Raw genomic sequence first — 142,295 nt, 5'->3', positions numbered from 1 at the left:
GGAAAACATATCAGCTAATTAAAAATGATGGGCAATAAGGAAAGTCCTCTCCAGCTGGACTTTTTGATGCATAAAGTTGTTTGGTTTTTCTTTTCTAAGGTAGACTAGGTAGATTCTAAGGAAAACTTCCTGGCTTTTATGTGTCTTGTCACATAACCAAGACATTTGAGGCATGTGATATTATCACAGTTGTGGAACATTGTTTGTTGGTGCTGGATTTGTGCCACACTTTAAGAAAAAATCAGCATAAAACCACTCTTTTTTTCCCCTCCTTTCCAAGGTTGCACTAATGCTTGTTGCCTGTAAGTGTGCAAAGAACAGTCAGGCAATATTTTGCTTGCAAATGCGAAAGCGACTTTGCTAGCAAAACAGCATTAAGGGTGGTGACACTTATGGGTGCCCAGCAACGAGTTTGCTGCATAGCATGAAGGTGAGTGATTTACTCTGAGTAAAAAAGCAGGGGCAGAAATGTTTCCATTCTGCTCCATGCAGGATTTAAGCACCCTTTTGCTGACATCTATGTTTGCAAACAGAGCATGAAATGATTGTCCAATATGTGCCCTGGACAATTGGGACTGTTTTCCTGGGTTCAGATCTGTAGGACCAGATCATGGTTGCACCACTGTTTCCTGGAGAAAAAAAAAAAAATACAGATTTATACAAAAATTATCTGATTATTACATGGATTTAAGGCATAAAATCCACATGTATCACCTCTAATGGGGTGCATTTAACAGATTTGGTCAGTAGGGCTCCTTCCTTGCCAAGCCACAGCTGAGCTACTAGTACGATATGAGTCAGGACGGGGCTGGAGAATAAGCTGGTGAGGAGGCTTCTAGGTCTGCCCTTCAGAACACTGTTGTGGAGCTCGTCTCGCAGGAATATCGTGGGTTGGTGCGACAGTGGGGAAGATCAGGAAATGTCTCATCCCTGCAAGGCATCCTGAGAAGCATCCTCCTGGCCCAGGCAGAAGCAAGAACTCCCCCTGCCTGCACAGAAATTTGTTGTCTGCCCACAAACTGTGTAGAGGTATCCCAAAAAGTAATTGCATTTTTTGGGGGGTCTGTTTGTTTTTGTGCTTCACAGGAAAGCAGCCTGAAAATACTGTTGAGAAATGACAGCTTGGGAAGCAGCTCTGGAATCATCCTGCAGGGTGGTGATGCTGCAGCAGGCTGCTAGACTGCTCTGATTCCAGGCAGTTTTCCCACACCAACAAGTCGCAGGGCACAAAACAACTGTGTAACAGTGACTAATGAGCGCGGCTGCCTGTCTCTATGAAGAAGCTTGGGAAGGGAGGGGTTTCAGGGAAATAACAGCCTTCTTGTCTGGGAAGAATGCTTCCTATGGTTTTGGAAACTGGGAACCGTGAGAGCCAGATTTATAACCCTGTGCAAATCCACCTCCTGGTCTCTCATACACACAGCTGCAGCAGGCACAAAAATCTGCTTTAATGCAGACTGAAAAGCCCAGGATTTCCTGGCCCAGTTCTGCCCTTTATGCTTATGAGGGCAGACACAAGCTCCCTCAGATGCAGCGAAGCATCAGGAGCTGCAGCTGTGGCAGTCCTGCCCGTGTCTCTGACTTTATTTATGTCAATAAGAGCAGGAATGTTGCACATCTCTGTAGGCAGGACCAAAGAAAGAAATTAGTGTCTCTAGTCTCTCTGGTTCAGTTTGTGCAGTTCTAGGATTGTGTTCTTTTTTATGAATCTTGAAAGGAGGGAGAGAAATCTGTAATTAAATAGATACATATGTAAAGGAGCATCTGCCACAGAACCAGTTTTACTTCTTTGTGTTAAACACTTATTTCTGTTGATGCGTTATTTGTGACATTGTCTTTGTATATAAGGGTATAATTAAATTGGATTTTGGCTTGATTTAAGCAATTAAATGAGTCAAATAATTCTAAGCATTTGCAGGACTTCTTAAGCTGTTACATTGGCTCTTGATGCATGTTCCTGAGGCTGTATTGGCTGACAGCTACTTTGATGACTTATGATTATTCAGAAGTAGGTTTGGATACATTATTCAGGTAATAACCAGTTTTTGGGTTTTCACTGATCAAATGTAGTTGGATGTGAAACTAAGACCCCTTCTTGCTAGCCTACATTCAGATCTGGTTTTTTTTCTGGACTTATCTAAGAGCCTTTGGAAGCAATGGCTTCAATCACTTCAGTCTAATTCCTTGGTGGCTCTAAAATCAAGTAGTTCCATTTCATTCATCTAGCATACAGGAAAATACTGAGAGTCTGTAGTTTTTATGGCTAAGTGAAAGAAGATACTGTTATTGCCCATTTAGGAAATTAGTCTGGTCTTGTTTTTTTCTGAATGCTCAGTGCTGCTGTGTAACTGAATATCCAGGAATACGTGTGATCCATTGTTTTTTAATTTGTTTCCAGAGCTTGGACCTCTCTAAACCTCTCTTCAAAAATTTTGGTGTATCATCTTTGGAGAAATAATAGTACTGGTGATTGTGCTGTGATCATTTATTCTGCAGTGATACTCCAGCAGTTGCTGGGCTTCTGTGTTGTGCTTAGATGCTGCTGATGTGTGGGTGGCAGGATCAGAGGATGAGCACCTCCTCCTAACTTAGGAAGTCCAGCTGTGTCAGTATGGCTCAGCTGGGAAGGCTGCTTGATCTCATCCTGTTATATATGTATTTTTTTCTGCAGCAGGTTTTGACACAGTCCCCTGTGTCACTGGATGAAGCAAATGCTGCATCTTTCTTTGCTTTCTGGGGTTTTTCTCTTTATCTCCTGCCTTGTGTTACTTCCACCTCTGGGTTGGAAGGAGAGTGAGAACGGTCAAAACAGCAAATCCAAACATCTGTCTACTTCTGCATATTCCAGCACCTGGTAACTATCACTCTGTGTGCCTGAGAGTGTGCAATGTATTTGCACATGTGCCATCAGGTTTGCTTCTGGTTTGTGAGTACCCTCACAGTGCTGCTGGGGCTTGTGAGAGATATATGTGCAGCTCCTGGGTGACAGATGCCATGTCATAATGCTGGCATGTTAATTCCAAGAGGCCCTATCAGGACAAGGCTCATCTGCTGTGGAGATGTTCAGAATTAAAAGATGCTCAGTGAATCCAAGGACTTTGACATTTGTCACACTCTGCTTCTTCTGCAGTCCTTGAACAGTCTATTGGCTGTATAAACAGCAAAAGACCCAAGAATAAGTAATGGTTTAGAGCAGGGAACGCAAATAATACATTTTTGCCTTTCGATATGAGAGGAAGATATTTGGTAAAGCCACCTGCAATGCCCAGTGGAAGAGAGATATTGCAAAGTTCATGCCTGCTCCAGACGTAGTGCTTTGCATATGCCTTAGTCCTCGAAAGGCAACAGTAATAGTCTGCAGGCAAGCCAGACCTTCTTCCTAAGCTCCAGGCTTCAACAGCTACCACTGCTTCGCAGGGAGCCACGTTGTGTCTCAGAGCTGCTGTCAAACAGTGTAGTGTGGGAGACAAACTTCCCATCAGGTTTAGGTTGGAGAAGTGCCACATTACTGCACTGCATCAATGAAATCAGTGAATTCTCAGGGTTGAGGAAATAAAAGCTGTAGAGCAGCTCAGCAAGGATCAGACAAAGTGAAGCAAGGAGAAAGAAGTGTTTCTGTTGTAGTGTGTGATCAAAATGTGATGCTTCCAGCTCGGGGGTGCTCTGGGGGACAACAGGAAGTACAGGTCTCTCCAAAATGCAGCTCTCTGGATGTAACCCCCCAGTGTGAGAAGTTACAAGCAAACTTTGTTGTGCACAAGGTGGATCCCTAATTTCCTTGGTTATCAGCTGCTCTTGGAGATCAGCATTGCATCTTTGATCTTAATGTAGGGTGGGTTTTATGCCTGCTGTCTCCTGAGCTCCAGCTCTTGCTCCATGTGATGGTGTGTGCTGAGTGTCATGCAACCACATCCCACATCCTCTAATGTTGTGTGTGTGGACCAATACCACTGGGCAATGTGCTGCCAATCCAGGGGAGGGCTCTTGTCACCACCACACCCTGTAGGAACACAGGAATTTTGTCTGGTCAGTTCTTCCTTGGCCTTAATCACATTGCAGAGCTGCAAGTGCTGGGGTTTGGTACTTGCCAAGGCTGCACATTGGACAGATGTATGAACCTCTCAAGGGCTCCTTATGAATTTTGTACTTTATATGCCCAGGACAGGTATGAAATTTCAAGACCATTTAATTTCTCGTCCAAAGTTCTGGCCTTTTTCCTACCTGAGGCATAATTTTATGGATGACTCATTGGCACCTTGCCACCCAGCAGGAGCCACCATGACGCAAAGGGCTGTAGTGGTGGCTGCTAGGGAGGGTACTGCTCCTTATTCTGGGATGGAGCAGAAAGTTGCCCCATCCTATGAACACAGATTATCCACAGGCTGTGAAGAGGACATGGCAGCAGAGGTTTCCAGGGAGTATTGCTTCTCCTGTGCCAGGCAAGAAGGGTCCCCATCCTGTGGTATGCCCCCTCCTTTGCAAAGGGTTTGTAAACTGTGCTTCTTCCCAAGTCTGGAGAGATATAGCTCAGGGTTTTGGTAAATCTGCTTAGAGCAAAGAGCGATTATCCACTTCTTTTCTGTGTGATACTGCCTTTGGCCATGAACAAAGAGAACCTGGAGAACTGGTGTGGATGTCAGTGGGGACAATGTTTGGCAGCTCCTGAAATGGGTTAAAAGGACATAGTTTGTCTTAGAGATACCATTACCTGCTGTTGATCAAATCTGGCCTTTCCATATAGCTCTTTCCTTGGACTTCAGGCTCTATTCTCCTGGGAGATGCCTGTCCATCCTCAGCACACAGCATGGAAATCTTGCTTTACATCTTCTCCCTGTGATCTCAGGTATGTGAAAGAAGGTGATGGGAGAGGTCTGGGTTTATACAAAACACTTTCAGGATTATTTGAAAACTGGGGCTCATTCCCAGGGACCTGAATCATGTGCTTCTACCCTCTAGGAAAGCTCAATGGGTTTTCTGGCTATTGCAGACCAAGGGGTTCTTTCTAGCTGAAGTCTTCTGAGGCTGCTTTAAGCAGCAGCCAGTGCTCAGGAAATGAACCTGGTAAACATTAGAAGGAGATTCTGCAATTACCTGGTTTTGTGGTTCAAGATAGTTTTGCATGGGTGGGCATTGTGGTGTGAACCTACTTTTGGTTCTACTGATTTTTTTGCCCTGCAAAACTTTAAAAAACCCTGAGCCCTCTTTTCAAAGATCCCAACAACCACTCCAGAGGCTGCATACTCTGCTGTTATGAAGAGAATTGTTGGGTAAATTTGGCTTCCTGCGCCAAACCCAGGCTGTGACTTAGAGACTGTCAGCATTACATGTCACTGCAATGCAGCTCCACAGCTGTGTGCTTGTGGCAGCACCAAGACTCAGCATTGCACTATGTCATTAGCAGCTGTAGTGATTCGGCTCACTTCCTGGAAAATTAGGGTGAATTCCTGTATAAGGAAGCCAGGAATGGTAGTGATGTTCCTCAGGAGCTGCATTGTGGAGCCAGAACTCAAGGGTAGCTTGTGGGAGGGCTGAGACCTTGTGGTGGGTAGACCTGCTTGCCAAGATGCCCACCTAGACACCCAACAAGACAGGGGAGGGAGGTGAGATGAAAAAGCTTTGACGTAAGGGCTTGGACATTACTGTGCAATTACTATCATGTCCAAAACAGACTCATCTTGTGGGGGAAAAATATTTTGCTTATTCTGCAGTCTCTCTTTGAGATACAATACACTCTGAAATTATATTGCTCTGTAGATTAGTGCTGGCATACTGATTATTTTTCTATAAAGGCTGAATCTATTTGGCTGTTTATACCTCTGGACAGAGATGTCTCATTTCACCAGTGATGAAACTGAGACCAGGTGACTTATCTAAGGCATTATAAGGAAACAGACACAGGCAGCAAGAGAAAGGGAATGTCCTGCTTTCCAGATCTGTCCATCTATATGCACAGACCTCAAAGGCAAACAGAATCCACATCCTGGCTGGCTCATGGCCTGCAAGGGGATGTAAGGAGGCTGATGCTGAGGGAACAGATTAGGATGTGCTCTAGGTTTACTTTCCTTTCTGTCCAACCACTGAACCTGGTTTCCAGTATGGTTCCCCCAATTACTGTCATAGAGATGACAACACAGTTCTTATGTGGGTAGATTTTCTTGTGGCTCAGCAAAATGGTGATTGTTGCATGTTCATTTTTCCCTCCCTGAACACTGGGGAGAAATGATCCTTTTTTCCCTGTCCTTAGGCTTAGTTCTTGTAGTGTTTTCCTTGAACAGGGTGTCTAGGTTGTCTTCCTTTCACTGTGTTTTGCAGCAAGTGGCCATTCCAGAATTCAAGCCTCTCTGACTGCATCACCTCTGTATAATACTTCCCTCCAGCTGTGCAGGGGGTTTTAGGTCAAAGATTTTCCGCTTTGAAATAAGTTGCTTTTCTGCTAGAAGAGAACTACAGCCTCTGGGGTTTGGTAACTCATTCAAGTGAAGAAGAGATATGTCCAATAGCCTGAGCTTATTAGGGACCTGCTCTGGAAAGAAAAGGTGTGTCCTGAAAAGTATCTATGTGTCCCCAGGCCAGACCTCATCAGCCAAAGTAAAGGGCATGGTTGTTCCAAGGGGGCACAGGGATGTGCTGCTGGGGAGTCTGAATGAGCCTGGGCACCAGCAAAGAAGCTGAAATCCCATGGCCCTGCAATCTGACGTGGTGATCTGGACCCATAAGTAGCACCCACCCATGAAGTGTCTGATTTATTATGCATGAGTCATGTTTGCAGGAGTCTTCTCCATAAGAAACTTGTTCCTCTGGGGTGACTTCATCGTGGGGGACCTGCATGTGGGTAATCATCTCAGTTTTGGGGTTTTTTTAGCCCCATCATCTCCTGAAACAGAGAGGTTGAACAAGCCATGTTTCTCTGTTTTTTTCTACACAGTTTTTTCCCATCTTATGGGAAAGCTCTGGCAAGGATGAAGCACCTGATACGTTCAGGGGTTTCCAGCCACCAGCCCATCATACATAGCCTGAGTAGGGTGGGAGACGGGCTGGGCATGGGGATCCAAGAAGGGCTAGTGTTCTGCAAGTGCTACCTGGATGCACCTCTGGCCCCTGTGGTAAACGTGAGATGAGCTGAGGTCTCTCAGCCTCTGTAACTAGACAGTGAGCTCCAAGAAACACCTTGTGTCTTCCAGTAAGAGCCTCTGGTACCTAGAAACTGTAGGAGCTTTGCTCCCAGCATCAGCAGGATGCAGGAGCTGAGGCTGCAGTATTCTCCTGGAGATGCCCTACTTGCACATCAGAGCCTTGCTGGCTGTGATCTACCCAGGCTGGAGCCACCTCTGATGGCTCTGATGGCTGATTGTGCTGCTCAGATGTCTATATTCAGCCCACAGTCAGGAGTTCCTCGAAAAGGGGAACATCCACTTCTATGTGGGGGTTGTATATATTCCTTTGTTCATAAGCAGAACCAGCTAAGCAAGGTCAGTGCTCAGCCCAAACCAGGCTTTGCACTCCCTCTGGTCGTGGTGTCAGGGCTGCCAGGCTCACCTGGGGCTGTCACCCACTCTTCCCTGCTGTGTCTGCCAGTGTTTGGTCTGAGGACACGCTGAGCCAGCCCTTCTCCCATGGACTGTAAGGAAAGCCATTGTGCACCTGGACACGACACTCACCAATCATGAGGTGCTGCTTCCTTGCAAAGGAAAACTACACCTGAGGTCTCTTCAGACAGAGGAATTCCTGAAGCATAAGTGCTTTATGAAAACTAGACTTCCTCTTTTCTTTAAGCAGGTCTTGTCCCTGGCATCAGCACAAAGGACTGGTTTTGTCAGGAGCAGCTTTTGCAGCTTTACTTTGCTCTTTTCCCCACAAAGCCCTTTGTCTGCACCTGAACTGTGACCTCATCCCTGGGCCACTGGGCAGGTGAGGCAGCATGTGAGGAAGAGTGCAGGGCTTCTCTGGCATCTCCTGTGGCATCACATCCCAGCGTGGAGTCCCTTCATTTTTAGCTGCAATTTTCCAGGTGGCTGGGTGAGGCAGAGATGGAGGTATGGATGGGGCAGGGAGAGGAGCTGGAGGAATCAGTAGATGGCAGAGTTGTTCTCTGCTCTCTGCTGTTCCTCTCACAGGTTCACAGGGGTTTTGTGGTGCATTTATTACCAAGATGCCCCAAGGCTGGAGATATTCTGCCTGGCTGAGGAGCAAGCTGGGTCTGGAGCCAGGCTGAGCATTCCCACACATCCCACCAGTGCCACAGCTGCAACAGGAGTGGAAGCATGCAGGGAAATGGCTCCATGTGATGCCAACATGACCTGCTCAGAGCACCTCAGCTTATAGCTCCAAGGCAAAATGGCTGTGTGACACCATTGCAGTGTCTATACATGCATGGAAGGCAGCACTGCTCTGCCTTTGCATTGCTTTGCAAGAGATTCAAGATTGCTTTTGCTGCCTCTGACTTTGCATCCAGTGTCTTGGTTGGGTTCCCAGCCTGAGATGGATACATGTGAATTTCAACCTGAGCACAGATCCCTGCTGCCCTAGCACTGCCTTCTCCATGGGGTTGGTTAGTCCTGGGGTTGGTTAGCAGCTTGGATTTCCTCCCCTGAGCTCTCAGGTCAGAGCAGTGTTCCTTGTCTGCTCCTTGCACCTTTGGCTGCTCACTCTGCTTGGCTCCTCTCCTGCCACTGACAGCAGTGTCACTCACTCTTGCTCACCTTGGGGCTCTGTGTGGCCCCAACGGGATCCTAGTTATCTGGAGATTAGACCACAAGCCCCCATGGCATCCAAAGATTGATGAGGAGAGTGGAGAAATGACAGCTGTCAAAGGGGATGAGTAAAGAGCCACAGATGTGACTCCCATCGTGGTGAAGAAAGCCCTATGATGAGAGCCCTGTGGAGCTCAATGTGTAAAAGGTTTGGGGAAAGATGAGTAATTTTAATTAAATATTGCCTTGGCATGGGAATTGTGGTGTGACGGAAGAAGAAACAGGCAAAAGATTGAACTAGTGGCTGCAAATCTGCCTCGGGATATTGCTCATGTCTTGATAATTTCCAGTCAGGATCTAGATGATTTGCTGCAGGGTGTGTTGCTGTGCAGCTGCAAACGAATAACCAGGCATGGTCAGCCTAGGACTAGCCATGGTGAGGGCTCACTGGAAACCTCTACCTATGGAGACAGGGTAAGGAGAGAAAGGCTGAGTAGAATGACAGCTGGTTGAGGTTGTGTCTTACCCATCTCCCATGACACAAACCTACACAAAATTCTCGTGAACCCATCCATCCCAGCACTGTACATCTCCTCCTGGACTTTGTGAGAGCTGTGAAACTGTCTATGGGGCACAAAGCTTTCAACCATTGCCATGTCCCAGCCGGTGGTCAGGGATCCTTTTGGGGTGGTGGGAGCTGAGGTGGCTCTGCTGTGGCAAGGCTGGATAGTGCCAAGTTTGTTTGTGGAGCCGAGCAAGTGCTTGGAGCCAGCTGCAGTCGTGACTGACAGGGACTAAATTCCACAGCGGGGAGAGAACAGCAGAATCCTCCCTCTCTTCTCGAGGCTTTAATTTGTTTGTGTGTCCCACACGGATGCTGAACGGACAGCCTTGTCTGCCTTTTGTCTCAACGGGGCAGGCAGAGAGGAAGAAGAGATACAAAGATGATGTAGGACCCTCCCCACCTACCCATCGCGTCGCGCCGTGGGAGGCAGAGGTGGCACCGCCAGCCCTGCAGCCTCCCCAGGTTTTGCTTTCCCCCACTCCTCCCTTCTCCTTTCACAATGTGAAAAGGCAGAGCCTCGTCGGGGCGTTTCACTGCGGTTTTGATGGGCACAGGCCTCTGCACCTCGTGCAGAGAGAGCAGTTTTCAACACTTGACCGACATTAGAGGGAGGCATGGGATGTTCTGTTGCCTTCTGCCCTGACTCAGACAAGAGGGGCTTGCTTGGCAGGGCCGGGGCCGTGGTCCTCCCCACACTGGGCTCTATTTTTAGAAAGCTGGGAAAAGTAGGTGCAGCCTTCACAGCAAGAAGTTTCTAGTGCCATTTGTGGTTTTGCAGCTACAGCAAAGCTCAGCATCAGCAGTTTTGAGGTCAGGTGCTCTCTGTGGCTCAGCACAGCAAGGCTGGCATTGTCACCCAGATGTGGCATGAAAGCCACATGCCCTTTGAGGCCCTCCATCCTCTGTGGGGTCACTGGGGCTTGTTTCTTTGCTGTTTCCTGCTCTCCACCCACCACAGCCCCCTGGGGAAAAGGCTGGCTCAGGATGCAAATGCGGATTGTACGGAAAGGCAAGGAGCTGAGGGGGTAAGGAGGGAAGTGGCACAGGGGGAAGTGACCCTTGGAACAAGGCTGCTTAGAGGGGCAGCAGCACCCCAGTGCCACCCCCTGTTGCTCTTTTTCTATTGTGCTTTGTTAGTCTGGAGGGTGGCAGAGAAGATGTCTATAGGGGCAGATGTCTGCTCACATCTGCAGGTAAAATGCAGTGGAGATGACACTGTACATCTGATCTGATCTGCCTGCTGGGACCACCCGTGTTCACATCTGCTGGAGCTTGGAACTTCTGCTCATCTCCACATGGGCTTCTCCATGGCTGAGCTGAGGCTGCAGCCTGCAATTGCCACCATGGCAGCTACAACTAGCATATTCTGCTTTTCTTTTCCACAAGGGGATATGACTTTCACAAGCAGTGACATGTTTTTCTCTCCCTGAAACTGCTTTTTGCTGCTCTGGACTCTAAGAATTTTCTCTTATTCGTATTGAGGTAGATAATGAACAGAAACCGCAATGCAACCTTTCCTTCTCCGGATGCTGGTGATGTTTTCCGCCACTCTCTGGCTATTTCTGTTCCCTATTCTTCTCTGATGACAGGGTTGTCCTGGAGACATGAGAGATACAGGAGAGTGAAAAATCTAAAGAAGTGAAAAAGCAAGTGACAGAAAGTTCAAATTGCCCTTTTGCCCCTGGCCCTGGGCTGAAGGGACTTAATTTAGGTTTCTCTCATAGATTCTTTTTTGCATCCCTCCCACGGCATTGCAGGCAAACTCTTTTTCTGACTCAGAATAAAATCTTCTTTTTGAGTGTATTGTTCTTAGCATTGTACAACACCCAGCTTTTGTTAATTGTAAATACCGTGTGGGGCAAGCAACACATTTTAAAAAGCTAGTCAAGAAATCACAGTGGGCATCAAAAAAAAACCCAAAAAATCACTCTCTTCACATAGCTTTCACCTTGCTGCCTGCAGAGATGCTCCCAGCCTTTGAGAGATCACAGGGGTAGGCAACCGGATATTTTCTCTGTAAACAAAACTCAGAACCCTGAGTACAAATGGAGACAATTTGCTGATCAGCGGAAATACCACAACTAGGGCAACAGGAATGCAAGCAATGGATCACATTTTCCCCTTGTCTCACCCAGGGGTTGTCTGGCTGGAGGAACTGTGCCAGTTTGGGTTCACAAGTGGGTGGGCATGGTTACGTTCAGAGAGTTGGTGGGAGGTGAAAGAAAACCCAGTTGGTTTCTTGGTGATGGGCTTGTCATTGGGTGAAGATGTGGCTTCGTCTTCCTTGGGATTATCCCATGAAAGCAGACTCTTCCTTCTGGTGTTGGGTCCTCTCTGGATCATGCCACACCTTCCCTAAGACTGTGTTTCCCAGTCTGCTATGCTTCCCAATGTTCCTACAACAGCCAAAGAGTCAGGAATCTTCATCGCCCCCATCCCTACTATCCATGTGAGCTGGCAACAGAGCATGTCCAAAGGGGCCAATGAGTCCACATAGGCTGCAGCAGGTCCCTGAGTTGCCTGGCCCTTAACAGCAAAGGTGCCAGAATGGTTCACTGGGGGTCTGCCTGCCACAGAGCTTGGTCAGCTCCCACTGTCCAATCCAACACTGCTGGCAGAGCAGCCATGGTGGTCCAGGTGAGCCAGAGCAGCCTCAGGACCAGGTGCTGCAGAGTGGACAGCTCCTGAGGGTTGCTCCCTGCCAGCTGCAGCAGCAAGGGGCTGCATTGCTGGTGTGGAGCAACGGTTTCCTGAAGAGGACCTGCTGCTGCTGAACCTCTGCCAGGATCCTCACTGTCATATTTTCCACCTGGTTTCTCCTATCAGGGTGCTGCTGAGGAGGAGCTCAGTTTCCTGGTTTGAAGTGCAAGCTGGCCAACTGGTGATGTTTTGCACTGGGTACCCAAAACTGGAGCCTTTCCCCATCCTCCTCACCAAATCTGTCAGCCCATCCAAGACTCCAGCCTCCTCATCAAGGTGTATGCAATGGGACCAGCAATATGCTTGGGCTTTTCAACGTTTCCTACAGGTTCTTCTCATTTCAGTGAAGCAGATGGCTTTACACAAGTATCTTTGGAAAGGTTTTGTCTACTGGAGAAAGCCAGGCCTCAGGAACAGCTGTGCAAAAACTCTCTCAACACTCAGCACTGTGGTTTCACACGTTATTGGCTGCCTCTGTCCCAACACATTTGGGAACAGTATTAAGTGATGACTTGGCATGTAATTTAGTTTCACATGTAGTGACTTCCCCCAGACGTGTTAAATTTAGAGGAAACTCTAAATTAGAGTCCTGGAAAATGCTGGTGACTGTGATGGGGTAAGGCAAAGCATGAAGACTTTGGGGAGCTGGGGCTGCTCCCCACTTTGGCCTTGTGGCCTTCAGCTGTCTGGGGCATTTTTGGGAATTTTCAAATGTCTTTCTGCCTGTGGAAAACTTGCCATGGTAGGGACAATATGCAGGAGCCTGATGTCAGCCCAGATGCATGAGAAGGGTCCAGGCTTGGCCTTTCCAAAGATTATGGCAATTTTAAGAGAAAAAGAAGTAAAATCAGTCACTTGGCAGTGGCCCCAGGCCATGTGTGGGCTTGGTCCTCTGCACAGCAGAGCTGCAAGCCTAAGGGACTGTGTCCAAAGCTCAGTGATGCTGAGGAGACCCTCTTTGGGGACACAACTAATGTATCCCCAGCACTGTTTGGGTCACCTTGGTGCTACTGGGAGGACACTGCTAAGGAGACTGGAAAGGCCTGGTGAGCAGCAAGGCAGCCCTTGGATGGTCAGGATGTGTGGGCAGCCCTCAGAGTACAAGCACTCAGGGGGAAGGACTCCAGCAGCTACTCTCTCCTCTAGAAGGCAAAAGTGGGGCTGACCTCGGAGCTGGCAGCCTATTCCCAAAGGATGAGCCCTACCCATCACTGCAGAGGTGTGACTGTCCTGGCAAGCTGAAGGATTTCATGACTCCAAAGCACCAGCCAGGGCCTCAGCCCTGAGCTGTCCTCTGCCCTGGTTACTCAATTGCTGCCCCCAAAGACCCTGGAGCCATCCCACACTTGTAATAGGGATGTTATACTTTGTAGCACAGTGATCTGCTAAGGTCAAACCCTGATTCAGTTGCAGAGATGTTTGTGCTTTGTTATCAGCATTTGCATTTGCAGCTCACAGCACCTTAACCACACAGGCAGGATGCAGGAGAGAAGGCAGATAGCAAAAACAGATGCTGGACTCCATCTTGCAGTGCTCTAAGCAGCCCCAAAAGGCACTGTGTACCCTCCTCTCCTAGGGCTGCTGGCAAGCAGGACATGTTCCCTACCCTCCTGCCTTGGCAGGATCCAACCCTGTATTGGCTGTGTGTGTCACCCTGATTTTTCAGCCTTCTGATTGTTTCTCATTCTACTGGAGCTTTCTCATGCATTGTAAAATAAACAAAAACTGATGTTTAGTAAATAATATATTCTAGGGGGAAGAACAAATTGATGAACTTCTAAGTTGATCACTGGGATCAGAGAGTTGTTTCTCTCGTCCCCCAATCTTCGACCAAATCCCAAAGACTATATAGTCAAGATCCCAAAATAAACCTCCCTTTTTTCCTCATCTCACATTCTGACAGGTGAGTGTGACCCTTTTCATGTCCTCTTGCAACACTGTGTGCACATCTGATAAGGACATCTCCTCTAGCACATGACATCCAAAACAACTCTATGATGAAGCCTTCAAACCAGCGCCCAGCCCTCTCCCAACATATTCTTGCAGCCCCCCTCCTCTGCATCCCAACAATCCCCCAAATTCATTCTCTTTACATGGAGAAAATGAGGTCTGCCCCCTGTTGGAAACAATGAGGACCCCCTGGTATTTACTGTATATTATTTTAGCAGTGTTACATGTACTCATGAATGTTGGACTGCTTAAGAGCTGGGGGGCAGGACCTCACCTCCCTGCAGCCACCTTGAGAGGGGTCAGAATGTAGAGGGGGCATGGGTTCCTCAAAGTTGTTTGGCAGTGACGCTGGGAGATCAGAAGCTGGCAGGAATACCTGGTATCCCCAACCGCCATTTTCATGCCAATGTACATAGATACAGGTAACAGGGATGAGATGGCTTGTGCCCTTCGGTACAGGGTGAGCATCTCACTAAGGTATGAAGAAAGCTGCTTAAAACTTGTTTCTCCAAACTGATGGCCAAGCACCACGGCCAAAGTCCCACTGTCTGCTGAGGAACATGAAAGCTGTGCCCACAGCTGTGTCTGTACAGATGATCCTTTCTCCCAGATCATCCAGCCTACCCAGACAGAGACATCATCCATAGAGAGCACAAGGGAAAGCAGAAACCCACACAACCCACCTGCCTCCACCAAGCATCTTCACTGCAGAAATCATCTTTCTCTTAGAGGAAATAAAAAGCAAAAAAAAAATTCTTCCCCTTTTGAGAAACAACCAAATTCTGAGTGCTTCCCAGCCTCTGGCAGCCCACAGTACTGCTCAGCAGCTCTGTGCTTGTATTCAGTCTTCATTTCTTTTGAGGCAACTTGCCACAAAACTTTCATCCACAGCAGTAAAAAAAAAAACCCACCAGGGAATATTTTGGAACGATTCAAGGGCAAGTATAAATATATGAAATAAGAACCTCTCTCTGTTTCTGGTAGAGCAGTAGGGAAAAGTATGGAAGTGCAACAGATAAGAAAGTCTAAGAAACTTTTTTGTTGTTGTTGTGGGAGATAGTAGTGAACAAACCTACCCACTACGAAGAGCTTTTTCCAGGAAGTGTAGGTTGCTATAGCCTGTATCCCCTGAGCAGTGGGCGCTCGCACAACAGTTCTCATGCTACTTGCAAGCAGCACATTTGGAGGAGCCACAGCAGCGTGTACAGAGGATGAACGAACCCTATGGCCCTGAGGCATCCCGTCCCATCAACAGCACGTCTTCTGGCATCATGAAAATGTTCATGGGCTTCCTCGCTATATTTATTGTAGTGCAGACCATTGGGACCGTGCTCTTCTGTTTGTATCTTCATATGAAGATGGATAAGGTAAGTGGAGAGAGAAGGTTGTCTCTGTCTCTGCTGGATTGCTGGCATGGTTTGACTCTGGTGAGATCTGCTCACCAAGAGGATGAACATGGTGGAGAATGGTGCTGACCATTGAATAGAGGTAGCAGTATCATTTATCACACCCATGTTCTCATTTCTGCTTTAAATTGCCACAAAGATGTATGCAGGAGAAGAGGTCTATTCCCCTTGCTAACAAAAAGAGAATGAGCAATCAAGAAGTGACATTAAGAGTAAACGTGGCTGCTGATGGCTAGTCTGTGGATGAGAGGATGTGGTTCAGACATGCAAGTGGCTATTTTAGGCTCAGTGGTGGGTTTTCTGGTTTTGTAGCACTTATTAACACTATGACACTAATTGAGAGGATGAAAGGTCCAGAAATGAAATTTTCTTTAGTGTTTCAGTGATTTTACAAACATCTACCTTCAGATGTTGTCTTTCAGTTTAGGAAAGAAAAGACTGGACCTTAGTACTTTCAGTTTTTGAAGGTACATGGTACTAGCGATCCTGCCCCATACTTGGGACAATATTTACAAAAAAGTTAAAGTCTGGAAAGCTGATTTTGAGGTTGGTATGGATACAGCTGCACTGCATGATGGCTAAAATCACCAATCTAAAGCTACTTTCCTTCAAGCCAGAAATGACTGCCAGCTAAAGAAATATGTGCCTAAAATCCAGAATGCATTTTTCTTACCAGATACATTGATACGGTGGATGTTACTGATTTTCACATGTGTTGTTTCAACTTAAATTGAAATTCAAGTGTGTGGTTTCTGATCTACAAAGATGGAGAGCAATGTTGAGCTTAGCGGGGCTTAAATATCAGAGGGCTGAAAGGGAACTTCATGGCATGGAGGTTACAGACTGTCCTGTAGGTATGTGTAGAGGGTCTCTGGCAGAGAGAATGTGAGTGCAAGGGACATGGCTGAGGATCAGAGGCAGCTGAAATGCAGTCACAGGTGGCAAGAGGATTTCAGTTGCCCTCAGAGCTTGTGTCAGGGCTTCAAATCTGACCCTCCACATCCTAGTGCTGCCTGTACTGAGCTCTCTGTGTGTCCTCATGTCCAGCTGCACTTTCTCTTTACCATTTAACTGAATGTTAAGTTTTTACATAGAACAAAAAAACGGCAAAAAGCCAAACAGGTGTAAATTTAAAAATCAGTATTTGGATGCATTTAATTATATTCTTATTGGCTTTCTGATTATTATTATTATTTTTAATCTGAAGGTCTTGGCACAATTCAGCACCAACCCATATGTTGTTTTGTTTTGCTGGCAATGCTTTTAGTCAATAAGTGACCATAAAAAACTTAGAGCCCCTCTGTGAGGACAGGTCAGTGAGGGGCTGAGTGAACATCCCAGCTGCTTCCTGGGGCTGTTGGGGAAGGAGCTGAAAAGTCCAACCCCTGAGCCACCCACTGAGATTTCTGTGCCTTTAGGAAAAGTCAGACATGGACATTTAAATTAATGATCAAGGTGATAGAAAATAGATCCTGAGCAATATTCCTCTCAGATAGCATTGTCAGTCAGGGTGAGCTCCATGGGTTCAGTTCCCAGTGGATGAGGGCACAGATGCTGTGCTGAGTGTCTGGTGGGAACTCTTGCAGCCCACAGTTTGTCTACCCACCTCATCCCAGTGCTGAACATCCAACCCTGAGCTGCCCAGGCTGCATTTATTGCTGGCAGGAATGCTGCATGGCTCTGCTGCCTGATGTTGCAGGTTTCCTACTAACATTCTATGGACCCTTCCTTCTCTCCCCTGTTGGCAGATGGAAGAGGTGTTGAGCTTAAATGAAGATTACATCTTCTTGAAGAAAGTACAGAAGTGTCAGACAGCAGAAGGTCAGAAGTCAACATTATTGGACTGTGAAAAAATTATAAAGAGCTTCCAGAACATCCAGAGCAAGGTACAGGGTGTTCAGTGGATAAAGATCCTGCTGAAGGGGAATAGGGGCTCCCAGTCACACACAGAGATTCACCTCAGGCTTTTTTTTTCTAACCATGGGTGCCCTTTACTTTAGGGCTGTGTAGCACATGCCCTTTTTATACTGTATTGTTTTTACACTATATTGATATCATTGAAAAACTTAATTGATTTTTTTCCTAAAATGCTCTTGATCAGAGCACATCCAGCTGCAACATGCCATGCTGCATGGTATGGTTGGAGCTTGTGGGTGGGATGGAACTGCAGCTACCTTCTCTCTGCTCCCTGATTCTGGTCTGAAAATAATAGATTTTCTGCTGTCTGGCACCTAGCTCCAGTCCTGTGCTGGGTGGCTGTGGGGGTGCTCATCTCACCTGCCACTGTGAAGTCTTTTCTGCCCACTTTGCCCAGGCGTCAATGACAGTGCAAGGCTTGGGCCAGGAAACAGAGCTCCTGCCAACCAGTGAGGAGGAGCATGAGGGTGCTGTGCAAATTGCCACCCCATGGACTCAGGGATGGCATCTCTAGTTGGAGCAGTGGCTCCTCACATTTGGTGCAGAAGAACCAATTTGCATTGCAGGATCTTCCTGGAGTGTCTGAGGGATGCCCAGGCAGGGATGAGGTGCTCTTGTCCTGCTCAACCCTGAATTCACTGCTTAAGAGTGACTGTGCTGGCCAGAGTAGACAGGAGAGGAACATTACTTCCTCATTGTCACTGCCTGATGACAACAAACTTGCCTCAGCTAAACCTTCAGGTTTGCAACAGTACCCAACAGACCACCAAAAATTATGTCTGAGGTAGGCCATCCTCAGCAGTCTTGAAAACCCCAACTGCAGGGCAGGGATGTACATTGGTCGCACTTGCAGCATGGCTCTCCCACATGAAAAGGAGGTTTTTCTTGTTTATCTTATTGTTCTCAATAAGCTTTACCCATCATTTTAATTGAAAAAAAACTAAGACCATAAACCCTAAAAAATCCCTGCTACAAACAGCCCATGGTCATGTGTGAAGCTGGGGAAGGTACAAGAGGGGCTCTCTGGCTTTGGATATCCTCTGTCAAGAGCTGATGGGGCTGTTGGAGCTGAATATCAGCAACCCCAGCAGTGACCAGAGCATCTTTCATATAGAAGATTTCAAAATCATTGATTTTGAAAAAAACTCCATGTATTTTTGTTGTTGTAACAGGACAGACCCCTCAAGGAGCAGCCCAAGTTTGATATGCAGAGAGGTGAGTTTCATGGTGTAACCAGTGCACTCATGGCTGCTGGGGCAGGAGGAGTTCCTTGGCCTGGGAAGGGGTTTCCTTTAACAGCCCAGTAGTTTCTTAGGGCATGGTGTGGAGGCAGAGGATGGGTTGGGGTTTGGAGCATCTCCCAGCAGGTCGGGCTGAACTCAGTGTGGGCTGGCAGAGGGGAACTGGGCATGGCTGTCTCCCCAGGGCAGGCAGTTCTGAGTGCTAGAATAGACAGTCTGAAGTTGTTGAAATTGAATCTAAAATTAAATTTGTGGTCCTTTTACATCACAGGTCCTGAGCACCATGAGCATCCCCATTTGATGCACAAGAATGAGACATCTGTGGCAGGTGAGGTGTGGGCTCATCCAATGGCAGGTAAGGTGTCACCATCTCCTCCTCAGGCTTTATTCATCAGAGGTTCACCTCAGAGGCACCTGCAGATCTTTGCTGAGTGGAGGCCACGTCCTGCCTCACTCAGGGTTAGAGGTGGAATCTGGAGATGATGTCTTGGCCTGTAGAGAAACATTAAGGGCGGGAGGTGCTGCAGTTGCTGGAGAGGAGCACGGGGGAAACGGTGGGTGCTAAGGCATCAGTAACACTGGCCTTTCTAAATTGCAGCAGAGAAGAAGGAGCCAATTGCAGTTCACCTGGCAGGTCAGCAGAGCAACAAGGCCGGCTCAGGTAAGACAGACTCACTCCATCCTACCTCGACCAGGGAGCCAGAGGAACACAGCAGTGTGCATTCCCAGTCCAGCCATGTGGCTCTCTAAGGGCAGAGACAGGAACAGAACAACTCCAACATGAAAGCATGTCCCCAAAACACAACAAACTTCCCAAAGATCACATCGCCACGTGCATCTGTTCCACGTAGGGTTCGCACATCCCAGCTGTCCTCAGTAGCCCTGTGTGTGCCTTCCTAGGAATGCACCACAGGGGCTTAATCTTTCCAGAGTTTTTTATGAGTGGAAAACTTTTTATATTTAAGGAAAACAACCTTTTCTTTTGTTCTTGAAATGGATTTTTTTCTCTCCTGGCCATCTTTTGCTGAGGTGGCTGCTGCAGGAGGGCTCTGCTCACATTTGCATTTGCTGATTTAATCCTCTTTTCACCCATAGCAACTCTGGTAGCAATATGGGCTGGCTGAGGACTTCACAATTGCAACCTAGGGCTCCAAACTGATTTGATCAAGTTGCAATTATTCTAAGCCATGGCCACATTAGATTTGGGAAATATATCTGAGTCCTTTTGCATTTCTGCATCCCACTGTACTGACCATGGCTGCTCTCGCTGCTCTGTCCCCCAGGGTAGATTTAGCTGAGGGACTTCCCACAACAGCAAGGAGTATGAGCTTGCAAGGTCAATCACTCCATCTGGCAAGGATTTCACAATCTGAGCACTTTTGAATTAATTCTGGAGTAACTGACAGTAACCGGCAACTGCTCTTTCCATCTCTGACGCAGTATTTCACCCAGAGCTCAGTCAACCTGTGGAAAGCTTAGTGTAAGATAACATCAAAGAAGTGAGAAACGCTGTATTTTAAAACTCCGTGCTCAAGCAGTTGTTGAGCCTATAAAGCAGGATCTAGAGAGCAGTATTTGCTTGGAGCTCAACTCTGTGTGGGGAAACATCCCTGTGGGATACTTGGTCAAGGCCCATGGGCTGCATGGCTTCCCCAGGACTACCCATGGCGCACTGTCTCTGGGCTGGAGCAGTTGAACCCATTATTCCCCTTGGAGCAGAGTTGCTCCCCGTGGCTGCTCTTCTAGATGTCTCTGTAGGCTGGGAAAGGCAGAGGACAAATTCCAGAGGTCATAGCAGAGCTCAGCCCCTCCAGACATGGATTCCAAGTCTCTGTATCGGCTTATCTGCACCAACTACATGAGCTACCCTGATGGCACCATAAGTGTCCCAAAATCCATGGCAGCACCTGATCTGCATGGGCCATGGCCCTGGCAATGGGAAGCAGCACTCACTGTGCTAAGCCCTTACAGCTCTGCAACTGTGCAATGTTAATTTCTCTCCCTTGATAAAGTCTCACCAGAGGCCAGGAGGATGAAGGACTCTGAAGGAAAGGCAGCCCCCAGCAGGGAAAAACTGGGATGGGAGGCTCTGAAAAGCAGAGTTGCAGCATATTTTGTTAATGTTCTGAGGGCTTGGAGAGAGTCCTACTGAAGTCCATGGAGGCAGCAAATAGAAGTGACACAATGTTTGGTCTGCTGTGGTAAACACAGGCAATCTTCCTCCTTAAGCACTTCCACCTGGCTGGATGAAGGAAGCTAAATGTTCCTCCACTCTCATATCGGGTCAAGGCTGACAAAGCCAGAGATCAGCAACATGGGTTAAACCTGCTCTAGCCCTGGGGAAGGGTCCCTGCTCCCTTGGGCTGGGCATGTGTCCGGGGCTGGCTACCCCACTAACTGCACCCCACAGACAGACACTTTGAGGCCAGGTGTCTGTGAGTGTCCCCCCAAATCAGCCTGCCAAACTGGAAGTCTCCTTCTCTGAGCTCACCTGCCATGCTCTCTCTCTACAGTGCTGGAGTGGAAGGAGACCATGTATGGCCCCACAAACAGCTTGATTTCCAACAAGGAGGGGAAACTGAAGGTGGAGGAAGCAGGGCTCTACTACATCTACTGCCAAGTCAGCTTCTGCACAGTGAAAGAGTCTACAGCACCCTTCACCCTCTATATTTATTTGCATATCCCTAAGGAGGTGGACCGGGTCTTGCTGAAAGGACAAAAGACATACAACACCTCAAAGTCCAACTGTGGACTTCAATCCATTCGTGTGGGAGGTGTCTTCAACCTCCGGGAAGATGACATGGTTTTTGTCAATGTGACAGACTCCACAAAAGTGAATTATAACCATGGCAATACCTACTTTGGCATCTTCAAGCTGTAGTGAGCAAAGAGCTGTCCTGAGCTGGGAATCCAGTCCAGCTTTCTCGAGCAAAGTGCCTTTCCCTTTTCCCCTTATTTATGTTCCTCTGTCTCTCTGTTTTTCTTGTTTCTTAATTTGTATATTTTGTTATTTATTAATGAGGGCCAAGGGGCCCTGAGAACTCAAAGGGAACAAAGTTTGAAGCTGTTATTGTTAGCTCTCAGAATTTTTTCTTTTGCAACCAGTGATTTGGTACACGCTTGGTGTTGTATGTCTAGGTCCACCACTTCCCACATTCCTGAAAGGGTCGATGTCCCCATTACGTCACAAGAGCTTTGTTTACCAAACTCTACCATCAGTGTTTCTTTCCTGGTAATATAGGATGGCTCAGGGCACTTCAGCCAAGCTGGGTTCATACATATCTCCAGCATTAATCTGCTTACAAACATCATTGGAAAAATTTAAAAAGGCTTAGGAACATCTCTAAAGGAATCAGGAAGCCCGGCACTGTCTTTACATGGTAGCTGCTGGTGAGGCAATGTTGCCACCCCAACTGTCTGCTGTATCTGGTGAGCCCTATTTTTTCCATTCATGTCTGTCTGTGAAAATCAACCAGGTTCCTCAGAGTGCCACTGCCTTGGCTGGGTTCATAATTGGTGGCAATCGCTCTGCACCAGAGGGGTGAGTGGTGACTGAGGGAGGACTGCAGATTTTAAGGAAGAGAGAAGGTAGGGCACTAGTGGTGGTCTGCTCTTGGTGACCTGAATCTGTTCACCAGTGTCCTCCTGCCTCTGCAGGCAGAGGAAACTTTGCCTGTGGACAGTTTCACTCCCCCGTGGAAGAGGCACTGGGCACCACCATCAAAATTGGAGCTGCATCTTCTCCTGAGACTCCTCCTACCCAAGGAGGAGGACCAGGAAAGCACAGGGGTGGCACGACCACTTCCTTCTTCCCTCCAAGGCACATGTGCAGAGCATCTTCTGGCTGTCTTCAGTGAGGACATGTCCACGGTGGCACTTTTCCTGGAGCTCCAGGAGAGCAGGACTGCGCAGGTGGGCAGGATTCCCCTTGGGCAGGGGGTACTTTGGTTTCACTGCACACTAGTGTCTTCCCAATCCTATTCTCCAGCTTGGTCTGCAGGGAAGGTGATCAGGGCACAGGGACGTTGATGCAGCATTTTAAAAAACATTTGAAGATGACACATGTGACAAGCTTGGGGTTTTTGGTTATACAAGTCACACTTAGAGTGTAAAAGTTTGGAAATAATCTTGGATGCCAACAGGTTTGCAAATGGAAGAGCTTCCAGGTTTGGGCAGTCTTCAGGCTTTATTGTGCTGAAGGCCACAGGTCTAGTCCTAACACAGTGCCCAAATTCTGCCACTGGTGGGGCAGAAGGGGCATTCTTTGCACAGCTCATTGTAGAGCTGGGTGCCCAGCACAGCTCCCTCCAAAGTCAGTAGAGCCCAGGGACTGTCTGGTTTCATGATAATTTAAGTATTTTTTGGCCATTCTCTACTATTGCATAACTTTTTTAGGGGATGGACCACTCTTATCTGACATCATGTATAAAGACTATTTATTTTACCAGACCCATCTTATATTTGTAACCAGAGAGACTGAGTGCCAGAGGACTGTCCATGGCTGTAGCTGTGTTTTGCAGCATAATTCAGTGTTCGTGGTTCCCCCTTCCATAGTGTAGGGTTTCTTCCACTGATCACCCCACAATTAATACAATTTATGAATAAAGACATAGGTGGCTCTATATGGTTTGAACACCGCTCACCCTTCTCAGCCCCAGCAGAGATTTCACAGGGTCCTGCTTGGGGTCTGGGGACCAAGAGGACAGTGGGGTGACACTGGGGGTCACACTTGGGATGACCAGTCCCAGAAGCCTCCAGGGACTGCTGTTCCACCATGCTCCTTGAGGCATGTTGAAGTGCCAGGGCCAGGGAGCACTAGGGACATTTTGGCAGGAGAAAGAAGCACTGTCTCACTGCCCTGGGAGAGCAGTGAGACACCAAGGCTGAAGGCCCCATCCAGCACAGCTGTGAAAGAGAGGGGTCGGGACCAGTTTTAATGGGATTTAGGACACCTGACTGAAAGAGGCTTATTCCTGCCTATCTTACGGTCATGGACTCTGCAGGGATGTCTCCGCTTTGGAGCAGAGGGATGGATGGAGCTTTGGAGCTGCACATACTGCGTGTGGGGCTGGGGAGCTGCTGCCTCCCACCATGCCCCGTGGTGGTATGGGTCTTACCACATCCCTGCTGCTGCTGCTGCTGAAACACAGCCAGCCCTGTGGGCCAGGCTCCTGGAGGCAGCGCTGGGCTGCCTGAAGAGCCACAAACCTCCATGGGGGAGGTGGAGGTGATCAGTCATGGTGGGAGTGTGGGTAGAAGCTACAGGAGAAACCAAAGATGGTGCAAACTGGCATTACCTGAGACAGGAGGAGAAGCTTGGAGCAAGTGGATGGGGAGGAGAGAGCTGTGAGGGGCGTGTGTGTGGCCAAAAATCTCCAGGAGTAGAAAACCTGCTTGTCATGGGCAAGGAGAAACTGTGATCAGTGCACACTTTAAAGCCTCCTGCAGCCCCCAGCCTCAATGAGCAGGAGCCCCTGCCAGAGACCTTGGGCTCAGCTGTGATCCCCAGCCCAAATGACTGAGGAGGGGTCCAGGAGCTGCAAATTGCATGGTTGAGGAAAACAATTAGAGGGAAGAGGAGAAAAAACAGTCCTTAAACAAGTCCATAAACTCTGCAGCAAGAGCAGCAGGTGCCAACTGTCACGTCCCCTGCCTGTGGGCTGCCTGACCAACCCCAGCCCCTGCCCACACTGCTGCCTTTTCTCAGGGCTTTTGTTTCTGTCCTTTGTTTCTTGACTTGCCAAAAATAGGCTGTGGGATTCAGATGTGAGGGAGCATGTGAAAGAAGATGTGATGCAATTGCTGCCATCCAGCCGTGCCCTTCTCCCCCAGCCCTGCCTTTTGCTGTAGCTGGCCCTGTTTCCTCTCCCCATGGAAAGTTTAAATATCATCAATAGATTGATTTTTCCCTTGACGTGAGGCCTCTATGTCAGTCCTCAGGCTGTGGATTTTATCATTTCCAAACTGATTTTTGATCTTTCTGAATTAAGAAGGGCTTGAGGTGGTGATGAATTTGCAGGGCACATCAGCTGGACTGGCACAGGGGGTGATGGATGAACAGTTGCAGAAACAAGCAGCAGCACGGTCATCTGCTGGGAGAGGTGTTTGTATGGTTCAATATCCACCGAACTCACACACACAGACAAAAATGTATAATATATATATATACCAGATTTCCCCAAGCCCAAATCCAACCTGGCCTAGAACATTTCCAAGGATGGGGCAGCCACAGCTTCTCTGGGCAACCTGTGTCAGGGCCTCACCACTCTCATAGAGAAGAATTTCTTTCTAATATCCCATCTAACTCTGCCATCTGGCAGTTTTGGACTTCAGTGTATTTCCATGATACACTCAAGGCTAGTATTTCTTTTTCTCCTTGTTCTTTTTCCTACTCTGAGTGCTGTGTTTGGGGAAGAAGAGCAGGGTCCAGCCCTCCTTCCCTCATTTCTCCACTTCTGCTGTAGGCTGAGACCGCAGACCATGGCACATCTTTACCAAAGAGTTAAAAAACCCGAGCCTGGAGAAGATGTCATGTCCAAGTGGTGGTAGACCAAAGGAAATCCTGTCACCACACCTAATTGCCAGAAGAAAGCACACACTAACTAAAAAAAAAAAAATCTCAAACAGGCAGGAAGTCACTTATCTATAGCAACTACCTGGTGCAGCAGAGCAGTCTATTCTCCATAAAGCATCCTTGTGAACAGAGTGCACGTGGGGCTAGAGGGATAGAAATGCATCTCCTGCCTTGGGACCAGACGCCCTTGGCCTGCTGCAGGTCTGGAGAATGGTGGGAGCAACAGTCCAAGTGCCAGCATCACTTTTCACACCAGTATTCCCAACAGTAAATCAGAATTAGGATGCTGCCATGGCATTTTGAGGAAATCAGGATGCCCACAGCAAGCCCTGGCTTTGCTTTCATGGCGGAAACAGAGGAAGCAGCTCCAAGGACTAAGAAGAGACTTTTATCCTTCTTTATTTGTTGAAAATGTCAATTAAAAAACTGTTCAAAATAAAAACATGTTAGAAAAGTTGAACTTGCATAAGTAGTTTACAGTAAATAAACCTACATGACAAAGATACAGGCAGCTGACACAACATCCATCTAAAAACAGACTGGAACCTGTTTACAAAGCACTGTAAACAAAGTAAATATAGAAACATTGCTGTCCATCTGGCATGGCTTCTTTTCCTTTTTATTTTATTTTCTTGTCTTTTTTTGGCTTCTAGCTCTTGACAAACACTTGATCCAAAAAGTCCCAGTGTGCCCTCCATCACATTACATCTCAAACATGCATATGTACATAGCATGGGTTTCAACTGAGCCTGGAGGCAGCGAGGACACATATCCACCCTCTCCCTAGAGTGTCAGTGGCCCTTGGTTTGTTCTGCACGTCAGCAGCGCAGTTCCCAGCCCAGCCTGGGGAAGGCAGCAGGGCCAGGACGTACCCAGGGGTCTGGGCATGGCCTCCCTGAGCCCAAAGTGCAGCTAATGATCCAGCTCCTGGAAAACGATTCACAAGCACAGCAGGGCTTGACTGCTGACCAAACCACTCAACTGTGTGCCCAGGGAGGGATGTGAGGAGCTGCCATATGGCTGGGATGCTCTGGGGATGGCAAATATAGCCAGACTTCTGTTTTGCCCTAGAAATAGCTTAAAGAGGATTTCTTATTACACTCCTTGAGATGTTTTGGAGTGTACATCTCCCAAAACACCATTTGCAATGTCCTGGCTAAATTCTAATGGCAAGGAGGGAGTTGTAATTATTGCCTTTGTTATGTCCTTCACAACCAACATAATGGTGTGACTGTAATGAGCTGTGGTGCCTCTGCACACTCTGGGACCATGCTGCCCTGTGAGATAAGTAAAACATCATTAACAGAAAGTTATTTTTATAATGCCATTAAAGAAGGAAGGAAGGAAAACATCAGTTCTAAACTAGGGTATAACACCAAATAAGATAAGAGCTGATACATATGCATGTTGCCTGTGTGCTGTGTTTGAGGATCTGTGCAGGGATCTGTGAGGGTGTTGCACATCCTTGCTCCAGGAGCATCCAAGCTCTCGTCAAAGCATAAATGCCTTCCCTATCTCAAGGGGAAGTTCCTTTTCCCTACCAGAAAGGGAGTGGGGCAGTGTGGGGAGGAGTGGCTGCTGGCTACATTCCCAGTCCTTGGGAAGGAGCAATGGAGAGCATAAAGTGGGCAGAAGGGAGCAGGGGACCAGCACATTTGGGATTGTTTTTTGTTGTCAAGCAGTGTTTACATTTCATACGGAGAAAAGCACGTCCTGCAAGAGGAAGCACAGCAAAATTATAATCTCCTAGGATACCTGGACACTCGATGTGAAAACAAAGCAGAGGGTAGGAATTCTACATCATGCATAAGAAAAGGGATGGGAGGCAGAACAGCAGTTACCTGTTGTGCTAATCAAGAGCTGTAAGGAGGCAGCACTGTGCAAAATACCTTCCTATGTGCTCTGACAGGTGCTCCAGATCTGGCTTCCCCAAGGAATTCAAACATTTTCAGGTTAATTGCACATTTTAATCAGTATCAAGGCCACACAGGAACCACAGTATTGCTGGGCTCTAGTTCGCTACAGTCAACTAATGGGGAAAAAGAAGAAGGCTGGGAAAAAGAAGATGGCTGGGAAAAACTTCCCCAGTTGTGATTATCTGAAAAGACGATTGTGGTGCTTTTTTGGTTTCTGCTCAATGCCTCCTCAGTAATGTTTTCATTCAATAAATAGGTACTGGTGCTTTTGGAAAGAATGAAAACATTAAAAAGTGCTTAAGCTTCTTCTAGGAAACTGATGCCCAAGCCTTTGTGAGCAACAATCACTAGCAGAGTTTGTATTTGCTCCCAGTAGCAGGTACAATGAGGTATTAGTTGCTGCAGATGAATTGTGAATCATGGACCACTTGCTTACTGGTTCAGTTGTGATTGATTGTTTCTGCTTTATCTCCTTACTGAATGGAAGAAAAACTATTTTTTTTCTCTATGTCTTTTTTTTTTTTTTAACAAAATACCCCAAACCAACGAAATAAGGAGCAAGAAGAGGCAAAGATCCAGTTCCACTTCCCAAAAACACACCTGAGGTCATACACCACTGCCAGCAGCTTCTCCACGAATTCAGGCGATCAGGGATGACTTGCGTCCCATGTCCTCCCTGCCACACTCATCTGTCTGCTTCAGCAGCCTTCTCACCAGCTTCTCCAAGTCCTTCCTGGATTTAAGCTCTTCCTCCAAACACTGTTTCATCCTTTTGTTTTCCTGCCAGGTGAAAAATGAAGGAATAAAGATGCAGTTAATGCCCACCCACTTTATGCAGTGAGGTACTTCCACACATCTGCTGCCTGATGCTCAGAGGTGATGAAAGAACAACAGGAGTTTGTGAGGATGAAGAACATAAGTGGATCAAGCCACAGGTAACCCAAACAGCCCTTACTACCTCACAGACCTGCACAGAAATTTCCTGACTTTGGGCAGGCAAAAGCATCCTCCTGGAACCCTAATTTTAGATTGGCTTGAAGAGCTCTTTTCTCCTCTGATGGTTTCTCCCACCTCCAGACTTGGGACTGGAGGGAAAAGGACATATTTTCTCTGAGTCTACAAGAACTGGAGTCCACCAAACCTCTATAAAATGAACAGTCAAGCTGAAAGAGCTTTTGGAATAAGGGGAAAGTTTCTTGTTACCACAAATACCAACTACTCCTTCCCTCTTACTTTCTCTGGCACTCATGCATGAAGGATGAGAGGAAGTGGTCTCCAGCTGTGCAAGGGAAGGTTTATGTTGGATATTAGGAAAAATTGCTTCATGGAAAGGGTTGTTAAACACTGGAAGGATCTGCCCAGGAAAGTGGTGGAGTCACCATTCCTGGGAGTGTTCACAGAGTGTGTGGGTATGGCACTTCAGGACATGATTTAGTGGTGAACATAGTGGTGGTGCTGGCTTGATGGTTGGACTCCATCATCTCAGAGGTCTTTTCCAGCCCTAAAGATTCTATGATTCTGTGATTCAGGGAGGTAAACCAGAAGAAAACTAATGTTCATTCAGGAATTTGCAGGATTGGACCAAGATCAACAAGACTTTTCCTGGCACCAACAAGCTGAAAATGACCCAACACAGATTGGTTGGCTTTCACTTAACTCCCAGGACAAGCAATCCCACCCAAATTACCTGCTTCAGCTCTTTGACTTCATCTTTCAGTGCATAAACTGTGTCAACAAGGCTTCTGAAAAAAGAAATAAAGAAAAGAAATTAGAGTTGGTGTGCAGGAAAACAGTGAAAGCATGGGAGGTGCTGACAGGAAAGTTGCATCCAGATTCTGCTCCCCAAGTATCAGGCTTCTGCCTGAGAGGGGACTCTGGAAACACAGCCCAGGACCATTTACAGGCCTGGTATAAAACTCAGGGCTCTTTTCTCAAACCTCAATGCCTTATTCTGTTTTGAGTTATCAGCAAAGATCTGTGGCTTTGGGTTCCTTATTTATGCTATGGCAGTAAATAGCAATGACTTTAAAGGTGGAAATGCCTGAGCATCTTTTGTAAAGCAGCCTTGATTCCTTGAGATTGTGCTGCAAAAATCAAACCTGAAGCAAGCACAGTGACTGGATTGGAAAGAGAGAGGCTTAACACAGTCATCCGGATGCAGAAGTTACAGAACAGGCAGGGAGCACTCACAGGCAGATGCCAGGCAGGCTCCTGAGGGACAGCAACAGCCCAGTACAACAGTAGTTAAAAAATAAGATCCACTTGTTTGGTTCTGTCCTTGCTGGCCCCATTATCCTACATCTGGATAAGCCATAAACCAGGGATCTAGACTCCCAGAGGGATGCAGCCATGTCAGGGCAGCTGAGATGGCAGCTCTGTCCTTAAAAAAGACAAAATGGCAGTTGAAATTGTCTGGTTCTTTGCCAGAACTAAGGCAGCAGTCAATGACACCAGGCCTCCTCCTCTGTGGAGGTACAGAAGGAGAGGGCATTGCTTTTTAATGGCCTTCCAAAAAGTGACACAGGGATCAATCTGCAAGTGGAGAGCAGCTGCACTTACTTTTCCTCCATGACCATCTGCCCATTGCTTCGTGTTTCCTCTATGATGATTTTCTCTTCCTCAGGAAGAAGGACTTGGGGGATGGAGTCTTTACGGGAGCCTGTGTACAAGAATTATTCATGAGGGAGAAAAAGGGGTAATTTTCCCTGATGCCCATGCTACATCAGAGACAGAAGCTCTCATTCTTCCTGCTCCACCATCAGCCTGGGGGAGGTTGGAGATGTCAGCTACATCCCACTAACCCAGAGCTACAGCAGCAAGTGGAAAATTTTCAAGAGTACTCCTTGCATCTAAAGTTACATCATGACTTATAAATGAAACCATTCAACTAGGGTCAAGAGCTCCCCAAAGAACCATGCCCTCTCTTTTTTCTATGTACCATTATTTGACAGTTCAGTGATTGAATTAGCTGACACCTCACCAGCAATGATAAATAGTTATATTTCCAGAGCTGAAGATGTTCATAAGAATCTATCTACCACGATGATAAGTTGTTCTTAAACATGCAGCTGATTGAGAGATAATATTCATGCTTCCTTTCTAAAGCTATAAGCAACCTGAGATTATCATCAGGTAATCACTAGTGAAATAGCAGTGTCTCATCTGCCCTCCTACCTGCTTCATTCTCTGTGCTTAGAAGAAAAACAATGGCAACTAAACCACTAGGTAGATAAAGCTTCCTTATCTCAAAGATTGAACACTCGTTTCCTAGCATGATCTCATTACTGTATGATGCAACATCTGTTTTTTCCCAAAGGGGTTATCAGTGTTGTGGGCAGAGTAGGAGCTAAGTAATGTGGTGGTGTGCCCACCTGAGCTGAGAGCTTGCTGGAAGCCTGCCCCAGTACAGTATGCCTCAATCACCTTCAGGATCTGAGCATCCTCCTCCAGAGCAGCAGTACCTGCAAAAAAATGCAAACAACAGCAGGCAGAAAAAGCAAGGTACTCTGGCCTTATCTCTCCCAGTCTTTGTTCCCAAGTCTCTTAAGAGATCATGATGTTTCTTTGGCTAACTGTCTCTGAGACTTTGGCCGATCTGTTTTGAGGTCCTTTACATTTTCTGGCCTTTGCAACATCAAGCACCATGACCAAATGGTGTGAAAACTCATCTCCAGTTGTTCATCTTGGCAGAACTTACAGGGTGATGCCCTACTTTGGGTGCAGGCAGCACCAGGAGATGGGCAGGCAAAGCAGCCCTAGTGTGGGAGGTCTGGTACAGCAGCACCAGAGCAGGACCTGGGAACATGATGTGTTAATTTCCAGCCTCTGCTCAGTGCTGTCTTCTCAAGGGAGAGAGATAATCATGGAGCTGTGCATGGCAGCTGGACCATGGCTGGGTGATCATGGCCTTTCATGTAAAGCCCCCAAGGTGTGCCCCAAGTGGGCTTTATGGAACTCTCAGGACACTCCTCTTTGCAAGTGAACACCCGTCTTGGGATGGGGACCTTTTAGTTTCCTGACTCCCCATGGACACTGTTCAAGGACCTGCTGGCATGGCCATGTAAGAGTTTATCCCAGATGTCAGACCTATTTTGGTGACTCTTGATGTGCAGTTTAATGTAGTTTTTAACTACTTGGAAGTAGTTCCTTGGCTTCATAAGACCACTCCAACCCATGACCTTGTGCTAGCAATCATGAGGAAAATGGTGGCATGTCTGGCAGTCATAACTGGGAGGGGAGGAGAGATCTGTCAGAAGCTGAGGACCAGTGCAGTTCTAGAAGTCTTCCATGCTCAGGAGCATGTAGGCTCACAATGAGAGCATCCTGTCACATCCTGCACTGCAAGAAAGGGTGTTTTCAAAGTCCCATGGAGATCACTGAGAACACAGAAATCTCCAGAAATGAAAGTAAAATAGAATCACAGAATGGTTGGGGTTAAAGATCATCTAGGCTTAATCCCTGCCATGGGCAGGGACACCTTCCACTGGAGCAGGCTGCTCCAAGCCCCATCCAACCTGGCTTTGAACACTTCCAGGGACAGGGCAGCCAAAGTGTCTCTGGTCAACACTTACTTTTCCGAATAACAAACTCTTCATCGGATGGTTTTCTCTCAGTTTTCCTTTTCGGAAGAAACTTCTTCATTGTTTTTGGACTTTTGCTGGAATCCTACAGAGAAATAGACTCTTGTATTTAACCAGAACCAAAGGCAGCTGGAACAGTGGAGCAGCACAGCTGGGTGCAGCTACCCATGCTACACACAACACGTTAGAGAGCTACAAAGCAGACAATGACAAAGCTGGGGAAGATGATAGGTTTTGCCCTTCACATGTACCAGCTGTGACCCACTGCTCCCTGGAACAGCAGCTGGAATTGCACCTGCAAGTTTGGGCCAGGACAGGCTCCTCTAGTAAATTCAACTCTTCTCTAAAATCCTTTAGCCAAAAAATTCAAATACATTCATAGCATATTTAGTCTGCTTACCAGCTCTGTGGTCTGTGCTAGAAAACCCTAAAATGTGGTTTATTTAATTGACTTGATTTCTAATAGAAAAGAGTTCGCAAATAGCTCTGCTTCTAAATTCCCACAATTTGAAAGTATAAATCCCCCCTACACACATACATAAAAACCAGACAAACACACACAAAGTTACTGTCTGCTATGAGTCCATGAGTAAGAAACACAAGTTTTTATCTCCTTCACTCAGTTAAAAGTCTTGCTGATTTGGAGAGAATTACTGTATTAGTAGGCTACATGCAGTAAGGATTTAAAGAAAAGGCATGCCAGGAGGGTTAAATACCATAAGACTAAATCCTTTCTGAGAATTGTCCAAATATATTTGCCAGTTTTTACTGACTCTGACAATAATTTACTGATACAACGAGGCAAAATTAGGGTCATGCAAGCACAAGAAGCATTAACAGGAACAAGCATTCTGTGCCACGACAAGCCAAAGAGATGTATCTACCCTTACCTTTAAGATATAAGACATCCTCTACAATGAATATGCAAAGAAAGAGAAGATGAATGTGAGAGACTGATGATTTTTATCATCAAGTCCATTAAATCCACAATTCTAAACCACATTTCAATGTTAGTCCTGTGATTAATGCAGCACACCCTCTGTACTGGTTTTAAAGCACTATCAGCATGCAAAGGAGCACCTTGTCAGGCAAAACTGAAAATTTACATGTGAGATGCAGGGTGAATGGGCATTAATACACTCTAAACACACAGAGAACATGCCTCCTCAGTTAGTAGTGGGTGTCTGTGGATGCTGGTTGACTAAACTTGCAGTTACAACTGCAGGAGCCCTGTGTGCCTGGCCCCATCCAAGCCCCAGGGAGCACTCAGGGTCTGCACTCACACCAGTCATAAGGGCCCCAACCCAGGCCAGTCAGGTGCCAGGATGCTCTGCCCACTCTGGTGACAAGCTCCTAGGACTCTGTCTTCTCAAAGGGGACCTTCCATCCTCACTGAAGACCTGACCATGTCAGTCATCAGCACTGCAACACCTTGCTGCTCCACTGGCAGGGACGGGGATCTCCCTGCACATCCTGTGGAGGATTCCATCTCTGCATTCCACCCCTGGGATGCTTGATCCAGGGAGCCACTTGGCTCTCCTCCTGGTCTGCACAGCAAAGTCTGGAACACTGATGTTATAAAGCCTTCACCTCATGCAAAGCAGCCAGTTAAAAAAAAAAAAAAAAAAAAAAAAAAGAAAAGTAGTAGAAGAAATGATGTGTAAATCTTTTTCTCTTTCCTAAACTGAATCCAGACACAGCACTTTACCCACAGAACTTACCTGTTCTGTCATTTCAAATGATTACTGGGAACAGAACAGGAAAAATGACCCAATTTCAATGGAAATAACAAGAGTGAAGTGCCATACACAAGCAGAGTCTGAGGCTTCCTGAGCACAGCTGGGTACAAGGAAGTGTACACGAATGTGCCCTCCCATCCTACACTACAAGAAGACAAGTAAAGTAACACTGGATGTCTACAAATCTCTACTCTTTTAATCAAACTGTCCCACTCACTTCCCCGCAAGTAACCTTTTAAATTTGTATCCTTCATTTTAACTTCATTATAGGAAAGTATTTGCATGCAGCTGTCAGCATTGTTTATTTTGTGCTCTACTTGACATTAAAAAAAATATAAAATCCTGTGAAATAGGGATTCTGTTTAGTGATTAAGCATTCCAGAGGGAGAAATGGGACAGATGTGAATCTGCTTGGGCCAACAACCAGACTTATTTCCCATCTGTCTTGGCAGGCTTGTACCCATGATTCTCTCCCCAGGCTCAGGTTAGATTGACTACCAGGCTCTGCTGGACATGTTGGCCTTTGGTTTTCTACTGACATGGTAAGCACAGCTTGTTCCCATGGAAACCACATTTTTGACCCTATGACACCTTGCAGGATACCATCCAGCATGCTGTCCCTTGGGACTCACTGCAGGCTAGGCCTCTGTGGCAAAAACCTCTCCCCTGGTTTCATCACAGAGAGTTTAATTCCTGCTACGAGTGACAGCAGATAAGAAACTGTGAAAGACCCTGGTATTAATGATATCACTCCATCTGTGGTTTTCCCCACAGAAAAATTTCTCTTCTACCTCAAACCCCTACCTGTATTTTTAATTCACCATGCAAGCAAGAAATGCTTTAGCCCCATCAGGAATTTGGAACATGCAAAGATTATGGGTTATTTTCAGTCTGCTCAGTTGATATTTAAAAAATTTAATTCCCAAATTGAAATGTGTTACTTTACAAATCCTAAGAAATAAATGCAACAAGATGCAACGAGGCTACTTAAAATCTCTACCTGGAGCAGCAGACCCACAGTCCTGCCACCTGCCAGACTCTCCATCCCTAAGTGCTGGGAGGGCTGAGGGGATCCAAGCCCCCTCCCTGTCCCCACCCCCATTGGGGCAGAAATACTCACAGGGCTGCTGTATGAAAAAAAGGCAGCTGACTAAGATCCAGAGTGCTCACTCAATAAGAGGAACATTACCTAAGATAGTGGTGAGTAATTCTAAAAGCTTAACATGAGGTAGGGAAGGAGAACACTACATTAGTGGTGCAAGGTTACACAGAGCTAGGCTAGGCTGTATTTTGGGTTTTCCCACATCAGCTCCTAGACTGGGATCCTGCAGGTGAAGCCACCCCTCGGCTGCTCCCTCCCAGTAGGACCTTGCTGTGTAACACCTGGGTGGGTGGCAAAGGAGGGTCCAGCCCCACATCCTGTTCCAGCCACCAAAACAGGGTGGAAGACACTAGAAACATGGGCAGGCGTTTTGCCTCTTCCTCGTGGTGCATTATTGCTTCTCAATCCTATACCACTGAGCTGCTGCCACAGCTGGAATATATTCCAGCAGGGAGCAGGCCCCTGTCCAGGCTCAGACCGACAGGAAGGAGAGAGGGGGCAGCTCCACCATGGCACTGCCAAAAGACAGGGCTCAAGGGGACACCCAGATGTGGGACTGGTGACATCCAGCAGCTGAAGGTGCTGGCCATGGCAGCCAACAGCAAACATCCAGTCTGCACACACACATGTACTCATGAGTCCTGCATAGCACGAAGCCTGGCACAATGACCAACATCCACCACAGGACTGGGACCAGATGGGCAGAGTAATTTCTCTCAACATCCCCAAGAACCTACATTTCTGTGCCCTTGCTGTGGGATATGAAACCTGGACACAAGGTCTATGGATTGTGTGAAATCAGGGTCCTGGACAGGAGGTGGGATTATTACCTCTTTGTAACTCAGTGCTGCTGATGGTCTGAGTGGAGGAGCAGGACGGAGGCAGCTCAAGCTCCAGGGCTTGAGGATTTTGGGGGGTTCCAGAGGCCCACGGATCTGCCCAGCTGAACTAAATGTCTGAGAAAATAGATGAGAAGCAAACCAAGACTGTTAACCATCAAACAAGGCAGAAAAGTGGAGGGGGATGGACAAGTGTTAAGATGCCGAGACATCTAAGTTGCAACAAAAATAGGGCAGGACACATGTAAAATGGTACAAGTACAGCATAGTCACAAAGCAAAGTGCAGGATGTGTCTTACAGGTGTTATGTTACGCAGTGCCAGGGTGCTGCTGAAACAGAGAGCTTTGGCAGCAGAGGCCAGGAGGTGACACTTACTGAATGAGGGCTCCAGGACTGTGTTTTGGAGACAGTGCTGCATGTCCCTTTGGTCAGCCTTTGCAAGTGGTCTAGCCATTCATGCAAGTCCTGGCTGGTGCTGCAGGACACAGTGATCCTCTCCATCATGTTCCCTGTGGCAGAGGGTTAAATAACTGTCTTTAGCAAATGGTAGAGACTCAGGAGGAAACACAGGATGAGATCAGCTTGGCACAGCAGGAAATGGCTCCTCAGTTTGCACAGCCCAGTGGCTCCAAAAAGGCCAGGGCAAAGATAGAAACAGAATCATGATTCATTAAGGTTGGAAAAGACATCTAAGATCATCAAGTCCAACCATTAACCCAGCACTGCACGTGTACACACTAGACCATGTCCCTAAACATCTCATCTGCAATGATGATGTGACTGCCCATATCCTGCTCTGGGCAACCACTGATAGTGTGGGAGCTGCAAGAAATGCTAGGGGAACTGGTGAGAAGAATGTGTGAGGATTATTTAATGTTGAAGGTCATTAAACACAATACTTCCATGATTAACAGGATCCTGACACCAAACACCACCAGTGCAAACAGCTGTACAGCAATCCAGGCACTGAGCATGAAATGACTGTATACAACTACAAGTAATGAGATAAACTGAAGGGGGAAATGGGATGAAAGGTCCCTGATGACTAGAACCATTAATCTGTCAATAAACAAGGTACTCAGAGCTATAAGGGATAGCTACTGGATGCAGACAGGGCACACCAGTCCAGAGCAGTGCTACCGGGCTGAGAGATTTGTCCTATACAAAACACTATGGTCTCCAATGGCAGCCAGAGACAGAGCTCCAGGGCACTTGGAGGAGATTGCCTCAAGCAGGACAGAGGTGCTCAAACACTCAGACAACATATGGTAAAAGAGCAGGAGGAAGACCATGGTGAGGGGTTAAGGGGAAGGAAGACCAGTACTTCCAGTGGCTATTGTTGTTTGCACTGGGAGGGCTGTCCCAGGCAGAGGGCCCCACTGACCTGTGATTTCAAACATGTGCTCATTCCCTTCAGCATCTTCCAGCTTTGTCAGTGTCATTCCTGTCAAAGGCAGCTTTCCCTGGGAGAATTGAAGAGCAGTCAGTGTCTGCAGGTGTTGTTATGCTGATTCCTTTCTCTTCAGAAATTGCCATTTAAAATTAATTTGTGAAGGCTTCAGACTGCATGAAGAGTCTCCTTAAATATATGGATCTAGATTTCCCTGCACAACTAGGTCAAACCCCAGAGATGAGGCTCCCATGACAACTGAGTCATCCCTGCCTCATCTGCTGCCCTTTCCCTTCATTCAGTGCAAACCTTTTTTTACAGTCAAGTCAGAAGGATCAATTTCCTCTGGCTTTTTCTGAAAGCCTTCCTCAACCCTCTAATTTGCATGCTGAACTGCCTGCTCAGCTTACTCCCACCTTTGGGTTAAGTAAGAAAACCCAGCCAAATATTTCCCAAATCTTTCTCATCTCCCTTGCTATGACAAATGACACATCAAAACAGGAGCATGTTTTTCCTGGCAGTATTGATGGTTTCAGACAGCTGGAGAAAAGCCAAGTCCTCAACAGCCATTGGATGGTATGGAAAATGGTAAAACACAAGAAATGCAGAGTTACACATAGTACCTCAGGAGTGGAATTTTCATGCTCTTTGCAGTGGGCTTTATAAATATTTTCCAGAGATGGCACAAAACTGAGAGTCAGCTGGCTGGTCAAAATGCTACAGCTAAGTCAGGACACCTTACACACACACACACAACCTGCTCTCAAGAGCAGCAGGTAGAACAACAGGTTTTGAGGGTTTTCCTTTTTTTTTTTTTTTTTTTTTTTTTTCCTAATTTCACAGCATTAATTTACCACATGCTGCTTAACCAACTATCAGGACAAAAGCATTGATTATGCTGGCACATGGTAAAGCCAAGTCCTGGTCCCTAGCCTGGGGTGTTTGCATCACAACAGGGAATTTGAAGGATGCAGAGGACTTGAATTAGATAAGAACAATCTGATTTGTTTTTTTGCACCAAAGACCTTGCAGCTTCAAACTAAGCATTCCTACCTGATAGATGAAACCACTCATCCGTGGGCTGGCAGACAGCATCAGCAAAACATTGGAAAATAACAAGAAATACCGCTCCTCTTTCTCCTGGGGCAATAAGAATTTAGGTTAGTCCAGTCTGCAATCCATCACAAGCACCTACCTCTAGCAAACTGAACCCATCGAAACTGGAATCCCACCCTGTGAGACCACCCCCAACCCAATTATTCTGGCTTTTTTTTCTTTACAGCATCTCATTTATGCACCAGTTTTCCCTGCACAGATTTTTGTCTGCATCCTGCTAATCCTCTTCCAATCATTGCAGAATGCCTCAGAAGGCCTTATGTCCCCCAGCACCCCACATCCCAAACAAGAAAGGCTTTTGGAACTAGATGCTGCACAGGTTTGTTTTACAGGTCCTGCCTTCCCAGGGACAAAAAACTGAGTGCTAACAGGTACTTTCCCACACTGAGCATGCAGCACACATGGCTTTAGCACCACTGGGGAAGGTCTGTGTCAGGCACTGGTGCAATGCATTAGGACCAATAGGACAAGAATTACTCCAGTTACTTCCAAAGCACAGTCAGCTCTGGGATGTGGCATCAGAGCAGCCCCTGTGCTGCACATAGGACATTTTCTAGTCACTCTCATTTCTCAGACTAAGTCACAGGGGAGAAAGAGGGAAAAGAATTTGTTATATGATACTGAGATACTTCTTTTCTTGAAAAGTGTGTGATCAAATGCCTGAAGCTAAGCCTATGAGGTGCCTGACTCAGTCCAAAGATGTGCACAGTTCCATTGCACAGCTCTTCCCAAGATAAAATTATTTCTCAGCATTATTTGTCATCAGTCTGTGGCCTGGAAGGAGAGGAGCTGCTGCCTTGCATCAATTGCCCTTGGAGCAAGAGGGTATTCAGACACAAGGTCTTCAGCCAGCAGAAGGGGCACCACACTCACCTCACTTCCCCCAGACTGCACCATGACCTGGGACATGTAGATGATGTTTCCCATCATTTTTATGTCCTCTCCCTCCCAGCACTGGATGGATTCAGAAAGGATTTGCAGCTCAAGTTGTTTCCTCTTCCTCAGCTCCTGGCATTGTGACTGGGAATCGCAGCAGAGCTTGGTCAGCTGAAGAGCAGGAGCCAACCCAAACCATCCCAGTTTCACCAGCAACACTCACACAGCCCTGTGGGCTCAGGGATGGTCATGTCATGGATCAAGAAAGCCTGCTTTGGCCCCATTACGTAAAGTTTGTTAAAAAAAAAATCACATCTTAGTAATTTATGAAGAAATTATTACATTCAAATGTCCAGGAAATTGCAAACTGCAGTGAGCAAACTTTTCTTTCCAAACCAGTCATATGTCTGAGAGTTCAGGGTTACAATTTCCAAACCAAGACAGCTGCACAGTTAAATGTCTCTAATTTTGCTACTGCTAAGAGGGATTTTGTCTAAACAGCAGAGTTGAACTTGTAACACCGCAAACTCCCCACAAGTCAGATGGGTGTGTATTTTCTAACCAAAATCTGGGAACCCAAAAGCAGGACTGGGCGGTGCTGTAGGTTAGCACAAAAAAGAATCTTCTGAAAGTGCTGTAATTGAAACAACTGCATTAGTGCTGGGCAGCTGGGGACTGGAGAAGCTCCAGGGAGTGACCAGTTTCTCATCAGCTCTCAGCAAGAGAGGACAATACTGACTGAACAGAGTCAGTATTGCTTGCAATTCCAAGCAATACTTTCTTTATCTGACCCCTCTGTCAACAGGGAAAATTTCTGCAAAGCCAAACCGGGGGTGTTTTTACCAACTGCTTGGTTTTTTCCAAACTCCGTTTTTCTGATAGAGATTTTCCTCCTTTCCAGGTCATTGACTATCCAGCTCTTCAAAGAGAGAGGCTGCACTGGGTCTAGTTTGAAACCACATACGTTTGAACCAAACTGCAGGGGTTTACTCCGGTTCTACATTGTACATTTTGATGGCTCCCCAAGTGTCAAAACCCGATGTTGCCAGGATAAAAATCCAAATATAATCCACAGGAGTCCATCACAGTCTGTGCAGAGGCACTGCTGTGAATCAGGGAGTCAAACAGGGAGGAGCAGCAGCTCCTTAGTCCCTCCCTGCCTTTGCTCAGGAGCCTTCCTGGCCCTATAACAGGATCACATGCCCATCACAAGGGGCACCTCTTCCAGTCTAACTTTAAATCCACACTAGGCCTCTTTAGTTGTGTCATAATGACATTAAATTACTCATCACCCAAGTACTCATTTCAAGTAAAACTATCCAGCACTTACAAGATTTCATAAAGCTTAATGACACCTTGTAATTTAAATGAGTTATTCCCCTACTAGCTTCCAGAATAAATGGAAAGGGTGCTGAGTTTCTAAGTAAATGTAACATGATCACTCCTTCCTGTTTTCTATGAACTTTCTCCTCCCCATCTTTTATCTGCACTGCTAAACACTTGCATCTGTCACAAACGTGTGACAACTGTTGTGCTAAAGGAAGGAAGCTGGACCATATCTGGAGTAGTTATAGTGAAAGGCTCTCTGTGGCTACAAAGCAAGAGAGACTAGAGCATTTTTAATAACCGAAAAAAGCTTTTCCAGGTAAAACCTTTGTGCACATGGATGGCTTTTCTCCCTCTGTTTCATCTCAGTGCAGCAGGACTTTGAGGGGTGCTGGTTACAGAATTCACAGAAATAGGTTTGTTATCTCTGACTCATCCCTTCTCTCTGTTCCTCAGATGGCCATGGCACCTGGAGCCATAAATTACTGGAATGTGGTCCAAGCCTCCTAATGCCCATGGAGCAAACCTCAGCAAAACTAAAAGTTACTCCATGGGCTCAGAGGGGAACTTCCCATTGGCACTAGCACTTTGGTCAGTCACAGCCATGCTAATCTCTCCCTCAATGAGCAAGAGGTGGTCTCGGTCCAGGTGGAAAATGATTAGGGAATGGAGGCAACAGGAGATGAAAGGGCCCCTGCTGCCACCATGGTCCACACGTGGCTTTCAGTAATAGAGGAGAAACTTGGAGATCCACCATCTCTGCTCTGGGACCACAGAGCCATTGTGCACTTGCTGCAGCCAGAGGACCAGCTCTAGGCTTGAAATGTGAAATTAAGTTTCTTTGTAACCCATCTTTTCCATTCCAAAAGACCTTTTTTCCTAATGAGGAGACAAATGTCAGGCTTGACTCATTCTTTATGAAATGGAGACCTGAAATGGAGTGCTCTATTTTAAGAATTGCCACCTACCACAAGGGACTTGAAGGATGTGACAGCTTTCAAAACATCTTCATGATCTGCATGCGCCTCCTAGTGAAGGGAGAACAAATTTCTCAGCCATCTGCAGCAGTGGTGCCCACCCTGAGCATCACCCACAAGTCCCACAACATTCAGGGCTGAGCATACAGGCAGCATGGGCTTCAAGAGGTCTAAGTCCCCCAGGTACCTTCCCCATCATCCACTTAAAGCCATGCAATTCACGGATACCAATTTAATGAGTGTGAAGTGGCCAGAGCAAGAGTAGGTATGATTGGACTTAGAACAAATCTGACTTGCAAAGAAAAACCAATAAGAACAGGCAGTGGTGCAGGGTGCACCTTCAGGAAGGAAACTGCCATTGATGGATGGCCAGGTATTCCAGCCACTGCCCCATCAAGGGTGAAAATCCACCAGCTTCCAGGGGGCTTCACCTCTGGGAGGGCATGTCTGAGCAGAGAGCTCTTAGGCCAGGTAAAAGCAGAATGGTGCCCCCTATCTCTGATCCCAGCTGTATGCTACTACTCTCCCAGAATTTTCTCCTGGATCTAGGGCCCTGCTCCTCAGCACCAAGTCCTCATGCCAAGCAAATTGTAATGTGTCCAGGCTGTGATGGAGCTGTCCCTGCAGCCTGGGATTGGTCATCTGGAATGTGGGACAACTGGCTGCCCTGAACAGAGGAAGTGTGCAGTGCAGGGAATGCTGTGGTGTACACCCACACTGCTCACAGCCATTCTCTTCCCACAGCATCACAGCTTAAACCTCAGCCCTACTGATTCACGCAAAAAAACTCCCACACTCAGCTTAGAAATGAAGAGAAATAGGTGACGTGTGTGTCCCTAAATCCACTGCTGAATTGCCTGCAAAGAGCACAATGCATATCCTGCAAGGAGCACATCATCCCCGCACAGGCATGGTGGCTGCAGCCAGGCTCAGCTCAGTCCCTGCAGCTCAGCTCAGCCAGGTGAGAGGGTAAATGTAGGTCTGGAGTGTACCTACCCTGCAGGCTCTCATGCCCTCTCCCATGCAAGAATGTCCCTGGCTCAAGCATAGAAGTTTTAATCTTTTGGCTTGATTGTAGGTCATGGGTAAGTGTGCTGAATTAACTGGCAACTAAATGTGGATGAGGGGGAAAAGTAAACTTGCTTAAAAACAGACTGTTACTTCTGTTTTCTTCAGCCCCTTGCACCACCCCTGAGTTTTGCCTTCCTGCAGCTGGAGTGCACCAGCAGTGAGTAGCAGAGCTCCAATAGCAGAGATCTCTACAGTCTCTGGGGCAAGAAATGTCCTGAAGCAGACCTGCTTCTTGCCAAGGAAGTCTCTGCGGCCCTGGCTGCTCTGCCTGCTCCCAGAGAGTAGCTCTCTACCCCTCTGTCTGTGCTGGCTGTCAGATCCATGTCTGTGCAGCTCTGCTTCCACCCAGGAGCACAGCCCTGGGGCAAGGGGTGGGAATGTGCCTGGGAGCCACAGGAGTGAGTGGCCAGGCTTAGGTATCTCATCAAGTGATAACAAAAACACAGATTTATTCTCAGCTGTGCAAATAAACAGCAGCTGCAGCGCAACCCTAGACTCTGCTTTTACTTGTGCTGGAAATGGCCCACCTTTGAGGAAGGGCAATGCATTTCCACAACATTTCTCAGACTCTTCCATCAGATTCTCACTTTAAATCTGAAAGGTGGATAATGTCTGGGGCACATGGGACACCTCCTTGGAGATGTGGTGAGTACTTTTAGCCACATGATGCTCAGATACCAAGAGGCAGAGGTGTCTCTTGAAGCTCAGGGAGCAGCTCTGGCAGGATCAAGGGGCAGAGCCTGCCCAGTAGCCCCACACTCCACCTACCTCCATGTGCCTCTCCAGCTCCTGCAGCAGGGTCACGTATTTATCCAGCCTCAGGAAGGGTTTGCTGAGGCTTGTAGTCAGGATGAGGATGCCTGGGCTGGCCGCACCCTGGCCCTCCATGAACTTCTCCAGCTCATCACTATAAAAAGAGACAACAACAACGAGGGCTTTCAGAGCTGAGGGCTGTGTTTTGCTGCCTCTCATGCTGTGCTGATGGCCAGGGCTCTGCTCTGAGCTGGTTCAGTGCCTCTTTAAAGGCAGCACAAACTCCCCTCTGAGCACCTCCAGCCCACCACCAACTCCATGGAGCAGGCAGGGAGCTTCTAGCCAAGCAAGACCCTTCTCCCCTGGAAAGCAGGAGAGGATGCTGTGTGGCCACAGGTGTTGAAATCCACGGCTGCTGGGGCACATTGGTGCCAGCAGCTGGTCCCCCAGCACAGCCAAGTGGCACAGGGCCAGGTGTCTGGTGGGTGGGGAGAGGAGGAGGGGTCTGCACAGGCTGATGCTGCGCTGGAGGAGGCTGCAGCAATGCTCTGGGGCCCTGCTGGAAAATGTGATGCAGGTGTTTGCTTGTACATTTCTCCAGAGTACATAGCTTCTGTGTGTCAGCACATTTGCCAAAGCTGATTCTTTGGTTGATTTAGGAAAAGGGGTCAGACTGAGGAATTGCACGAAAGAGTAATTTGGTGGAGCCAGGCTTGTTGTTACACAGAATTAAAGCTGGATTTCAGCAGGTAAGTAAATGCATTGTGAGTTCCCACTGCAGAATGGGAAGACTTAAACACTATGGATGTGGTCCTGGCTTTCCCATCATTGCAGAGAGGACAGCTAACCTGCATTAGGAATGACACAGTGGTAGTATTTTGGCTTGGCACAATTTTGAGCAGGACATCATACAAATTCAAGTGTCTCCTAATGTGGGTCACATTGAAGAAAGGTGTTAGTAATGTGATCTACCAATGGCCCTGAAAATCAACCATTTGGCTGAATAGAAGGTCAGTTAATAAATTGGGTAACTGTGTGACTGGATGACCATCCTCCTTCTGCAGCAATGTGCCCCCCACCACAGTACCACAGGGGAACACTCTCCCATCTGTCAGTGTGTGAGCACTTGAGCACAGGGTCTAAACAGCATCTGGGTTCTTTAGCAAGTAACAATCACAGAAGATGCTATTGCCAGAGCAAAGGTTGCCTGTTTGACCCAAAGTGAGAGTCCTGTATGTGCAAAAAGGGTCTGTGAGATAAGCTCTGAACACGAGCAGTGTGAGCTGTCTTCATGCTGAAGTTGAAAGGCCCTGCTGAAAAGCCCAAAGCCCCAGCAGCAGGTAATACCCTTGCCCTATTGCCAAAACACAGGTCAACAACCATGCCAGGCCAAGTATTAATAACAAAAGTTACCTTTCTAAAGGAGTCAAAATGTCCTTCTCCATCACTCACCTGTGCTGTGTGAGGACATTCACTGCTAAAGGGTGGTTAGCACAGTATGTCAGGTACAGGGAGCGGATCTGGGGCATCAGGTTCATTAAGCAGCCTCCCACACGCTGCTGGTTCTCAGGGAGCCTACAGACACCAACACACCACACACATTAGGCCTCTGCATCTGCAACCTGCAGCCACAGCATTCCCAGGGGCCTGCCCAGGAACTACCCACTGCTCAGGGAAATTCCCAGGTCACTGCATAACTGCAGCACTGACCAAAATAGCCCCCACACCTGCCACCTGGGGAGGAGGAAGAGGGGGACCCTCAGGTGGGTCTGGGCTCCTGTGGTGCAGACAGTGAGCATCACAACCCATGATCAGCCTCAGACAACCTGTGACTCAACCTGGTATGTATCACCAGCAGGATGAGGATGTGGATGTGCTGGAACTAGGGGCAGTGGAGGGACAGTTCCCACTCTGGTCTGCCAATGAATATGAAAAGATGGAGAAAGAAGGAGAAGCCACAGCCTGAATATATTTCCAATATTCAGTTTTTTCCCATCTCTTTTCAGCCCTTAGCTAAGGCTAAACATGTCTGTCAGCCTCCTTGCAGGAAATTATCACCCCTAGAAATTTCCTCTTTGCTCCCTGGCAATTCCCATCTTCATGCCCGCCAGATCTCCCACCCTGCATGTGTCTGCATCTTTGGGTTAGGCACACTTTTGTGTCAGGTCTAGTGACACTCATTCAGCAGATGCCTTAACACCAGCAATGTCAGATTCCTTCTACCTTCTCTCCTCCCAAAGCACCACCTGCCACCTTTCCTCAGTGTGGTAATTTTCTTCTACATTTAACAAGTCTAAGACAGCAGCCAGGAGGAACATTAATGAACATGTCTTTCTACTATTTTTAGCTACAGTTGAAAAGCTTAACAACCTCAGTGCTATGACGCAAACTTACTTTGCAACTTCTTCCAAGGCTTGGTTCAGTGTTTGCTGAAAAGCAGAGATTTCTTCCATGTTTCCCAGCAATGCCATGATGTCCCCAGCGCTGAGCCTACAAGAGCCACATTGCCAGTCACCATCAGAGAAAAACTGCTCTCAGGAGCACCCTGATTTTATTGATCAGCAGCCCTTACAAAAAGATACAAAAATTTCTTCTTCCCCAGATACAGCATTGGACAGAACACAAAATTCATGATCTGTGAGCTACAGACCATAGTCTCCTGGAGAAGACCTCTGCTGCCAAGGATTATCTTAATTGGATTTTAATCACTTAATCCCACTAATCTCAGACCTTTAGCTGTCTAATAGACACAGACAGATGGGATTTTAGCCAGAGGTGGGGAGGGAAGTGTGTGCACAGACACAAAATTTTGTCTTCAGGAATTCATGCCATGGGTTTCCCTGTGGGAGAAGGGTCCTACAGATAGAGGCTTCTTTGCTCCTTGAGTGAGGTTGGATGTTAAGCTCACGTGCCTATTTCTGTCATCCTAAGAGTCACTCTCATATCACTCTCATTTTGGCCTACAAGGCTGAGAGCACGAAAAATTTTCCCACATAAAGATTTTGGGAAGGGAGAAGTGACTGAAATACCAAGGCCTTAGAATACCACCCTCCCATCTCTTCTGACTGGACAATGCCCTCTGTCCGTGACACCTCAAGGCTCCCACAGTGTTCTCTCCACCTCAGATCCCATTATATCTTACTTATCATAAGACTGGAGGGGTTTTAAGTAAGTTCCCAGAAGTGACTGTAGTTCCTTCGCATAATCTCGTTCTGTCTCCAGAATATTTTGCAACACCTAGGGTGAGAGACAAGAGCACTGAGAAAAGATCTTTGTACTAGCAAATTAGTCAAAAGAACACAACATCAGCTTCCAAGTCTGGAAAATCATGGAAGTGTATTTTAAGTCCAGAAATTACATTTCTTAATGCAGAACCCAGAACACTCAGGAAAGTCCTGGTGGTCAAATATTGAGATTTTGCTTTGCAAACTTGGGGAGGCCTGGAAAGCAGGTGTTAAGGGCTGCACCAAGAATGGCTTCTGTGGCAGATCAAGCCAGGGTACACCTCATTTGCCACTTCAGGGATGTAACGATCTGGGTTTGGTCCTGCTAATCTATCTCAGCAGCTGGTTTGTCTCTGGACACACAGCAGGCAAACCCAGTGCCTGCACACTTCCAGTCAGCACTCCAGTTTCTTAGTGTGGATAAGCTCTGGAGACAGTGGAGGTGGTTTCCAGCTCCCTGGAAATACTGCTTCTGCTTTGCTTTGCTTGAAATATATTTAGACACACTGATGAGCAGGATTAAGCTCCACCACTAAAATCCAAGGATGTTCACATGAGGGATCCTCACTCTCTCACACCACATCCTGGATAGAGGGGGAAGGTAAAGCCCCTGCTTTGCCAGACCTCCTCGCTTTGGCAGCAATATGTAAAGGATGGGAGGGTTCCCCACCCCTTCTGCAGCAGGAATTCATGGCCTGGCAGGCTGTGAACCTGCTCCAAAGCCAAGGCCAGTTACAAAGCCAGGCAATGAGCTGTGGCAGCTGCCTGTTTTCCAAGGGCTGCAGCTGCTGGCAGAGGCACAGGACAGACACCTTGGGGTGTAACACCTCTGGCGAAACCCAAGAAAAGGGCCAGAGCCCTGATTTGGCTCGCTTACACCATGACATTATCTCCCCACCTTTATCAACAAGCAATGCTGTGTCTTATCCTCCTGCACTGATCTGAAAACTGCCACCTCTCCTTAATTATCTCAATTGTCTGCTTCAAGTCTCTACTTTTGACATCTTGCAGCCACTTTCATTTGTGGTTTATTGTCTCAACGGCCTTGAATCAAGGGAATGGAAACAGCTGCATTTAAACAGTCACATCCTCAACTGTTACAAATTGCTTCAATGATTTCTAAGGGAAGGAGCCAGAAGATTAATAACATGGTACTTATTAAAATGTATGATAAAATACATGATCAGCACTTTAAAACTTACCACAGGGTAATAATTCTTTGTCAGCTGAGTGTTTTCTAGCCCTTTTAATGCTTTGGGAGAGAGGGGTTTATCTGTATAAAAAATTAAAGCATGAAAAAATTACAGTGCACAGCTCTCATTATTCCATCAGGAAAAGACACTGCCACATTATGTAGAGCAAATGTAACTTCACCCCTATGACCACAAAACTTCAATTGCAGGGTTTGTTTCCCCATTTCACAAAAGCTAGGACAAAGCTAGTGGTATGCATGACACTGACAATGGCCAAGCAAGTTGCATCAGAAGCTTCATGCAGCCTCTGCCAACCAACATCCAGGTTTGCCACAAAATCCCTGGCAGCAGCCCAGTATCTGGCAAAGTTTGGAACAACTGTTGTTTCACCTGGGTCACTGAATATGGTTTTTAAACTGGGTGTCTGTCAGAAATGATAGATACTGGGGTTTTTTCCAGGTGGTTCACAAGGCACTTGAAGCCAATCCCAATCAATATGCTGACCTTCCATCTCCATAGTCACTTGTGATGCAAAATCCTTCTCTGAATGAAGGCAGATTTAAATGAAAAGCTCACAAAACCCTGGAAATCAATTCTCATTCTGCATTTGATAAATCCCTGTGGCTGCCTCCAGCACTGTACATATGGCACACACACACACACACACGGACAAATCCCCACTCCAATTTTCCCTCACAAGAGAAGCCCCTTCCCTTCCAGCAGCATGGCTTTCCCAGTAACACAATCCCCCTCTGGACTGGGACAGGCAGGCAGTGCAAGGCTGCCCCAGCCCTGGCCACACTACACATACTGGAACAGCTCCTTGCCATGTGGAGCAGCCAGGCTCTTCTGGCTCCCTGCAATTGCTCACACAAGGCAAATACTTTCACACTGATAGAAGAGGAGAAACTTGACATTGACAGATTTAGCCTCTTTATGTATTGTCTAATTATTGCCCTTGTAGTGCACTGTGACTTCCAGCTAAAGGCTCACAGGAGCTCAGCTCCACAGTTACATCACAGAATCACAGAACATTTCCACTCAAAGGGCACACCTAGGACACAGCAGAGGTATAGGCACTGCTGAAAAACAAGTTACTCCATTCAGAGTGACAAGTCTTTCACTGTGGAGGTGGGAAAAGCAGCTCTCTGCCAGTTGCAGCCCTAGCAGTGTACCTGGGGCAGGGAGGGTTTCCTGATAGTCTCTGAATCCTCACCTGCAATATAGACACATTTCCTGAGCACATAGACACCAGGGCAATGAACCCTCCTGCCATGTGAAATGGTGAGAGGATCTGGAGGGAAAAGCTCTGCAGACAGAAAAATCTGATGGGTTCTTACACCAGGATCTATGGGAGACTGACCCTTCACTTCAGTGAGGTACCGTCATGACATGCAGCTCCCATCTGATTTTCCCTACAGGACTCAAGTTTGCTCTCCTTTGTTTAAAATATCTCTCTTTTCCCTGCACTGAAGTTAATTAGTGATTCCTGAGTTGTGCCAGACAAACCTTCAATCCCTGCTGCAGCTTCCTGCTCCAGCTCAGACATAATTTCCCAGAGGGAAACAATGGGAGATGAGATATTCTAACAATAATTTTTTTCATTTAGAATTAAATAAAAACTAACTTAATTCTGAGCACTAAATCACAATTTTTTTCTTCCCTCATTTTCTTTATTTTTTGCAAGGGTAGAAGCAAGTATGTCTAACAGGCTGCACATTTTGTAGATACTTTGCAGACCTCTGCTGGCATCTCAGTTTGAGGCCAGAGCAGATCCTGAGCCACAAAACCAGCAGCAAGCACACAATTTGTCTCTCTCTGTGACAAGTCCTCAAGGCACATTAAGGAGTTAAGCTGAATTTTGCCAAAAAATAGTTTAATATCACACAAAGGCCTGGGCAGGGGTGAGCTGCTTGAATGGATATGTAATCCCACAGGGCAGTTGGCCAAGGGCTTCACATCATCACCTACGTCTTGGTACGACCACATCACAGAAAATTAAGGACATGCAAGAAAAAGGCAGATATAATCAGACAGATCATCTCCTCCCTCTTCCTTTCTCAATATTGCAGCAGAAGCATCTGTGGAAAAATGTACTCTGTGAAATCAACCATCACTATGGATCAAAACAGAGACCATGCCCTGTGGCCGTGCAGTTTTTGTTGGATTCCACATCATGATGGTGAACATCCATTCCACTGGTGCCTGAAAAGCCAGGATCAAACACAAATACATTGCCTGACCAAGGTCTCTAACAAAAAGCTAGCTCTGTGTTCAGACATTGGAATGACGTGATGCTCCCCAGGGCAAAGGGGACTCACATTCATCTCTCTTCACCCTCTGACAATATCCCTGCTTCCATGCTGCTGGGGTTTGGGGGAAGCAAGAGAAAGGCACAATGTGCTGGGAACAGGGTGAAGCAGCTCTCAAGCAATTAATCTGAAATGCTGCGTGTTACCCTTCCGTTCATCCTTCCATTAGCCCAGCTGCCCAAAGTACACAAATGGTCCTAAATAAATAGCAGCAATTTCCCAAAAGGCACAAGGGTCTTCACTGCATTGTGCCACTGTCATTCAATCAGCCCTTGAAAGCAATTTGCTTACCAGTGGATTTGATTTCTCTGACGTAGTTGCTTGGGAACCAGCCTGTTTTTCCATTCAAGGTGCCTTCCCACCAGCCCCCTTCTTCAACTCGGGTGACATAAATAATGTCTCCTTTGTTAACCGAGAGTTCATCCTCATTGGTCTGCTTAAAATTGAACCTGGCCTTTACCACCAGCTGATGACTGCCATTCTCGGTCATCTCCTAAGGAAAGAAATGTGGAAAAACATCAGTAAATAGTCAAAAAAAGCAGAAACCATTAGGACCAAGCCATTGTTCTTCTCTGTTGTGACAGCTGTTTTTTCAGTATTGCTCTGTATAACAACTAATAATATCTTGCTGTTGTGAAATCTCTCCCTTCAGAGAACTACAAGGTCCTTCCCAAGCATAAATTCAGTTTGCCAGTGCAATGGGTGGCAGATAAGAATCACTCTTCTCTTGTCACACAGAGAAACACTGCAGTTTGGAGAAGCTGCGGGACTCTCTCCAGCTGAGACAGCAAACCCATGATTGATATCAGGAGAGAACAACCTCTGGTGTTGACCCAGAGGTACCAACCACACTCCTCTACCCCCAAGGCCATCACACCCGAGACTACACATTAAATAAAGGGTACCACAGGCTTGGACTGCCTCCGTAACACCCTTGCTGACTGGGGAGCTGTGTCGTTGGAGTCACTCTGGGCGTCTCCAGCCGCGGAGTTAAGAGAGGACAGATGTGAACATAGTCTTTTTGACAGCTGATCTGGGGAAACAAAACAAAGTCTGAGTTTCACCCAGCTGTCCACCATCCCTCTACATCACAGCAAAGCAAAGAGTAAAGCCTGTAAAGAAAACAGGAACAGGGCACAACAGTTCAAAGAGCATCTATCAGAGCAAGACAGCCAGTGCATGGCATCTGCAGTGTGGGTACTCACAGCCAGCAGTGAGAGTGGTTTTTTGGGCTGGGATACGCCTTCCATCATGGAAGAAGTTTAATTGTATCCCAGGGCACTCCTAGGTTGTGCCACTTCTGCAGCCACATGTCCAATTGCAGTATTTCCTTGAAATCCTCCTTAAAACTGTAGAAAAGTAGAATAGTACTCAGTACTGTGACTCCCCACTGGAAATGTTTCTGAGATCCAAGTAAGCACTGTTGAAGATGTGTCAAAGTTTAGTGAGTGCTCTTAGGTCACCTCTGCAGCTGCAGAGGGCTATCCCGCTGAGTGGGGAGGAATGCTGAACAGTTGGTCAACACAATTGCTCCTGTATTTAGAGGAGTCCTTCTGGGTTCGTTATCCAGCTGGAAGAGGCTAGGCATAATTTGATTGCTATCCATGGATTGTTGCTGTAAGTCATGTGAGAGAGGGTTTCAAGCCATGTCAAAACCCCAGGGGTGTCATCCCCAGGAGATGAACTGCCCATGGAAAGGCTCAGATCATCCCAGCAGCTCCTGGCGCTGCCTCCTTTACATAGAGCTCCTTGCTTTGCAAACCCATCTCTCGTTTCTGTCCCCACCTGATGCTGGAGGCAATGCTGCTGCTCTGACACATCTGTTTTCATGATTAGTGATTTGTTTCTATATTAATACTGAAAAAATTGCCAGAGGGTAAAAAGTTTCCTGGTCCTAACTGTGCAGAGCCTGAGTCGGTAGCATTGTTGCTAAGAGGAGTTCCAGCTTCTGCAGGATCTGGCAGTGCTCAGCCCCAGAATCCTGTTGGGTGCTGCAGAGAGGTAAAAACATGGGATTCAAGCCACTCAGTAATTCCCAGTACTTCACTGCTGCTGTACCCCACACCACACTGTGGGACACCACTCAGATCACCTTCTTTCTGTGTCCCATTGTGCTCAGAAGACACAACAGCAGATACTATCATTTCAGTAAACTGTGAAGGATTTTTAAGATTGGTCTTGCAGCTTCTCTTTGGATTTTAGAACATTTCTGCATTCCAGAGCCACAGTTCTCTACTTGCAGTGGGGACCTCGCATGTCCATGGACCTCAAGAGCAGAACAGAGCAGTCTGCAGGAATCCCTGTGCAGTGTGTGCATGTCCCTGAACCACATTTGGAGTTGTGCCTCAAAAACACTGCAAAACGAGAGGGTGGCAGAGCCATGAAATGTGCACAGAAATCAGAAAAGACAAACTCAAAGACTGCTTTTCCTCCATTCTCCTCCAGTATGAAAGTCAGCATGGAAAACTCATTCCAAAGGGGAAGTTTGGTAGGAGTTACAGGAACCCATCTGGGCTTTTATTCTCCTCGGGGGATTTTTGTTTCAGTAGGAAAACACCTCGTTCTTACACTGGACGTGGAGCAACACAAACTGTGAGCTCTTGGGGAAGGGACTTGGCTTTATCTCTCTCCCACTCCTTGCACAGGGGACCAGGGGACCTGGTCCATGACTGTGACTTCCAGGTGCTGCTGCCTTGCAAAACCCAGTCTAGCCAGTCCAGGCTCCAGCGATGGACAACATCCATGGTAAATCTTGTGTGCTGTCAGTGAGTCGGTTTTCTCTCTTGCCCTGCTCATTACACAATTGCCTGACAACTGCATGGTGAATTCCCAACTTCCTGGGCTGTAGCAACTGCAAAACCTCTCCCCATGTAAAATCCACTTTGCCAACAGAGTGGATTTTTCTCTCTGAAGCATCCTGATATTTGAGCAGGAGTGGTTTTGGCTGCTCTTGGTGACTCACAAGGCGAGGGGCGCAGCTGGCTGCCAGTGCAGGATATTCTTCCCCTGATTCCTTCTGAAAGGGAGGGCATAAAATCCTGAGTCCAGACTTTGCTTATTCAAGTCATCAGCCACAGTCACAGGGAAATTACTCCGTTACTGTAGATTTTATGACTCTCCCTGCCCCTCCCAATCTTCCAAAGCTTTTATAAATATCTGCAGCAACCTAGAAACAAATGTAAAACTGCCTTTGACAGTTTGGCAGTGAAGTGTATCATTTATATTGCATCATGACAGTGTCCTATTTTATGCCTGGTCCAGCATGGAACACTGCTGCCATATGTTGCTTAAACTATGATTAAAATAGCTGGGTTTTTTGCTTGCATTCCTACACTATTTTTGGCATATAAGCCTTGTCTGATCCAGCACAGCTGGTTTTCCTCCCTTGCCCTCTCTTGCAGACAAAAGCATCAAGCTCTGTATTCCTGTGCTTTGATGAACAGCTGCTGAACTACAAGTTTATCCACTACAAATGATGCCTCCAGTTATTTGCATAAAAAGACACATGAAGACACAAGGATTTGGACTTCAAATGGATGCTCAGAAATACATTCCCACAGCATTTCCTTAGCTGACACCTACTTCCCTCTGCCTCCAACCAGGGTGTTAGGATGCAGCGGTGATGCAGTGTTGGGATGTGCGGGCAAGTCAGAGCCTTGGTGCCAGCAGCAACTGCAGTAGCTGGTACCAGACTTTTCCTGATGCTCCACTCAGCCCATGGCCTCTGGCAAAGCAGACAAACTGGACCATCTGCAGTGGCAGTTTGTACCTGCTCCTCAGGAATTTGGCTGAGCCACCAAAAAGTAAATGTTTGAGACATGTATTTATTTTACCCTGTACTTTTCCCAAGGGTACTCTCTGCCTGAGCAGCTAATTATATCTCAGACATTGCGCTTTTTAACATTTAAACACAGAAAGCGTATGTTCAAACAGATGTTTGCCATGAAACCAAGAGGACCTCACCTTCTCTGTAGCCCTGTCAGTAACATTTGACAAGAACTATTCCCAGCAAAGCCCTGTCCCGGACTAAGGTGGCACATGGGTGGCTGAAAGGATGGAGGTGGGGCTGTAAATAAGGGGAGGGATGTGCAGATGGCATTGCAGCCTCACCACCCTGTCAGCACACACCCCATCACACCCCTCCAGGCCAGCAACAGGAAAGGACAGAGGCAGGAGAGTTTCTCTCTCCTTTTGCTTTCAGAATAGTGAAGAAAATATCAACACAACATAACAGCAGCATTTGCAGAGGTTGCTCCCAGTCCAGTTAACCTACATTTTATATCCCCCACCACACTGAGCTGCAAGAGCTGCTACACAGGGTCAGTGGCTGCTGCTGGTAACTGACTGGCGAGAGACTGGGAGGAGGTGCTGAGACTGGCTGAGCCAAATTCCTATTCCCAAACTTCTACAGAGTGACCTCTCAGCAGAATTGAGTCCTGGCTGCAGAACAGCAGCCTCAGAACCTGAATTTCTTCAGAGCAGCATTATACACAGAGACACACACATGTACATGTGTACAAATCATGGGGGGCGTGTGCATTTACAAATATATACTATCATTATTATACATTATATATTATTATTAGACATATTATTATATATGTTGATGTACAATATATGCATGATAGTTTATACACCAGTTTATATAATGTATGCACAAAATGCAGTAACCCAAAAGGAAAGCCTTCCCATGAGAGGAAAGTAATGAGTTTTCATTTTGAAATTTCCTCCTTTAAACATCTCAAATGTAACCTGCATTAGGGAAATAGAACTCTTCTCCTAGTGCTGGACTAGGAATCTGTCACAATGACCTGCATGACAAGAGGCTGCGAATTCTTGCCACCACTAGGCAGGCCTGCTCCTCATCACCTCAGAAAAGGGACCTTGGTTCCCTCACCCCTCCCCAGAGCACCACTGTGCCACTGTCCCCCCTCTTGAACTACTCCTTTCACACATGATGCTACTGAATATAATTTTAAAACAATCTGTAGGGAACAGCTACATATCTGGGATGGAATCAGGATGAGCTGATTTGTTTTGCTTCAGCAGCCTACTCCCGCTCCCAGGGATACAGGACAAGCCATCAGCTTGATTCCCAGATCCAGGAGCCTACTCCAAGGAACCAGGGAGAGGAGAGAGAGAAAAACATCAATACAATTGACTGAGCAACCAGCAACAAAATTTGTTTTGACATTCAGGAAAGGTATTAAGCAGATGAAGCTGTTTTTCTTTTCAGTGGTAAAACACACTCTTTAAAATCTGATATCTGCATTTTGGGAAGTGCATGTTAATTTACATTGAGGATCTCTTATGCTGACCTACTTTGAGGTCCCTTAATACTTAATGCTCAAAACTGAACAGAGATCCCTCAGTGTAAAGTGATAATTGAGTTCTGCAGAGTTCACACAGCAACTCTGAAACATCACATTTTAACTCAGAGATGACAGAAGCATGATATGTCAATCCTACCATCCACCACCAGTCCTGGCAGCACAATTTGACAAACCTTCAGAAATCACCATAAAGTAGCAATTAACAAAAATTAAAAACCAGCCCTGCATACACACGAGAAATCGTTTGAAAGGACAATAGAAGAACCCCATTTTTCTCACCTTCAGTAGCTTTATTTACAGCTGTTAATGTGCTCAGGACCTTGAAGAACTGATCTCCAGTGTACAAATCATGTGGATCAAACACCTGTGAAAGATGAATTCAGTCAGTCCAGCCCAAAACATCTCACACTGGCTGCTGGAGCCGCCCATGGTGCTGAGGGGTGACAGTGAGCATGAGGCAGCCCCTACATCTCTGCAAGGAAAGTGTGTTTATTCAGAGCTGACAAGTCCCACTCCCTTTACAGCCAGAGAACTCCTGAGGCACCACTGGCAGGCAGTGTGGGAAGGGCAGGGGACCCCTGAAGCACTTGGAGTGTAATGCTAGGAACAGGGAAGGAATCAATGCTGTTTGCAGAGCAAAGATGACTCTGAAAATCACAGAGAAGGTTATTGCTGGCCTTGAGGGAAGGAAAGATTTTGTTGCTGTTTTTGTAATTGAAAGCTGAAGAGATTGATGGTGTACATGCAGATCTATGTATAAACACACACATTTTAAGCAGAATTAACAAACAAGGAATTTTCTGATATTGAAATATATAGTATATTTACATTTTTTACAGGAAGACAAACCCAGTTATCTTATGTACAAAAATTTTGCGCTAAAGAATTTGGTGTTGTTAATCCTCAATGGCGAAACAGAAATATATGGTTAGCAAGATTAGCAAGGGCTTATTTTCCATGACTGATAACCTGAATCTTGTACACTTCAGAAATCACCACCAGTACAATGAGGGATAGTTGGGGTTTCCAAAACATTTCAACCCCCTCTAACACCTGAAAAATGCTCTCAACTTCATACATACTGTACAAATCCTACCATTAATGAAGCAAAGGTAAGAGATACAAAAAGTCCCTCTTGTTGGAACCACCACGTCACCATCTGCTAATCCCCAAATATACATCTTGCAGATGGAGATCAAAGATACACAAATCCAATGAACAGGAAAGATGATTTTAAAGCTCTCCTGGCAGACATAATTTAATTACAAACACTTCCAACACACTAAAGAGTGTACCCTGCTAAATAAGGACACGAGTCTTAATTACTTTAGGCTAGTACTGCCCTTTAAAACAGCCCTTTCTTGCTTTCTACACAGAGCTCCTTGAGTATGCTTGGCATATTTCGAATAGGAAGGGGACTGGCCTCTCTCACAGCCCTTGCAGCATCTCCTCCTCTTAACAGACACACCAAAGTCCCACATGGACAGTACAAAGGCTGCTCTTTGTTGAGAATATATTTTCCAATTGACTCAGCTACTCAGTACTGAGAGACACGCTTTTACCCGAAAGAAATTTGATCCATGCTTAGCATGGGGACAGTTTGCTGTCATTACAAATATTAAAACCTGTAGCTCTGATCTCATCGACTGCACTGCACATTCCAGGGACATAGCCACCCACCTTGGGCTGTTTCCGAGCTGACCTATCACCTGCACTCACTTGGGTCTGCTCCTTTGGACCATGCAAGTCCCATCCCCTCTGCCAGCTAGTGCACAGAACCAGTTTTCCTGCCCTGTAGTTACAGGCAATGCTCTCCAGGCATAGCCTTCAGCCCTAAGCATCGACGTTTCCATCTTTGTGGAAAGGGAGACAGTAACAGACAGCCCTGGCGGGCGCTGACCCCGCTGGCAGCTGCCGGAGCAGGGAACGTTACAGTTGCACAAGAGGAAAGTAAACAGCCAAGCTGGGCTGTTTGCATGCATCTCTCTGGTGTGTTCTTTTCTCAGCCATACCCTTTTTTCTTCCACTTCAGTAATTCCAGAAAAATAAAGTTCTGCCTTAAATTAATGCTTTTTTTCCTAAGGAGCAAAGTACTAAAACACATCCCAAATCCTTCAATGCAGAGAATAATCCTGTAAGCTCAGAGTCATCAGGCTGACAAAATCCAGATGAAAATGGTGGGAAGAAAGATATGCAAAAAATTCTAGCACAAAAGCAAGTAATAACATTTATAACTTCTTCATGGGGAAATTGTCTGGAACAGCTATTGTGGAACAGTGGCTATGTGGAAAACTCTTCTGGGTCAGTTACTGCAATGTAAATATACTCTGTGGCTTGTTCCAGAATAAATTCCTCATACAGAAAAGTCCTCATTTATGAGCTAAAAATTACTGTTTCCAGCACAATCCATCCATAATTCCATTCATAACTAAAAGACAAGCTGCAGCTAGAAGACAAATAGAAGCAGAAAATGCTTTTTCACTTTTAACACATGGAAGATCGGGTGGATGTAACTAGAACCGCGTTTAAATCTACACCTGCCATCTGAGGATCTCCACTAAAACGCTATTCTGACTTGCCGAATCACTGACTGCGGCTCTCCCCGGTAAAAAGCTCCGGCTGCTTCGTCAAGCGTCGCACCGGGCACGAGAGGCTCTGCACTGCCGCACCGCCAGCCTCCACGACAGGCAGCGAGGGAACGAGCAGGACCTTCGCGATCAGAGGAGCGCCAGGCTATTCGGGAAGAACGGGAATAGGAGACCCAAACCCAGGTGCGGCTAGCAAGTTTGGGCTAGCACCCAAAATCACAGTCCCACGACGGGTAGTGCAGAAAAGTTAGGGAAAGACGGGTTGTGTTTCGAGTCTGAGCTGTCCACAGTTGGACAACTCCCGGCAAATACCCAGCTGGGTGCCAAGCCCGAAGCCCGACTCAGCCGCGAGTCCTCCAAACCCGAGGACGGGGGCTGCAGCTGCCCGTCCCCCAGCGATGCGGAGCTTCGGACGCTCGCTGACTCGGCTGCTCCCACCGGACCTGCCTCTACTTCCAGCGGGAGCGGCGATGCGTCCGGAGCTCCGGCAGCATCGGCGAGACAGAGCCGTGCGGGCGGCGGGAGCGCCGCTGTCCCCGTGGAGCACAACTACCTCGCCGGCTCTGGGTGCTCCGCTCGGGTGCCGACAGCTCCTTCAGCGGGGACAGCCGCGGGAGCTGCCCGGAGACACCCCTGCCGAGCGGCGGGGACAGCCGCGGCCCAGGGGATGGAAGCGGTCGGTACTCACGGCAGCGGGAGGGCGGGCGCGCAGCCCCGGGGCATGGCGGCAGCGCGGGCGCTGCTGCGGAGCGGCCGCTGCGGCTCTGACCCGGAGCCGGATCGCGGCGCGGGGAAGGGAAGGGAAGAGAAGGGAAGGGGAAGTGACAGGCGGTGCCACCACTCCGCTCCGCCCCCGCGCTCTCTGCGGGACGCGGCGCGGCCGTGCGGCCGCAGCTCCCTCCGCCGGCCGCGGGCGGGAGGAACCGGGAGGTCCCCGGGAGAGCGAGAAAGAGCAAAGAGATGGGAAAGGGAAGAAGGGAAATATCGGGGGTAGGGAAGAAATGGAAAAGGAAAAGGTGACAGGAAAAAAGTAAATTAGGGAGGGGAAAGGAAAAAGTGAATTAGAGAGGGGCAGGGGGGAAAGGGAGGAAAGGAAGAAAAAAAATAAAAGGACAGGAAATTATGGAACAAGGAAGGAATACCCATGGTATTGGAAGAGTAATTGCAGTAGGTTTGCACCACCGTGAAGAGAAACACTGCAGAAGGGCCCATAGATGAGGCATAGTTCAGTTGAGGCAGTAAGATGTGTCCTCTGCTGCCTGTGCCCATCTCTTCGGGGAATAGTCTCCTGCAGGAACAGGAAAATGCCCAGATACTTCAGCACACCAGCAGGCTGCAGTGTGGACAAGGACTGGAGCAGTGCACTGATACCCAGGGTGAAGCCCAGCATTAAGTCCCAACCCCATGCAAGGACACCCCACACACTTGAAGCCAGGGATCTCTGGGACACTAGGTCACTCTAAATTCAGACAGACCCATTCTCCAGTGCTTGTGCTGGTTGGTGCTGGGCAGGAGCTCTCACCTCTGACTTTATCCAGCTAGGAGAGGTAATGTCACTTTGGAGTGAAGCCAAAACAGAGCAGGTTTTGGGAGCACCTGGATGGGGAGCTGAGGGTAATGATTTCTCACCTGCTTTCCTACGCCTTCAGTCCAGGTAGTTTGTTGGAGGTTCAGGCACCTCCAACAGCACAAATAACCTCTGTGCTGCCTCTGATGGTAATGACTCTCTGCATCCTCTATGATCATTCTAGACAGCAAGGTTTAATCCAGCTATTGATTTATCTTGTGTATACTGGTCTTAGTTCACAAAACTCAGACCTTGCCAGAAATTTCATAGTTTTATTGATATTAACAATAAAATGTTGCTGCTGAATTAAGGTCTTGTGCTTCTTCAGAAACAAATGGTGCTTAGCTATTAATTTGCTGTTGTTATGTGCACACTGGTGTCAAGAGCAAAAGCAAAGTTCCCATTTGTGTCCTCAAGAACAAGCTAGGCCACTTTTCTATGATTTTTCCCTTTCATCATGATCTTTTCCCTGTCTCTTCTACACTAGACTCCACCTGGCATCAGGATAGAACCCTTTATTGTCCACTTTCCACCCCAACCCACCTGCATCCAGCTGGCATTGCCTTAGCAGTGCTCACTCACTGGACCAGCTCTTGGGTCAGATACACAGCTCAGATGTTGAAGCCACAGTGTAAATGAAGCACATTCAGGATTTCTGCACTGTTCGTCAGTCTAAATCATGAAAGAATCCTCTAAGGACACTTAAGCTTCAATGACCAGCTCTTGGATCAGATACACAGCTCAGATGTTGAAGCCACAGTGTAAATGAAGCACATTCAGGATTTCTGCACTGTTCCTCAGTCTAAAAAATGAAAGAATCCTCTAAGGACACTTAAGCTTCAATGACCAGCTCTTGGATCAGATACACAGCTCAGATGTTGAAGCCACAGTGTAAATGAAGCACATTCAGGATTTCTGCACTGTTCCTCAGTCTAAAAAATGAAAGAATCCTCTAAGGACACTTAAGCTTCAATGAAATGCCCATGTGTTTTGCCTAGTCCTTTGTCTCAGCAGAGTTTGGTTGACAAATTTCTTGTAACTTGGATCAAATTCTAGCACAAAAGCTGTTGGAAAGTTCTGGACACAGCCTCATTGTTTCACCTCATTACAACTCTTGCCTGGTTAGAAGGATGGGGCAATTCCCATACTTGCCATCTCTTTTAGAAATAACACAAATGAAACTGCAAATGATTTCAGGCTTCAGTCCTGGGCTAAAGCTAAGGAACAGTTTTGTTATTTATACTCTGCCATGAAATGGATTCTTCCAGCTCACACCTCCAGCCTGTACAATGGCTTCAACTTAATGGAGCCAGCTTATAGCAGGAAGGTCACAGAGTGTCCTACTACCCCTATGTCTAAAGGTTTCACTGTTCCTGTAGAAGCAGGAGAAGTTGCTGTTTGTCTCACTGTGTCTTTCTTCCACTTCCTGAGTTACCAGGACACCAAAGGGTTCACTGTGGCATTTGGAGAAGGGTAGAATTTGAGAGAACCATCAGGGTTTGATTTTCATATCCATGGTTTGGATAAGCAGCAGGATGGCTGTCACAGAATTCAAATATCTTAAGCCCAGACCTTTCCTGATGTTACCCTTTCCTCAGGCTATGTTGCTGAGGCAGAACAGAACCTTATTCTATGTTCATCTTCCTTTTACCTAATACCTGATCACTGCAATTTAAATGCTGATAGATCTTGGAAGCAGAAGGTTCTCTCTCTGTTCTGATGCTCCAGTAAACCCCCTCCTAAAAGGTAATGGCCCTTTCCAAGGCAAACTAGGGATCAGGCACGAGAGAGAATCACCCATAGGAATGCTGCTTAGAGCCTCCTTGTCAAGATGTTCCAAACAGAGCAGCTTTTAGAAGGAACAGATGGCAGAGGTTTTGCTTGAGAGGACTCAGAAAAGCTGGCAACACGGGAGAAGAGTTGGAAGGAAGCATAAGCACTCTGCCTGTGCCATGTCTTGCCCACCATCTCAGCTGTCCTACCCTGAGCCTTCTTCTGCATGAGGTTACAGAGAGGAGGTAGGAACAAGCAAAATTCATGTCTTCGCTTACTGTTCTAATATGACAATATTTTGAAAAAAAAATTTTTTTTCATTTCCCTGCAAAATTTAAACTTAAGCTAGAAAGGTTAAGATTTTTGAGTTTTTATCCAGCTTTTGAGGTCTTCTCTTACAGCAAACAGGAGAGGCACACATGAGCATGAGGGAAGTTACTGAAGGCTCAGAATATTTCAGTGAAGTGGGTTATAAATCAGAAGAAAAAAGAAGTCAGAAACTTTTAACTTATTAAAGTCAAGGAAGAAAAGGCACATGGAGGATCAGAGGAACACCTAGAGACCAACACACCATGTTGCCTCTTTTGAGTAGCTGAAAATTTTGGAGTGTGACTGTAAGAATGCAGAACAAGCTTTCAAAGGTATGAGATGGCACTCCACAACAGCTCAGGACTGTTCCCCTGCCCTACCTTTTAGTTAATTTTCTATTTTAAAAAATACTTTCCACCATAACCATTTTATTATTAGTTTGCAAATAGAAAAATAAACTCTCAGAAAAATGGAGGAAATGTCATGGTCAGTACCAGAAGACTGGCAACAACTGATTTCTGATGCGATAGGCCTTCAGGGATTATTATAAATCTCTCTCTCTCTATATATATATATATACTCTACAAACTCTGCTGCTGCAGCAGGCTCTAAGAAATGCATCACTGGGAAACAAAAGACCAGGGAGACAGTTCTGGAATGTGCACATTTTCATGCAGCTTAGCTAAAAGGCTCTGAAGAGAACAAAGGCCCTTTTCTTGTTTAGACCTTCAAAGGAAAAAACACAGCAACAGAGCTGTTGTGGGTTGGACTTTTCTCCCTGTGATGCATGAATATTCTGTATAATGCCCAAGGATGCTGTCCCTGCTTCTGACAGACTTCGTGTTCAGAATATTTTTTTTCCACAATCTTGAGCATATTTCAAACAAGACAGTGATGACACTCAGTTACAGGTTTCTTTTTCTACTGTAGGAATTTAAGTGTGACACAAAAGCCTTTAGATAGTAAAAAATTTTAAGGCAAAAATAACTGAACTATGAAGCGACTCATTTAGACTCTGATCTTGCAAATACTAGCTATGATTAAGCATGAGAATCTACACATATAGGATGAGGAACAGCCACAAAAAAGCTATTTTTTTACTTCATTGGGATATTTTTTGTGTAGGGAACAATTGAATATGTGTTTGGCAGAATCTTACACAACACTTGCAGGGGATGAAAAAATAATGCAGTATTAAGAATACTTCACCTTCCCATTAAAGCAAGGTTAAAACCTGTAATTCCTTCTAAAAATGAAAAAAAAAATTATGAACAGGTCCAGGCTGAAGTTTTGTTTAGACAGACCTCCCGTTACTGCTGCTGCATGTTTTATCTCGGGAGAATCTTTTCAGCTCACAGTCAATATACTGTTTCTAAATTCCACAGACTGAATATTCAATTATTCATGTTCTGATTTATGTTATTAATACAAAAATTGAGAAATTGATACCAACTTTCTCCCTCTGATATTTGGCTATTTTTCAGAAGGCTGATCAAATTGGCATGTTCCAATAAAAGAATGGATCTAAGTTGACTTACCTCCACTTTCAGAAGTGCGCAGCCCTTCAAGAACTCTTCAATATTACTGATGCAATCAGCTTCATTTTTAGGCTCCAGGCAATACTAAAGAAAGAAAATCCACTGATCTCATTGCATTGCCTGTGCCGAGAAGGCCTGCATGAATATTGACATGTGCCTTTTATACTGAATTAGGGAAGCTTCTTCAGGGGGCGGGTGGGGGTGGCAGGCAAGCTGTTGAAGCAGGAAGAAAGCCACTGGAGGAAGTGATGCACACACAGAAACGGTCGGTATCTTGTTTTGAATGCCAGCATACGACAGTGCCCTAAGTGACAGTGGCAAATTGGATGACCTTTAACAACATGCTGCCCCAAACCACCATACGTACGATAAGGAGGTGGCAAAACTGATCTCTGCATAATGAAAGGCTCTTCTTTTATAGAGTGAACAACCTTTTGTTGGGTTGGTTTTTTTTTAACGCTTCTTTGTTGCGAGTTCATATCCCTCATTGGAATCCTTCCCTTTTTTTTTCTCCTTCAGATTCTTATCACATTTCTGGACTGTGAATACAAGCCTTGTCAAACTGTAACAGGAAGCATTTGCATGGCTTCAGTACTGATGGATTTGCTGGTCTTGGGACAGACCACATGGCCCATATGTAAGGGCTATTTGCTTATTCCTATTCCAGTTGGCTTCTCCAGCGCATTTCCTGACTAACAAAGCATTTTGCAGCAAGAACTCTGAAAAACTGAATGTTTACAGTTGTAATTAATTATATTCATGTAAATACTGATACACTGCATAGCCTTCTATTCAAAATCAAGATATTCTCATCTCTGGTAGGCCAAATATTTCCTGCCACTGACTGAACATGTGTAAGTGAGCCAACTGCAACCTTGCAGGTTTTCTGGATGTGAAACAAAATCAAAGAACTAAAACTACAATCATACTTGACTCTCAATTAGAAAGTTAAATGTAAAACACTTCTCTCTGAAGCTCTCCACTCCTCTCATTTATCAGAGTAACTAGGCCTCAGAATGTGCAGGGCAGAGTTTCACTGAGCAGGGCTGTCTCAGGGTAGAGAAATACATCAGAAAGCATTACCTTTTCTGCAGATCCCGGAAGAAGCCGATTAATGAGTTTGCAAAGCACAGTTCCATCTTTCAGCGAAGTCTTCAGGAACCCCTCTGGATCATCTACTATTTTCTTAGGGGAATTTAAGACTCCTAGTGAAATAAGCCAAGTTACAATCTGTTCTTCTGGATTCATGGCGGAGAGTTCTGCCGCCAGCGCTGTTCTCTTGTACAACAGAGTACTGGAACCCACATCCGTGATTACATCTTCCTGTTGCAGCTCAAGTGTGAAACCTTTTTTTTTTTTTTCTTGGTACAGAAACTTAATCTTAGGAACTAAAAGAAGTTACTCTAAGGTATAAACTGCTGCTACAATAAAATAGTTTCTAGCGCCTATCAGGAGACAGGGAAAGCAGACTGTTAACTACATCTTTGCAAAATTATTGAAATCGCAAGTATTTTATATGAATAGTTATTACACAAAAAATATCTCACTTAAGGCTTCCTCCTTGTGGCAGCTGGCACCCTATCACCTAGTAAACTTGGTCTTAACTTAATGTTATTGCCCAAAAGAATAAATTTCTTAATTCTGTAAATAACTATGTAACTTATTACAATGTTAAAACAGAACTCACAATGGTGATGTTTTGGAAGAGTGTCACACTAAATAGAGATTTTTAACTTTATGTGGCGAACCTAATTATTAAAATTGCCTTTTACAGTACTTTTCTATTTTCTTTTGTCTGATTTTTGAAAATAAATTCTGATCATGTACTTCACATGTAAATAATGCTTCTCTTCAACTGCTGTGTAGAAGTCCATGTATAGTCCAAAATGCTCATCTAGAAGATGACAATCTCTGAAAAAATTATCTGGATAACTTCAAAAACGTCAGGAATTTAAGTCGTCCAAAGCTGAGAATAAAATTCCCATCTATTTTGTCTTATCAAGATGCCCCTTTTCACCACCCCTTCAGCATTCACTCAAAGTAGTTTTCCACCCTGCCCAGGGCAGTATTAACCATCACTACCTAGCACAGCAAGTCAGAAAAGTCCAGTCATCTTTATAATTGTCCTTTCACCAGAACAGATGGAAAATGAAGCTATTCTGTTGATGATGAACATGGCTTGAAGCAATCCAGCAGGAACAAAGTATCCTAGAGACCAGAATTTCTTGGTTACAATGTTCTGAGCCAATTCCTACCCTGTTACTTAAAAACAGTTGTTTTCAAGAACCTCCTGTTACCAAACCACTTGTGATTTAAAGGGTTGAGAAAAACAAAGCAGCAGAGGGATAAATTGTACAGAGTAGATGTGCATGGTTTTGCCTCCACTTTAGGTCTTATGGCTGGTACTGGCACCTACCGATGGACTAATTTTAACAGCCTTCAATAAATCAGAACTGTCTTTTTAGGGTTACAGAATTCTGACCTTTTTCAGGACTTTGGGATGAGTTCCAGGTCTCTGCAGTGTGGAAACACTTGTAACACATGGCTGCAGGCACTGAGAATAAAGTGGGCTACAGCTCAATCACAGCTCACTGCTCTTTGGTGAGGCACACTTACACATGTGTGGAAAGTACTTCAAAATTATGACTAATTGGCAATTCAGTTGATTTGGGATTTTTTCTAGTTGTCATTAGCACTACTGCTTTTGCAGAAGGAAATACATACAGCATCCACTTTCATAATTCTTTTTACAAATCTGCAGGTAGCCAAGACAACTACTAACGCTCATTTATCAATGGGGACATGTATTGGGATACAGAAGACACCTCAGTCACCTAATCAGAACATAGCAGTTTCTGATGTAAAGAGAAATACTTCCAACACTGGGAGAATTGCACACGTGCTTCATTGAAGTCAGTGTAAGAAATCCAAACACCAAAGTACTTCACTCTCTAAAGGAAACCTTTGGTATAATGGGTGGCTTTAGATTTTTTTATTCTTTCACATGCAGCTAGTACAGACAAATACATACTAATGTCTGCAACTACAATTAAATGGAAACACTTTCCACATCTGGAACACTTACCGACTGCTTGAAAGACCCGCAGGTATGGATATTAAGAAAGTCCAAAAATTTATGGAGTCTTCAATCCCAACCTCACATCCTTTGGAGTCCTGTCCAAACACACTCCACTTTTTTACCCACTCTCAAACCAAAATTAATTCTGTGGCAAACCCAGGGTATGAAGGTAGAGCAACTAAGGAAGGAACGATGTCTAGTCTGGTCTTCAGAAAGGCTTCGCCTCTGGCTATCTGCTGACAGCAACAAATCAAGTGAATCATCAATCAACTCTTGCAAAGTCAACTTGGTTACAAATACTTATTCACAGCCTGATTTATACCAGTAATGACTAAATAGTACACTGTTACTTTAAAAGGCGGGAGACTTTCCTATGCCTAACTACCAAGTGATTCTGGGAGCATACACATCAGAACAGCACAGGCCCAAGACCAAGGTAAGAACAGCAGTCACATATTCAGAAACCATTTTTTTTGAGTGGTTCTTTTTGAAGTCACACATGCTTACGTAATTCAGTCTTTTTTACCAGCAGAGGTAAAAGATGCAGAATCTATCAACTGGTAGCTTTCAATGACAAAGTCTGACTCTGTGCATGAGCACATACTGTAGATCAGGGTACATTCTAATTAATTAGGATTTTAGGCAGGCAATGATCTTACAGTAGCTGCCATTTTGGCATTGCACTTAAGGTAGGATGATCCAGTTCAGCCTCAACAGCAGCACTCAACACTATCAGCCAATGCTGAAAAAGGAGTCTGATAGTACAGAACATTACTCCTTCTTGCAGAACAGATACTGAGATCACTTTGCAACAATAACCTTCCGAGACAGAACACTAGTAATCTTCACCACCATCCAAGTGTCTCTGGGTAAAACATGTTCTTCTTTTTAATTAAAAAAGAACAAAAACCCCAAACCCATAATACTTGTTAACAGTGAATTTATTTGCCCCGGGAAATACTGCAATTCTACCCACCTGCTACACAGATTTACTCCTAGAATCTGCAGCCTGTAACCTAGTAATATCCTTACCCTAAATGTAAAGTTTAAAGCTGTAGACAAGGTACGCACGCTTTTTCTTCTTTAGCTACTCATTATGAATTCACAGTTGTTTAAATGAGATCAGTTTATGTCTACCACAAAAGTCACTATAAATTTTATTACCCATGATTGTTTATGAGCTTTCTGCATGAGATACAAATGCCTGAGGATTCCTCTCACATATATTGACCCATTAACATGTATGTAAGAGAAAAATGCATCAAAACCAAGATAAAGTTCAGAAGGAAGCATCTATCCCAAGAGATGTAGTGCTGTCCCAGTGTACATAGAAGAACACTATTCTGGGCATTCACCACTAACTTTGTCCCAGTACACCAAAACTCCCCTCCTCTCATCCAGGCTGGAAAAAAACTCTTAATGTAATATAGCAGAACTTTTTGTGGTTTCTTGGTGAAGTCCTCTGCATTCAAGAGGACTAAGACTCACTTCTATGTAACTTGCTCTTTTTATCAGCATAAATGGCTAGCACACACGTAAAGGGCAACCCAAGTATTTTGCTGATGCAGGATGTGTGTGCAAAGAGCAGTGAACCAGCTCATGCTGAACTGTTGGAAAACGCTAGCTATGGCAGGCAGTGGTTGGCTTCCACCAGGAATTTTATGTATGTCCAAGAGATTGGTACTTCTACTTTCAAAGGCAACTCCTGAATGCTTACGCAATCTTCTATAAAATGGTGGGCAACACTACACTCCAAAGCCAGGCTGAATCAGTTGTGATTTGTTATCCTTTGATTTTCCAATGCATATCCTCTGCTGCACTGCCACCTTCCAGTCACTGTAACTGGAAAAAGAAAAGGCAAGTTAGTACCCCCTCAGAAACAAGAGACAAAAAAGCTAGATTACTTTTGAATTCGTTTTATATATACAATTAATACACTTGGATTGTATTTGATCTGTTCCAACAGTATGAAAGAACATAAATAGCTAACCGCAATACTCAAAATGCCCTGAAGACAACTTGTATTAATGCACATTCCTTCTGTAACACTGTCTCCAGGGCAGGTACTAAGTACTGCAATTCCTGTGTGTATTCCCCTTTCAAATTCTACCCACCAGAAAAACCCACCAGCTCTTGAAAATCTCAGCATGCTACTCAGGAGTTCTGTAATACACTGGTATACATACTGGTACTAATCAGTTAGTAATACTGTGCTACAAATTAAATAAAACTTGTAATCAAGGGAAGGTAAACAGCTGGCAATTTCAACTACACCCTGATTTTCCACAAGGCTATTATTACCTTCCTTGCCACAACTTAAGGTCTATTTACTGCTCCCTTGAATTGGTACTGTGCCTGTTAAGAATCTCAAAATATTTAGAAGCTGAAGAGAAGGCTGGTAAGAGTGCGCTTTTGTCTCTAATACCTGTATTTATTACAACACAGTCACAACAGATTTACTCAACTGAAACAAAGCACCTCATTTTATTTTTTTTAAAAAAGGGAAGCATTTTCACTTTTCAATACTAAAGCTTCATCTTCCCAGCTAACAGAGAATTGAGGTGCACACACATGAAGTTTAAAATGTTCTGATAAAACCTGTATGATGATCTGTCATTATCTTTTGAAGTCTTCTAGAATGCTGCGTATTAAAGACAGCATTTTGTCTCTTCATTAGAGGATTCAAGACCTTGATCTGGGTCAAACCATAAATTTAAAACCTGACTCCTGATGGTTTTTTGCAGGTGGGTGGGGGAGTGAAGGAGAAATGCTACTTTTAGACCTATTTCCCTAATCCACTTTAGTGGCACACTAGTGACATCAGTGATTTTTGAATGAAAAAGGTTAGATTTTCTTAACCTTTAGAAAGACCTATTGTGAAGTGTCCTTTCAGTAAGTCTCAAATTTATATATTTCAAGTCACATCTTAAAAGGAAAACAAAGACAAGTATGGCATTTGCTGGTTGAAATTTTATCAAGTATCAGAAAAAAAAAAAAAAAAAACAAAAACCAAAAAAAAACTGGTAGGGCAGTAGTTTTTGTTTTGCTTAACTACATGCGTTCTCCTGAAAAGAAAACACTCGTGATGATTCTGTATTTTATCTGAAACGCAATCCAGTACCCTGAAACAAAGCATATTTTTCCTTTATTATTAAGTTAACAGCAGCAATGTATCAGGAGTATTTATAAAACATTACTAGCATATTCTGGGAAGAGCGTTGCACAATTATTGAGTTGCTGTTACTGAGACTATAAGGAGAATGAATTGTAACCCAACTGAGGCTACAAACATCACACAGTATACAACAGAACCTATCCTTCCCACAAGACAGGATTTCCTTGGTAAAAGTGACCACCTGTCAGATAAACCAACTGTACAAAGTACAGCTTTTTCTTTTTTACCATGTAAAAGTTAGTTCTTGAAAGTAGAATTTTAAACTAATAGCAAAATAGGTTCTTACGTTTACAGACTCAATAAAGAATTACGTAAGACTACACATGCTTCTTTACATAAATACTTCCCTCTGTAAAGGTAGCTGCTCTTATCCTTTACTCTCTATTAGATTTTATCAAACTCTGCACACACTGTAAGTTACTTCCATTTCTTTTACTAACAATTATTTAGTAGAGAATTTTTATTTTCCAGAAAGCTGGATTAGCACGACAGTCACTACCACTTTTTCCTTATGAGTTTTCAGAGAAACAGGAAAGAGCCCCACTTTCACATAAAGTCCGAAGACAGCTGCTCTTGAATCTTCTTGGAAAATAATTTAAATAGGGTAAGCTTCAGAGCCATGAAACACAGCTGCTCTACAGTCTTAAACCATTCTGGAGGCACTTGAAGTCTGCACCTTAATCCCAGAGATCAATTCCTAATCTAAGATTATACTCAGTCTTACTGCTTATCCTCCAACATCTAACAAGACTGATTAAACATCAATACTGACATTTATTATTACAACTCTGATTTTTATGGTCTGCTCTTACAAAAATTCATACTCAGCACTTTCTGCCACATGACTTGAAGTGCAGTTTAAATATGTTTTTCTTTAGCTCTACCCAGATTGGCCATGTTTTTGAAGAGAAGTAGTGTCTTACTGCCTTCCTAACGTGGTTGGTTTACAAAATTTTTCTTAAGCCGCCTTCTCCTCCAAAATTTAAACAGAAGTCAAAACCAACACTTAGCCACGAAACTTCCTTGCAGCTATTACAGTGCTGTAATATTCACCTTAAATATTGGTATAAGCACCACTCATGTCTGCCATCAACACAGATGAACCAGCATTATTTCAGTGATATCTTCCAGAAGTTATCCCCCTGCAATTAAGAGAAGATACAACAAATTGAGAAAAATACATTTTACAGCACAAGTTAACCTACAGTAATTGCCCTCATTTCAAAACAATGGCGTAAGTTTGGTTTGCAGATTATTATTCTCTTCCAAGTTTTTACTACTTCTTTAAATGGTGGATGATTCACTGCCTTAGAAGGGACAGGAATGGCTTAGTGAGAAGGTTGCATGGCTTATGGATTCTCATTCCTTTTCAATGGTGCATAATACAACGATTTTGGGTTTGTGGTTTGGGTGGGTTTTTTTTCGGGTTTTTTTTTTTTGGGTTTTTTTTTTTTTTTTTTTGGTTTTTTTTTGGGTTTTTTTTGGTTTTTTTTTTTTTGGTTTTTAGTTGGAGGTCTTCACGTTTACTCTATTCTTTTGAACTTCATGGCTTTACCCGAGTTATAACTTGCCACAGGTTCTGCCACATGTACTGGGTATCCCTGCAACGCAGTGTCAAAATAAACAGAGTTAGGCATCCAACTAAACGTCAACTTTGCATTTCTTGCTTCCAACTCCCAATAGTTGAGCTGATACTTGTCAATCTAAACCAACTCCTGATTTCACAAGGCTTTAATTTTGTTAATGTGCTGTATGTGCAGCCTCTTTAAGCATCTTCACTGAGAGATACTGGTCACAACATACCCCCTCCTCCCCACCCTACATAGCAATATTCTGTCTACAGTGAGCTGCATTACAGCTTTAGTTTCAAAACTGGAGCCATAAATGCTTTTATCCAAGAATTGTTGAATTTGGAGAATTTCTAATGTACTGGGGAGTTTATTTTCCTTTTTTTTTTCTTTAATCTAGACAGCACTTCCATTGCCATGACATGCAGCTTGTCTTAGTGTACTAGAAGAAAGCAACTTGTTTCAATTTTGACTTAGACTGAAAAACTAGTTTGCTTTGCTTACCATCTTTGCTGTTTCACAGGCATTTGATGCTCTTAATCAGCTGTGGAATGCTGAAAGATTCACTTATTTTAGGAAGCCATAAGCCTTTGAGAAGTTGGAGAGAAAGACTTCTTTGCTTATCTTATTTTCTCCTTTGGAATCAAAGATGTTCCTTTAAAAGTGAAACACTACAGAGTTGCAAAAATTTGAAACAGTATGAGTAAGCACGGTTTTGCAGCTTCTTTGATGGAATTTCTCAATGGTTTGTGGTTTGTTGTTTTTTAAGTATTTTGTAGCTGACTTACATAAACATGATTTTTTTTGCAGGGGAGATCTTTTTAAACTCCCCATGAAACAGTAGGAAGGCAGAATATAGCATTATCCACTCGCTTTTTTGGTTAAATGAATGAAATCCTCTATTTTTCTTTAAACAAGGATCTGAAGGCATTTTGTACTGGTAATACTGACTCCAAATTCTAGGCACAACTGAGCTTTATGTGGAATCATCCCCACCACCCTCCAAATCACAAGCAATACTTTCAGAATGAGATGCGGAACATGTAGAACAATCCATCTCCATGTTATATGGTTGGGTGTTGTGCAGAAGATCTTAAGAACAGCTTGTTCCATTCAGGACGAAAATCAGATGGAAGTGTGGCATTTCAGGGAAACTTTACTTTGAAAATTACAACACTAGTACACAGCTCAAGCTCATACATTTAACATCTGCTTTCTGAAAGAAATGTTAACAATTTTGAAATGATTTAAACATTGTTTAACTTTCCTCACAAAAGCATAAAAGTCATGGAGGGGAAAACTTAACAGGCAACAATAAAAAAGGTTAAAAACAACTTTTCCTTTTAGTAGTCCTCTGGTAGTAAAGATAGAACAGCTTCCACATTTGAGAAATAATCTGTCTTGGTCCAAAAGTTTAAGAGTGTTTTTAGTATCTGCTTCTGCCTCCACCTCTATCGGATCTGCTTCCACCACGGCCACCACCTCTGGGTGCTCCGCGGCTTGAACTACTGTAAGAATCCCGAGGAGGTGGATAGCCCCTTTCCATGGACGGGGGAAGACCCCTGTCTTGTCTTCCAACACGATCACGGCCACTTGAGTAGACATCACTTCTGCTGCTTGAGTAACTTTCTCGGCTTCCATATCCATCTCGTGTGCTGCCGTAATCATCATAGCGACTGCTTCCACCATATGATGGGGGGGGCCCTCGAGCAGGTGGAGCACTACGTGAGTTACCTGCAGGGTCAATGGTCAGGTAATATGGCAACACCATAAGTTATATAGAACAATTTCAAATCTGAATTTACAGAATTGCTGTATTAAAATGTTTACTGCTAGTCTTTTATATGTATTGAGATGGTCTTAATATAATCTGTCACACTAATGATATTTTAAGTGGGGATTGTGTATCAGGCAGTGAGCGGTTTAAAGACTCTGAAGGAATGAAGACGGTGTTTGTTTATTCAGGCAGCTGTTTAACTGGGTATTCCAGAATAGCTTGTTTTTTTAGAGAAGAAACTCAGCTGTATTTTCCAGAGATAGCTGTCATTTTGAACTGTAGACTTTGCTTCTTTAGCTTATAGCTTATTTAACAAGATGATCAAATGATAACGAACTACTGCACTTTCACTGTAGGGGAAAAAAATTGTGCCATTTCCCCCTAAAATACAAGCAATCTAGTCAAACTCAGATTTTTTGACACCTGTACATTTTTATGATCCTCAAAATGGATTCTTACCGTAACTCTCATATGAATCTCTGTAGGAGCCTCCACTTGGATGATCCGAGTAGTCTCTGTCACGTCCACCACCGTATCCATCACGATCACTATAGGACGAAAGACTACTAAGACTTAGTACGTATCACTAACATCACAGCAAGAATAAAGGGACAGGGATGAAACTCCAACAGTAGGTACCTATATCCCCTGGAGGGGTACTCATCACGTGAACTGGAATGACCATAATCACGGTATGCGTAGTCTCGGGGAGGTGGTGCATAGTCCCGGGTATCCCTGGAACTGGGATAATCTCTGCTTGAGTAACTACAAAGAACAAAAACTGAGATGTTAGCCATACATCCTACCACAGAAGGCCTGGAATGAAGATCCTACTCCATACAAAAACCATTTCGTTAGAATACAACAGTGTAAGAATTTACCCGTCTTTAGTGCTATAGCCATCGTCTCTTGGAGACATGTAGACATCTCTCCGTGATGGCATTGGCTCTCTGCGCGGGGGACCTCCGTAACCATCTCTTCCACGTGACACAGGAGCTTCAGAAAAACGGTCCATTTAATTAGCATTTAGCCATGCAGAATACTCAAGGCAAGTGCTAGTAAATAGCTTGAAACAATTTAGCAGTATCTCTGGAGGCTACATTTAGAGCACTTTACATTTCTGCTAGTACACTCTTAAAGCAGCACCAGAAGAAACATATTCAAATTGCACCAAATTGTTCCCAACAGCTACAAAACTATATTGGTATGAAAGGAACCAAAGATTAGAAAAACAATACACTATCGCACAGTAGAATGAAATTAGAATCAACGACTTGCACCAGTTCGTAAGGGAAGACTAAGTTCCTAAGGTTCTACCACTGACTGAGCAATTAATTTAGTCTTTAATAAGTCTTACCTCTTCCTCCCATACTACTGCTACGCACTGGTCCTGAAGGTGCAGATCTTTTAGGTGGAGGACCTCCACTTCGTGGAGGTGGACCTCTCTTCATGGGTAGCGGCCCTCGAGAAGACCCTAGAATGATAAGGATTAATCAATTATTATTCCTGTGATAATCACCTGCATTATCCTAAAGCCTGAACTACGACAACTTAAAGGTGACATTATTACCATTACATAATCAACAGTAAACCTCTAAAACTAGACCTTAAAGCCTTCTCTTGTCTTCTAGCCACTGTTAAATGCTACTGGCAGAATTGAGAGCCAGACTTTCTACAACCTAAATTCCTGTCAAGAACTGTCTTCTAAAACTTATCCAAAAACTAAAGGGTGTGACATAAGGTAAAAAGACAGCTGATATACATAATCAGTCACAGCTTAAATGCTCAACAAGTTATTGTTCTCAGAAGACAAGAGCCACCTGGGAAGATGTACTAGAGAAGAGCCCACAGAGAGGGAACAGAGGCACTACTGGGTCTGCAGAACCTACTATACAGACTTGTCAAGACAGAAGTTTCACTCTTTCCAGGATTTTTTTTTTCTGCGTTACAGCTTTTACTATTACACCTCAGGTTCTGCTCACTAGTTCTTTTAAGTGAGGTTTGTTTTGATACTGAAAAGTCTGAATAAATAGCTGTAACTTAATGAATATCCAGTATCAAGTAACGTACTATCCTTACACTTTAGAAAGCTTCAACTCAACAAACATTTAGCTGCCCTAACTCTCACTCTGATCTAGAAGGATCAGCCCTACAATTTTCTCAGTTTAGACCTCTTGCTATTAAGAATGAAAGGCAGTTCCCTCTCTCTGGTGGTAGAGAATCACTTTTTCAACTTGAATACCAGAAAGCTTCCTTTCTCACGTGCATGGCAGGAGTTCTGCTTTTCTTTCATAGGCAAAAGTCAAGTGGAGTGTTAGTTGTAGAAAGGAATCTTCACATTTGAAAGCCTTTTCTTAAGGTGTACTTGCCTAATGAACAATTTGACTAAACTGCCGAGATCGTATTTCATCATTTTAATAAAGAACAACAAGAAGTGCACTATTCGGGTGTTTGACTTTTTTTTTTTTTTCCAGTAGGATTATTGTCATCTTCCAATGGGATTGTCTTGTGCTGTCGAAGTGTATAATGAGAGAGGTCAATACATACCCAAGTGACTCCCTCTTGAAGGTGGTCCTCTCGCGCCACTTCCGCCTCTTGCACCTCTAAGGCCCCTGGGAGGACCTCTGCTTCGGGGAGGGGGTGGCGGCCCACGCCTACCACCACTTTCAAAGGATGGCTTGGTTGCTTGTTCCACTTTAATTGCCTTCCCATCTAATGACTAAAGAAGAAGCTGCTTTACTTACTGCTCAGTCATGTTTGTATTTCTTAAATCAAGCCCCTCTTGCTTCACTATTATAGGGCTTCCATTTTATAAGTTAGAGCAACTCTAGAACTGATTTCGGTCTTCAGTATTAGTCCCCAAGTACTCAGCAGCATGTTGGGCCTAATTTCAATTTCTACAGTACTTCATTCTTGTGGTATTGATGGCAAAAAAACCACAGAGCAGCATCAGAGAGGATTTTCAGTGAAAACACAAGTGTCCAATGATTACGGCAGCCCCATGTCATTTATTTTGTAAACGAAACATGATATATGATCTACAATTTATTTTCAATTGCCGCGTACTTTTGTACCATACTAGGAGTGCACCTGTAGTTACAAGATTAAGCTGAAGGTATCTTAGCTTGAGTTGGGATTTTTGGCAATGGGGAGGCCATTTAGCACATTTTCTTGACGTCCTGATAAAATGGTGATCGCTGAAGTATTTAGAAGTTATTTCAGCATCTACACAGCAGACCAGGTATGACAATTCACCCCTTTTTTCTAGTGTTTCAAGCCGAGTTTTCAATCAAGGTGACTGTCATAATTTACTCTATTACTTGATTTTCCACAGGAAAAGTGCTTTGTGGTTGTGGTATTTTTGTTTGTGGGTTCTGTTGTGTGGTTGTACTTTTTCTGTGCTACTAAAATAATAGAAGCTTCTTCTGGAATATAGACACCAGGAACTCTGCAGACAACTAATATACTTTAAACATGAGCAGAGTAACATGTTGAATAATTCAACCTAGTTAATCAAATTTTTGTATGATCTTTAGACACCACATTTGGATATTATAGCAGAACCAAGATCACAAGCTCTGCTAAAATTAGGTTACTGCACGCCTATCCTGGCAAACATGGTTTATTTGCCTTTTTTAGCAGTTAAATATTTAAACTCTGCTATGACAACTAATTATCAGGAAGAAGATGTTGTTCATTGCACTTCTTTGCTGCAACAAGTGAACACAAACATGATTGCTAGTAATGTCTTAATCTGTCTTAACAGTGTTTTATTAAAGTATTGAATATTCTTTGTTCTCTATCAAAATCTAGCTCTCTGAAAATTCATTACATTAGCACCATGCATTTTGAGTTGTAGTGATTGTTTGAAAACCTGTGTGTACAGACACAGGTCCAATTTGATCTGTTGTGAGGGAAAAAAGTAAGAAATACCAACAAAGTCATACTGGTCTTGGCTTCGACTTCATGAAATATTTTATTTATAGAAGGTTTCTCTAGAAGCCTTTTGACTTTTGGCATGACAAACTGAAACATTCCAGGAGTGAGCACCAGTCACCCTAATGACTGGAACTTCTCAGTTTGCATCAAATTGATTTGCCATCATAATTAATCTCTCAATTTCATCCTTCACAAGCAGGAACAGTGGGCTTGAAGCCTTAAGCTTTGCTATGGCCACTGCAGTCCTCAATTTCATGGCAGATTCTTGACAGATTCTTTAAGTTTAGAAAGCAAACACTGTCCCCTTCTGCTAGCATGGGTTCTAAAAACCTGGATGCTAGGTTTAAGTTCTTTCATTTCTGTGATATAGGAGGTACAGTTTTCCTTGTAATTTGTCCTCCTAGTTTCTTCTGCCTTGCACTTATGCATCTTACCTTGGCAAAAGATAGTTTCTTTGCAGACTGCTTTACACAAGCAGTCTTAAAAAGCTATTCTATAAGTCCAGAAAGACCTTTCACTAGGTAGAACATTTTTTTTTTAACAGAAAATATCTGTCAAAGTTTGCCCTATTTCAAAGCAGAGGGGACATTTTAAGGTTTTACAGCTCAAAGAAAGCTCTTATCTCACCAAACATAGAAGTCACACAACCCATCTCAGAACAAGAAAATTTCTTCATTGAGCTCAGAGCACGAGCTGTCAACATGAACACTCATTAGTTTGTTTTTATAACCTTGATTCCGAGTGTTACAGAAGAATTTTTAATATGATATGAGCATCAGAAAGTGAAGCCACCCTGGTGCTAAATAGCATGGAAATAATTTAACCTACAAGTCATTTAAGACAGTAATAGTTTGGCAATCAATGTCTCTCCTATGTGTGAAATGAATAATCTGTACAGATTTATAAAGTGAGCCAGGGAACTTCAACCAAACACAATTAGAGAACTATCCTGCAAACTTCCACATTTCAACAGAAAAGATGAATGAAATTTGCATCATTTTGGGAGCGGGGCAGGAAATCAAGTATTTTAAAAAAAAATTTTACAATAACTTGTATGAAGCTGGTCCTAACACCACACAGGGCTTTCCTCTTCAATAGATCACTTCGCTGTTGCTGCTGCAATGACTCCATTTCTCCACATTCCTCGATGGCACAATAAGTGAGTTTCCTTTTGCCATATATATCTCCAAGCAGTGAAGATCCATTTCTTAAGAGGCCAAGCTTCTGAACACTGTATCACTTCTTCACAAAAAACAGGAAGCACTTTCTGTCAATTAGAGGAAGACAATCTTCTGTAGTGCTAGTACAGTTTACACTGTAGGGATTGTAGCATCTGCTTCCATCTTCTTAACACAGACCAGCTGGCTTGGCAGGTCTACACTGTAATTAAATCTTTGCTTTGTCCTGATCTTTTGCCTAAGGTCATATCCTCTCTTTAATTATCCATTTCATCTTAAGAATGTAGAATCAGAGTATCATGAGAACATCACTGCACTGAACAACCTGGGAGTATCCACATTTATGTCCAGGTAAGCCATATGCATTTTGTGGCATCATGATGTAGACTTGACTGCCATGAATTAAGATTCTTCTTAAGGAAGGCTAGTAAGCTGCTACAAAGTACTTCTGCATTTCTTATGCACTGCTCAGACATGATAGCATTGATTCAATTTAGTAGACAAAATAAGTCAAGTGAGGAATCTCCATCCCAACTCTAAAATAATTTATCTCCTTATCTCTTTGTCAGGACAAACTTATCTTCAACAAGTAAGCTTTAACTAGTCCATGCTTGTCCCAATATAATAGAGTGAAATATAGTTGTTCAACATATTACCCCTCACCCAAATTGGTGCAAAAGTTTGGATATATTTTCATAAATGTTTTCAAAATAAAAAATCAAATCAAAATTCATTCTTGCAGAATCTATTGGAGTCAGCCTCTTCTACTGGCTACAACTTCAAATTCCTTTGGGATGACAGAATGAGCATCAGACAGCCAATGCAGAACTCTTCCCTCGGCCAAACAGATCACCTAACTCCTTACAGACTACTTGAACTGCACACTGCTTCTGCTGCTGTTTTTCAAGTGCAGCAGAATCTCAAGAATGCTCCAATCACCTTTTCCAAATGGACAAAAAAACCTTCGAGTTGTGATTCATGACAAGTGAATCTTCTCACACCAGGCCTCAAACACCGCTCTTCCTCAGACCTCAAATGCAGAGTCTTTCTGGAATGCAAGCAGTATCTGTTGTCCAGAAGGCTTTTTGAAGATGAGAATTAGAGACCACCTCATGAATAGCTTACACAACCATGGTCAAAGCAAGCTGGATCAGAGGACATTCTAGGCCAAATCCCATTTGAGAATGTTCTTTTCACACACTACTTGCTGTTCTAATTTCAAAGCTGATGAAGGTACTTCTAGATTTATAGTGAAGACAAACCCGTGAGAGCGATGATCCACAAGGCCATCCCTTCCCGCGTTTCTTGACAGTAATGCAAATTGTGCATTCCAAAACAAGTAGACATAACTTCAGCCACAAACATTGTCTCATTTAGGTATTTTACCAAGCAGTACTCCCCCAAATGTGACCAAACACATGCCACAACAACCAAGACGTAGAACAGTTGGTGATTATTTTCAGAGGGATTTTGATTTGCAAGCTGCACTCCACAAACATGCAGATTAATGACTGAGTTCCATTCAGTCTGACAATTATCTATTTGTCCTTGAAATTACCTTATGTGAGGCTCCAATGACCATTTCAGAGAACAGAGTATTTAAGCACAGCAGTAAACAATTCTTTAGAACTGTGGCAAACTAGACAGTGTAAAAATAAAATTCAATAAAAGGAGCACCTTGACAGATGTTTAGGCTGGTATAGAAAGAACATCATCTGAATTTGCCACTCTCTGCCTTGACAAAACCTACTAGCTTGTTTAAAAAGGAAGGAAGTCTTCAAAGAAAGTAACCCTAATTGTGAGAAGGTTGTCATGGAGCACCCAGAAACATCAATACATGGAGTAGAAAACCCACTACCCTTCTGTAACACATAGCCTACTATAACACAAATACAAGAAGTTTTAGTTCACAAATACTACAACAAGCTCATTGTCTTATTCCTACAGCTGCTTTACTTACTACTGAGTGCAATAACTGACTTTTTCTTTCACTTCAACTTTTTATACTAACAAGACAAACATATCAAAATCCCAAGTATCAATTAATTATAGTCACTTCATGCTTCTTCACTTTACTTAAACAGCCTCTCAAGAGACACTGCTTACAAGGCCAGTGCAGTGTGACCTCAATACAACCATTCAGATAATGCATGGAAAACCAGAGTCTGCAGCTCAGGTGACCTAAGATGGCTTTCACTGCCTGAACAGATAGCACCTCTATGAAGCAGCTGTTGACCAAAAAATTGCTGACTTACATCTACCCTTTCAAACACATGCCACAATAGATTCAGATTATAGCAGCCTACAGTTCTTTGACAAACTATCCTAGTATTATCTTGGAACTTGTGCTGCAATTCCTGCATTTTATTTTTAAAATCATTACACGTCTCATTTCTCTTAAAGATAGACCATTGTATTTTAGGGTGTAATCGAACAAATTTGGTTGCCAGATAACTGCAAAGACATTGCATATTAACTGGGAAGATGCCCCTCACACACACCACAAGCAGATCAACAATGCAAGTCACAAATGTCAGAGATTATCAACAGAATACCAGATAGCTCATCAGTGCTCCAGCACTCGAGGAAGTCACAGTCAACCCTTGTTAAGGGAACTGTAAATAATTTTCAGGTTAATTCACTTCCCTGAAGTGTAATTTACACAGTACTGCATTCAAATATGATCAAAAAAGAAAAATCCAACCCAAAAGTCATTATTAAAACATGCAAAAATGAAGAGCTGATTGCTCATGGAGGAAAAGCCCTCCATCACTGATTAAGGAACAATAAGAAAAGGGAGTGTAGCTGACTGCCAGCCAGATTTTATTTTCTATTGTCAAATCCATGAACAGGAGAAACAGATTTCAGCTTCATGGAGACAGAGAAATTTTGTCAAATATAAAGTTACGACTTGTCTGCACAATATTCTAATCCATTCTCTTTCCAACTTTTATTACCAGTTGATTTATCCCAAAGATTAATTTCCCTGATCAGTATCAAACGCAACATATAATTGGTCCAAATTCCTACCTTTCCATTCATATCTCTGGCAGCATCTTTTGCATCTGCTGGACTCTCAAACGTGACGAATGCAAATCCCCTGGACTTGTTTGTTTCCCGATCTTTCATCAAAAGGACTGCAGAAACAAAGTCACATCAGCCTTCCCCGTAATTCCCTGTAAAGAACACTTAACTTTTATTCAACCTTTTAAGCTCAGAACTTCTTAGAGGACACGTAAGCACCATCATTTCAGATGATCAACGCCAAAAAAAGTCATCACAGCTATGCTGGTATTTGTTTTTACTATTATCATCATAAGAAAAGTTCTCTTTACCTTCCACAATCCGTCCGTATTTGCCAAATACAGCCTCAAGGGCTTTCTCATTAGTCTCTGTGTTCAGGCCCCCAATGAACAGCTTCCCAGGACGATCTGCTTCAACCATTTTGATTCTGTAAATGACCTACTAAAAAGAATGGGGCCATTATTAACAAAAAGTCAGACTGCAGTAGAGACTTCATAGTACATAAATGACTTCTGATCTCAAAAGCATAAGCAAATTTTTTTTCAGAAGGATGTTAGGTAAGAAATATGAGGTATAAAAAACTTTAAATAATTACAATTTTTTGTAATGGAAGCAACTGGAAGTAGTATTAACAGTTACTTCTTCACATTGTAGCGTATTTAAAAGATATTAAACAGGACTTTGAGTAGAAGAACACAGCACTGTTAAAACGAGGCAATACTGATGAATGAGAAAATTCTTCCAGAAGTGCTGTTCTTTTTGCCCTGGACGACAATCCTAGTACACCTTTCCTTTAAATCCTGGACGTTTCAAGTAATTTACTTAATATGTCGTAGTAATACAAAATTCGTAACTCTTCAAACCATCTTCGGTCAATACTTCTAAATCAAGCTCATTCTTTGTATTATTTAAAGTACATAGAGCCTATACTGAAGTCCTGGCCTACACAATATGTGAGACTGAACAGACACCAGACCACTACTGCAGTTCTACAAAACAATGTTACAGCTACAGCCGCGGAGGCGGGAGGGTTAAAAAAGAAAAAAAAGCCCAAGAGCCGAAGACAAAGCCAAACCTCTCCGTGCCTGGCAGGTCGCCCGGAGCCTGTGGACAAGCGCTGCCCGCGTGCCTCTAGCGCGATGGCGGGAAGGCCCGCGCCAGCTTCGGGCACACACGGGAGCGCGGACAAAGCACTCCTGGGGGAGCCGCGGTGGGGCCGGGCCGGGCCGCACGGGGCCCGGGTTCAGCCGTGCTCCGGAGCAGAGGGAGAGGCGTCGGACCCTCCGCGGGCTCAGGCACCGCCACAAAATGGCGGCCACGTCTGGCAGCGGCTCCGCTCCGTCCCCGCGCCCGGCAGCCTCCTCGGCGCTCACCCACCGCGCGGCTCAGCCCCGTCCGGACACATCGGCGCGGCGCTCCGGCCGCGCCCCCTTCGCCCTCCCCGGGGATGCTGAGGAACCTCCACACCTAAAATGGCGGACACCGCACCTCACGCCGCCGTAACCCTCCTCGCCGCACCGCAACCGCGCGGGTCCCGCCGTCCTAACCAGAGCCGGGCAGGGAGGGATTGCGGGTCGGGCCCGGCTGCGCCGCGCCTCCACTGCGCCGCGAGCGACACACCACGGGGCCCGCGACCCGCACCCCGCGGATTTCGCCGCGGAGTCCCGCAGCGTCCTGCGGTGCCGCCCGCACAGCCCCATCTCGCAGCTGTACTCACCTCCAGCCGTTCCGATCCGCAACTGCGCAATGGGGGCGAACAAAGGCGCTGCGGGCCTTTATAGTTTTACGTCACCACCGGACGGAGCCCCGGATGCGACGGCGGCGGCAGAGCCGAGCCCGATAGGGGGCGCCCGCGGCCTGCCGCGGCCTCGGGGCTGGCGCGAAGTTCCAGCCGCGGCCGGGGACAGCGGGGCCCAGAGGGCCCAGAGGGGACGAGGAACAGCGCGGCCCGGTGTGGACGGCGCACAGCAGGGCCAGAGAGTCCCGTCCTGCCAGGAGTGGGGAGTGGGTCGGGGACCGCGAGCGGCGGGAAAATAGCGGGTGTGGGCCGTGGGAAAGGCAGGGTAGAGCTTTGTTTGCCGGCTGCGCCTCGTTCCGAAGGATTGAGGCCGCATGTGGAGTGCTGTGTCCAGTTCTGGTCTCCTCAGCACGAGAAAGGAGCTACTGGAGCTAGTAATCATCACTCAGATTAGATATACGGGTCATCTCTCTTACAAGGAGAGATATGGAAGCTGGGGCTGTTCAGCCTAAGGAACAGAAGAATGAGAGAAGAATGAGAGGGGATCTCCCTAATGCATGTAAATATCATAAAGACAAGTGCCGAGGGGATGGTGCTAGAGTATTTTTAGTGGTGCCCAGTGACAGGATGAGGAGCAATGGTCATAAACTAAAATACAAGAAGTTCCACCTCAACACGAGAAAGGACTTTGCATTGAGGGTACCAGAACCCTGGAACAGCTGCCCAGTGAGGTCATGGAGTCTCCCTCTCTGAAGACCTTCCTGTGTCACCTGCTCCAGGTTACCCTGTCTTGTCAGGGGGATTGGACTGAGTGGTCTCCCAGAGGTCCCTTCCAATGCTAACTGATTTTGTGGAGCAGCAGATCTATCACTTCTTTGGAAGGAAAATCACATTACTATAAGTTTAACTTTGAAGTTTGTGCAGGAGCTTAATCCAGTTCACTAAAACAGCCTTAAAGGCATTTTTAATTAGTTTGATTAATACATGTGCATGGCAGCAGTCTTTCCTTGGAGAATTAACAGCAAACCAAAAGTGTGGTTTAAAATTAAATGTGTTGTTGATTGCACAAAGTTTTGCCATTTTTGTTCATCTTGATTTGTTAATTCTTTATACTCAAAGTTCAACTGTGATTTTCTTTGGCTGGCTAAACCTGATAGCGAAAAAGTTAGGAGAAAATCTGCTTATGCAAAAATTGGCTAAATTTTTATTATTTGAACCCATAAATTATCTAAATTTATCTTAATCAGTCATCAAGGCCTATTTTCTTAGTGCCACCCAGTATAATCACCATACAGTCTTTTAAGTTCTCCCTTGAGGTTCTTGCATGCAGTTCTCCAGACCTTTATTTCTGGGAAGTGCCACAGATTCTATGGACTCTAGGGTCATTGCCCAGTGCTGTTACAGTTGCTCATCTGCATAATTGCTACATTCTGATAAGAGAATATCAGACGCTATCCTTCTCTTCAGTTTTTCAGTCTGTCAGATACTGATATTCAGCTGCTGTTTGTGCTATGAGAAGCAGAAGGCAACATTGCCTCAGATTAGCTCATAGATGTGTTGAGAACACAAAGGAGGGGAGCTCTCAAACACTGCTCTAAGCTCCAGTATGTACTTGAAGATGTCACCTTACAGTGTGGAAGCTCAGAGTTTCTGGATGCTGTTACTGTGAAGGGGAAATGGAAAAGGTGACCTTTGTAAGGAAGTGGGAGGGGACTGCCTTTGATATCAATGCAATTGCCGAAGAATGGCATTACCAGATACTCATACAATTATCATATGAAGAAAAGCTTCAAATTCTAGTCCCAATAGAAAAGAATTTAAACTTTAGAGCCTCCCTGATGTCACCCTGATTGTTCAGCCTTTTCATGTTTTCATTGTAGACTGGAGAATTCCCAGGCATTGTAACAAAAACAAAGACTGATATTTTGTAAACATGCATTCCTTTCCAGGGGAAAGGACAAATTGATGGATTTCTGAGTTGACCCTTGGAGTCTGAGGGGTGTTCCTTTCGTACCCCAATCCTTGACCAAATCCCAACAACTACATAAGTCGAGATCCCCAAATAAACTTCCCTTTTTATTCTCATCTCACATCCTGATGGGTGAGTGTGGTTCTTTTTGTGTCCTCTTATGACACCTGGGATGGATAGCAAAAACTAAAGCAAATTGTTAGTCCTGTAAAAAATATGCTAAAAATGGCCTCCATCAAGGTAGAGTCTCTGTGCTTCTCTGACCCACAGTATATTTATTGACTCCTGCACAACTGGGGAAAAAAAAGTGATCAAATGCCTCTTTTTCTGTTTCCTCTGCTTAAAATAATAAAATGTTTCATTGATAACTCCCGGCTTTATTTTAGTAACATTTTGTTAACACATACTGTACATGTAGTTAGGCGGAATTAGCATGAACATGACATTTGAAACAGCATTTGAATATCAATGCTGTAATTGTATTGATGCGTTGAGAGACTACCTAGAACAGAGGCTAGACAGTGTTAAAGGAATAAAGTAGGTATTTATTAAAAAGGCCTTCAAAGGGTACTTAGACATTGGAATGGGCTGCCCAGGGAGGTGGTGGAGTCACTGTCCGTGGGAGTGTTTAAGGAAAGACAGGAGGTAGTACCCAGTGCCGTGGTCTGGGTGACACGGTGGTGCCCGGACCTGTGTAAAACTCGATGATTTCACAGGTATTAACCTGAAAAGAGATTCTAGTATCAAAGAACCCTAGGATGGTTTGGGTTGGAAGGGACCTTCAAGATCACCTGATTTCAGCACCCCCACCCCGCCCGCCATGGGCAGGGACACCTTCCCCTTAGACCAGGATGCTCCAACCCCCGTTCAGTCTGGCCTTGAGTACTTCCAGTGACAGGGTATCCACAGCTTCTCTGTGAAACCTGCGCCCGGGCCCCACACAGTGCCAGGGAAGACTTTCTCCCCCTTATCCCATCTAGCTCCGCCCTCTGGCAGTGGGAATGCTCCCTTGTCCGGCAGTCTCCTGTTCCCCAGAGTGCCCTTCCCCAAGATGGCCCTCCCGGCTCCTCCGCGCTCACTGCGCAGCCGCTGTGACCCCGACCCAGCCGTGACGCGCCCGCCCCCGCCTCCGCCTGTGCTGGGGCTGCCTCCGCAAGGCGCTTGCCGGAGGCGCTCGGGGCTGCCGTTACGCCTCATGGTGCCTTTGCCCGTCCAGGCTGCAAGATGAGGCTGCTGGCTGCCGCACTCTTGCTGGTGGCACCTCTCGGCGCTGCCTTCTACCTGCCCGGGTTGGCGCCTGTCAGCTTCTGTGAGGAGGGCGAGGAGACCGAGACCTGCAAGGTGAGAAGCCCGCACAGGCGGGCCCGACGCGAGCCGTCCCTTCGCTCTGCTCGGGACTCTTGTGGCCAGGGGGTCTCCGGGGTATTCCCAATCCCGGTGCTCGCGGGTGTTCTCCCGCGGGCAGCAGCCTTTGCTCCAGGAAGACAGACACCCACAGCTGGTATTCCCTTTTCCCGCTGAACTTTCCAACCAGCTCTTAGCTCCTTCCTGATGTGGCCGGAGCCTGTCAGCAGTCAAGGGTAACTCCGCCTTGGGGTAGCAGCGTTTGCTGGTTAGCCACGCATTTCGTACCAGCCACGCGCTTGATTCTGAAAGTCCTTATTTTCATACTTTTTCCTCTTCCTTTCCTGTTTCAGTCACTAATTGAGCTCTTCGTGAACAGGCTGGACTCTGTTGAATCAGTTCTGCCATACGAATATGATGCGTAAGTACATCCCAACAGGTTTCCAGGAGTGTTTGGAAAGGTGCTTTTCTGTTACCGTAAAGGTGTCAGTATTTTGGCTGTAGGGATGGAAGAATGAATCCAGTGCTTAGTGGCAGGAATGAAGAACGAGAGGGTGAGACGGATGAAGGCCACACCTGTGCCACCTGATCTCTATTACTGTTTTAAAAAAGGCTGCGGGGTTTCTTATGGGTGCATTCTTTTGAGCTGAGTACAAGATGTAGTATTGACTGTTTGACATGTTTGGAAGTTCTTTCTGTTAGGCAAATCTAGGACATCAAATGCTTTGGTGTTCTTTTTTTTTCCTGGTAATTGAAAGAAACTTGGAGACCAGTCACTGTTAACTTTCCATTTTTTGCCAAAGTTCTGTAGCTAATTCTTGGTTTGTTGGTTTTGGTTTTGTTTAATTTTGATTCTTTTATGTGAAAACATCCATCTGCTTTTGCAGATATTTGTAGGCCTACAAAGTGATGATGAACAATATGATTTGCAGTTTTGCTGTTGGGCACAGAAAAGAAAATGTGCAGGTATTTTAGTTCTTTCCTTGGGCAGTGCAGCAGTAGAAGCAAGACCAGCTAAAAACTTTAACTATCTCTATATCCGTTAAATGTTATGGAAGCCAGTGAGTTTAGGACCAATGATTGAGGAAAAGTACTTATGTACCAGAGATAAGTATGGTTTTTTTTCTGTTTTTATCTTGGGGGTTTTTAACATAACCTGTGCTACCTGTGTTCAATGAAAAGCCAGAATGGTTACATTGTCCTGTATTCAGCAGTTTCCGGCTGTATGTAGTTGAAAAGAATTAGTGAATAGTGTGATACTGTAATACTAAAAGTATTTTCATTCTTTGAAATGTGTTTCATGTCAAATGCTATTTGTAAATATTCCTTTAAGAAAGGGTTACAGTTTTTCAGAAACTTCTTGCAAGAGCAATGAAAAGTCTGTAGCACAGCCCCTATTTTGCCACAAAATTAAACATTATACTTTTTGTTTAAATTGCCATTTGAGAAGGGTGGGTGGACTAAGCATCATGCATTTTGTTAAAGATATGCTGGAATATGTAATGAAATTGACATTAAATTGTTGAAATTGTTAAATTTTCAACAATTGTTCAAATTAATGTTAAAATATATGCCAGCTTTCTTTGCAAAGGCTCTCAGATTTTTTTCTACCAGTGGCTGAACTGTAAAATAAATAATGAAAATTACTATATTAAGGATATAATTTAAGAGTTTGTTTTAGGCTGGTATTTACAGTTATATGTCAATTAAAAATAAAAGGGAACCTTTGCTACTTTTTTCCAGTTTTGACTTCTGTCAAGATAAGGAAGAGAAAAGACCATCAGAAAATCTTGGACAAGTACTGTTTGGGGAGAGAATAGCATCGTCTCCATATAAGGTTATTTTATCCCTTGAAGTTGATCCAGTTTAAATTTGATAGCCATTGTTCTGATGGCTGTAATCCATAGGCATAGCTGAAGATTTGATGACTGGGTGATTATTTTTGTTTATTTTTTTTAGTATAAGCACTGTGGCATTTATGTAATAAAACTTCTCCCAGCCCAAAGGCATCTTAGGTTGCTTAATTACAGTTAGGAAATTGAGCCAGTGATCATCCTTCTTGCCTGTTGCTCTGTGGTAGAGAAGTCCTGAAACTGTATCTTAGGTAGTTATTTAATAAATGGATGTAAGGAGTGTTAGGTGATCTGAAATAATTTGTTTATTAAATGTAATATTGGAGACTATAAAGTGATAGTTCAGGAACTTGGTTGTAGTATTGGGCAACTTCCAGAGCGGGAAGGGGAAATTAGGTTATGGCTCACTTGCAGCTTTTCTCTGCTTGTACATGCTTATCATCTGTTGTATGAAATCAGATTTTTCAGTGTTGATGCATATCACTTGGAACCTTCTGTAAAATAATTGTATGGAAATATTTTGCAGGTTGGGTATGTGGTATTTTTCTGTATCATGCCCTGCATTAGCAATGACCAAATATAGCATATCTAAAAAGTTGTGCCATCAACTTGGGACAGTTATTAGCAGTGGAGGAGTTGTGGCCAAACAGTGGCTATTGATGTTTGAGAACTGTATGGTGTTCAAATGCAGTTTCCAGACTTGGATTTGCCCATGAAGCTGGGGATCTGATCACATCTTTTCATTAGTCGGTTAAGCAGGTGATGTCCCTTTCCTTATATGAACTGCTCTTAGAAATCTCCTTGATTCTCTGAGCTAATGTAATTTTAAGTCTTACAACTAGTGGTCACAAGAAGCTTTTAAGTATGCAGCATGATGGATCATTTGGACCGGATACATATTGAATAGATTAAGTATTATAACAATTGTTTGAAATGGCTGTGCACTACAGTAATTAGAAAATGCTGTTCCTGCTTAGTATTTGGGTCTTGATAATAGAATTTTGAGTCGTGTTTTAAGCTCACTAACAGGTAAATATTAACTGGGTTATAAGTTGGAGATGCAAATGTAAGCGTGTTTGTGTTAGATGATGTTTGTGCTTGAAGCTTAGATGTTGTGCAACGTGTGCTTTTGGTAGCCTTACCTAACTTGTTCGTCATGGGGAAAACCAGCTAAAGCTAACATGAAACATTCAAGAAGGGCGTAGTGAAAGTCTGTTTTAGCAGATGATGAAATTATAAAAATAAACCAGACTGGTAAAAGAAAAAACAATAACTTTTCTACTAATTTTCAACTTTCAGTCCTCTGGGTTTATCCTTTAGAAACTTACAGTAAGGAGGTTAAGTAGCTAAAAAAACCTCCCTACTTAATCTGAAAAAAACCCACAAGTGCTAGAAGATCTTTGAAGCAAAATTGAAGTGACTTTTTTGTGTGTGCTTTTTTTTTTTTTTAACAGTTCACTTTTAAAAAGCAAGAAACTTGCAAGAAGGTATGTACAAGATCATATGATCCAGGAAACAGTGCTGATAAAACCAAACTGGCTTTTTTGAAGAAAGGAATGCAATTAAATTATCAGCATCACTGGTAAGCCTAGACATGTGCTTGAGGTTGGCTTTATTTTTTGCTTTTGGACGTTTGTTATCTATATTTTAAGTGGTTGCTTTCTTCCTTGTGTGTGATAGTTGTATCTCTATTGTGCATCTTGTAGGCACTAAAGGAAAGTGTGTGCACTACATGAATGTAAAATGTCACTGTGAAGAGAGGTGCATCTCTTTCTGAGGATGTGTTCTTTGATGATTTCTGTCTAGGATTATCGATAACATGCCTGTAACCTGGTGTTATGATGTGGAAGATGGACAAAAATACTGTAATCCAGGATTTCCAATAGGATGTTTTGTTACTCCAGATGGTAGAGTTAAAGATGCTTGTGTTATAAATGTAAGTGGTGGAACTTTTTTTGTTAGTATAGGGTGGTTTCATTTGTGGTTTTACTTTTAAGCTTTCTTTTCCTGAAAAAGAACAGATATGTTTGTAAACATGCTTAGTGTTCAGACTGTGGGCACTGACAGAGCTGAGTGCTGCTAGTGTGCGCAGTGTCTCATTTACACAGTTGTCCAAATAAAATGTTAATACAGGTCTTTGACCAATGTATGTTTTATAAAGCTATAAAATAATGGCGTGGGTGTTTAAAAGCTTTAGAAAATTGAGGTTTAGTTCACAAATTTCATACGTATCCATGCTAGTAATTATTAATGTACAAGATGTTCTTTTTTCAGTATCAGATAGAAGCTGTCTAGTGAAGTCCTAGAAATGAGCTCTGTGTTCTAGTTGCAAAAGTTATGTCTAGCACAGTTTACAAGTTAAATGTGTCAGGGTTTTCCCAGATGGCTGAAGAGTAACAAACATAGCTCTGACAGGGAAAATTATGTTGACAGTTGGAAATGTGTCAGTCATCTTGGGAGTTCCATTGCGAACTAGTACAATTACAGATAATAGTGATACTGAGAGACAACACTCCTCTTGGTGAGGAGAGAGCTTTCCTTGACTCTGCTCTACCACTGCTTTTGTGCAGTCAATTCATTTGTATGCAGCAAGTCTGATGCTTCTTTGAAGTGTTGCATTTATCATGCATGTTCAGTTTACTCTGTCTGCAATCACCTTCCAACTCAGTTACTCCTCAGGCTCCCCAGACTCTTGAAAGTGATCTTTTATACACTTACGTTAATGTTGAAGTGTTTCCCTTTGTTGCTCCTTCATATATATACACCAATCACATTTTAAAGTTCTTGACTTCTTGCGCCCTCTCCTGTTGGAGGAGTTGCTCAGTCTCCTAATCATGTTTTGTAGTCAGGGTTTAACAAGAAGAACACTTTCTACGTCTTCAACCACGTTGACATAACAATCATGTACCACAGTGGGAAGGATGAAAACTGGCCTGGTGCAAGACTGGTGATGGCAAGACTGAGACCACAGAGGTAATTGTGCATTAGAGCAGCAGGAGTCCTAACAGCAGTTCCAGAGAGAGCAGCTGCTTAGAGATGTTGTTGGTGTTAATAAATTCAGAGGAATTTGTTATTCTGACTTCTGGTAAAGCTTTTGGTATGCTGGTTTATGTCTCATACTATTTTACAAGTTCTACAGCTGTAAATGCTATTTAACTTTGCTTTTAAAGTATTCCCCAAAGTCTCTTGTGATGGAAACACTGCTTATGCAGACTTTTAGAACATGACCCAAACAACAGAGCCTTTTTCATGTTTTGGTTGATTTGTGTCTGGGTGTGCATGTTTTCAGATACACATGAGGAACATCCTTTCACTGAGTAACAGTTTCCCATATTGGATCTGTTACCTGTCTCCCAAATGTACTTTGGATGAATGTACAGGTGTAATTTTTCCTGTGTAAGTTTGGATACAGAGGTATAGATGAAATACCATGTTAACATTGGTATTCAGACCTGCAGATGACAAAAACTAATTTCCTAAGAAGACTAACTGATTTTCTCAAACAGTAACTTTTTAGGTTTTGTGTTGACCAGAGTGGAGGTGCAACAACTCAGAGGTCAGAAGACTGAAGCAACTACTTTGGCCTCTAGTCAATCTGTTCATACACAGTTCATATTTATCTGTATTTGAAAAGTGCACTCCAGTTATAAAATTTCAAAGTAGGTCTTTTTTTAATAGCTAAACTTTTCTCTCTTTTCTATAGAAGTTAAGTAAATTAATAAATTGCACTACTATAGTTTCTGAAGTCATACAGACATGTGGTACAACATGACTTGATTGTAGTTGAGTTTTCTCTTGCAAAGATACAGTATGCTTTTAGTGAATTATACTTGCCATGCAAGTTCATTCCTTCCATGGGTGCCAGGAAGATCCTACCATCTTATTAATTTTTTCATTACTGGTTTATCAGTACCATCCTGAATGGCTAAAAAAATGTTAATTTGCCTTTTCCCTGGCACTGCAGATACAAGAGGGCAGTCAGGTTGCACATAACCTTAATGTTGTAATTTTCTGACCAGGTGCTTTGCTTCAACCTTGAAGCTCTCCTGACGGGGAGTATTTGTGATTGGAGCACAATGCTAAATTTTTTAAAAGAAAATGAAAGTTTTAAAAAATATTATTTAACTTTTTTTTCTCTATTAGCTACAAGCATACAGATGAGAACAACTTGAGCTGTGAAGGTCCACCTATGGAGATTCCTGGAGAATTCACGAATAAACTGAATTTGGTTTACAGTTACTCTGTGACATTTGAAGTAAGCATTAAATCTGTTACATGAATATGTAATTCCCCAGAAGAATGAAATCAAAATGATTGGATAACTTGCTAATAGCTGTAACTGGATTACAGCACTGTAAATTCCATAAGGATGGTTTTGAGAAATATTTTTCTGAAAATCTTAAATAAGTTTTTTGTTCTTGTAATTTAAGTGACGCTATGAAAATATAAATTAAGACCTTTTTGTCCCCTGTATTCTATTACTAATAGAAAATTAGTAGATTGAATAACTGGAAGAATTGTCTTCCTTGAGGTAAACTCTGCTTTCCGATTTCAGTCAGAGTACTGAGAGTTTTATGTTGAAGAGCAGTTTATCTTTATATTTGGGGACATTTCTTTGTTAAATGTTGACTGTAAAGCTTTATCTTGTGAGGTTGCAGGGTTTGTCTCATTTTGTGTGTTTTTTATTTTGTTCACTGGTTTTTATATTGAGTAGGTGATAATTAATTTTTTTAAATTAATACTCTAATGTTTACTGATACCCTAATACTTTATTCAGCCTGTAATGACTTAGGAGGAAATTGCTTTCTGGTAAATAGATCTTTACCCCAGCATGGAAAGTGAGCCTCCTGTGGGTATGACAATAATTTGATTCAAGGTATTTCAAATCTTGGTACCTCTGTTCCAGTCTGTCCTGAAGGCGTGGTTGTTTTTCTGATGTAAGACACCAATCTTAGAAGGTTTGTCTTGAGACCACCAGCTTGTTTTGTACAGATAGTGAAGCAGCTGTGATATGGCAGTAGCTTTCATTCTGCCAAATTGAATTTGATTTGAACCAGTGACCTTGAGGTGCAAGGCTTGGTAGCCTGTTACTTTTCCTTTGAGACATTAAATCCTCTTTTGACTTTGACTTTCCTACATGAATGAGCCTTCTTTCATTAACATTTCTGTTTAAATCTTGAGGTAAATTGTGATTCAGAACTTCAGTGTCAACTTTGTCTGGTTACTCACGCAATGGGTGAGATGTTTGGGTACCTACACTCTTTCTCCTTTGTCATGGGGCAGGTAAAGCTCACATCCAGTGGGTCTGGATACTTCCAGCAGATGGCACTTCAAAACTGCTTATTCTCTCTGTCATCCATGAGCCTTGCTTTGAAATAATACTTCATGTGTTTTAGTTTTTATTAGTAGCTTCAAAATAACTTCAGAAGGGGAGTTTTTGTCAGTGAGAAGTGTTTTTAGATAGGAAAACATCTATTTCAGTAAGCGTGATTACATAAAGAAGATGTGGATAGAACATTTCAATGAAAAGATACTCTTTTAGAGTCTCTAGAGATGATTTCATGCAAGAGAGATCTTACGTCCAGAGTTGATATCAAGCTTAGAAATGATTGCTGACTGGAAGGTTTGGGGAAGGGACATGGTATGCTTATCCCCTTTTGAAGACTGCAACAAACTTGTACTTGCTTCTGCTAATTACCATTTCATTTCCTTATAGGAGAAGAATAGTATTAAGTGGGCTTCCAGGTGGGACTACATTTTGGAGTCCATGCCACATACAAACATCCAATGGTTTAGGTAAGATTTGCTATTTATTTAGTGAGTAACCTAATTTATTCAGTGAGTAACCTTGCAGGGAACACAAAGATTTCTTCGTTGTACTTCTAGGGAGATAGAACAAAGTCTATAGGTTTTCAGTTAAGAAAACTTTCGTTTATGACGTAAGTTTTCATCTCCTGGGAGCAATTGTATTTACTGCATTTTGTGAAAGGAATGCATCATCAGTATCCAAAAGGAAAGCAGCTTCCATTGTTTTACTTTATCGTCTCCATTCTGGAGAAGTTTTGAGACATTGCAGCTCTGTAGCATTCTTATTGTTACTGTCAGGCTTTGACTGCCAAGTGAGAGGTACATATGTATAATGCATGTTTTGTACTTAGCAGCGGCTTACAGTAAAAAGGTCTTTCTTTATGAGTAAAAGATTATGCGAAAAGCTCTTGCTTATTTTATTTCCCTCCATAGCATGGGAATGATACTAAGTAAGTATATAATTTCTGTTGAAGTTTTTATGTTTTGCAATGTCAATCTTGAAAAGGCTAATCCAAATAAATTGTTCTCTACAAAATACTAAATGGCACAATATCAGTTTCATTGGGTGATAGATACGAAACCTACTTTACAGTCTGCTTTAAGAACTGTAGCTGTTTCACCACGGAAATTACTTCTGAGCTATATAAGGAGAATAAAGAAATGCAATATGTAATGTCATCAGAATTAGCAAGGTGTCATGAAATACTGTTTCTGTCTCTTAAGAAGTCACAGACACCTAAGTTTTCCACCTTTATCTTCTCTGGATGAGAAAATACTGAAAGGTTGGAATATCTAAGGCTTTTCTTCAGATCTGAGCTGTACGTGTAGTATGAACTGGTACATGTCCTGAAACCTGAAAAATTGGATTCAAAGTTTGACTTTTTCTTTATTCACAGTATAATGAATTCCCTTGTGATTGTTCTCTTCTTATCTGGCATGGTGGCTATGATCATTCTGAGGACTCTTCATAAAGATATTGCAAGATACAACCAGATTGACTCTTCTGTGAGTAAAATTTACAGCTTTTACATCAGCACATTTTTCTGTCCATGGTGATGTCTGCCTCTTAATTTTGAGTACAGTCTAGAGAGATGTATAACTATGATGAATTTTATACATGCTAATATTTCTGGGGGTTAAAAATTATTGGAGATAATCTGATTGGCATAGGCCGATACAAATTGATGTTACCTGTGGCTGGAAACTGAACAACTAAACTTCGTTTAGTTAGGAGATCATAATATTGCAGTTCACGTGCAACACAACTTTTGACCTCTAGCTGTGTTAGCACTACTTGGTGTGTCTGTAAATGATATTTTATTTTATTTGTAAATACAACTCCTGTTGTAATCACTGTGTTAAACTGTATTTAATTTAAATTACTGAGATGACTGAAGCCTGTTGCCAACCGACTGAACCTATTGTGAATTCTTTTGAGATATATACTCCTTAAAATGGGGAAGTGGCAGGTTCCTAGAGTGGAAGAGAATATAACTGATTGTGAGTTGAAAAGACTTGACCAGTAGACTGAGAGTAATTTTTACTCAGCCTTTTTCTCATTGGTGAAAGTGTTATCTGCAACTTAAAGATCAGAAGTAAGGTCAGATGCAACAAAGGTTTGAATTTTCACTCTTGTTGCTGTCCATCTGGTTAAAGAAACACTTCAAAATGCACAAAAATGTTTCCTATCAAAATTAAAACATCTGAAAATACTTGTGTTCTTCTTTGTGGTTTTAATATTGAATATCTTTTGTTAATATAAATCCAGACAGTGATTTAAAGTGGAATGATTTTTCTCACGTCCTTTAACTGGTAGTTTTTGTGAAGCTTCTGTTTGATCTACCAATTAATGTTCAATACTTTATACTGTGTTGTCTTTATTAGTTGATGATTCCTAATGTGACAAGGAGCAAGACTTGCAGAAGCTTGATTAGTTTTTATGAGTAACAGCAGGGATAGGTGTGACTTTCAGAAAGCTACAGTTTTTTATTTTCTTGCAAGGTATGAGGGACTTGAAGATCTGTTGCAGTTCAAGGAGTTTATTTAAAAAGGTGCGAAATAATTGTGCAAAAGAGGACCTGGGCTGAAGAAGATGCAGGGAAGGAAATTAGTATCTCACTTTTAGGGGATGCCAGTGATTGTACTTCAAAAGAGGTTGATGCACCTGCCGGTGACTGTGGTCTTAGAATGTGCATTTAATGTTTCAACTGATGCTAGCTGGCTTTTAGTGTGATGTGGATTTAGTGAGATATTCATTAATGAAGTGTTTAGAAAACATTAGATTATCTTTAGGGTCTTAGGACTAAGAGACAATTGCCGAATTGAAGAGAACTCAAGTCAGTATGTTTTCACCAGTGAGAGGTAAAGCTCTTTATTTTTTCTTCTTTTTTCTTTGTTTTTTTGTCCTTTTTTTTTAAATCTCTTTGATAATGACTACTTGAATGTAGGGGACTTTAATCTTTGTTAGAATGTTTTGAGAACTAAGCTAAATTAATGGTAAGATGAGGATTACCGCACCTTTGAAAAGTTTAGAGTAATTTTGCTGTAATATTTTTTGAAACTCTAAAATATAGTTTACTACTTGGTTTAGTTGTACAGTTGCTACCATTATGTTGTATGTTAAAGGTTAGCAATATGAAATACTGCTGAATTTTTGGAAACATCTTCTGCGTTCTGTTAGGACGTAAATCACTAAGCATTTGTTCTTGCTTAGTGATCACCATTTTGGAAACAGAGATTTGCTTCAGGTGGTAACCTTCGTAACTCTTTCATTCCTTACAATTACCTGGTAAAAGCCTTTCTTCTGTCTTACCTCAACAATTTTCTCGTCATTATCACAATTAGTTCAAGTTCAGACTTACAGGAAGTTTTGTATTTATGCTTCTTTGACCAAACAAATCTTTCTTTGCTGGAAGAGCATTGATGTGTTGGAATTATACCTGGATATCTGGTATTGTTTTCTATCAGGTGTAGGGTGTGGTTTTGTATTTTAATCGCAGTTATCTTGTGTTTAATAGTTTTCAATTTTTGTATTCATTTATCAGCCTTGTGAGAATAATTTCTAGCAAGCCAAGGTATCAGTATGGGGAAAGCAAAGAAAATCTGACAGAAAAGAAAATGACGTTATCTATTGCAATTAAAGGTGCTCTATGTCATTCACCACTGTGGTCTACTTTCTTTTTTACCCTGTTTTTTGGCAAGCTTTAATTCTAAGGGTAGGCAGTCCTTCAAACTGAACTCAATATTCCTACACTGAATGGAATCTGTGGCTTTTAAGAGGAGTAGAGGGTCTTCTTGTGGGGGTAGTTATCTGTGGTTCTGTGCATTAGTTTTTTTTTGTTTGGTTGTTTTTTTGTGAGGGGAGGTACCTAATTTAAATGTCTTTATTGAAAAGTTTTGTTCTTCAGCAGTGGTTCCTTAGAGCCATTGACTGAGGTTTCCCCCTCCTCATTCCATGCTTCCATCCATTCACCTCTGGCAGAGTGTTTGTACTTGTCCCTCATGATTCCAGGGAGCAAACTTCCTTCTGGACTACAGAGAGAGACAGTTTCATTCTTTTCCACTGGTCATTGAGACCAGTGGGCTTTGAAATAGAAACAGAAAAAGATAAATGCATGAACTAGATTGATGTTAAAGCTAAGCTGAGTGCTTTGTTTTAGTTTAGTTTAGAATGATATTCTATGGTTTGAGTAATTAACATTTGCTTTTTCTTGCTTTAGGAGATGAGAATTTCCTTGAAAAATCTTGCCTTTTTCACTGAACCATTAGGGGGTTATAAAATCAATGAGTGATGAATCAGATGCAATTAGTCTGGCTTTGGATCTTAACTGGGAGCTAATCAAACTTTAAATATGTATTTTGCATCTTGTTTGTGTTAATTCACTACTGCATTATGTATTGCTGCTAAAGACATTGTTGATTTTATACAGGAAGATGCCCAAGAGGAATTTGGCTGGAAGCTGGTTCATGGAGATGTGTTCAGACCTCCAAGGAAGGGAATGTTACTGTCTGTCTTTTTGGGCCAAGGAACCCAAATTTTCATTATGACGTTTATTACTTTATGTAAGTAACGTTATTAAGGCAATGTGTATGTAATAGTAAGAAAGTAATAAGTAATAAGAAAGATGCAATATTATTAAACAAATGATAGAAGCCTTCTTTTGGAAATTAAGTCCTTCCTTTAGTAATATAAAATATTAATGTAATTTCATAACAGTAATTAGATAGCTTCAGTAATGCTGTTGTAAGCATTGTCATTGAAAAATTGTAATACTTGGGCTAATGCAGATTCTTAATGAATTCAGAAATCAAACTTCCTTCTTACAAGTTTTTTTTAAAAAACACAGTTTTGCATGGTGTAATTATCCAAGGGTCCAGTAATGGAAGTTCAAAGATGTAATTAAGGCTTTAATGTTCTGGGAACCCATTCTGTCCAATACGTTTGACTTGAGCCTGCAGCCATACAGGAATATGAGCAAGAGTGCACGCCACTGAAATAGTACTGACACAATGTTGAGGTAATGAGAGCCTACCATAAATAGCTATATATATATATATATATATGCATGTGGTTATGTAACCTGTCACAAGATGGTAGTTTTTTATTAGTTATCGGTAAAGTTTATGAGCATTCCTTTTCTTACTGTACAGTAGAATTGGAAAGTACACAGATACTTAGTACAAAAGAAGAATCTTTCAAATTCTGTTCTCCAGGTTTAATTCCGATCTTGGTCTTTCATGGGGGAGCTGCTTTTTTCTATTTGTTGTATGATACTGTAAGATTACTAGAATTTTCTTGATGAGTTTGTCTTTCAGTGACGATCACAACTCTGTATCTTGCTTAGCAGTGATAGTTTCCTGTGCAATCAGTGTAGTAGTATAGAAAGAAGTTGATGGCAAGAGAAAATGCTTTTGATGGATGGTGGCGTTATATTTTTCAGACTTTTGGCTATGAAAAACCTTCTACTTAAGAGATGAGGTAGAAATAATGCTTTTGAATGAAACAGTGCCATTTAAGTGTATGTTCTATGGGATGGGGTTGTACAAGAACTTATGCACTCAACCTTTATTTAAATATGTGGTAGTAAAAGGGAAAAACATTCACAGTAATCTGTGTTATAAGGGTATTTTGACATGTGTCCACAAATAACTGAATCTTTTTGTCTCTTTAGTCCTAGCTTGCCTTGGTTTCCTTTCTCCTGCCAACCGTGGTGCTTTGATGACCTGTGCAGTTGTGTTGTGGGTCTTACTGGGAACTCCAGCTGGTTATGTGTCTGCTAGAATGTACAAGAGTAAGTACATGCATTTATTTAATGTGACACATGCTAACTCAGAATTGCTGGGCTGTGTCACAGTTAGAACCACGAAAAGAACCACACTCACCCGTTGGGTAGAAGCAGGGAAAAGAGGACAGTTTATTATGATTTGAGGTTTATATAGTATTTGGGATTTGGTCAAGGACTGGTCAATGAGAGGAACACCTCTCTGACCCCAGTGGTCAATACAGAAGTCCATCACCGAGAGGAATGAAAACTATATAGATTGTTTTGAGAGACTCCAAAGGAAAATACGTAAACAATCATCAGAAGGCTTAGTATTATGGCAATAGGGCTGAATCTGAACCTCCAGCTGGAGCTGGTGTCTCAGCATATCTGCTTCTTGCTGCCATTCTGCAAAACAGTTAGAAAAAGTCTTGACCCTGAAATTGTTTTTACTTTTTCTCCTCAGCGTTCAGAGGTGAGAAGTGGAAGACCAATGTCTTGCTTACAGCTCTGCTCTGCCCTGGGTTAGTATTTTTTCCCCTCATGGTTTCCTTTATTCTTAAGTATAGACGAAACTGAGGTGGAAAGGAGTTGGGGAAAAGCCAATTGTTATGATACTTATCTGTGTGATTTTATTGTACTCCCAAGCTGCTTTTCCCTTTGTGTATTGCCTATCTGTGAATATAAAGAAAAGTGAATTCTAGGAAACTAGAATCTGGTAGTCTAGAACAGAGCTAGGTTCTTGGCTTCTTGTTTTGTTGTCAGCTGTAGAGGTAGGAGGAATGGGGCAACTCTCTTGCAAGGTTGTGTCACAGCCTTTGGGAATCACTGCACCAGAACATTTGGCACAGTGCTGGGTTAATTCCAGTTTGGTACTACAGTACTCAGGATGTTCCAGGTAATTCTGGTTATAACCTTACATAAATGTAGGTGGTGTCCAGTTTGGGATATGGCTGTAGTGTGTATCATACTATACTGTGTGTCCAATACTGTTCTGCTTCGGAAGCGCAATAGCACTTCAACCTTTTGTTTTCTCATAGCTCTTAGGACCTTTTATGAGAGTTAGTGGGGACAGGGAGCAGAAACTACTTTCTTCTGCAAGCCTTTAATGTTTCTTAGTTGCAACTTTAAGTACATGAAGTTGTCCCTTGGCAAATATCCTTGGCAAAAGTGGAAGAAAAGATTATAAATTTCTTAAAGTATTTCTTCCCCCAAAAAACCTCAGAATGAATAAAACATGACTTGGCTTCAAGTAAAGCAGAATTTCATCAAATGAAAGGTAATGTATTTGATAACAACCAAGTGTAGTATTTCTATGAAAAGTCTTACTTCTAAACAGAATGTGTACTTCAGTCTCCCTGCTGCCATTTAGATATTATCAGGAGAGAGAAGAAAATATGTATCGATGGAAAGAATACCATGCTGATCAGTTAAACTCCCAAATAAATTGAGTTTCACAGAGGAAGTAAATAACTGGGGCTGATAGAATATGAACGGATAACCTGATTACACTGTGATAGTTTAGCAAATTTGCATATCATAAACAGCCCAAGGCCTTTTTAATCTCAATAGACTGATGGGAGTTCATATTTGCAGTATTTTTTTAACTGTGGAGGAGGTGAGTGAGGTCTGTGCTAGGAGCCTGGGTAGATGATAAAGATTAGAAAGGCTTCTAAAATGAATTTGATTTTTATATTTTGTTCAACAAGATGCTTACACCAGGGGTCGCTTGGGTGTGCTTATTGGACAAGTCTGTTCCCCCAAACAGTTTTGGCAAGTGTCAGGCCTCTTCTAGGAAAAAAAGGAGCCTGTCTATTGCTCTAATCCTTCCTCCTTGCTTTTTAAATTAAAATACAGTGAAAGGATGCATGTTCGCTTCAGGGCAGCTTGAATTCTGTATCAGGAACACTTTTAACAAAACCAGACAGTGGTGCACTTTGCAGGACCCATTCTGAGGCTGAATTTTTTTTGGTGTATCTTTGAATACAGGAATAATTGCAATTAACACAAGCTTTTTTACATGGGGTTCTTTTGCAGAATGAATGTTCCGCTTTGTTTTCAGAATGGGATGTTTGAAATCTTCATCTCATTGATTCAGCAACACCATCTCTGAGTTGTTTTCTAATTTTTGTCCAGGATGTTCAGAAAATGAGGCAGATATGTTTAATGGGGGAGAGGGAAAAGCAGTCTGGAGGCAAATCATAACTCATGCAGTCTTTATTTAAATTCTCCAGAAGCACAGGCTACTTAATATGTGTAACTTCATGCTTATACAAATATTTCTGTTGTAGAGCAGAGCCATCTTTAATCCCCCCTTTCCCTTTGTGACACAAACTGCTGCAGCACATTAGTTCTGTTGTGAGAGTCCCTGGGTCATCCTCAATAGGAGATTTTTCTATCACTGTATTCAGAAGTAATTTACTATTTATAAAGGACATAAATAAAGGAAATATTTATGATTTTAATAGGAAACAAGATTCAGATAAGGAGTTTTTTAATTTATTCTATATTTTTCCATTCTTTGTATTGATTTTTTTCAGTGGGATATTTCTGTTACGTTTTGGTGTTATGTATGGAATCTTTATTTAAATAATGGCTGTACCATAACTGCCTACATTACAAGACTAGGTGATGCAGGCATTTTTACTTGAACTGCACCAGTGGTGAAAGGAGCTAGGACTGTTGGGAAATTGGAAATTTGAAAGAAGCTACATTTATTTTAAACGATTTACGTTTTGTAATGCTAAGTGATACTTTTTCTTTCTTGAATATTTTAATATATTTTCTGATTTTATTTTTCAGGATTGTCTTTGCTGATTTCTTCATTATGAATCTCATTCTGTGGGTGAAAGGCTCCTCAGCTGCCATCCCTTTTGGCACTTTGGTTGCTATTCTTGCTATGTGGTTTGGAATTTCAGTCCCACTAACCTTTGTTGGTGCCTATTTTGGCTTCAAAGAGAGGGTAAGACCCTTTGAATACAAATTTGAAATACACTGTCCTCTGTAACTGAGCCGTTGAATCTCTAAGCAAGAGTTCTAGACAGGATCTGGTTGGATTGAAACATCTGTGATCCCATGATTGTAAAACAATATTTTACTGACTTGATATTGAAACAGAGTGTATATTTGTAGTGTTACACCAAACGTTTTTTTTTTTCTGTCCATTCACTAGAATCAGATGTTAATAATGTCCTTGGAGGTCTTACTTGCTTCTTGTGCTTCAGCAATACCTTGGTAGTATTGCTGAGTTTTGAAGTAGTGCTTAAGAGAGGCTTCAATTTTGTACTTCACTTGTTTGAAGTAATGCCAGACAGCTAAGAAAAAGGCGATGTTATTGGATTTTTTAAGATTTTATTTTAGGACTGAATTTAAGATTTTAATTAAGGACTGAACAGATTTATTTCTTTCGTATTCTGCCTTGCTTACTGGCCCATAGTTGGAATGTCTAAAGCATGTGTGCTTTTTCCTAATGCTGGGCATGAAGTTTGTAGGTTTTTTTGTTTGATAATTTGTGATAGCTTATGAATGAAAATATATAGTTATGTTTATCAAATCTTTATATGCTAATACTAGAAAAACATAATCTTATTTATGATGTAATAATTAATATTTTATTTCTATTGCTCTTTTCTGCAGCCTATTGAACATCCAGTGCGTACAAACCAGATTCCTCGCCAGATCCCAGAGCAGTCATTTTTCACAAAGCCATTGCCTGGTATCATCATGGGTGGTATCTTACCCTTTGGCTGTATTTTTATTCAGCTTTTTTTCATTCTGAATAGCATTTGGTGAGTATCACTTTTTTCCCCTCTAGTTGTACAGGTTTGATAATACACACAGTGAGTTTGAACATCCCAAAGCAAATAATATGTTTTTATTTGTTTTTAATTTTAGGTCTCATCAGATGTATTACATGTTTGGATTCCTGTTCCTAGTTTTTATAATTCTTCTAATTACATGTTCAGAAGCTACAGTGTTGCTCTGCTACTTCCATCTGTGTGCTGAGGTAAAAGTTACAGTTGTGATGTAGATATGTCTTGTGGCTGGAAGATGTTAGACATAGAGTTGAGGTAATCACATACACTGTGAAGTGCTGGACACTGTGAACTGATTGCATTTTTAGTCTTGGCATGCCTGTCTTAGCCACTCTTCTGAAATGTGCCTTTTGCTTCAAAATCCACTGCTGGCAACAGATAAGCAAAAACAAACAGCTTTGATTTTAGAGTAATTTCATCTTCCTAGTACAAGCAATACAGCTGACCTTGAAGAGAGAAAATGTCTACGTGTCATGTTGAAATTTTTCTGAGTTAAATTTTACAGAATTAAATGTTTCATAAGACAATGTTATTTTTTCACCATCTTATCTATATTCCATTTCCTACATGGTGATTCTTAGTGAGTGGTTTATTGTTTCTTTCAGGACTATCACTGGTGGTGGAGGTCGTTCTTGACTAGCAGCTTTACAGCAGTTTATCTCTTTATCTATGCAGTCCATTACTTCTTCTCCAAACTCCAGATAACAGGAACTGCAAGCACCATTTTATACTTTGGTTACACAATGATCATGGTCTTGATTTTTTTTCTTTTCACGGGTAAGTACAATGTTCAAACTAAAATTAATATAGAGGGCTCTGATTTTGAAATGAAAACATCAGGTGAAATTTAGATTACATGAAATATTAAATACAATTTAATACTCTTTAGGCAGTGTAATTTATATGGTTTGTGACACCACACAAGGCAATAAGGTATTTTTTACATTTTCTTCCTAAGTTGAAATTACATCTCTTTATGGTAGAAGGAATTTTCCTTTATTGAATATTATATTAGCAGTGAGTTCAAAATATTATATTTTCAAAGGCCTGTTCTTTTTCACTTTGATATTGAGTATTAACTTGATTCTGGATTTCGTAATTGGTTCTAGAAGTTCTGTAGTTAAACAATAATTTCACTCTGTGTATGGAGGATAAAAGATATTTTCAGCTTTCACTATCAGCCAGTGAAGGAGGCTGGTGCTGGGGAAGAAGTGAATGTTTGCAAGATAGAGTTTTAGTACTGTTAGTTGTCTTACCTGCTCATTAAACCACTTCATAATGATGGAAATGTACCTTGACTGGAGAAACAGATTTGAAATACGGCTCTCCAGTGTAAGTTGTCCAGCTTTTTTGATGTAACTCATGCAGGCCAAGTGTCTTCTACAGGATTATTTTATTGTTCATTATCACTTGACTGAAACAATAAATTTGAGGTTGAATTTGATGAGAAATCTATGCCAAGTTTACCATGTGTTACTGAAATAAGCTCTTTGAAGGGTACTGGCCTTGAAAGATAGCCATGAGTGTTTTATCTTGATGTTCATCATACTGCTGCTGTTGTATATGTAGACTTAACACATGAAGTCATATCTCGTAGGTGTCACTGCTTGGCTTCATGAAATACTGCAATGACAGAACTAGAGAAAATGCTTGTTCATATATGATGGGCTGTTAATAAAAACGGCTGTGATAGTCACTCCAAAAATTTGTAATAGAGGATTTTTCTCTGCATGGCGTGGTAGCTTATATTGCTACTTTTTAACTTCTTCTGCCTGTTTGTTGAAAGCTGCTGTGATTACTTTGTGTTCACTGTGTGAAATGCATCTTTTAGTTAAGTGCAGTTAAATGCAGTTGAAAAAGAGTGGCTGAAATAGGTAATGAAAGTAAGTCTTAGCCTCAGACTTCAGTTTTGTCAGTGTAGCAGTTAGAAGGACCTCTTTCATCCTTGTTTTTTCTACTACTGGTTGACACAAAGCAAAAAAAATCACTGTTCATAAACACCTGAAGAAAATTCCTGCAGGTGTTTGAACAAAGCAGTTATGCTGTAGAAATGATATTAGATAACAGTAACTGTCACTTATTGCTGGTTTTTAATATTTAGAAATGTGTCTCTTCTAAGGACAATGAAAATTCTAAAAAGAAGTAGGGGAAAAAAAACAAGGAGGATTTAATTTTTTCCTGTTTTGTAATTATTAGAAGGCAAACATGGAAGTCTGCATATTGCCAGTTAAACCTCTGCTTAAATCATGGTGAAACAGACAAGCTCCAAATGTCTTCTATAATATCTATCTATTTATGTTTAAAAAAACCCAAAAATGATAGTCTAAAATGTTTTAATGACTTTTATACTGAAGCAATACGTTAGTATGTGTCTGGGTGTTAGCATAGGTTAGTTGCTATCCTGCCAATTTCATTGTCACTTACAATGTGCAAATTGGTGAAATTAAAAATGTCCCTTTCATATATAAAATGAAAATTGAAATTGTTGTGGCAGCTGCTGAAATGGTGTTAAAAGCTTCAGATCTGCTGATCCCAGAGTTCTTGATATGAGGGCCAGTGAGGCCCCTGAAGTACAGTAATAAACTGTGCTGCTGTAATTTTTGCAGCATCGTCCTTCTTATTTGGGAAAAATCCACAGTGGTGCTCCCTATCTTGCATCTGTAGCTCATGAGGAAAGCCACTACGAGGTCTTCCATTTTATTTTACATTTAATAGAACAGCTAGTCACTAGAAACCTACTGGGTACAATATATACACAGAGTGCATAATAAATTCTTGCTAATGCAAAATGCTGTGATAACTTTCTTTTCCATATTTAGTTACATGATAGATTTTTGGGCCTGATGTGTAAGCTGTTCTGGACAAATGGCACAAACAGGAGACACCTAATAACTTTGCTTCGTTTTGTAAAATATTCCTTAGCAGCCATTGTTTTAGAAAATAAGGGTTCAGTCCGTCACAGATTCTGGAGGCAAAGGGATTTGCTAATGTAATTTTGCACACTGTTTGCATTAATAGTGTACCAAAAATGGGACCTTGATCTGTTCCACTTAAGTTAGCACTAGGTATTTTGGTTTTCTCTATTCTTGCCTACTAGGTCTCAGCGACTCTGACAGAAATATAAAGGGCAGTGTTAATACCTCCTCCATGGCAGCGCATTGCATTACCCGGGGCATTACCAAAGGGATCATAATGAATAAGTAAATAGGAACTGAATGCTTGTATGGCAACACTGACAGTAACATAATCTGACCAGTGAAATCTGATGGTGTGCACACCCAAACCAGATAATTTGATTTTAATGTACAAAGTGCAGCTAATCTTTCAAGAACTAACAAGTGTGGTTGGAGGGGGATAGCTACATGATTGCATGCATTTTATTCCTGGAGGCAAAAAAATGCTGAACATAGTCAAAGCATGTTTCTTTACTATGACCTCTATTTTTGAACATCATTTTCACTTGTGAGTTAATGCCATTTTCAAAATTGAGTTTTGATCTTCTGGGTAGATTGTGTTTAGAATCTGAGATCCTGAAGCACCCACCACTGTGCAGTGATTGAAATCAGTATGATACAGAGAGCTTTTAAGGTACATGAGAAGAATCAGCCAAGTGCAGAGTGCTTTTCTATTTGCTTTCTTACAATCTGCTTGTGCTCTGAATTCTTTTTTCTTCATTAAACAAAGAAAGCTAGAAGAGGTGAGTAGAGCAGAAGAGTCTGCTTAATGTATTTTGACATTATTCTGTGCAATAATCCTTGTTTCTAATTTTGAGTTTAACCTGGTTTACTAATAACTGTCCTTTACTCAGTTCAGTGCTGGCTTTGTGTATAACTTCTTGTTTCTGTGTGTCAGAAAGTGGTAGTATATATATTGCAGACTCGACTATTCAGCAGAATATAAAGCTGAGGACAAGATCAAAAAACAATGGAAGTGTCAGTGTCTCCCCACTAAGTAAAAAGGGATTTTTGGACATATCTTGCTTCTTGGCTAAAGAAGTGTCTTGAGTCATCTTCATATCTGGGTTTGTGAGTTTTAAATGGCTCCTGCAAAAGATCTTTTACCTGTATTTCCCTAGAATTATCAATGACATGCAGTGAGCTGCTGTGCACTGGGATGGCATCACTTTCCTAGACTAGTAAGGATTATTTTAAAAGGTAGAATCTTAAAATATGCAGGTCATCTCCTCAGGGGAAAATAAAGATATATCCCACAACAATGATTTCTTCAATACAGACCATTCACGTGCTTTTTCATTCATTTTAGGTTGTTGAGTGGTTAAGATAGGGTAAGGTAAGCACTAGCCAAGAAACTAATTTGTTATATTGGATTAAACCAAACAAAAAGATTATACAGGGTCATTGGAAGAATTTGTGTAAGGCTAGTTGCTGGATCATTTGATGGAGATGTGCATGTGAAAGATATAAAAACCTTAGAATGTAAAGTAGTTTAGACCAATCAGAAAATAAATGTAATGGTCTCAACTCTTTCAACTAGTGGGGTATTTTATTTATTTGTTTGAGGTTTTAGGTTATTTCCCATGGGCTTTTGTTTTTTTATTGCTTTGTTTGGGTCTTTCGTTGTGGTGGGTTTTGGTGGTGGTTTTGTTTTGTTTAAGTACTTAGTGCTACAATTTTTTAAACAGCTTTACCAAAAACACCTTTGAGTATTTATTGTGTCATGTTGTGTTCATTGATATCTGTCAGAGAAGCCTGAGCTGCAGCGGTGTGCTTCTTGTTGATAGTGCTTCAAAACTTGGGTTTCAGTTTGAATGTGTTTTGAAGGAGACGCATAAAAGCAACATCCTGGTGTGGTCTTATTTAAACCTTACCTAAATACTTCTCCTGTTCCAATGAGAGGCTCATTTTAATAAGGGATGATTTTAATTTTGGTGCAAGATGAGCTTAGAAAAATGCTCAAGATTGAAGTGCTACCTATGCTCTTCAAGAAAATACATTCCAAGCCATGCAATGTGAGATGGCAAGGTTGGATTTTAACTAATGCCACTAATAATAGCAATTTTACTGCATAGCGGTACAGGTGTAGGAAACAGAGGGTTACAGTTATCTGTTTTAAGATTGGCTTTAGTCAAAGTAGTTAAAAGGAGAATCTGAGAACCTGTATACTTGCCAGCACCAGCCTAAAGATCCAGTAGTGCTCAAATCTGGAGCAAGTGAAAAATCTGCAAAATGGGCTAAAACACAGAAAATGTGGAAGACATTCTGGCTAGAATTTTCAAACAAGCCATGCTAGTCCAGAGCTATTTTTCCTCCCCAATTGCTACTCATTTGCAGATCCCTTTGACTGGCATATTTATTACTATGTAGGAAATTGGCAGCTTTTTTACTGCTTTACCTTTTGTGGGCTTTATAGTGTTCATGGAATCACAAGCACCCCAAGGGCTGAGGTAGAAAACAAACTGAATTTTAGTGGAACCAGGCACTCTGCTGTGGTTCATGTTCTTAAAAATAAAGGCAAAAACTGCACTTTTTTTTACACTAACACACGCAATCATATAAGCAACTGTTCAGGGGAACTTTATAAATAATATTCTCTTACTTTACATTAATTTCTGTCCATTAATACTAGTTGCAGTGTCAACACAACTCTGCTGACCTGAGCCTTTAGAAGCTTCTAGTCTGTTTGGCCAATGTTATTAGAGAAAAAAAAAAAATGGGGGGGCACTAAAACCAGTTTTCAACCTAGTTTGTGCTAGCACCTTTAAACCATTCTGATCTTAGAGCATCACGTGGCTGTTTAGGAGAGGTACCTTTGATAGATAGCAGGGTCTTTAGTTTAATATTCTGTTTTTGATGTTTCTGGTCCTTAGAGCTATCTACATACAGAGTTAGTAGGATATATTTGCTCACGGGAGGGAAAAGAAAATTGCAGTGCTGGTAAGCCCCAATTGTTGATGTAGAGGTAGCAGCAGAAGGAATCTATGCTCACCAGAGAAGGTTCTGAGGTTCTGAGTACCTAAGGGTGTGTCTTGGTGATGTTACCTTTCTCTCCTGAGTTCATGATTTAAATCTTGTATGTTACGGGCTTTACCACTTTAAAAGTGTCTTACTCTGCTTCCAGTACATAGGCAAAATTTTTGATAAAATTTGAAAAATGAGCAGGGTGTACTTGGTCCATGATTTGCTAAACAGACTTTTTTTTAGGAGGGGGAGATGAAAATCAATGCTACTGAAACCTGTGAAAATCTGTTTATAGATAAAGTGCTTGTTCACAGTATGAAGTCTTCAAGTTCTGGTATGACTGAGGCAATGTTTAATAGAAAACTGATGTATTATAAAGATTCAGACTAGGAAAGATTGGGGGAAAATACATGGATATAGAATGTGTTCCCATATTAAGTTGTGGGGTGCTCAGAAAACTATGCTAGCTGTCATTCTTAGGATACTTTTACATTTCTGTTATGATAGTACACTCTTGTTCTAAAACAGCAGATAAGTTTTTAAGGCATCTAATCTGTTAAACATTTGAAAGGAACTGCTTTCAAAGCCATAAAAGGCTCGGAGTGGGCTATTTTATAAAAACAACCAGGAAGCAGAATCTGAGAACTATTATTAGGACAAAACCATGAGAGTAAGGCTTAGAGTAACAATGCTGGTATTGGAGTATTTGACACAGCAGGAAGGATTGAGATATGACCACAAACTTAGTGATGTCAAGCCTACAAAGGAATTACATCCCTTGTGTGGTTGGTGTCTGATCTCCTATCAACAGCTATAAATCTGCTGTCTCCTGCTGTGTCAGAGAATAACAACTGCAAATTTGGAAGGAAAGGGTAATCTGTGGCATAAAATTATAGTCGGTCAAAAAGCCTTTAATTGAAAATATACATGGTAGCATGAGGAATGTAAAAATTGGCATACAGATAATAAGCATCCCAAGGTGGGTTGCTTGCTTGGGAAATGTGTAGATGTGGTATGAAAGACAGAAATGTAACTCGTGTAAAAAAACCCCAAATGTCTAATATAGAATCTTCTAGTTATTGAGTTAGTCACAATAGTGAAAGATATTGGACCTGATATTAACGTGGGCTGTAAAGACAGAAAAGGATAATATAAAACTGGAGGAGCTGGGTGCATGATCTTGTGAGTGCCTGCAGTGAAACTGGGAAGGGCTATCTCAGGGCTGGCATGTAGCTGTATCTTTGAGAGAGAATTCAGTGCAATTGAGATCTTCTCTTTTTTATCTGTTAAGTGTTAACATCTCTGTGGCAGTTTACAATCAGGTAAAAGTGTGAGGAGCAGTGCATTACTTCCTTTAGAGGCTGAAGACTAAATTAATTGACTAGGACTTTGTCTCCTTGTATATGAAGCTGTTCAAGTAATTTAAAAGTAAATGCGATGGACACTGTTTTTGCAGTTGTCCAACACTAGTGACTGTTGGTGAAAACCACGAATTTGTTCATCAGTTTAAAAATAGGAAATTGGTATATACTAATCTCCTCACTCAGTGTTCTGGTTTGTCACTGCTGCTTTCACTTCCTACTTGCTTCCAGCTGCTGTAGCACTCAGAGCATTCCTTTGCCAAAAGGAAGTAACAGGATACATGGAAAAAGAAATTTCTAATCTCAAGTATAAATAGAGCACGTGAACATAAAACTAGGACAGGTGAATTTTTCCAAGGACTAGTATGTGTCATAATTCATAGGTAGCAGTGAAGTATCGTAGACATAAAAAAACCCCAACAGGTAGCGGCTGACTGGGCGTGTTTATAAAAGTCAGTTTGTGAACTGGTGCTTGTGTCCCTGCTCATAGTGGTGGTAACACAGTCATCGTGGCTTAAATGTATGTGAAGTGGCCTGGTCCCTAAAAGTCATCTTTGATTTAAATCAATAACCTAGCCTAGGGATGAATGCATTTTTAAATTTAAGAAGTGCTGTTTTTCTGGGTAGTTAGCTGGATTACAATGTTACATTCTGTCCTGCTGGGAAGTACTTGTTAGATTTCTCTTTCAGGGCAAACAGGAAGATAAACTAATCATTTTTCCTTTGTTGTTTCAGGGACTATTGGATTTTTTGCTTGCTTCTGGTTTGTAAGTAAGATTTACAGTGTTGTGAAGGTGGACTGAAAAGCTTCTAAGTGTTTTTTGAACATATCTCCCTTGCTGTTTGATAATTTTTACCATGTATTGAGAAACATCCTGTGTAATTATTCTAATTTGTAAAAGTGGAAGACCAGACCACAACATAAAATACAGATTTTTATTGAAGAAAATGGCACTGTTTCCATTTTGATATAAACAAAAATGTTTACATCAGTTTACTCATGAACATGTTAATTATAGTAATTCAAAAATTATATCCAAAATTTGATTTAGGGCAAATAAGAATTCTAGTTTATTTGAAAAGTTGAGTGCATTATGTGGTCCTCCAGCTGAATTTCCTTGTGACTAGGGTTTGGGTTTTTTTGTTACCTCTTTTGGTTCCCATTTATATACCATGGAAGCCTGGGACTGTCAAGTAAATCTATGAAAAATGTGAATTTTTTTAACTTAACTATGATTGTATATATTATCCTGCACCTTCTTTACAACTAGGTTATCTTCTTACAAAAGTACATGCCTTTAGTGTAATGTAGACTTTATTAAAAATATCGACACTGGTTTTTGTTCAAATAAAACTGCACAACTCCAGCTGATGTGTTTCCTTTTTTGTTAATTAGATCTTCACTACTTGGATGCAGGTCATATTAGTTTGACCACTTGATTGTCTTTGAGTTTTATACTGTTTTTAAGCAGTTTGATTGTGGCTTTGGCTGTAGGTTGTGCAAGGACTGGTGGGTCACCCAAATCTGTGGCAGTAGGATGGGCAGGGGCTTCTGAACCTGTGCGTCATCTCTGCTTTGTCCAGCGTACCTCAAAATATTTTTTGCTGGGCAAACCATAACTTTCTATCAAAGATTAACCCCCTTTTTCTTCTTGTAGCCATCTGAAACATATGTATCCTTCTTCTTTACCCTGTGAAGATTAAATTAAATTAAACAATAAAGTTTGTTGGGAAGTTTAGATATGAATCTAGTGGGCTTGGAAATTGTTTTCATAAAGATGAAGCTTTTTTCCTCCTCTGCAGAGCCTGTGCTTCAGTGCTGGATTACATGAGATGGAGTATCTTAATAACCTGTTCAGGTATAAGATGGCAAGGGTTCTTCTCTCAGGAATGTCAAAGTTTTAAAGAGGCTCCTCAAAATCTTGCATTGCCCTGGAAACTGAGCAGAGCCACTGCAGATGTGTAATTCCAATGGCTGTGTTGCAGATGCTGTTGAAGATGAGTAGGGGGATATTCACTCAGATTAATGGCTGAAATACTCGAAGCTTATTAAATGGCATATGGAAACATTCATCACTGGAAGCTACTTTTCAACATCTAAACCCACATTTTAACAAGACTCTATCTTTCCATAGTCAAATAAACATAAGGTAACTGCAGTTAATGTTTATTATCGTTTCGATAATGTAACCTTTGGTATGAGGTTTTAAAGTTTCACCTCTATGTAGTTTTTCTTCCAGATTTCTGAAATGTTGGGACAGATCACCTGGCTCAGGTGGCATGACTGCCAGGCCACATCTTTTGAACAGTGCCTGTGTGTGACATAAAAATGAACCTTTAGACAACTTTAAAAGTGTCAGGCATTTGTGTACCAGGAGAGCTGGCTAGAGTAAATCCAGTGAGGTTCAGATATGCTCTTGATGGCAACTCGGCCTGGCAAGTATTTTCCCCTCCCACCAACAAAATCCCTCTGTTCCCTCACAAAGGTGGAAAACAACAGGATTGCTGTCAGAGAAGTCAGGTTGTGGTTGGTTATCAGCTGGTTTAAGAGCACCCACTCTATTAGAGATTTCATGCTCTTGCAATTGGTGCTGCTCTGTTTATATAGGCCCTTCCTATTAAATTTTATATTTAAAGTTGAGGAGGTTTATTGGATACTTATGTTGCATGAAGCTGCTTTTAAATTTTATGTGTTCAAAGGGAAATTAATTTATGAGAGCATTTGGAGCCACAATTGCCATAAACTTCCAGCAGGAAATTTTGCCAGATTAATAAACACACATTTCACAAGAGGCAAAGTAAAATGGGTTGTAAAATTGTATTTATGGTGCTTTTACTGTGACTACTACTGAGCTAAAACATAGGAATTGGGTTGAATAGGTTTCTGAAGCTTGCCAGTAGTCCAGAGCCAAATTAGTAAAATTGCCATGAAGTAAAATTGATTGTTCTCAAACTGTTATTAGTGGACTTTAGTGTGTGTGTGGTATTTGCTACTGCTGCTTGCTGCAGCTACTGTAGAGATGCTACAGCCCCCAACCAAAAACTTCAGGTCAGGGCGACCATCCCTTTTGGTACCCCAAGTAGCTACAGCTCAGGAGTTCCCACTTTGGTGCTTCATCTTTCTAATCTTGATGCCTCTGTTACAGGCTGCACACACAAATTAGCTTTGTTCATACAAACAAGAGAGCCCTAAGACTTTCTGTGAAGTTATTAGTGCCAAGATTTTATAGATAACATTAGTGTCTGCAGAGTTTATGCAAGGTAATTTGTGTTCTATTTGCAACTTGGGGAAAACTCTTAGATGTTTTAGATCACAAAACAGTAAAACTGGGAGATGTATTATAGGGACAGAGACAACAGCACACTTGAGCTGCTTTATTTATCACAGAAAGATGGGTTAATCAGACATGTACATGTATCTCCCATATTCTCTGGATTTGTTTCCCTCCTCCTCCTTGACAAGCTCAGCAGTAGATGAAAAGTCCTGGGTGCCATGGCAAAAGGTTTTTAGAGTCTAGGGAAGAAGAATTCTATTTGTATGTCTGTAGAGGCCCAGGGGCTGCCACCAGAGTGGCTATGCCTCAAACCCTGCAAAGGCCAATGCAAACAGGCAGAAACACCCCTATAGATTAGGATGAGGAAAACCTTCCTACCCTGTGCCTTTGCAGCCACTTGTTAATACCTCTTAGGTTTCGTTGTTCTATCGGTTTGTTAAGATAATGTGACCCTGTTCACCATATATGCACCCCTCCAAGAATCTTTTTCCTTCCCTTGAACCCCACTGGCTCTGTCTTGCCGCAGTGTCCTGCCCCTGTTACTCTCTTGGTTCCCCCCGGTTCCTCTTCTCCCCTCTACCACATTTCTCTATCCCTATTGGACCTTGACCCTCAGATCCGCCCTATTTGTGTTGTGTATAACCCTGTGCCCTCAGTCCCCTCCTCATTCTTGTCCCCGAACCTCTAATATGTGTCCCTGGACCCCTCTGCTGTTCCTGTTTTGTTCCCTAATAAACAATCCTGGGATATCCAAAGGAGAACCCGTCCCTTCACCACTATGTGAGTGCCCTCACAGCCCCACTATCCCAGGCCAGAGACACAAGTCGCTGTTTAGGACCCTGTGACAGCGCTGGCTTTGTGACGTGGATGTTTATCCTCCTCTGGTAATAAGAGAAGAGACAATACACAACTAGCTCTTGATCAGGCTGCAACTCCTGACGAAAGGCAATGCAGGGAATCCCAGTGGGTGGATCGAGAGCTGATGTTCCCAGACTGCACTGGAGCTCTCAGTGGGATGTCAGCACCTCAGAAAGGCTCATCCCAATGCATGATGGTTGCAGGTAAAAAGAGATAAACTAAAGAAACTGTTTAGAAGGCAGCTAGGAATGGCTTTTCAGGGAAAGCTGGAGCTTGGCAGCTCACATCAGACCCCAGCAGGTGGGAGTGATAGGCCAGAGCCTATGGCCAGTGGAATAGACCTGGGATTGGCATCTCAGAACTGGATGTCCTGGCTGTTTTGGTTGGCTTGATAAGACGTTCCCTCTGCCTGGAGACTTCTTGCCATTACTGTCCTGAGATCTCTGTGCCTGCCACAGCCCTGCCTCTTCCTTAGAGGATTTTTGCAATACCAGTGTGAGTAACATCTGAGCATTTTGGGAGGGCTTGTAGGGAAATACTGTGACTTTGGAGGAGGGGTGACCAGCAGAAAGTGGTTTTCCCAAACTCCAGAATCTGTGGCTGCACTTAGCTCAGCTCATCTGGCAGATGCTGCTCATGCTGTTAATTTGTACAGCCTGGATGTGCACTTGCGGTTAGACTTTATCCCAATTAAGAGGCAATCCATCAGAATGGAAGGGGCCAAAGTGTTGTTTTCCCTGAGCTTAGCATGGGGTACTTTTTCCAGCAAATTTCCTACTGTTGCTGGCACTGGGTGTCTCAGGACCATCTCCATCCTCCTTGTTATAGCTACTCTTTCTAGACCAGTCATCTATATGCCATGACATGTGGGATGCAGCTAGTAGAGGTTTTCTGATTCTACTGGGCAGCAGGAGGAGAGTCCTTCTGGGTTTCTTACTGGCAGTGGTCTGTGAGCAGGAAGAGAAGCATTGTTACCTTTGCAAGGCTCCTGTGATGTTCAAGCAGGGTGGAATGACTGCATCTGTCCAGGCATCCCTCTGGCACAAGTGTGGGTGGGGTCGCAGTGGGAGGCTCCCTGCCAGACTCAGAGGTGTGGGGTCACGCAGGTGACTCTGATTCCTCGCTCTCCACACAGCCTCAGCTGGCTTCCAGCTTCCTCCTGTCTCTCCGCTCCAAACACCTCCTTTGTAGACTGTATCAGCAGGAAAGCTTTGGTTAAGAAGGAAGAAAAGAAAAAGGCAAATGCTTTATCCAAAACAGCTGTCCATCATCCTCTGTCCTCTGCAGGGTGAGCTCATGCTGTGGGAAGAATTCTATGGGGATTGGGGAAGCTGAAGCAGAGGTAAAGGAGAAGCAGGTCTAGCATGTGTCTCAGGGGATGCATGGGCAGCTTCCTGCAGGACAGGCTGGGGAGATCCACTAGCATCAGTGAGAAAGGAAGGAACTGAGTGAACTGGTGTTGTCTGCAGCTGAGGATAGTTAAGCGGCAAAACAAGTGATTTTCTTTGATTGTTAGGGCTTTCAGGTGTGCTGAAGAGGGACCTGGGAAAGGGAGTGTCTGCTGCTCCTGGATCCCAAACAGCAGGAAAATATGTGAGTTAAACAATCCACAGTTTTTGAACTTCGCCTCTCTGAGGGCACAGGAGGAATGGGGAGATTTTTGTGGCAGTAGTTGTGGTGCTGCTGACTTGGGGTAGAGGTTTTCTAGGCAGATGTGGGCCGTGTGATTATCTGGAAGGTGAGAGCTGGCTTCTGGGGCTCTCTTGGGGCAGGGAGTGTCTCTGGGCAGGATGGTGGCTGTTCTGTGGTGTGCCCCTAGGCTGTGACGCTGCTGTCACAGCAGGCTTGTCCTCCACAGACCATATACCTCCCCAAGAGCTGGCAAATAGATGCTGTCTGGAAAACAGCAGGACTCTGACTCTGGTGCTGTAGGTGGGGTAACAACTTGTCCTGTGCTTGAGACCAAAAGGTTTCATGGTGAATTGGGACATTTAAAGCAGGGAATTAGACCCTGTTATCTTCCCAACCGCTGGGTTTTTTCTGTGCCTTGGGTATAAAGCCAGGAGGGTGGCCCCTGTCCCCTGGTTGCTATGTTTGTCCCTCAGAGATGGAAGGACAGGCCTGTCCCTGCCATGGGTGGCCAGCCTGTGATTGCCCAAGAGAGGCTCTCAGCGTGTGTGTTCTGTTCAGCTCCTCTGCTGTCACACTGTGGCCTGTGCTGTGGCTGGGGCAGACTGTTTGTGTTGCATTTGGAGCTTGTGAAAGGCCTGACTGGGCTGGCTGTGGGCACAGAGAACTCCTACAGACCCTGTAGAACAGCACTGTTTTGGGTGATGTAGGGAGAAGGATGCCTTTTGCCTTTCCCCCCCCAGATTCCTCACTCAACCGTAGGGAAGATTCCTTTGAGGCCCTGAACAGGTCCATGGCATGTGGATCAAACACAGTGGGTGGTTTTTATCTTCAAATCCCTCTTTGCGTGACAGATAACTTCAGTGTGTGGTTTGCAAGCCCAGGCAAGCCAGGCTTTCCTGGCCCAATGCAGGTATCCTTCAGGGAGCACAGGGTGCCTTCCCACATTGTTAATAACTTTAAACCACTGTTTCTGTGTACTGCATACAATGATCCTTACATGCTGACCAGAGATGACCAGGCTTCAGATACCTTCTCCCTGGGTAGAAAACCACACACCAGTGTGATCCACTTACCCAGCTCCTCAGGATCTTGCCACAGGACACATGGAACCAGGTTTCCCTGCTTCTTACTTCCCTCTTATGTCAGCCCTGAATGGTTCCCAAATTTCCTCTTGCTCTTTCCCTTGAAGAGTTGTGCTGCACTGAGACAGACATCTTGGCTGAAAGAGTCTAGTTGCTGGCATAAGGACCAAATTCCCATTAGAGTGTTTGCTACTAATTAATTATTGCATGTCATTGCTGAAAAGTGAAAAGGCTCAATTGCAGTGTAACAGGCTTACTGGTGCTGAGTAACTCTTTTTATTTACCTGAAGGTTGCTGATTACTCACTGCTTTTAGGGCTGCTCTTTTGGGGACATGGGGAGGCATGAGCCCCTGTCTGTACCACACCTTTTTTTCCTTTTCCTCAGTTGGTTGGTTTTTATTCTTGCAAAATCTTGGGGTTTGCTGCTCATCCTCAATGGTTATAGTTAGTTTAAAATGCATGGTGTCTCCCTTACCAGTCAAACCTTGTTCTCTAGGAACCTCAGAGCACTTACTTCAGAGAACTAATTAATCTGCCAGTCTGCTCAACAACATTAGAAAAACATTTATTCTAACTAAATACAGGACGTATCTGCTCCCTAGTTTGCTTGTTTTAAATTTAGAAAAGGTAGAAAGCTGGTGGGAAGAAGAGGGGAATTCTGTGCATCCAGCTGGAGAACTGATGGTTGACAAGCAAGTGGTGGTGATTTATGGCTGGGTAATTTTCCAGCTGCCATAATTTGTGTTAGCTCAAATGAGAACTGATGGCAGTTTGAGCTAATAGCTGATGCAGTGAGGACCTGGCACATGGTAGCTTTGATCTCCTCAGCCACAGGAGCAGGCGCTGCTCAAATCACTCAGGCTTCACTGCCAGAACTCAGAGAAGAGTGTGGGCTCCAGCTGCATGGAGGGATGGGTGTGTGGGAGGAAGGAGGGAAAGTGTGAATGGATCTAGACAGGACCCAAGGCATCGTGCAGGGCCCTCAAACTGGGTGCTACACTCTCTATAAGGTCCTGTTTTTTCACTGAATTATTTTCTCAGTTTTAAAGCTGATAAAAAGAGGCTTTTATTCTGAAGTTGTTTGTTTTCAATGATTAAGAGGTATAGTAAGACAATTGCTGGCAAAGTGCATTGCTTATAGCAGAAATGGTCTTTGTTTTGAGCTTTTCCTGTGTCAAGATTCTTCAGTGGCTCTCATTAGGAAATGCAGCACATGCCAGCATTTGACAAGCAGCAGTGGGAGAAGTGTAGCCTAGCAAGAAAAGTGTAAAATATTTAAATATAAATAGTTTACCTCAAAAGTTTACTCTCTGGATGTTTCTTGCCACAGTACTTGACTAATTACCATGTTATCAAAGGAGTGTGCAAACCTATAAGCCGTGGGTTTGGAGTGGCTTGACAGATAAACCTTCCTGATGGGAAGAACTGTAACTTCCCTATTATCAGTTGAGTTCACTTTTGAAATTTGAATTACTTTTTTTTTTTTTTTAACTAATAGTCAATTTTATGTAAACTGCTCAGTGATTAGGAGTTGATTTCAAAGATCATCCTCCATAAAGTCTCTTGATCATATTTTATGGTTCTTGTGACTCATGGATGTAATCTTGTATCCCTGAGATATTCATGGCATGCTTGTCTAATTCCCCACAGTAGCTAATCTCACTTCTCTGCCTTAAAAAAATATTAAAATATCTTTAAAGCAGGACTGGTAAAAAGGCAACTTTTACAGCCAATCTCCAGCTCCAATTGCTCCTGCTGGGGAGTCATAATGATGAATTTGTGACATAATTTCTGCAGCAACATGCTGGGATTTCATAAATGGGCATGGTGATTATAGAGCAGGATCAGGTGAAGATGGATTGTGATGGAAAAAAGCCTAATTCAAATGCAAATTGTTCAATAATGGCATAGGGGATACCAGAAATTACTGGCAATTTATTTTATTTGGGTTAAGCTCTTCATTCAGTCTTCTTCAGTTGGAAGTCACTCTTCAAGGATGTGAGCAAAAGAAATGGCTGGAAAATACATTTTTCTTCTCTCAAGAGAACAAAATTGTTCTAATTTAATAATAAATAATTAGTGTAATTAATAAGGATGTTCTCTATTTTGATAATTTCTCCTATTCAAGACTCTCCAAGTGCTTGACAAACCCTAATTGATTCCACCTTACTACTCCCTGTAGCAGGACTACATAATTTACCTCATTTTCTGGAGACAGGGAGGTGTGTGAGCCAGGCAAATTGATTTAACCAGGTTGAATGATTTGCCCAAGGCCAGACAAGGAGCTGAAGTCAGGAAAGGTCTGTGTTTTGGAGATTGGCCTCCACCCAGTTGGGTTTTGGCTGTGGGAGGATGAGTGCAGCTATTGCACAGCCATGGGAGTGGGGGCCATGGAGTTGCAGCCTCCAAATAAATCTAGTGGATTTGTGTTGTCCAGCACGTGAAGCTGGGAATAGGAACAAGCTCCATGGGTGCACATCAGCAGTGCAACCAGCTGAATTGGCTGTTCATTAGTTATTCTCACTGAAACTGGAAACAACTTGGTTCATTTTTTGGGTTTTCTTTTCCCTTTTTCTTTCTTTTTCCTCCAAATCATTTGGAATTTAAACTGTTTATCTGAGGATTAAACTAATTGCTTCTGCAAAATGCCATTCCCACACCACCTAGTGTACATCTGTTAACTGGGGAGGGATAACTGAACCCATTGCCAGATGGTCTCTTGGATTTGGGTGGCGAGAAGCCAGGGAGCTGCCAGTTGGTGGTTTGTGGGGTTCTAGCAAAGAAGTCACGCTACGTGCGCATTCCCCTCGGTTACTCTTCTCTGCCTTAATGAAGATACTGCCTAATGCAATAAAGCAGCCATTAGCCCCCTCCCTGCACTCCTTCCACCCCAAAAGGGGTGAGTTTATAAGCCTGATTTGTCTGACTGAGGCAGGCTTTTCCAGGAGCTCGGGTTCTCCGCACGCTATGTATGCAAAGGCACTTTCCCAAGTGTTCAATCCCGTGTCCACCACCTGCCTCTTTCCATGACAGAGTGGAAAGATGTATTGTGACAGAGCTGCTTTTTGAAAGGGGTTTTTATAGCTAGAAAGTAAAAAAAATCATTGATTAGTCTTGATTATCAAATGACATGTATGTAAGTACACATATGTAATTACACATTGGCCCACATCACACTGACTGTTTTAAAGACTTCAACCTGAGGGCTGGAATGCTTTGTATTTAAAAAACATGTAATATTTGCCAGTGCTTGGAGTCGGACACAATCCCTGCTGTGCTGGAAAGAAGTGTTACACCAGAGTCTGAAGAGATTGTTCATGGTAAGGTAATACAGATGTCCTTATCAACACTCAGAACATCTTTTCCAGGACTGGGCCAGAACCTGGGATGCGCAGGGGTGACAACTAGGTGCTGTGCTTTGCGTGGGACTGCTGCATGGGGGACACCCAGAACCCAGCCTGTTTCTGCAGCTGACCATCCCCTTGGTATGGGCTGTGGTGCCCACTGGCTGTCACAATGGGTTGTGGAGGGGAAAACAACCATCTCAAAATGAGTTAGTGATGAAGGGACTTTCTTCTAGTTGAGGAGATCTGGGGTGGTGCAAAATGGTGCAACTTTTTTTTCCTCTTCTCCTGCCAGCAATGTCTTCCCTGCCCGAAGAAACTCACAGGATGGGGGAATTTATGGCCTGAGCATTAAAAAAAAAAGTTTGGCAGCTGAGATACTGGTTCACTGTCAGAAAGGTAGTGGACATCAACAAGATTCAACCAACACCGTTTGTTGGAGGGCAGTCAAATCAATGGTTTCTTCTCCATTCTGTGGAGTGACAGCATCTCCAAATTCACCAGTCTTGGGGCCAAACTGTGGGGCTACACTCCCAGCCACACCATTTGGCCACATTAATGATTGTGCTAGATGCACTGCTGAGCAATTCCTTGTACTTTGAGAGGTGAGTTTATTTTTTCTTAAAAGGAGGAGTTTGGCAAGGGGTAGAAGTGGTGTGTGCTCGCAGGGCTGGTCTTACACCACTTGCAAAGCTCCCCAGGGTGGATTCTGCTGAGTGAGCAGATCTGGCATTGCAAAACAGTGACTGTTTCCAGATGTGGCCACTGCTGATGTGCAGAGCTGAGACCCCATCTCTGGGGAGCTGCCCTGGGCACATGCAGGTCAAAAAGCCCTTTGCTTTGTCTTGGAGAAATGCTTGGCCAAGCTGTGCACAATCTTTGTTGGGGCAATGTCCATGTGGCATCACTTAGTGAATAGCTCATGGTGGAAGCAGGGCTGGGGTTTGTGAGGCAGCTTGTGTGGGCATGAGAAACAGCTCTGACTGTTTGGAGCTTTCTCCCAGCTCACTGAGCACACACCTGGTGATTCTCTGGCTGTGCTTCTTGTGCAGCACAGGGCTGGCCAGGGGCTGTATCTGATGAGAACAGCACCTGGCTACACAGGGAGATGTCTGTGCTGCTGTTCCCACAGACATCCCTCTGCTCTTCCTCTGGAGGAACAGCATGCTCCCTGCCAAGCCCTATTCTCTGGGGCAATAACACCCTATCGTAAGGCTGGAGCAAGCAGCTGCCTGAGCCAGAGGCTCAGGAGCTGTGAGACACCTTTTCGTTTTGCTCCAGCTTTAGTGTGAAAATTCCTCTAGAAAAATACACCTGAACACTGGCAGTTTGGGCAGGGACCTGGGCAGGAGCAGGGAAAGGAGGGAAAAGGTCTCAGATGGAGCTCCCTCTAAGTTTCAGTTTAAGTTTCATCTGCCCCAGCCCTGTAAGTGCCAGAAAACTGGCTTCTGGATGCAACCACCACTGTTGTCTGTGTGTCACCACTGTCCCTTGGCTGCTGCAGCTCTCATGGTCTGGGACCATGTCAAACCTGCTCCCAGCCCTCTGCTGAGGCCTCTTGCCTATTTGGCTTTGTGCCTGCTTGTCTTCTCATGTATGCGCAACACCAAGGGAGGACAAACTATGCATGTGGCACTGGAGGAAGCAGATGAATGGAGATTTTGGCTCAGAAGGGAGTTTTGTCTGCTGTCTACATGCAAGGATGCAATTAAGACCTTGTCCAGAATTGCCAAGGAATATAAAGTAGAAAATAGCACACTTTCTTGGGAGTGGAGAAAGCAAAACAAAACGTCCTAAGCATGATCCATCAGGAGCACACTGCTGCTGCTTGGATGCTCAAAGAGAAAGGCACAGAGGCTGCCCTTGGATACATAACCAAGAGTAGATACAGCAATGTACTGTTGTACAAAGCTCCATCAGAGGAGTTACACACTGCCCATCTTTGAGAAGGGAGCTGGTGCTTTCTCAGCCACTTCTGAAAAACAGAAGATAAAATGTGGTGCAAGACTTTATAGCTGTTTTTAAGCATGAATCAAAGGGCTAAAGGCAAACTGAGATGCTGAGAATGTGCACATATGGAAGAAGCTCCTTTATTGAAATTATGGGCATGCAAATCCAGAAAAGCCTTGTGGTTTAGGTCTAGGTGCTGATTTTGGTAAGCTCCTTAATTGGCATGATCCCTTCTTGTCCGGGTTATGGGGGGACTGACCTTCAGAAACCTGGTTCAGGGCTGAGCATTGGCAATCCCTGAGGCTGGGCGATGGCATGCGAGGGGCCGTGCTCCACAGGGCTGTGACACAGGGCAGAAGAGTGAAGGAAATGGTAAGGGGCACAGGTAAAACCCCTACTCTAAGTCCTGATTTCCCAGGACAACACTGAGCTGGAATGCTTAAAGAGGAACCTTTGAAATTTTACTAGATGTGGTTTCTGTACCCATCTGTTGCACTTTTAGGAGGACCTGGTCCAGAAGCTTAATGGTCCAGGTTTAATGCAGCCCTTGTGCAGAGAGGGTCCTCGGAGGCCGTGAACAGTTTGGGAACGCCAGGATAGCTCTAGGCTGGCATGTGGCAGTGCAAGAGCCATCCTGCTGTGCCAAGCTGTGTCACTTCTCCGCACACACTGGGTGTTAACATGCAGGGAGATCTGAGGCATCATCATGCAAAACTCTGTGCCTCTCATACAACAGGATTGATTTCCACGAGCTCATTTGGAACATGTTTGGGGTGCAGATGAGAAATGAAGCAGGATCAGAGCCAGCCTGAGGGAAGCTCCCATTTACGTGCATTTCTCTCCTTTTGGAAAAGAGGTCTCCAGCATATGCATGTGCAGAAGAGAGAGGTCTGGGCAAGGAGCACACCCTCAAAGCAATTCCAGTTCTGCCTTTGGGATGTGCCTTACATTTCACACAAGCTGAACTGGGTCCAATATGGTCTGCATGATAGAATATGGCTTTATGAGCACGTTCATATGTGAGACTAGCATTAGTAGGCATTTGTGCTTCAATTTATGCTAAAAGCCAACAGATGGGGAAAGTAAATGCCAGGAAACCAGGCCCTGATCAGGTGGCTTGAGCTGTGCTCATACTGTATTATTTAGACAATAGGCTATGTTGCATACTTGGAGTCTGATCATGTGAAAATGAAACCCTGCTGGTGCTAACCCACAGAGGCTTTGCACACTGGGAAAATGGCCAAATTCCTCTGGAAAATGGTGAACCTCCAGCTGGGAGAATTAATGAAAGTTCACTTTTGCCAAAAAAGCAGAATTTCATCTCTTTGCATGAAAAAGATTGGCTCTCATTGATGGAGAATCTCCCTCTCCTGCCACCCCATCTTGCAGACGCACCAGAGGAAACATGGCAGTCAAATACCTAAACCTGCTGCAGGGACAACAAGTAATTTGTTCCCTGTATCTGCAAGGGGTAAGGTGAGAAGTCAGGGTTTGGGCTACAGCAGGAATGGGTAGGCTTCATGCTGAGAAAGCCTTCCTAAATGTGTGGGATGGGATTGCCCAGGACACCTGTGGCACTGTGGGGTGAGAGCAGCATGGTGATTGAGCATGTTTGCAGCCATGCAGGTTTATACGGTCTTGTGTTGAAGTGGGGGAACAGACTGGATCATCTTTTCTAGCTCAATTTCTATGATTTCTGGCACCTTCCAAGCTATCTGTTGGTCAACTTGGGCCCAGCTGCTGGAGGAAGGTGCACAGCATGCCTGCTCCTAGCACTGGCCTCCTGGAGTTTCACCGCTTTTTAGAAAGTCTCGTAATGATTTGGCTGCTCATCAGTTGAAACTGGCTTGCTTTGGATGCTTCCTTAAGTGTCTTCATCCAAAGTGAGACCAGGCTTTTTCTCTTTATACCAGCTGTATAAGTGCATCCCAAAAATGCTCTGCCCTCTCCCACTGCCCAGGCTGGCTTCAGGGAGCACAAATTCACAGGGGCTGCAAGCATGGGGCAAGGTCTCTAGAGGGAAATAACTCCTCAATCCTCTGTGTTTCAAGACTTTCAGAGAATTTTGACTTAAGTAACTTTCCCAGGCCACTTTTTTCACGTTTTCTCCTCTATCTTCCAACATGCAGTTTCTGTGTTGGGCCTGCAGTTTCCCTGCACAAGGCCAGCTCTTCCTCTGCCCTGGCACAGACTGCAGGATCTCTGCTGGTAGCACAGGCAAGGGAACCACCTCAGATGAGCTAGTTTAGTTTTTAAACTAGATTAGTTTTTAAAGTGCAGCAAAGAGCATTTCAAGGATTTTGTTCTTCTAGCAAGGCTGTCTGCCTGTTTCTGAGCTGAAACCTGATCCAAGTCCTCTTGTAAAGCTCCTATTTTCTTCAATAGCCTAGTGGTTAAGTTCCTTGACAGTATCTCTTAGCCAATCTGCCTGATAATCACAACCTGACAAAGCAAGAACAGTTTCTCTTCAAATACAGCAATTATATGCAGAAGAAAAATAACTCAGCATGATGCTCTGCTGTATCTTACTGCCCTGCTTGAGGAGGGTGGGCAGCAGGAATTACCTGAAGGATGGGTTACTGCTGTACTGAGGCTGAGGGCTTGTCTGAAATCCAGCCTTTGACCTTGCCTCACTGGATTTTGCTTATCATGGGGAAAAGGAGACAATTCAGGATATTTATGAAATTCTAATGCGAATGGGAATAAAATGATCTGGGATCACTGATCATATATTATTTGGATGACCTTCAATGGGATTGCATTTAGGGAAATTTGATTAACTTCAAAAGAAAAACAGTCTTTAGGCCTGAACTTTTAGCCTCCTTGAACAATATTGTTGCAGTTCCCAAGAATAAACTGCAGAAGGATTTTTCTTCTTTGGGGGAAGATAAGTCATCAGGCTGTTGGAGCTGGGGATAAGGGAGTTCATTGCCTCTAGTGCAGGTGTGGAGCCATCACCCACTCCTTGCTCAGCTCCAGCAGGTTGAGTTTGCTACATGTTTTTTGCTCCCTGTAATGTAAGCTTGTCTGCTCATCTTAAAAGCTAAAGGTTGAGGACTTCTGGCAATTGATGGAAAGGAGTTTTTGGAGCCTGGTGCTCTTGGCATTCAGAGTGACGGAGGGTTAGGGTGGCCAGGTGGGACCTTCCCACATTGTCTTCCTCCACATGCAAGAGCTTCCCTGCTGCTGGATGGGTGCCTGAGTGGACATGCAGCCCCTTTGTCCTAGGCTCCTTTGCAGGTCCTTGACCACTGAGGGCTTTGGGGTAGTAGTGTGGGTCCAGCTGCAGCCCTGGCTCTGCCTGTCCACTCCCCAAGGCCAGGCATCCCGCTTCCAACTGAAGCATTGGCCTTGGGAACTGCCTGGCTGGATTTGACAAATGTGAGCTATGGGGAGATATGAGAACATCTTTAACCACCCCAGAGAGATTTGGGTTGTGCTTATGACTTGAATGTTTACTTGGTGAAGAGTGAATTGCTTCAGTCCCCTTGCAACCCTTGGGAACCACTTGTGAAATGAATATCAATTGTTCTCTGCTCAATTACTCATACATAAGTGAATGCCTTGTGGGGGTCATCCCCAAAATGGTGCATAATTGATGCACTTAACTGATGGTTACACCAGAAGCATCTCACTTTCTTTGCATGGCAAAGTATGGGGGAAAGATTCAACGAGCTGTCCTGGGCCTCTGGGAGAGGAGTGTGCAATGGCTGTATGGGAAGCTATGGTGCTCAGTGCAGTGACCTTGAAACATATTGAGCTTATTAGAAGTGCATGTTGACTCTGAGATTTCAGTGTGACTGCGTGGCAAAGCAGTTAGGCCAATGAATATGTGATAATGTTTTTTATAAATGTGATAATTAGATAAAAGAAGAGGGAGTTAGTGTTTAGACTTGAAGACACTAATTAAATTCACATTGACAAATCAACATATTGGTCTCATATGGATTAAAGCATCTCTGAAATGCTTCTTTTGTTCAGATTACACTAATTAAATTCACACATTTTGCCAATCCATAACAGTTACCTTGAAGCACAGAAAGCTGAACCTAAAGCTCCAAATGCACGTTGATGAACGTGCTGAATTCAGAGCATTTTTGCAGAGCAAATAGCTGAGGATTTTAAGAAATTTTGGGACTAATGTTTGCAAAGTTTTTATACCCTCACAACTGAACACTGTCAGAATGATGCATGCTCTTATTTAAACGCTGAGTGCTTTACTGCAGTTTTAAATTACATTCAATGATGAGATAATAAAATATTTCAGTAAATATGTCTCAGAGGAGAACTTGAGAGAGAAAAACCCCACATCTATTCCCAGTAGCCAGTCTTTTCAGGTCAGTACTTAAAAACCATAGGTGACACATCAGAGAATTATGAGCTGCTGCTGGCAATATTTTAGGAAGTTAAGACTTCATAAATATATCAACTACCTGATGCAGGTCTGCCCCACAGCAGCCACCACTGAGCCAGAGGATGGGGGTTTTGAAATTTAAACTAATGTGTGTTCTTTCTGCTGGGTTAAATCTGAAAAATCTGAGCTTGTTGACGTGCACATTGCTCAGAAATGGGAAAGATTTGTCAAACTGGAGCACCCTGTGCTGGGCTGGTGGATATGGTTTTTAGGGTTACAAAGTGCTGTTCCAGCCTCTTCTGGCTGGAGAGGAACCCAGAGGCATCGCAGAGTTGTGTTTTGTGCTGTACAGTCCAGGTAAAGCCTCTCTGTCATCTTTAAGGACAAAAAATCTAAGTGCGTGCAGTACTGCCTCCTCTCCCAAGCCTTAAGTGTGAGCCCCCCCCCCCCCCCCCCGCAATAATCCTGAGTCATCACCATCTCACATAATTAGTGAATATTCTATTTTCTGTCAGTAAACACAGTTTAACCACTTTACAGTTAAGCTTCTTAAGATTCACAGCTGATGAGGGAGCAATTAGAACGGGAGTTTAATGAATACACACAAACCGGGGGGGGGAGCTCCTGCTGGGAGAAAGGAGAGGTTCAGGCTCTGTCTAGGAAAGTGTTTAAGGCACACGGCAGTAAAATGCACTTAACAAGGAACTCTTTACTTTGGGGCTAATTATGCTAATCTTTGCCGTGTTATTTGCTTCAAATCTGGCTGTTGAATGGGCAACTGGACCTGCGACTCTCTGAACTGGGGAGGTTTCTACTGAAACATGTAAATGCAATAATTTACTCTATTTCCTTGATTAGAGGAAACTCACTGTGTTCCTCCCAGAAGATTTAATAGTTACAGGATTCGATCCAAGTTCAGGGAAAGTTTTGGGACTTTATTTTAAAGGCTGAACTTTAAATATGTTTCCATCTGCAGGTGGAAGGTGAGCCCGCATGGAGCAGTGGGAAAGCCAAAGGGAAGGGCTCTATGAGGGGTGACAGCTCTTCTTGTCAGAGGCTTTTCATCTCTACTGTGGTGGGGGTTATTTTTTTTTTTTAATCAAAGCACTGAAGTACTGGTGGATGGAGAGTGCTGTATAAATGCAAATTTCATTCGCCTCTGTCGGTTGGGTTCAGGTGAATCACAGTTCCCCGAGCAGGAAACAACAACGTGGGAATGAGGAGATGAATGAGCATTGTGGGCAAATTCAGCACCTCTGGGGCCCTGCTCTCCCTGCTCTGCTTTAAACAGCCGATGGGACAGCTGCGCCAGGGCATATTCCAGGGATGGCACTGTGCCCCTGGAGCTCTCCCAGCCCTGGTGTGGGTCATACCTGTGGGACTGCCTGTGAGAGTGAAAAGGGATGGCACAGCAGCTTTGACCTCGAGGAAGGTCCACTGGAGTCCAACACAGAGCAGCTACAAGTCCCTGTCCCCTTCAATCTTCTTTGCAGATGTTAATTAATCCCACCTAATTTGATCTGTTTGTCAGTGATCTGCCCTAAATTATCACCGGCCAGGTTGAGGAGTAGCTGTCTTCTGCCCCAGGCGTAAAGTGAGAGCTGGTTCTAAGAATCTTCTGCTAGCAATCCTCATTTTGGGGAAAAATATTGGTCTGTTGCAATGTAAGTTTTCTGTCATCACTCTTTGGCCAAGATGGGAATTCTGCCTCGCTCCTGCCCTGCAGTGATGGTTGGGCTGGCACTGGTGCAGAGGCTCCTGCTTACCGGGTGCGGGGCAGGGAGGTGGCAGCGCGCCTCTGGTTCGGACAAGGGAGAGAACAGTCCTTGCGCACAGTTGTCGCCTCTCTGGAGCGGGCGAAAGTTCCTGTCTGAGCGCTGAAAGCTCCTTAACGGCTCGGGCTCAGTTTCCGCACCCGGCGGAGCCGCGGCCGCGGCTGGGTTGCAGTTCTTGCGTATCTCTGCTGGTGACAGTGTCGGCCGAGCTAAACCGCTGCGGCTCTCCAGGGTGGCAATGCTGACTGCCTCTGTCCCAGCCCTGCTGGTCCAGCTGCGTCCCCAGGGCGTGTGGACAGGTGGATAGCAAGGGGATTGGAGATTGGGATTGGGCTGTAGGGGTTGGAGAGCCGGTGGAGTTTGGGATGAGAGGAAGTAGGTGAGGAGGAGAGATAAAGTGTAGGAGGTTTAGAGAAGTTTTACCTGCCTATCCAGGTGTGACACTTGTGCCAGCTAGCCAAAACTCAAGATAGATGCCACTGCAATTAGTTTAAAAATGCCCATTGTCCTGGAGGATGCTCAGGTGCTCAGCCCTCATCCAGAGACGTCCCTTGGGAGGTGGGCTGGTTCAGACCTCTGAATGAAGTGGGTTTTTTTGTGAGGCTGCACCAAAACAATCACCCTGAGATGGTCATATGGAAATTGGAAGTGGCAGTTGTCCAAGGCAGCCGAAGGTCTGGAGCCATCCAAATTCTGGACAGCATGAATGCATTTTTTTATTTTTTTATGTTGGATTACAGTGAGTACAAATCCCTGTACAGAACAAGGATGAGTCTGCACCTTTCCCAGGATTTGCCATCCCTGCACAGCTCGGCTGTGAACACTTTTATGCAATTACACCTTGCAGAGGGTCAGTCAGTGCCACATCCCCAACCTGTAGGCAGTGCGTGGAGACAGCCTGCCACTGCAGAGACAAGCTGGGCTGTCTCTTGGCTGGTGACCAGTGTCCCTGGAAGGAAGAATACTCAGCTGTATGTAAGATGCATCAGAACATGGCACAATAAGTGAAGGCAAGAAGAAACTTGGATGGGAAAGGATTAGTTGATGAAATAAATAATTGCACACTGCCAGTCTTCCCTCATGTGAGGGTAGTGTATGTGTGATTCAGGCAATGAACAGAACCCAAGGGCCCACCCTGTGCATGGCTGGGCAGCAAGAGCAGAGAACTCCTTGGGACTTCCTTGGGACTTCTCTGACCCTGATGTAATTCAAACTGCTGATGTTCCACAGTGCTTCCTCTGGAAAATCAGCTTCACATAGTTGTTGCCTGTCCCATCCTATGGCAAACGTCCCCTCCTGCTGATTACTCCTTCACTTTGAAAATTAAAAGCACCCACTGTCAAATTGAGGGTGATGAGCCTTGTTACACCTTCAGCCTCTGCTGCTCTTAGTGAGAACTTGCACCTTGGGCCACCCTGGGGCTGGCAGCTGTGGTGTCCCCAGACTATGTGGGTAACAGGGATGTCACTTACCATGCAGATACCTATTGGTGAGGAGTGGTTGGGCATGCTTACATGCACAGCTCATTTTTCCTGAGGCATTTTAGCTGCAATATGGCTCTAAAGATAAGTTTTCCCACCCTAAAGGAGTCTGGCAGGTATCACAGATGTCTTTTGGGTAATAGCAACTCTATTTTTTGGCTATGTGCAGGCTTCGAAGCCCAAAGCTGTCCTTTCGTTTTCAGAACAAGCTGTGCTAATAAAAAAAACCCCACCAAAACAAAAAACAAAACCACCACCAGACCAACAGAATAATTTATTTAAGACTCAAATTCACAGCAGCAAGTAAGATATAATTTCTCCCTTTGATCTTCAAAGATCTCATCCGGTGTCTGCTGAAGTCAGTGAAAGCCACTCTGTTTGACTTCAATGAACATTTATAATATGCTACTCAGAAATATCCTTCAATTTTATCTGTACATGTGTGAAGCATCTCTGGTGGAAATAAACTTCAGTATGTAAGTTTGGGTGTTTTAACATAATTTTATGTGGCATGAAAGTGTTTCATATTTGAACATGAAAGGAATAAAAATTGTTTGCCCTGAAAAACACAACTGCTATTAAAGAAGAATGTGGCATCAAGCCCAGATCACCTAGCAGGAGTTAATACAAAACTTGTAACTGCATCAGTATTCCTGAAACAAGTGCTCAGTTGCTAATGAGCTGCCTGCCAAGCAGTGTTGCTGCCATCTGAAAACCTTTCTGCTCCTTGGCATTTGCCTCTAAGAGAGATATGAGATACATAAACCCAGAACATTATCTTCATTATGTCAGATTAATTCTGCACATAGTTCAGTGTTTTATCCTACTGTAAAACTGGAACTATCTCTATGTAAATTCACTTTGTGGGGGTGTGGCATTTTCCTTCTCCACCCCTATGTACATCCTCAGCACCAAGTGTTACTGACTAGTCTGGAGGGGGAGGTTTAGCAGCATGAGGAATTTGTAATAGAAATCAAATATTAGTACAAGCAAGATGATATCTTGCCCAAATGATACCCGATTACATAATTAATCTTGATAGTTATACGTGATTTCGTATGCATGTGATTCAACTACTGGATTAAAAGACCAGGAGATGAGCCACTGAGATGTTTTTCTTTCCAGGGTAATCCAGGCAGAAAGGTGAGCAAAATTTCCATAGGCTCTGGGATAAGTTTGAAGGATTTCATCTTCCTCAGAAATCCTGGACCAGAGCTACCCATCATCCAGGCCACATACAGCAAAGCATTTCAGCACTGTAACTGAGCTCTCTGGTGCAGTTCAGTACATGCTTGTGCTTTTTGAACAGGGATGTTTTTAATGGCACATTAATGACAAACAGCAGTATGGTCTTAGTACATGTTCTTCACACATGCCATCACCTGATGGTATATTATTCCCTTCTGCGCACAGCCATTTCTACAATGCCTTATCTCCCTTCCAGTCTGGCTTCTGCCTCATTCTCGTTCCATTATTGTTTGCACAGCCTTGTGCACCCCTTTCCATCCCACGGCATTTGCAGTCAGGGAGCCCAGGCTGTGGTCTCAGCCTTGGTTGATCCATCCCTAGGGAAGCTGCTCTCCAGCTCCTCAGGCTCACTGAGGGCTCCGAGGCACAGGAGTCTGGAGCTTCTGCAGCCAAGGAGAAGGATGAACATGTGCTCGTGTTAAGGATCTGTCACACTGGATCCCAAACATTTCACAGTCAAAGTATTTGACTTTCGGGGTGCTTGACATGTGATTTTTAATAGGCTTTTTATTCCCTGATTTTTGTATGAACTAGTGACAATCAGAAGAGGGGAGTGAAGTCTCAGTGTTTAGTCCTTATATTTACTTCTCAGTGGAATTGTTCTCTTTCTCCTACCTGTTTTTTGAGTACTGCTCATAGAGTATGAAGTTCAGCAAAGCAGGATACTGCAAAAGAATATAACGTCTGCAAAGATCTCTGAAATCTCAATATGCATGGTTATTTATTTTAATTCCAGCAGGATAGTGGTTATTCCTCTCTTTACCTTAGAGTCCTTTAGGAATCTGGTGTGATGGATGAGAAGCCCCTAGAGACTCTTTGGAAAAGTAAAGACATGCATATGTTTGGTCCATAGGAGTGATGACAGAGAATAATCTGCTGTTGGAATAAAAATTACTGGCATTTCTAAAAGGGCTGAGGTTTTGGATGAAACAGAGGGAATAGTGAGTTGTGATTGTAACCACTGTCTTTGAATCTTGCTTTTTAACCACCTGTTAACTGTTTGTTTTGTGGTGGAAATGTCATTAACACAACCATGCCCTCCATATAGGATGTGATGCAGCAACATTTCTGACATCTGAGCTGAGGCTTTCCACAGGATCCTACTTAATAAGGTTGATCAAGCAATTATTTTAATTTTGCTTTACATCCCTGAGACTTATTCCATTCTTTCCCCACTCTTAAAACCCAAGCCCACCTTGATGACGCCCCCAGGGTTGCTGTCCCTCTGACAGCTTCTTCTTTGGTGACAGGCACTGCAGGTGTGTTTTCTCCAGTAGAAAAATGGAGGCAGGAGAGAGGATGTAAGAAATTCAGGGGATGAACCTGCTGGGCAACCAGGAGCACAGGTGATGCTCCAGGGAGCAGTGGGCACACAGCTGTGTGGCTTGGACGTGATGCTTATGGATGGTTTTGTGGTTGGGGTGTCATTCTTGCTGGTTTCAGAGGAATTATTCTGGGTGAGGGATTTTTATCACATAAACTACATTCAGGGCAAATTGAGAGGAGAAGAAGATGGAGCAGCAGGCACTGAGAGGAAAGTGCTCTCCATAGTGTGGGAGATGAAGGTGGCAAGGAGAGGGGCCTGTGTGAATGGTACCTTGTCAAGTTTAGGTGCCAGCACTGGGTGGTTCTGTAAATCTTACTGCTGCTTGATCTGTTATGTGCATAACATGATGCTACTTTAGGAGAAACCTTTGGGACCAGACACAGCCTAAATGAGAGATGGATCCTGTGCTCATTGATGTTTCTGGTGTTGCATGTCAGCATCAGTCCATGACACAGAAACCTAACCCAGCAGGACAACTGGAGAGAGTAAATGCCAGCATGTTCCCAGGAATGTTTTGGAGCTCCTGCCATTAAAGATTGCCTTAGGTACAGATGGGATCACCCGGCCAAAGCTCAATTTTAGTGGTGCAACAGTGACAACCAGTGGCCAGCTGGGCTAATCCGGGATCAGTGCCATCCCTCCAAACCAGAGCCGGGTGCCTTGAGAGTCTGGCTCCTGAAGCCACACTGGCACAGTTCTCTCCAGGCACTGGGAGATACCCCACCAGAGAGGCTTCTGAGCATGGCAGGCTTGGATGTTTCCATCTTCAGGGTCATGATCCCACATTGTTAATGAGTGAAAAGTTAGTGTAGAATTTGGACTGAATTTCTGCTACTGAGCACTCAGCTGCTGGAACACAATTTGAGGACATTTGCTGTAAATGGTTGGAGAGGGCAGAGCACAGGTGGGAGAAGAGTTAAGCCTCTAATTATGCCAGTTTACACTTGGAATTGTGCCTCACCTCCAAAACTTTATTTCCTTACTGCACTCCTCTGTGCTGAAAATGGACACGACCTCACAACACAACATGGTTGAATGTCTCATGTAAGACTTTGTTTTTTCCCTCTCCTCAAACTCAAAGAAATCATTTGGACGCCAAAGTGCTTGTCCTGCTCTTTGTGTGCAGAGAACCCCATGGTTGACCAAACACTTATACTGCAGGAAAAGCAGAAATTCCCCTTCCTGTCTCCACCTGGGCACTGCTGTATCCCACTCACAGCATCACAAGGACTCTGTGCTGTGTCTTAGCCCATCCTAGTGCAGTCTTTCCCCTCCCAAGAGAAATTTGAGGCTGTGTGGGAGCCAGCTCCACGTGAAGCTCCTGTTCCATGTCTGCCACCTGTTTTGGGAAGGCCTTGATCCCTTTCCCAGGGAGATGACAGCATGCCATCCCAGGGCCCCTGCAGGGAGGACACATGAGGGAGGGCAGCCTATGCTTTTTTGCCTGCATGTTTGGCAGTGCAAAGGCTGCTGCTCCTCGTTGCTGCTCTCAAATCTGTAGATGGCACAGATGTGGATATCTGGTGATAGCACAGAGGGAACGGTGGTTCCCTAAGCAAGGGTCTGAACTCGAGGACTGCCAGTAAGGTGCCATTTGCAAGATCTGGACTTTTGAGAATTTAGGACAAAGGTAAGACCCTTGTGAGGTGGCACAGGCAGCCCAAGGTTATTGACCCTTCTTGTGTAGTGGCTGGTGTCGGATCACAGGCACCTGTGATGCCCCTATAACACTTTGGATCTCAGCAGGCAAATTTTGCTGAAGCCCAAAAAGCTTTGGGGAAAAGTTTTCGGTGTTTCTTGTCCCAACCCAAGTGTGTTATGTGTCTCAGTTTGCAGCTACCAGTGATATGATGCTGATGTCCAACTGCAATATCGGTCACTTTAACTGAGACTGACTTGTTTGATTGAAGTTTGGAGTTTATAAGATCTTAAATTGTTTGATCCTTAGTGACTGTGTGACCTCTTTGGAACAATTCTGGTTTGTCTTGGATTTTTTAATTTAATAATTAATTTAGAAACTGGAGAGTTTTGGGGATAGGAGCATCCAGGCATGACAGGCATGCGATGGAGCCATGCCCTGGCAGCCAGGGTGCTCTGGGCAGGACTTGCTGTCCTCCTGCACCTTGTTTCCCTGGCCAGATTGGGCTAGAAGTAAAAACTAAAACAGGAGGTGAAACTCTTTTACTTCTGTTTGTTAATCTTTCTTCTTCGATCTTCCTATCTCCTTTCTTCCTCTCCTCTTTCTTTCTTTCTTTCTTTCTTTCTTTCCTTCTTTCTCTCTCTCTCTTTTTTTTTTCTTTTTTTATTATTACTATTAGCAAGGCTCCTTTTTTCTCTCTCTTTTGCCTCAATAGAAAGAAAAAAAAGTTTTGTCAGCACTCCTGTTTCTTTTGTTGTTTTCTTTTTCTCAGAAGTCTTTTCTGCTTTTATCCTAATCCCAGGCATGCATGAGGGAACAGTTGTGCTCTGTTGTTTGTCTGTTCTGGTAGTTTTGAACCAGTAGGGCTCCTGCTTTGTTCTCTTTATTTTCTGAACACAGAAAGGTAAAAGAGTAGGAATAGTGATTGAAACTCTTAAGAAGAGAAACCTTCGATATTTATTTAGATTTAATTCATTTTTTGCCATGTTGGTAATAATTAAGGGATGATGACAAATAAAAAAAAAAGAAAAAGAGGAAAAAAAGGAAAGATAGAAACCTCTTTTCGCTCCCCTGAGATCAGAGTTTTGCTACCCAGAGCATTTTTAACTTGTACCCCTTGAGACACATGTTTTTAACTCTGTTGTCCAATTTATTTACTCTCTGGAACCAGACAACAATTTAACATATGCCAGAGTTGTTTTTTTTCCCTACACACAGAATTACTCCTTTGTAGAGCTGGCTTTATGATTTGAAAAGCAGTGTTAGCCCGGTTTACCTGATGCAATGTCAGCCTGACTTTCAAGTCGTATCTTAGTTTTAAGCCTTATATTTGTGGCTTTAAATCCACTTTGGTGCTTCTTCTTTTTGGGGGGCATGTTGCATAACTGTCACTAAAGGTTTTTCATGATTTTCTAGGTATTCCTTTACTAGCTGGGCATGCTGGCTGAAAAATTGCCTGAAATGTTTTAAAAAATAAAACTAACATGGATCCATCTGTCTCTGTTTCATTCCTGTAAAACAAACCTTTTATGATTTTGGTATCCAACATGTGCTTGTCTTGTTCTCCGTTGCCATGGAGATGCTATAGGCCTGATTTTTTTTTTCACAGGCTCTTACGATGAAGTTTTTCTTGAAAACTGTTTTGATTAATTTTTCCTTCACTTCAACTTCTCTCTCACTTAAACTGTTTTCCCCTTTTGTTTCCCACTTGATTTATGGCAGGTCGCTGTCATTTAAATAGATGCGCGTTTTGAAATTCCTTCTTTCTGTTCAAATGCAAAGAAAAAAAAAAGAGAAAAAAAATAACCCATGCAAGTCATGCTCAAAGACTTGGTTATTGTTGCTTGTTGGATTTCTGCTCTCTGTGGTTGTCGGGCCTAATTCAAAGTAATTCAGGCTACACAGTGGGGGCAGTGCATAGCTCCACAGGAAATTATGATAGCAAAAGTCTTCCTGTAGAGCTCTACACTTGGCACTACAAAGTGCCTTGGGCTGCAGTTACCTGAATAGGGTTGAATTAGACCAGACAACCGCATCATCCCACTTCTTAATCTATTAGAGCGATATACAAGTGGCAATTGTTGATTGCAAAAATGGGATTAAGAGGCTCTTCAAGTGAATTGATTTTCTTATGAGAACAAAAAGAGGAAAGAGAAGGCTCGTTTGAATCACACAGCCAGAAAGTTTCGTGAATGGGTTCCACTCCAAATGTTAGAATTAAAGCCACCAGTATTTCCCCATGGAGCATGCAGGTGAGAGGAATAAACTGCTGAAAAATAGAAAATTATATCTAAAAGTTTGTGGCACTCTCAACAAATCATGGCTGTTCCCCCACAACCCCTCCCTCCCTCCCTGCTCCAGGCAGCAGCAATTAGAAATCCTTGTTTCAGCCAAACACTTCGATGCTCTTGGTTAGCCTCTGCTTATTATTTTTTAATCTTTATTTTTACCCACACATTTCACTTACTTATTTTGCTTTATCTCAGGTGAGAAATAGGGTGAAAGAACAGCTGCTTTGACTCCTGCTGGTTTTCCCTGAACCTTTCCATTCATTTCTTCCCCCCACCAAGACCAAAGCAGTGCCATGTCTCTCCCAAGGGGCCTCCAAAATCTGTTGCCTGCAGTGCTACAGAGCAACTCCCCACAGGGATTTCACCCTGTCCCCCTGGTGCCTGCTTGTCCCCTCAGGGCTACTGTTTTCCCTGAAACCATAAGTTTTGTGTGGACAAGTGTCCACATAATTTATGTGGACAAATGTCTACATAAATTTCCCATTAACCTCAGCGTATCATCCCGTGGGAAGAGCAGAAGCTGGCATCTGCCCTCACTGGGATGGGTCCTGCTATTTATTTTTGGACAGGTCTCAGCGATGTTTGCCTCACCTGAAAGTTAGGCTGGTACTGGGCTGCACAGGGAGGGCAGTGGTGAAGGCAAGCCCTGCCCTGGATGTACTGGAGAGCAGTGCTCAGACAGGGCTGGCTGTCAGCAGTGTGGAGAATAGAAATGACATCCAGCAGGGAAAAGGAGCTGCTGGAGCAGATGGAGTGAGCCTGGTGCTGTGATTTGCCTTGGGAAGGGACAGTGGGGAGGGTCCCCTCTCAGACACAGGGATGAGAATCCTCCCCTCCCACCATAAAAGCATGAAATCATCTCACCCTGGCTGCTGGTGCCAGCATACGGGTGAAGGGGATGACCCACTTTCAATGGGCTTCAAAGATTTTGGGGCAGGAAACAAGTGGGTGAACAAGACCTTGCTTTGTGGGTTGGAAGGTTCATGTCCCTCCTCATCACAATATCACCAGTGCCTCTGTTCAGGCTTCTTATGCAGTTGGTTTGCCCTTTCTTTAAATTTGCTGTAGTAGGCTTGTTCCCTCAGCTGGGCCTTGCTTGGGAAGGCCTTGAGAAATACCTCAGAGCAGAAAGGGCTGACAGAGTCATTGCTATGAACTGGAGGGGGCATAGCCCCCAGGGAGGTTCTCACATGATGTTTTGAGAAGGAGGAGAAACAAATTTGGAGAAAAAGCACCATCTCAATGCTTCACTTAACAATTTTTTTATTTCAGGAGATAGTTATGTTGTTGCAAAGTTTTTTGTTTTGGTTAAGTGGTTGTGGGACAGGGATGGACTTCTATGGCATCAGAGACCCCTCTTGCACCCCAAGAACCCCCTGTACATGCTTAGAAGTGCTACAAGACCAAATGGGCCTCTCTTAGGAGGCTGCATTCCTACTTACCTGAATCCTTCACCATGAGCATCCACTTTGTATTTTCCCAGCACATTTCAGCCTTTCCCACCTGTCATGCAGCTCTTGCAGTTTTAAGAGGTGCTGTTTCCAAACATGCACTTGCATGGGTTTCCCTTTTCACCTCTGCTGCCCTATGGAAAAACTTTTCCCAAAGTGGCAGTCACAGGATGCTGCCAGGAGCACCCCCCAAGTGTTAGCATCCACAGGGAGCAAGCAGGTGCAAATTCCTCCTTTGCAACAACATCACATTCTCTAACTGGTAATTGCTCTGTATTTAATTACCCGAGATTGCACCAGGTCCACGTGGTGCATTTGTGTGTGTGCTATCAATTATGTCATAATAAATGAATTTCTTATTCAGGATTCCCTGCAGCCGATGGCTGGGCTTCTGTTCCTCCTTGACTGTTCTGACTTTGAACAGGTTTATTCAGCTGTTGTCTGCTAAGCCCTACAGAAAAGAACAATAGCTTCTGATCTGCCTTTTATGGGTTATTGGAAACTGGTGGTCCGCACTACAGCTTTGGTCAGTGATTAACCAGAGTGAAAACAAACTACACAAGGCTAAGTTGATGTTGGAGGAGGAATGAACCCACTTCATTAAGGCTTTAAGAGGAAACCTTTTCTTCTTCAATGCTTGTTCACAACTTTTCAGGTCTCTATTTAATCACGTAATTCTCTCTAAGTAGGAAGAGAAGCTTGCCTCACAGCGAGAGGTCTTTTGCCACATGACAACTTAGAAAGATAAATTATATATAAATATCTTCATGATTTTGTGGAAAGGAAACCAAATTAAGTTTCACTGCATGCATGCAGCTAATTTACCAGTTTCTTAGGTGCTGTGGGCATCCCAGTGTCCACTGCAGGTAGAGAAATGTTTGTTCCAATTGCCTTAACTTTTGGCAGGTGTGTGTGTGTGTAGGGTGAGTAAATCATATCTGATCAGTGCCAGGCATGGGTGGCTGACAGGGGCAGAGGAAGGGGCAGCAATAACAGCAACCTTCCTCTAAAACCACTGAGACAAAATGAAAGTGCTCCCCAGGGTGGGGGCTTGTTCCATCTCCTGGAGATATCGAACCCTCCTGCATCCTGGGACCTCTTTGCTGTTGGCAACCCTGGGAGCAGAAATGAAGGACAGGAGATTTAGGGGCATGAATTCGGTGCTGGTGAACATGATGAGTGACTCCAGTCCGTGAGGTCTGATCCTCGTGCTGTGCTGGGTAATCACACAAAGTGCATCACATTGGGGCAGCCCCTGGACTTTTGTTTAGTGTCATTTATTTATTTATTTATTTACCAGTGTTTTCGTTTGAAAAGACAGGAGTCTGTAAAGGAAGGCAAAAGCCTCCTGTGAAGTGGGAAAGGTAAACCCTCTCCCTCCCTCTGAATTACCACAATTTCAAAATAAAAAAAAAACAGCTCTCAGGCAAAGGTATGGGAATGGGAATAATAGTTATTTACTAGAAAAAACTAAAATAGAAAAAAAAAGAACAACAAATGTAATTAGTACAAACAAAACTACTGATACAGTCAGAAAACTTGACACCCTGAGGAGTCAGGGTGTTGGTAAAAGTCTAGTTGGATGGTGGCTGTGCCTCTTGCAGTGGCAGATGAAATGCTGCTGAAGCAGAGATTCTGTAGAAGGGTATAGTTTTTTGTGAAGGTCTGGTGATAGAGTAGATGGGCCTGGTCCTCTTCTGGGAATCCAGCAGGGAAGAAGCTGCTTCTTTGGGAATCCAGCGAAGATGGCTGCTTCTCTGGGAATCCAGTGAAGAAAAACTGGGCCGATGGCTTAGACTAAGCTTATTTTATGCAGGTAGGAATGCTTGGTTCCTCCTTCTGGGTGGAGCATCTCACAATGGGATGATGTACCTTATCAGTCATGCAGTGAGTCACTTAATGGCCCATTAGCAGGAGACATCTCCCCGGAGGGAGACATTGTTCTTGGAAGAGATAAGATAACTGCCCCCCACCTCCAACAGATGGCAAATAGAATACATTCTTATCTCACAAATCCAGGACATTATCCACCCCTTATTCTATTTCCATCTGCATCACAATGAAATCTTACACCCATTTCTCACTTAAGACTAGGTTTCCTTGTGGTACATAACGGGTTTCTCCACCTTTCTGCATTACCCACCAAGTATAACCAGGTCCTTGAGCAAAAACAATCCCACGGATGGGTTTGTCTTTGCCTGAGGTGGGATTAATCCAAACAGTTTTTCCTAAAATACCTTTCATATGTACCACAGGGACTTTATCTCCATCTACTGTGTGCACGGGTTCAGACTGGGCAGGACCAGCTCGATTGATGGACCTTCGGGTGTTGACCATCCAGGTTGCTTTTGCCAGGTTCATTTCTCAGTTTCTAAAAGTTCCACCACCAAGTGCTTTCAGGGTGGTCTTAAGGAGTCCGTTGCACTGTTCAACTTTGCCGGCAGCTGGAGCATGATAGGGAATATGATATATCCATTTGATACCATGTTCTCTGGCTCAGGTGTTGATAAGGCCGTTCTTGAAATGGGTTCCGTTGTCCGACTCTATTCTCTTAGGGGTGCCATGTCTCCACAGGACTTGCTTTTCTAGGCTTAAGATGGTGTTCCGGGCGGTGGCATGAGGCACAGGGTAGGTCTCTAGCCATTCAGTGGTGGCTTCTACCATGGTCAGCACGTAGCGCTTGCCTTGGCGTGTCTGGGGCAGTGTGATGTAGTCTATCTGCCAGGCCTCTCCATACTTGTACTTGGACCACCGTCTACCATACCATAGGGGCTTCACCCGCTTGGCCTGTTTGATGGCAGCACACGTCTCACAGTCATGGATAACCTGAGAAATGCTGTCCATGGTTAGGTCCACCCCTCGGTCTCGTGCTCACTTGTAGGTGGCATCTCTGCCCTGATGACCTGACGCATCATGGGCCCATCGAGCCAGGAACAACTCCCCTTTATGGTGCCAATCTAGGTCTATCTTTGACACCTCTATTCTTGCTGCCTGATCTACTTGCTCGTTGTTTCGGTGCTCCTCATTAGCCCGACTTTTGGGGACATGAGCATCTACATGACGGACTTTCACTGTTAGTTTCTCTACCCGAGAGGCAATGTCTTTCCATATATCAGCAGCCCAGATGGGTTTTCTTCTGCGCTGCCAGTTGGCTTTTCTCCACCTTCCCAGCCACTCCCACAGAGCATTGGCTACCATCCACGAATCGGTGTAAAGGTAGAGCCTTGGCCACTTCTCTCTTTCAGCAATGTTCAGGGCCAGCTGAACAGCCTTGAGCTCAGCGAGTTGGCTCGATCCACCTTCTCCTTCGGTAGCCTGTGCAACCTGTCGTGTGGGGCTCCATACGGCTGCTTTCCACTTTCGGTTTATCCTTATGATGCGACAAGAACTGTCAGTGAAAAGAGCGTAGCATGTTTCCTCTGCTGGTAGTTGGTTATATGGTGGCTCTTCTTTAGCCCTTGTCACTTGTTTCTGTTCTTCATCATCAGTGAGACCGAAGTTTTCACCTTCCGGCCAGTTCGTAATTATCTCCAAAATCCCAGGGCGATTCGGATTTCCAATATGGGCACGCTGGGTGATAAGGGCAATCCATTTGCTTCATGTAGCATCAGTGGCATGGTGGGTAGTGGGAACTTTTTCTTTGAACATCTAGCCCAGCACCGGGAGTCGGGGTGCCAGGAGGAGTTGTGCTTTCGTGCCAATCACCTCTGAGGCGGCTTGAACTTTTTCATAGGCAGCTAAGATTTCTTTCTTTGTTGGGGTGTAGTTGGCTTTGGACCCTCTGTAACTTCGGCTCTAGAATCCCAAGGGTCGGCTTCGAGTCTCACCAGGCACCTTTTGCCAAAGGCTCTAGGACAAGCCATTGTTCTCGGCTGCAGAGTAGAGCACGTTCTTCACCTCTGGTCCCGTCCTGACTGGGCTAAGGGCTACCGCATGAGCAATCTTTTGCTTGATCTGGGTGAAGGCTTGCTGCTGTTCAGGGCCCCAGTGGAAATCGTTCTTCTTGTGGGTAACTAGGTAGAGAGGGCTCACAATCTGGCTATACTCGGGAATGTGCATTCTCCAAAATCCTATGGCACCCAGGAAAGCTTGTGTTTCTTTTTTGCTGGTCAGTGGAGACATCGCCGTGATCTTGTTGATGACTTCAGTGGGAATCTGGCGGCGTCCATCTTGCCATTTCACTCTAAGGAACTGGATCTCTCGGGCAGGTCCTTTGACTTTGCTCTTCTTAATGGCGAAACCGGCTTTCAGGAGAATCTGGATGATTTTTTCTCCTTTCTTAAACACCTCTGCCACTGTGCTCCCCCACACAATGATGTCATCGATGTATTGCAGGTGTTCTGGAGCCTCACCCTTTTCCAGTGCAGTCTGGATCAGTCTATGGCAGATGGTGGGGCTGTGTTTCCACCCCTGGGGCAGTCGGTTCTAGGTGTACTGCACACCTCTCCACGTGAAAGCAAACTGAGGCTTGCATTCTGCTGCCAGAGGAATGGAGAAAAACACGTTAGCAATGTCAATAGTGGCATACCACTTTGCTGCTTTGGACTCTAGCTCGTACTGGAGTTCTAGCATGTCCGGCACGGCAGCGCTCAGCGGTGGAGTCACTTCATTCAAGCCACGGTAGTCCACAGTCAATCTCCATTCTCTGTCGGATTTGCGCACAGGCCAGATGGGGCTGTTGAAGGGTGAGTGAGTTTTGCTGACCACCCCTTGGCTCTCTAGCTCACGAATCATCCGGTGGATGGGGATCACAGCATCTCGATCTGTCTGATATTGCCGGTGGTGCACTGTCGAGGTCGCAATTGGCACACGTTGCTCTTCCACTCTCAGGAGTCCTACTGCAGACGGGTTTTCTGATAATCCAGGCAAGGTGTTCAACTGCTTAATGTTCTCTGCCTCTACAGCAGCTATTCCAAAAGCCCACTTGAGTCTCTTTGGGTCTTTGTAATAGCCGTTCCGGAGAAAGTCTATGCCTAGAATACATGGAGCGTCTGGGCCAGTTACAATAGAATGTTTTTTCTACTCCTTCCCGGTCAGGCTCACCTCGGCCTCTACCAGGGTCAGTTGCTGAGATCCCCTTGTCACACCAGCAATGGAAACAGCCTCTGCCCCCACCTGTCTCGATGGTATTAAAGTACACTGCGCACCAGTATCAACTAAAGCATCATATTTTTGTGGCTCTGATGTGCCAGGCCATCGGATCCACACTGTCCA

At 43.8% G+C, this 142,295-nt stretch overlaps 4 protein-coding genes across 13 annotated transcripts; 2 read left to right on the top strand and 2 right to left on the bottom strand.

The window, feature by feature from the left end:
• Positions 1–15,060: 15,060 nt before the first annotated feature.
• On the top strand, positions 15,061–21,642 carry LOC310923018 (CD40 ligand-like). Its single transcript, XM_083884072.1, has 6 exons — positions 15,061–15,272; positions 17,060–17,197; positions 18,401–18,443; positions 18,741–18,797; positions 19,068–19,130; positions 20,983–21,642. The coding sequence occupies exons 1-6, from the start codon at positions 15,117–15,119 to the stop codon at positions 21,348–21,350; spliced, it is 825 nt and encodes a 274-aa protein (XP_083740198.1). The 5' UTR covers positions 15,061–15,116; the 3' UTR covers positions 21,351–21,642.
• A 3,784-nt stretch (positions 21,643–25,426) lies between these two features.
• On the bottom strand, positions 25,427–63,968 carry LOC310923223 (rho guanine nucleotide exchange factor 6). 9 transcript variants are annotated; one of them, XM_083884404.1, is made up of 22 exons: positions 63,650–63,962; positions 62,567–62,650; positions 55,071–55,155; positions 50,367–50,491; positions 49,750–49,951; positions 47,156–47,226; positions 45,872–45,966; positions 45,124–45,219; positions 44,182–44,304; positions 42,745–42,883; positions 40,897–40,956; positions 38,600–38,746; positions 37,664–37,750; positions 36,605–36,683; positions 35,596–35,729; positions 35,211–35,336; positions 32,430–32,450; positions 31,531–31,624; positions 30,331–30,420; positions 29,519–29,618; positions 28,647–28,701; positions 25,427–27,739 (listed from the first exon to the last, which is right to left on the bottom strand). In XM_083884404.1, the coding sequence occupies exons 1-22, from the start codon at positions 63,812–63,814 to the stop codon at positions 27,599–27,601; spliced, it is 2,319 nt and encodes a 772-aa protein (XP_083740530.1). In that variant the 5' UTR covers positions 63,815–63,962; the 3' UTR covers positions 25,427–27,598. The 9 variants fall into 9 exon arrangements, 8 of the variants coding, with proteins under 8 accessions (XP_083740530.1, XP_083740529.1, XP_083740531.1 ...); XM_083884403.1 differs by having other exon boundaries at positions 50,364–50,491; positions 63,650–63,961; XR_014592565.1 differs by having other exon boundaries at positions 27,692–27,739; positions 28,647–28,698; positions 29,515–29,618; positions 50,364–50,491; positions 63,650–63,968.
• Positions 63,969–70,892: 6,924 nt separating this feature from the next.
• LOC310922612 (RNA-binding motif protein, X chromosome-like) lies at positions 70,893–81,833 on the bottom strand. The gene is given in 9 exon segments (XM_083883286.1): positions 70,893–72,122; positions 72,625–72,734; positions 72,736–72,930; positions 73,047–73,161; positions 73,523–73,639; positions 74,713–74,884; positions 80,313–80,419; positions 80,618–80,744; positions 81,795–81,833. Coding segments are annotated over 8 exon segments (1,233 nt in total). The 5' UTR covers positions 80,727–80,744; positions 81,795–81,833; the 3' UTR covers positions 70,893–71,814.
• A 3,317-nt stretch (positions 81,834–85,150) lies between these two features.
• On the top strand, positions 85,151–110,740 carry LOC310922611 (transmembrane 9 superfamily member 2-like). Of its 2 annotated transcripts, XM_083883284.1 has the most exons (17): positions 85,151–85,354; positions 85,711–85,778; positions 87,101–87,194; positions 88,665–88,792; positions 89,017–89,146; positions 90,056–90,183; positions 91,354–91,465; positions 92,927–93,006; positions 93,915–94,023; positions 96,948–97,080; positions 98,190–98,309; positions 98,746–98,803; positions 101,082–101,241; positions 101,916–102,067; positions 102,174–102,285; positions 102,700–102,871; positions 110,109–110,740. In XM_083883284.1, exons 1-17 carry the CDS (start codon positions 85,238–85,240, stop codon positions 110,174–110,176), a joined length of 1,941 nt encoding a protein of 646 aa, XP_083739410.1. In that variant the 5' UTR covers positions 85,151–85,237; the 3' UTR covers positions 110,177–110,740. The 2 variants fall into 2 exon arrangements, with proteins under 2 accessions (XP_083739410.1, XP_083739411.1); XM_083883285.1 differs by lacking the exon at positions 87,101–87,194 and having other exon boundaries at positions 85,322–85,354.
• The last annotated feature ends 31,555 nt before the right edge of the window (positions 110,741–142,295 follow it).

This window comes from Zosterops lateralis, assembly GCF_965231275.1.
Source record: "Zosterops lateralis genome assembly, chromosome: Z".
NCBI classification, from domain to species: domain Eukaryota; kingdom Metazoa; phylum Chordata; class Aves; order Passeriformes; family Zosteropidae; genus Zosterops; species Zosterops lateralis.
Note: the sequence above shows the minus strand (reverse complement) of the source record. Positions and strands in the feature narration are given on the sequence as shown.

Bases quoted from the DNA above. Each gene is read 5' to 3' on its own strand.
- LOC310923223 (XM_083884403.1), bottom strand. From the start codon at position 63,814: ATGAATCCAGAAGAACAGATTGTAACTTGGCTTATTTCACTAGGAGTC. The intron at 62,651-63,649 runs GTAATGCTTTCT...TTCTTTCTTTAG, and splicing joins TTCCGGGATCTGCAGAAAAG to TATTGCCTGGAGCCTAAAAA. The intron at 31,625-32,429 runs GTAAGGGTAGAT...ATTTCTCTGTAG, and splicing joins GGATGTCTTATATCTTAAAG to GATTCCAGCAAAAGTCCAAA.
- LOC310922611 (XM_083883284.1), top strand. From the start codon at position 85,238: ATGAGGCTGCTGGCTGCCGCACTCTTGCTGGTGGCACCTCTCGGCGCT. The intron at 94,024-96,947 runs GTGAGTAAAATT...GATTTTATACAG, and splicing joins ACAACCAGATTGACTCTTCT to GAAGATGCCCAAGAGGAATT. The intron at 102,872-110,108 runs GTAAGTACAATG...TTGTTGTTTCAG, and splicing joins GATTTTTTTTCTTTTCACGG to GGACTATTGGATTTTTTGCT.
- LOC310923018 (XM_083884072.1), top strand. From the start codon at position 15,117: ATGAACGAACCCTATGGCCCTGAGGCATCCCGTCCCATCAACAGCACG. The intron at 18,444-18,740 runs GTGAGTTTCATG...TTTACATCACAG, and splicing joins CAAGTTTGATATGCAGAGAG to GTCCTGAGCACCATGAGCAT. The intron at 18,798-19,067 runs GTGAGGTGTGGG...TCTAAATTGCAG, and splicing joins GAATGAGACATCTGTGGCAG to CAGAGAAGAAGGAGCCAATT.